At 36.5% G+C, this 114434-nt stretch overlaps 3 protein-coding genes across 5 annotated transcripts; 2 read left to right on the forward strand and 1 right to left on the reverse strand.

Moving 5' to 3' along the window:
- Positions 1 to 34166: 34166 nt before the first annotated feature.
- On the forward strand, positions 34167 to 35912 carry PMCH (pro-melanin concentrating hormone). Its single transcript, XM_075051330.1, has 3 exons — positions 34167 to 34693; positions 35222 to 35423; positions 35649 to 35912. Exons 1-3 carry the CDS (start codon positions 34445 to 34447, stop codon positions 35696 to 35698), a joined length of 501 nt encoding a protein of 166 aa, XP_074907431.1. The 5' UTR covers positions 34167 to 34444; the 3' UTR covers positions 35699 to 35912.
- A 146-nt stretch (positions 35913 to 36058) lies between these two features.
- On the reverse strand, positions 36059 to 83014 carry PARPBP (PARP1 binding protein). The gene is made up of 11 exons (XM_075050778.1): positions 82955 to 83014; positions 81425 to 81577; positions 80314 to 80544; positions 78397 to 78507; positions 76703 to 76873; positions 73019 to 73173; positions 57671 to 57854; positions 52223 to 52401; positions 47781 to 47862; positions 37042 to 37192; positions 36059 to 36401 (listed from the first exon to the last, which is right to left on the reverse strand). The coding sequence occupies exons 2-11, from the start codon at positions 81572 to 81574 to the stop codon at positions 36067 to 36069; spliced, it is 1749 nt and encodes a 582-aa protein (XP_074906879.1). The 5' UTR covers positions 81575 to 81577; positions 82955 to 83014; the 3' UTR covers positions 36059 to 36066.
- A 69-nt stretch (positions 83015 to 83083) lies between these two features.
- NUP37 (nucleoporin 37) lies at positions 83084 to 109465 on the forward strand. Of its 3 annotated transcripts, none has more exons than XM_075051214.1 (10): positions 83084 to 83175; positions 84484 to 84703; positions 86954 to 87078; positions 87878 to 87950; positions 94752 to 94846; positions 104896 to 104986; positions 106772 to 106953; positions 107481 to 107531; positions 107914 to 108007; positions 108858 to 109465. In XM_075051214.1, exons 2-10 carry the CDS (start codon positions 84548 to 84550, stop codon positions 108969 to 108971), a joined length of 981 nt encoding a protein of 326 aa, XP_074907315.1. In that variant the 5' UTR covers positions 83084 to 83175; positions 84484 to 84547; the 3' UTR covers positions 108972 to 109465. The 3 variants fall into 3 exon arrangements, with proteins under 3 accessions (XP_074907315.1, XP_074907313.1, XP_074907316.1); XM_075051212.1 differs by having other exon boundaries at positions 83104 to 83205; XM_075051215.1 differs by having other exon boundaries at positions 83104 to 83153.
- Positions 109466 to 114434: the final 4969 nt, after the last annotated feature.

Here is a 114434-nt window from a genome sequence, read left to right on the forward strand (position 1 = left end):
TTAGCACAAAATCAAGGACTGAGAAATTGTGTCAAGCCTTCTCATATAGCAACTGAGAATGCCTCATCACTCATGTAAATCACAACTCCTGTGCTAAGGAATTTCTCACATCCTAATACAAAAAGACCACAGTGAGGAAAAAAAAAAAGCGGCTCTTCTAATACTTTACATATAGATTTAATGATACAAGAAGGAATACTCTTCATCTTTAACAGACAAAATTTACTTAACTATTTATGCCGTTTCTAAAGGAGCTAATTTGTGGTAAAATGCATCTTTCAAACTAGGGGAGGAGGAGTGGAAAATCGGAAGAAAACATAGCAATTTCAGAAACGTTAAGGCTTCCACTGGAATACTGTACTCAGTTTTTGCATCAAATTCCATAGATGGTGTTGAATAGAAAGTACTCAAAGGGGTGCAAAGCCAAGCAGAGGCCTAGGAAACATGACCTACAAGGAAACATGAAAGGCTTGGATTTTTTTAGTCTTGGAAAGAGATGGCAGAGTAAATAAAAAAACATTAATTAAAATATTGTTGCATTCCATTACCTTCATTGTCTGACAGGCAAGTGATATTAATGAATCTATACAGTGCAAAACATAAATATTAAACATTTAGCAGACTGTTACAGATAAGCATAGTTGAGTTCAGAATTTATATTCTGCACATTTCTTTTTAATTCTGCATAGGAGATGTTGAAATCTGTTTTTACTGTAAATTTTGAAATTCATTATGCACAAGACATTCTGATAAAACTACTTAATTTGCTGAAAATTATAAATAACCCACCTTCAAAAGCCTTAAAAAAATGTTCCTCTAAACTGGACATACATGTAACATAGTAAGCCTTATTTTACCTCTCACAAACAAGAAACCATTTCCTTCTTGCAAAAGCAGTAGCTGCAATTTGAAACAGGCACAGATTTCAGATTCATTCAGTATCCTTTCTATGGCTATATTATTTTAAGTTCTGTCTCTGGTGCAAATTCTCAGCAGACACTCAAGGCTATGCTCGGCAAGCAAAATGTTCTGCTCTCTAAAATAAGACTTTTTTAAAAAATGCATGATTTTGATGACTTACTATCTTTCGGTAACACAGAAATCAAGGCAAGCTCTCTACCTTCATCGCAATGGAAATCCAAAAAGTTTAAACACACTTATTACAGCTCCAGTGTGAAGGTATTTACAGCTAGTAGGGTACGTCACTGTTATATTTGTTGTTGATTAGTAAAAAATATCTGATTTCTCCCCTTGGAATCCCACAGATGTTAAGCAGCCAAAAGCCAAAATTTTTGCGTAATGCAGAATTAAGGACAATCAAACAGGAAAGGAAAGTCAAATATGCCAGTGGAGTGGGAACGTACATATTGGAAAGTATCAGGCTGCTATGAGCAAGAAAGACGAGCAGTGATACCGAGGAGAAAACAGCCCGAGAAACTGATGCATAGGGAAAGCATACCAGGGATGACTGCCCAGAGTACCTCTGAGGAAGCTTAAGCAGTGCACATTTTGCTCCTCTCCTCATTGATTTTAACAAATCCTTTTTTGCTTGCTTGCTTTCAGTCCTGCCTACTCATTTTGCGCCTTCTCCTCCACCCCACCCCCACTTGCTCTGTAGCTTCGCTTCTCTAACTTGTTGCAGCAATTGTAGCCTCAATATATGCAGTTTGGTTAGGTTCAGTGAATTTGGCACTCACCTGACTGTCTAATATGACAGACAGAGAACCTTCAGAGGGTTTTGAGAGGAGCTGCAGCTCCCTGACTTCAGTATAGCTGAATGTGTGACAGCTCAAATGCGATGCAAGTCTGACTAACAGAATAATACCACTCATATATGCTATGTGCAGTAGGTGACAGCAGCTTTGAATATTTCAATTATACATTCCTTATATTAGAAAACTAAAAATAGTTCAGCTATAAGGCTGCTTAAGAGCTCTATCCAAAATCTAGTATGATCAATGCAAACCTCTCCTTTCATATCAATGGAACTAAAGAATGATTTTAGGTGGACTGGAGTTTGGTTTTGGTTGTTTTACAGGAAAGACATAAAGCATGACTATTCTGCAAAGCAAATATTTTTACAGTCCATCAACCTTGCAACAGATAAGTAAAAACACAAGTTGGGAAAAAATCATCTACATTCATTCTGAATGTATTCATGTCATTCAACTGAGAGAGGAAATCCAGCCTTTCTGGTTTGGTGCCTTGTTTTGAGACTGGTTAGTTGAACATGTTACTGCTCTCTGTACGTTACCAGTTAGAGGTTCAGCCCCTACATATAACAACTGGTCAAGGCACTGTTAAAAGAAAAATCTTGAGTCTGTGCACAAGAATAAACTGGAAACTCATTCTTCCCAACATTATGAAAAACACACTCATGATATGGCACTGAACTTTAGAGTGCTAACATTCCAAGGCTCATGCACCAGGCAACTTTCCTGTCAGCCAATTTTACATGCCAGATGTCTTAGAGGAAATGAGATCCTGGAAAGGAAAACCAATAGAAAAGAATACTGGGTTTATTTCATGAAAACATGATCAAGTTCTTTTAGTACAGGAAAAAATACAGGCCAAACGCTGCAGGTCTTAAATTGAGCAAAACTCCCACTAGAGTCAAGAACTTTACTGATTAGAAATCATAGATTTTGGCTCAATGTGATTGAAGCAAGATGGATCTGAAGTATCATGGAGTTACTGAAAAATTTTAAATGGATAATATTATTATAACATTCCTCACAATAACAAAGCTCATAAACACATAGGCAAGGGGAAAAGGGAAGGGGGGGGGGGGGGAAGAATTTAACCATTATCTTAATTGGGTTTCCAAATAAAGCTATATTTGGTAAATGAAAATGCTACCTAAAAGTTAATATGAAGAAAAGCACATGGCAGGAACCAGTAAGTTAGAAAAAAGCCCTCTATCTCCATAGCTAAATGTGCTTAATTTAAAAACTGTTCATCATTCTTATAAAACTATGAATTACAAAAGTAAGGGTAGGAAAGTCCACCATGGGGGTGGAGAGACACTATGGATTTAAAAAGACTTTGCAAAAAAGAACTGTTTTGGCGTGCTTGAGACATGTACTTCCAACACTTCAGCAAAAGAAAAACTGTAATTGATGCAAAAAAAAATTAGAGAAACAAAGAGGATAAATTCTAATAAACAGGTAAATATTTTACACTTAAATCAAGAATAAGAAAAAGAAAGCTCCTACTACATCATTTTATCCTTGCTATATTTCCTGACAACATAAGGCAGGGATATGGTTAACTGACCTCATTTCAGTTACTATCAAAATGTGCAGGAATATACCAACAGTAAAAAGAGTTGGAGTTCATATATCTTAATTTTCAAATCAATGAGAAAAAAAAAGTGAGGATGCAGTGTCCCTAATCCTGGGATTTCCTTAGGAAATCACAATACCTTGATTTATTTCATAGTCATGTGTTTTATTATTTATTTTTATATCCTGCAATTTGCATAAACGAGTGATTCTTTTAAGGCATACTTCAATGGAAAAAAAGCATTCTGCTATTGATTTTTTAAGTTTTCATTTGTGGGTGTAAAGATTTGCAAGAAAGAGATTAAAACCTCTTACACATTTCTGCAGAATGACATGCTTACCAGTCTAAGTAAACACCTGAATTAGAGTAAAAATCTTAACATTTAGCACTTGCTAATATATGCAAGCCCCATGAAATACCTTTTGCCTGGTCTTTTTCATTTGAGGTCAAATTTCTTGTCCCTCATTGACCTTTATCTGTTGAAAGACAGTGCATAGAGGAGAGTAGATAAGAGTGCAGACTTGCAGAGTTTAATATAATTGGGGAATATTTATCCTGAGAAGTTAGAAATAATTCATGGGACAGAAATTTTGAAGAAGGAAATCTAGTTAGAAATATGATAGCGTTACTGAAAAAAAGAAATTAGGGAAAAACATAGATAGCTTCTGTCAGTGGTTTTGCTGGAATTTTAAAGCACTTAAATAAAAGAGCAATTTCATAAATATTAACCAACAGTGACAAATTTAAAGGGCCAAGAACCAGAGATGATGTACTAACAAAGTCTTTTAGTAAGAAATGAGAGGCTAATTCCCTAGGGTCATTTGAATAACCCTAGCTCTTGGCATTTACTGGGCAATTTCAATCCCCTGAATTCAAGTGGCCTTAAAACATTTGGCTTTAAGGGATGCAGGGCTACAGCAACCAGGCTGCCAGTTTGGAAGGGCTAGCTTGGAGATTTTTTTTTTTTTATTATTTTTTTTTTTAATGTCAGGCAGAAATGCTGGAAAAGGCAAAGGGAGGAAATGCTTTTAGGCCATTTTGAGGGAGGGAAGAACAGATTATCAACCAAAAGGAAATGATTGTGTGAGCCACAAACACTAAGGAACCATTATAAAAGAAAAAAACAAACAGAATACATTCCTATTCTAAAAAAAAAAAAAAAAAAAGATGGCGGAGCAATAGAAAAAACACTGAGCAAGACAAGATTTTCCTAGTGCAAGATTTTCCTAGTGCTGATTATCTGAAAGGACCACTTTCACCTCCTGGAGAAATCAAAAGCAGAGTAGACCTTTTAAATAAATGTACTTCACTATTCCACAATATTTGTTCCAATCACTATACCTTAAATGTAGTGCAATTGCAGACACTTACTGTAATTTTATAATTTTTCAAACTCTAATGAGAAATATTTGATGATTAGACATATCCTTTCACTTTACGCACTAAAGAGACATGCAGAGGACACAGGAGATTTTAATAGGTGGGGAGGGGGAAGAATGTGATGTTGTTAGGGTCAGCAGTGGCATAACTATAATAAAATTCTGAGGAAAACCAAAAATACATCAGTAAAAGAGTTGGAATAAACTTTAGAATTGTATTACAAAAATTTAAAAGATGGTTTCCTCACCTATCCAAAATAATTTCCAATTTCTGACATAAGAGGAGAGTGTGAGAAACCTGGGACTGTTTAGCCATGAGAAGAAAGGTTCAGGCAAAATCTTATGAATGTGTATAAATGTCAGAGGCAAGGCAGTAGAGAAGACAGAGCCAGACCATTTTCAGTGGTAACCAGTGAAAGGAAAAGAGGCAATGGTATGTAAAATAATGGAAATTGCACTCAAACGTAACAAAACCCTCTTTTTTACTGTAAGGGTAGTCAAACACCAGAACAGGTTGCCCAGAGAGGTTGTGAAGTCTCCACCCTTGGAGATACTCAAACCCAACTAGACACAGTCCTGAACAACATGCTGTAGTTGACCCTGCTTTGAGCAGGGAGGTTGGTCCCTTCCCACCTCAACAATTCTATGGTTTCATAAAAGGATAAAATAAATGAGGCTCTCTGGGGAAAATTATAATAGCTAATTAAAGTAATTCCTTGAATTTGTATTTACCAAAGGAAGTGCAATGCAATTACAGGTACTTTAACAAGATGTTGATAGGTGGAAAAAATCCGAAGAGCAAAGTTTGCTACGTCGCTTTCCAAAATCACCAGTCTCACCCAATCTAAAAGAACTTTGTAAGCAAGAATTAATTTGCGTTTCTAGGTGTAACAAATAGCACACAGATGTCATCTTAAAATATCATCACAGCAATTTAGCTATATATTTGATTGTATCAGACGTTAGCTATTGTTAACAACATCTGCAATGGGTTGGCCTGAAGTAAATGGAATATGACAGAGCACTGAGATGATCTAATATTCTTATGTTCCATAGTGCCACTACCGCCGTTTCTTACCTATTTAAAACATTTAAGTGTTGATCATTTTGGATCTTCTCTTCCTCAAGTTTATGTTGAATTATAATTAAAAGGAAGTTGCTGATTGGCTAAAACAGCAACTGACTCTTCATGATACATTTCTTGATACCTTTACCATATAAATGGAATCCCACTTACAGGTAAGAACAAATAAGCAAAGGACATGCCAATAGCATGATGCCTTCTAAATTGAAATGTCCACATCTTTTTGCTTTCATTGCCAAACTTCACATAAGTAAAATGTAGGTTGATGGCTATCAATTAAGTGCAATTTGTACATGTTTAATGTTGCAGAAGTGTTAGAGGTGACTAGAATGTGCCCAGATTTCTGTTTGAAGAAGATTTATTTGTGTTAGAGCTGTGTAAATCCCAGGAGTGAAGTATATTCAATGCAGACATTTTACCTCGACAGGAAGATTTAAAGGGACCAATTTTATTACTGGTATCCCTAGCAAAATAAAATTATAAAGAAGAAAATTAAAATTATCAAAATAATGGAGATTCATCAAAATTATAAGAAGAAAATTCCATTGCTTCCAAGAAGATTTTTCACATTTGATGAACGCACACATTCCCATCCATGGTGGATGAGCCTTCCCCAATATTTTTTAACATCTTACTTGACCTACATTTGAAACCAACATTGAAATACTCATATTCCTGTGTTTGCAAATTAATAAAATTCTCCTAGAAGTTTCTAGTCCAATGTCCTTGAAAGCACTTTGATGATGAAGAAAGCAGTAACCAGCTGCTGCTTCACAGATGCTGAAAAAGCATGGAACAAATGCTACTGATTGTAATGATATGTTGCAAAAGCAATAGCAGTGGAGCACTTCTGTTGAAGACAGCCTTCCTGTTAAACAGAAGACCAAGCACAGACTCTTCCTCTTGTTATGTATAATATGACTGCTACAGATTGCAAATCTCTTGAAATGCCAACAAGGTTTTCTGACTAAAATTGAAAAGAAATTAGAAGAAACCCAGCTAAGGGCCAAACAATATGAACTAAGACTCCAGTGTTAGTGGAAATTATATAAAGCTTTCAGTTAGCTAGTAGGAAATAGGAATTGCAATTAGACAACATCCAAGTACAGATTTCTTAAATTTAAGTTAATTTACTAAAGATATTTTATTTTCCTTAACTTCTGCTTCTTGACACTAACTTCCTCTGAGAGCTACAGATCTTACTTTTAAAGCTAACTTCCTCAGTTCTAAAAGAACTATCAATTTTTCTTAAAACATGCAAGTATATCTGGTTGAAAACTGGAGATCTTCTGCTGCACAGAAAATGTCAACACCAAAAAAAAAGGAAAAAAAAATCCATGTAAAAGCAAAATAAATACCAGTCAAGCATTTGTCAAGATTTCATTTTTCCACTAGAGAAAAAAGTATTCTTACACAGTGTTTGTTGGCCTAGATTAGAAACATAATTTGACATGGTGCAGAATGAACTCATACTGATCTTGGAGGAAATACAGGATGTTGAGCCATCTTCAGAGAAATAAGTAATTGACTCTCATTGCCAAATTTTATGCATATGGAAATACTGACATTGATAGTAACACTTAAGTTTTTTTAAAAAAAGATTAGTTATACTGAACTAAACTCCTTTGTGGAGTCTCTCAAAATTTATCACATTTGTACAATGAAGATAAATGTGCAGACAGTTATTACCACTGCTGCTTTATGTGACAGTTCTCTGAAGAAATCTATAGCTTATAAACTGGGAATGATGAAATGTTTCCAAACATAGATCTTATATTCTGTACAAAGAAAAACGAAGTTTCTGAGTGAATCACTGGGTAGGTAAATAGTTTTATAGAAAAGAAGCTCACATGCCTTGGTGAGAGAGCATTACATAGTTTGGATCACCTCTGTTTGAATAGTCAAGGACTGTTGGGTAAACTAGAGAGAAACGCATTTAATAACAAAAAGGGAGGGTAAAAAGTGGGAATAAAGGAACACTTATTTAAGACAAACTCAAATCAACAAGAACAAAATCATGTCACCAAAAGGCATGTAAAGAATTTATCTGCTATCACCTAGGCTCTTAGAACTGATATAAACTACAATTAGAATTTTTCATTTCTGAACTTATGTTTAAGGCAACTGATATTACTCAAAACTGATGGGATGAGCTGCATGACTGAGTAATATCATCACTGAGTGTAACCTTTTTAAGGAGAATCAAGCAGATAAAAAGGAAGAGCAACAATTTCTGTCAAAAGAAGCAGTTTTGAGATTACTGACAAACCTGAAAACAGGTAGGCTTTAAGATGCAATTCTTGTTAGTAGTTGAGTGCCAAATCAAGAAAAGAAGCCTTCAACTTCGTTCTCACTGAACTATCTCACTGCTGGGGCAGTTTCAATCCCTTAACACTTAATTCACTGACTCTGACAACAGGCAAAGATGTCAGAGACCCTTTGGGCTGAAATGAGAGGCAACAACTGTACTATCTAACTCTGAGACAAATATCACCTCTCTGTGCTGTCTATGCCTGGTTTTGGATAGGGATATTATATGACCCTCCCAAAATAAAATCACTTTTGGTGGGTCTGCAGGTATCTTTCCATTGTCACCAAGGCCAAAGGTGCTGCCAGGCTTTATACAAACCTTAACATATGCAAGCAGAAACTGAACCTTGATTTAAGGTCTTAAAACTTCCTTCCACCTCTTAGTTATAACGACTGTACTTGGCCATCATATTGCACTAGATACTCTTTGATAGGGCTCACTTGACCTTATGTTCCTCTTTTCCTGACAATCTTTTTCCATCTGCTGATGGTGTAAGAGATGCAATAAAACATCAGTGACCTTACGTAATTTTGTTTCACTCAGGAAAATTCCATCTTAGTATCTACACATACCACCAGCTGAAAGATTTCAAAGCACAAGCTCCATCTTGCTGACTTCTTTCTTCACAGGTGGACCACTTCCTAAATTCTAAAAGTAAAATAGCTGATTAAAAAATGAACCCTGATTTTTAAACCCTTTACCTGCTTTCTGTTATTTAATTAGCTTTTCCATGGGATTCTTTCTGAAATGTAGTGTGAGTGCAGAGCCTGCCCTCCACCTGGGGACCCAAGTCTCCATGCTGCCAGCCAAGCCAGATCACGCAGCAGAAGCTAGGTGACTCTCAGCAGCAACAAAGGAAAGAACTACCTAGGAAGAAAAACTGTCAAAGATAGCTTTTCCCTTATGATGGTCTATTTTCAAATGCTTTAAAATATTTCCTCCAACTCCAAGTTTCTTACTATATTTTCATAAAAGTCAAGATTTCCATCAAACAACATTTTCTTTTTTTATATACACATATAATTCATTCTTACCATGTCTGGAATTGTTTACTGCTTTAGTTGATTCTTACACTTTTAGTCATTAGGAAAGTTGCTTAGTAAAGGTTATTATGGGCAGACAAGTGAGATAGACCTCTAATGTATGCATTCTAAGATTAAAGAAAGAAGGACATAATGAGTCAGAATGATGAAATAATACAGGAAACTAAATCTAGTATTTGGATCCACATTCTAACAAGAGTTATTTTAATTATTTTTGGCACAAAATATAACTAAATATGTTATTTATTAATGAACTGTCATAACTATGCATTCATCCAGACAAAAGACAGCAATGTCTCTGGCACAAAACAATTCAAAATCTAAGACAATCCTGGGATTAGACATTTATTTCATTAAAGCAAAGACAGGCAAAAATAAAAGACACTGATGAGTATAGCCATGACTGACTTAGAGATTGCTAGTGATGGTGATTCTATGACCTTCCCCTACAATCATTTTCAGTGTTTTTGCATCACACTGGAATCCACAATATTCCAAGAAAACAAATAGATTATTCTACTAATTACAAAATAGCCAGACACAGTGCAAATGCTCTTCTGACTAGCTCTTTGGTATTATATAGAAACAAATTGAGATTTCACTAAAAACTTAGAGAGAAAAAAAAAAAGAAATCCCTCTTACTTTTAATTACCAAATTAAAAAAATGAAATGCTCATTTTTGTTGCTGTCCAAATGCTATCATCATAAAAAGAAAACTTAAATGATAAGAAGCAAAAAAGCATTCCATGAAGAAAATTAATTTCATCACCTAGACCAAGTAGACTCACAGTCATAAGCCTTCCATGGGATTTTCAAAAAAGAGCTGGTGGGGATTTTCTTTTTAGGCAGCTGATATTATCCAGAAAAAGTCAGCTGCAGTTTAAGTACTCTTTTTTCCTGCTTAAACTTCTAGTAGCTTTCTAGATTTCTGACAGTCATCCAGATTTGCTAGTAAATAGCAGCAAGCAGCTACAGAGAAGTTAATATCATTTCTTGTAAAAGCAATATATTTAAAAATCATAGTAACTTCAGTAGGAGTAAGTATTTATGCTTCCAAGCGCTATGAGTTTAAGCAAGTTTGAAAGACAGATTTTTGGACTACAATTAAGTACTTTTAAGAAAGATTTGGAGCCCAGTTTAGAAGCAGTCTAAATTTATATTTAAACAGCTCTGACCTACCCAATGTACACTGATCCAGGCTGATTTAGTAAAGGTTACATTTTGGGAGACGGGTGCAGGTGGGTTACAGTTTTGTTTGGTTTTGGTATTTTAACCAATTAAAAAATATTTTAAAAATAAACCAGCACATGAACATGTTGTAAGAGACATTAGAATAGTATAAATTATTTTAAGCGTTTAGGCTAAGAATAGCTTAGCCAGGTGTTAGGACCTTGCACAAGTATACAAAGCTATCTTCTTGCCTCCTTTAGGCAGCTAGATCAGCTGGTCCTTTGAGTTCTCTCTCAGACAGAAGAATTCTGCAAGAAAAACTGTGGAAATACCTATGATGAGGAACAAGCTTGTGCCAAGCTTTATGCTTTACTACAATTTGCCTTGACAGAAAAAGAAGTTGCTCTCTGGTGTGTTACTTATGTATAAGAAAAGAATCCCACTTTGCAAAAAGCATCTTAACGTCTTGAATTGCATTATTCTTCAATAGAATCTGATTAAGAACTCTTCTAACATTCTTTGGTGGAAGGATACACAAAAGAATCAATAACATAATAAGCATGAAATTTAGTTTGTGATAATTTTTATAGAACACAAAGGAACAAGTCCTACAAAAGACTAAGTTTTCTTCATTAAAATATTTTTATACTGGTTTCATAGAGAAATAAATCTTGTGTGATCATGATACATGCAGCAGTGCATCTATTTTTTTCTTACAACTTTAAACTGGCTGCATGTTTCAAGAAATTTGGTAAGGTGTAGAGATGTCAAAGACAGTAAGTTTCTACAAGTTTTATGTAAAAACAGTGGGTAGAATAATGAGATCCTCTTAATGGTCCCACAGAAAGAAGGGCTATAGTCTGAACTATAAACTTAAATGGGAAAGTTTTCATAGAGCAATTTGGTTTTCTTTTTTTCCTGTGTAGTCTACAGTATTGAAGAATCATCATGATATTCTTGTTAAAATATAAAGTAGGAACCAGTATCTTACTCTGTTCCAAACTGTTCAGTTAAAATTTTACAAGTTCTATCTTTTAAAGGCTGCATGCTTTCCCAGCATTGCAGCATTTTTCTTCAAAAGAATTTAAGATCGGTTTTAAATTGGAGCTACTGCTACTATTCTATATCTGAATGTTAAAAGTTTCTGTGTCCTCCAGCTACATGCATTTTCTGGCAAAAAACCTAAAGAAATAAAGCTATCTAATAAACATTCTTCCTCCACTAAATGCTTATGAAAGTACCTATGCTTATGAAAAATTAGTCATTAAATATTAGTCAAGAATAGTTGTAAAATATGAAGTAACATCATTATAAGAAGTATGACTGTATATTGTGATTATAGAATACAAAAGCATCAACAAATATGTAGATTCAATGAAGTTAACACCACCGAATCACCAAAGTCAATGCTGGACTTTAACAATGCTAGTTTTAGTAGATGAGGCCTCTGAGCAGCAGAGGTTTATAGCAGCAGCCTTTCCTATTACTGTGCAGTCTGGCGAGCCTGTGCTGAAAAAGCTGATACTATTCCCTCTTTTTCATGCACCATATGGCTGCAAACACAAGAAGTCTCCAGGAAAAAAGAACTAACCAGGATAGTGTTGTGAACACTGGGTAGAATAAAAGTTCATGCAGTTTGGAGTAGAAATAGCCAAAAGGTTAAAATTGGCATGGGAGATTTCCTCTCAGTTTTCCACAAGAAATTAATAAGAAATATATTCATATGTAATCGCTATCAGGAAACAAAACTCTAGCTGTAGTTTTATCTAGATTAAAGATCCCAAACTATCTGTTACTAAAACAGGTTCACACCTATTTATGCTGAAAATTCCCTATCTAGATAAAACTTCTATTGCTTGAAACTGTTGTGTCGATTTTAGTGTAGGATAACTGAAGCCTATTACTCTGCCAAAAGAATTTGATTTATCCGTATTTGGCCAAAATATTGTAATTTAGTCAATTAACAGAAACTATATTTCCATGGGATAAACCCTAAATTAATGATTTGCTCCTGATAATTCACAGTCTGTTCCACTTCTTCAGTTCCAAATTAGTGCTTACTTTCTTCATTTCAAATATTCTTCCTTGGAAAACTATATACATAGTAAACTCTGAAGAAAGATCTGTGTATACCAGAAAGCATTGGAGGTTATACTTCTTACATTCCCAGTTAAGGCTGCCTAAGAAGCAAACAGTAAGTCTGAAATGGAGATATGCCCAGGCTCCTTAAAGTGTTATCTTGCCTCTTAGAGGAACTAGGGGTTAAGTGATGGCTAACTTTTTTTGATCACCTGCTAATATTGCCATCATCATCTCACCAGTCCAGTTCACATAGTTAGTAGCCCATTAGAGCAACAGACAACAGAAAAGTGAACTCTGGCACAGCAGCATTAAAGGCACCGCTGTGTTCTGTTGACAGTGGGAACACAATTTCAACATGCTACCCAGAAGCTTGCATCGCTGCTTTAAAGCCATATTCAAGGCATATAGTTGAATTGTGTGAGGAAGATCACAATTCTGCTGTCTCTGCTACATCTGTTCACAGACACAAATTGCTGCTGCCTTTGCTGTGCCTCTTCAAGGACACAGAGGAATCGTTTCAAAACTCCAAGTCAGTACCTTTTACCAGCACTAAATTCATATTTTGAAAAACAAGATATAAAAAGGCAATTCAAATCTCTGATCATAATATACTAAATCAGATGCAGTACTCTGGGCAAACTATATTTTTTTTCCTTCAGGCTGTAATTTTTTATGTCACCAAGCTTTTGGTGACTCACACCATCATATTGTACCAACAATGTTCTCAAAATGCAAATTGCTAATGACTTCTTTTAGCCCAATATAAATCTAGGAAACAAGTGCAATTCAATGCAGTATTTCCAGGAGTACCATAAACATCTTTCCACATAAGTTTAAAGTAATGGCAATCAAAGTTTTATTTCATGCCTAAAGCTATTATCATACTGAAAAGTTTTGATGTAATATTTGGAAAACAGTGGCATTCTTGCATATGGTACACTACTTCACAGAATTAACATGCCTTTTATATATTTGAATGGGTATCAACAGAACACAAAAAATGCTTTCCTTTTTTTAATACATTTTTGATTATTTTTATGACTCTACTGTTTCATAATATTTACCTTATTGTGAGCAACAGCAAAAATAATGCTTTAATTTTCAGGTTCAAAGTTTCGGGTATATTAAGCCTATGCATGCTATTAAGTCAAAATAACAAGATAACAATGAATTATACAATGTGTAAGAAATCTTGAAGTTCATAATCTCAATGTATATTTCAGTGCAAGGTTTTGAAGTTTAAACTTTACTGCTTAGAGCAAAGGAAGTTCAACTGCTGTTTTGCAGGCTGTATTATGACAATAAACTAGGTAATTAGTGCAGTTAAATCAGGATTTTACATTAGACACTGAACTGTAGAAACCAAAACCATATAGTTTAACAAAGGTCAATAGATGACTTAGTTTTTTCCAGTATAGGAAGATAAAGGTTTTAATACTAGGGGTTTTTTCCTGACTAGTTAGCCAACAAAGAGATTGAAACTAATGATCAGAAACTCAGTAAATTCATATGAGAAGTAAGGAGCACACTGTCAGAGTGGGGCTTTTCCTTTAATTTAAATCTTCAAACAAGGACATATGTGATATTTAAGATCCTTACTCAAGGTTATTTACAGATGTGTTTGGCATATAAATCAGTAAGTGAAGTTCTATCACCTAGGATATCTGTGAACTACTGTGGCTTTAAATATTTACAAACAATTTAGAAATTCTCACTGAAAGCATAATCATTTTATCTACTAAACTTTGCTCTCTCCAGTCTTCCAGATATATACATATGAATTCAATAACTATGACATGAATGATTCTTGAAGGCAAATCAACGACTAATATATCTCTCTACCTATCAGTGTATATCATTAAATGACAAAGTAAAATTAAGATTCTTTTAAAATAAGTGAGCTTATAACTTTTCTTCAGTAAAACTTTCAAAAGCACCTCAGCAATACAGAAAACGAAGACCCATTTCCAGAAGAGATTCAGGCTCTTAGACCTTGGCAGGGGAAGGAGAGAAATACCAGCAGCCGTGTCAGGGACTGAAGGACCCAGCTGATGAACAAAGGGCCTGGAGTGGTATGAACGAAAGTGAACACAAAATAGCTTAAGCAGGATCACCTCAAGTATTTGTATGTAAGCAAGGAAGTGCCTACAAGGCAACACTATGGAAAAAATCTTCAAACCCTTTCTGGGAAATCAGCCTGTACGCTAATGCTTGCTCAGTGGGGAATAAACATGAGGAATTCAGGGATCTGTGTGCAGTTGCAGGGCTATGATCTTGTTATGATCATGGGGACGTGGTATGATGGATCATATATCTGGAGTGTTGCAATGGAGGGAAACAGGCTCTTTAGGAAGGACAAGCCAGGAAGATGAAGCAGTGGAGTTGCCCTTCATGTGACAACAGCTGGAATACATGGAACCAACGCAGAGTTTATGAATAAACATTAAAGAGCAGACCAGTACGGGTGACATTATATTGGGTGTCTGCTATAAGCTACCTAACAAGGAAGAACAAGCAGATGAGGTTATCTGCAGACAGATAGAAGTAGCCTCATGCTTGCATGCCCTGGTTCTTATGGGGGACTTGAACTACCCCAATATCTGCTGGAGAAACAACACAGCAGGGCATATGTAATCCAGGAGTTTCCTGAAGAGCACTGATGATAACCTCCTGACCCAAGTGAAGCCAAAGAGGAGAGATGCTCTGCTGGACCTCCTACTCAGAAACTTGGAAGGGCTTGTTGGGGATGTGAAGGTCAAAGGCAGCCTTGGCTTCAGTGACTGTCAGATGGTGGTGTTCAGGATCTTGTGAGGAGGGCAAAAAGCAAGATCACAACCCCAGACTTCAGGAAAGCAGACTTTGGCCTCTTCAGGGATTTGCTTGGAAGAGTTCCATGGGATAATGCCATGGAGATAGAAGGGGGGCCAAGAAAGCTGGTTAATACTCAAGCATCACCGCCTCCAAGCTCAGGAGCAGTCCATCCCAATGAGCAGGAAGTCAGGCAAAAATGGCAGGATGCCTGCCTGGATGAACAAGGAGTTCCTGGCAAAACTCAAACTTAAAAATGAAATAATACAGAAGGTAGAAGCAGGGACAGGAAATCTGCAAGGAACAGAGATACTGTCTGAGCATGCAGAGATGAATTTAGGAAAGCCAAAGCCCGCTTGGAACTGAATTTGCCAAGGGATGCCAAAGGCAACAAGAAGGGCTTCTGTAAGTACAGAAATGGTAAAAGACGGGAAAACATGGGCCTGCTGCTGAATGGGGCAGGGGCCCTGGTGCCACAGGACATGGAAAAGGCAGAGATACTGAACGCCTTCGTTCCCCAAAGTCTTTACTAGCAACATTAGCCTTCCAGAATCCCAGGCCCTGGAGACCAGGGGCAAAGTCTGGAGCAAGGAAAATTCATCCTCGGTGGAAGAGGATCAGGTTAGGGAATACTATGCAAGCTGGACATATGTAAGTCCACAGGCCCTCATAGGATGTACCCTAGCGCTGAGGGAGCTGGCTGACAACATTTCAAGGCCACTCGGTAATTTTTGAATGATCATGGCAGTTGGGAGAAGTGGCTGAGGACTGTAGGAAATCAAATGTCATTCCTGTCTTCAAAAAGGGCAGGAAGTAGGACCCAGGGAGCTACAGGCTGATCAACCTTACGTCTACCCCTGGGAAGGTGATGGAACAACTAATCTTGGAAACCTTTTCCAACACATGAAGGACTAGTCATCAGGAATACTCAGCATGGATTCATGAAAAGGAAGGTGTGCCTGACCAACCTGATAACATTCTATGATGAAACGACTGGCTTGGTAAATGAGGGTAAATGAGGGGAGAAAAGTGGATATAGTCTACATAGATTTTAGTTCATTAGTTCATTTAGTTCATAATTACACTGTCACCTGTAACATCCTAATAAAGAAGCTGATGAAATATGGGCTGGATGAGCCGACAGTAAGGTGGATTGAAAACTGGATGAACAGCTGGGCCCAGAGGGTGGTGATCAGTTGTACAAAGTCCAGTTGAAGGCTAGTAACTAGCCATGCACCCCAGGGTGTAAACCATATTCAGTACTAGGTGAAATCCTGTTCAACACCTTCATTAATGATCTGGATGATAGGGCAGAGTATATCCTCAGCAAGTTTGCTCATGATACAAAATTGGGACGAGTGACTGATATACCAGCGGGTTGTACTGCCATTCAAAAGGACCTCGATAGGCTGGAGAAAAGGGCTGACCGGAACCTAATTGAGTTCAACCAAGTTGAACATGAGCAAGCAATGTGCCCTTGCTGCAAAAGAAGGCTAACAGTCTCCTGGGCTGCAGGATACTTAAATGTGAAAAAAAGGGGGGGGGACGTAAGGAGGGTCAGGAAAAGTAACTTTCCAGTATCATAGAATAAATCATTGGGACAGCTGGGATTAAATTTCCACCTCATGCTCATTTTTCTAAATGGTGTTGCATCAACTAGTACTCAGTTTCAACCTAAACAAACACTTCCATGAGTATTGGAACTAATGAAGCTTAGTGTGCTTCAAACTTATGTCATTATTGTAAGTCCCAGTTGAAGCTTTTCCTGTAGTTGGAACTCTCATCCACATTCATTGCCTAGAGTATAAGAAAGCATAAACTCAGACAGAAGCTTGTCTTTCAGCTGGGAAACTTAATGGGGGTCTCTTCTTCTAGCCACTTACTTCAATTAAACTGATAGGGAGTTATTTATCTGCAAGATCCCTACTTCTCCTCCACCCTGCAGACAAATTTGATTGAAATTGGCAGAGAGGCAGAAGCTGACAACACACTTTTACAAAATCTACACACTCAGTATGACAGCCTAAGTCTCATTTCCTTAAGGAGTCAGGCTAAAAATCATCAGGCATATGTCATAAATTTTAACATTCCTTTTTGGGTTAGAGAACCTTGAATTTCTTGTGGAACATCCATCTTGTGTTCAATCAACCCCAAGTTTTGGGGGTTTCTTTTTTCATCTCACTATTATATACAATGATCTTACGGGGACAATAGGAAAGGATGTTCACAAGAACCATGATCAGCTGTACTATTTTCACTCAGTGAAAACTAAAAAATGTTCCGTCAAAAACAAATAGTATACAAATCGCCTGACCATTGGGGCATGAGTAGAAGAATAGCATCATGATCATTTTGTGACTTTTGCCCCCTATTTGCAGATCAGACAAGGTTAGGTAATAAATTCAGCTTCTATTCAGATACACCGTTAAGCCACAAGTACATTTCTCAGTGAATAATCTACAGGTGAATAAATTGCCTAGGTCTAGTGAGGCACACATAAAATATGCAGTGCAAATGCTGTTACTTCCCATCAGTTTCTGGAGCCAGCCAGATATAAAACTAAGAACTGAATGGGATGGTGTACGTCAGAGAACTACTTGTTCCCCAGCTTTCTGCTAAAGAATAGGTTTTTTTCAAATCAGTGTAGGGTTGTATTACAGTTGAATTACTCTAATATAGGTTTTTTTCATTTGAAGGTAAAATTAAATGCCAGTGACAAGAACTAGTATTCACCATCATGGTACTAAATTTCCCTGATTACACATGAAATCACCAAACTGGGACTGGGAAAGAGCTGTTATAATGTTACTGGCAATCCTATTGTAGTATATTACCTGCCCCAGTTATGAAATAGCAGTTGACGAACAGATGTACAATGACATCAAAAACCACTGTAGGAACTTTGATCCCAAAAGAACAGTGTAATCATTGTAACACAGGGCGGTAACACAGGACCAGTGCTGGAAAATGCAAGAGATGCCTGAGTTAATCACTGGCTATACTGTTGACATGAGTAAGTTAGAAATGGAGTTAAGTGCTTTGTCAATATAAATTCACTTTTCTTTTTATTCTCTAAACAGGATGAAGCAAATGTGATTGTTTACTGTCTCATTTGCAGGAGTTCTTTGTCACCCCTTCCACGAATAGTATTCCTGCTACCAGTAGTCTCTCACTTTCAGAAGCACTTAGCACAAATATACTTCCACAGAATAAATTCTTAGCGAAAAGTATTTTTTACGGCTGTATATATATGTATTTTACATGAAAGGTCACACTATAACAAGTGCTCTAGTTAAAACTTGATAATTGTATATCTGTGAATGCTTCAGACAGGCCTTATTTTGACTCTTTCATTAAGTGCTTAACTAACACATTTCACTTCTGGAAGTGACAAATGAACCCCATGAATAAATTACACAAAACCTAGTTATGTTATTTACCTCACCCAGATCCCGAATCACCATAAACATCAGGAAAGTGATGATTAAAAGGATGAAGTTATAGGATTTAGCTCAAAGCTTGTCTTATTAGCTAAATACAGCTCCCGCTCATCTTTTAAACTTTTCCATTTATAGCTTAAACTACAGTTGGAATACTACTCATTGCCTTATTATTTTAAAAAGCCAAATTCTCCATAGTGTTGCAAACTCAGAATATTTTCAGGGACTGCAATTACATTATGTGGTAAACAAATGAATTAACAAAGAATAAAATGTATTCTATAATTTCCTAATTTTTTTTTCAAAATTATCCTCCAAAATCACTTTTTAATGTATTTTAATTTATCCTTTTAAAATTATCTTAATGTTTGTAACCTCCATTCTTTAAAACTTTAAACCAGATACAAGGTACATAGGCAACTATAAAGAAACCCTGTGTTTCTTCATTCTCCTATAGCTAAAACAACCTAACTCATATTTTGAGATTTTTGAAAGTGAATTTGAAATATGCTAGCTAAATGGCAAGTTACTAGCGCAGATACAGAAATCATTTAGAGAATTCTACAAGCTTTATTACACACAAAAAAACCCATCAGAAATTATGAGGAAACCTTAAAACTACAATGCTTATGAAAAAAGCAAGGATGTTGTATTGGAGAGAGCACCCTAATTCTGGGTATAAATTATACAGAAACAGCAGAGCATGTTACACTAACAGAGAGGCACGATAATAGATATAAAGAAAGATTAAGCTGTAGAAGTTAATAAATGGTTCATAACATTTGAAAGCATGCTTTTGCATGTTGTATGCCAGAAAAATATATGCAAAATCACTAGGCCTACCTACTTAGGGCAGATGGACAACATTAAATGTAGAGTTCTGGTTGTTACTGTTACAATTTTAAAATACAGCTTCTAGTCTCTTCACTCCAAAGATTTTTGCTTATATAAAAGATCAAATACTGGGCTCCAGTCACACTCTCAGATATATGTGCATAAACCTAATCACCTATGCAGGTAATTCTTCTGTTAACAGGATACATTATTCAATGGATGAATATATAGTCAGTCATGTTTAAACATGATTTTTAGGTGACTACTGTGTAGTTGCAGTTTCTTGCTCTTAGTATAACCTTTTGGATAGTTCACATGGGACTGCAAAGACTGAAGAGGGATGATCTCTCATTAGTTTTGTGACTATCAAGCACCATATGAAAAACTGTATATAGCATACTTCATGCTGACCCAAGCTTTATAAAGCAAAACAGAGACAAAAATATATTTCTATATGTACCTTTTTTTATTTTAGGCACTACAGTTGATTCAGTATTTACCAAATAAATCTCCTTCTTAATTTGAAAACTTAAAGGAACAGAAAGTTCATAATTTACCATAGGTGGCTATATGAACTGCTAATTAAACTGAGACTTACCTGTCAAAGAAAGAACTGATATCTCACCTATTCCCAAAAGCACAGAGCCATCTTCCATGAACATCCAGAGTTATCTTGTATTTTCAACTTAATGTCAACTCAAAATGTGCATTCCTTTCATAGGTTCTGCAAACAGAGTATCATTAAACAAGATACAGTACCAGAATACTCAAAGATAGTAACTAACTATACTATGTTTTTGTCTATGTATAAATTTACACAGATAGTTTTACTTTAATGAAAAGCTATTGCTGGTCAATACCAGAAATGTTTTGCATTTATATTCATTCTGCTCTACATATGAGCTCTTTTGGACTAATAGTAACTAAATATTCTGGCTGGTTTTGACCAAGGAATGCAAGAAAGTTGCATTCAGACTTTTTAATTCTTAAAACAATTGTTCTATAGCAGATGGCATATACAGAATGTATTTATTGATACTACTTACATATGTCATGGATTTGACACTTGTGAGAGCATAAGACCTCAACCTCCCACACATGAAATTTCTGTGTGAGAGACCCACTATGTTTTCAAACTATTGTAAATCTAGGCACATACACACAGGTAACAAAACACTGCATTTTCATTTGCAGGCTTAGTTCAACATATATCATACATTTCAAAATAAATGATGGAACACACCAGTGTTTTGGGTTTGTGTGGCAGGGTTTTGGTAGCAGAGGAGGGGCTGCAGGGGTGGCTCCTGTGAGAAGCTGCTAGAAGCTTCCACAGGTCCAAGCTGGACCCACCTCTGGTCAAGGCCGAGCCCATCAGTGATGGTGGTAACACCTGTGGGAGAACAGATTTAAGAGGGGAACCTGCAGTGAGTAGGGGGATTGGAATGTGAGAGGAACCCCTCTGCAGATCCCGAGGTCAGTGAGGAAGGAGGGGAGGAGGTGTGCCGGAGGAGGTTTTGATGCCCCCGCAGCCCATGGTGAGGCGGCAGGCTGTCCCCCCCAGCCCACGGAGGGGAGCGGGGGAGCTGATGCCCACCTGCAGCCCGGGGAGAGAGGAGCCCACGCCGGGGCAGGGGGATGGAAGCCCCCCAAGATGGCCGCCGCTCCACGGGGAAGCCCGCGCTGGAGCAGGCTGGGACTGGAGGACTGCGGCCTGCGGAAAGGACCCACGCTGGGGCAGTTCGTGAAGAACTGCAGCCTGTGGGAAGGAGAGGAGTTTGTGGAGAGCTGTCTCCTGTGGGAGGGACCCCACGGTGGAGCAGGGGACGCGTGAGGAGTCCTCCCCCTGAGGAGGAAGGAGCGGCAGAGACAACGTGTGAGGAACTGACCCCAACCCCCATTCCCCGTCCCCCTGCGCCGCTGAGGGGAGGAGGGAGAGAGAACCGGGAGTGGAGTTGTGCCGGGAAGGAGGGAGGGGTGGGGTGGGAGGTGTTTTAAGATTTGGTTTTATTTCTCACTATCCTTGTTTTGATTTGATTTGTAGTGAATTAAATTGATTTTGGTTTTTCGCCAGGTTGCGTCTGGTTTTTGCCCATGACCGTAAGTGGTAAGTGATCCCTCCCTGTCCCCTGTCCTTGTCTTGACCCATGAGTGTTTCTTTATATTTTCTCCTCATCATCCCACTGGGAGGCAGAGTGAGCGAGCAGCTTCATGGTGCTTTGTTGCTGGCTGGGCTTCAACCATGACAATCATCAACATAAATTTCTTATCTTTATATTTAAAACTATAATTAACAATTACTTTCAATATAAACCTAACCTGCTTTCTATTTCACCACATTTTCACTATTCTAGTTCATTATCTGATGGCCAAATTCTGCTATTTCCTAAAACAGGTGTATGACTAAGTCTAATTATAAGTTTAACTACAGTGATCTCTCTTGGTTGATAAAATGCTTACGAATTTGACAAGCTTCATCTCTTAACTGATTACAAGAGCAAGTTAGTGTTTAAAATGGGAAGGATGTGTTATATAAGCTTCTCTTGATAATTAAAACCATTTTTTCATTAAGCTTTACAGCTCTCACAAAAATACGTAAAGTTAATGACAATACCTAGCAAAATGTAGAGCTTGCCTATTTCAAATGAAAAAACACTTAAAGGACTGCAATTAAGCGCGTCATCGGAAGCATGATTTTGCAGAATCACCATGTGGCAAATACTGCTGGGACGATCTTATTCAATATAATCAATGTCATATGTAACTGTTTAGCTTTTGTACCCATTTTAGTATGCTGATGATAAACAATTTCCTTACCATTCTAGAAATGTTTGCCTGTTTATGAAAGAAAATTCAACAACAGGAAAAAATCCAGATGATTGCAATTGATACATTTTTCTAACATCAAAACACTGTTGGTTTTTAAGATTATCTATGACTTCATCTACAAAAATATTCAAGAGATTATGTAATCAGAAGTGCAAGGAGAGTGCCAAATAAGGACTAATACGTAAGTGCTCTTAGGCACTGCTTTACTATAAAAATATCATAATAATTGTAAGAAACATATTTTTTTTCCCTCTTTTGAATTACATATGTGAGGAGGATGCAGCAAATGAACCAGCTTGGCATCTGCCCTGGACATCTTCACATCTTACCACACCATTTGTCACATATTACTCCATGATTTCGGTAACATATATATTCAGTTTAGAGCCAACATTACATATTATGCATAAATCAGAAATTAAGTCAGATTCAGAAGTCAAGTAGGTCATATTCTTTATACAACTGTCAAGAAGTGTGGAACTATTCCACATGAGTTGAATTCTCTGTATTTTCTCTGACTTCTGTTTCTATTCATGCTTAATAACCCCGTGGAATGTAATAAATATGCACTTGTTGCCCATTCATTAAAATATGAAGAAAAAAATGGCTCTCCACCACTTTCCACCAATGAATATATGGCTTACCATCATTTGATACCAATAAATATAACATATCCATATTCAAATGTCTTGTATTACATTTTCTGGAATGTTCTATGGCTTTATTAAACATATTAATGTAAAATACATTAATATAATTACATCTTAAGTTTAAAAGTCATGATAAATGTGTATGAAGTAGAAGTCACAAATACAAATGCTGCAAAAAGTTGTTAATGATTAAAATCGTTCTTGCATAAAGCAGTGATATTGCAAGACAGATATTTTTGACTTGCAAGACAGAAAGAACAAGTTCATTACTTCAGGTTAAAAATACTTATGCTAAATGTCGAACTCAGACATTTATTCATTAAGTAAATGTACAAGAATGATTTTCATTACAAAAGAACAGAAAGAAAACCAGTTCACTCTGATCACTTACAGATCCTGTTGTTATTAAACTTGCTTCCACTCACTTTTACATCCTAAAGAAAGCATTTTTATTGAATATTCCAGATTCTTTGCTAGATGAACTAATAAATCAGGTAGACAATGCAGGTTAAATATACATTGGCTGAAGCAGGAGATATAAATTAAAAGAAAGTTAAGCTAGTGGTATACTAATGTTTAGGAAAATGTAAATTTAGCAAACATGAGATTCCACTGAGATGTAAAACTGAATTCAGAGTTATAAATCCCAGAATGGTTGAGGTTGGAATGGACCTCGTGATCTAGTACAACCCACTGCTTAAAGCAGGGACACCCCCTTTATGTATGTCCAGTTTGTTTAAATGCCCTCTACCTGATTCTCCTCTATTGAAGAAAAGTCCTTATTACTCCAGATGCTCCCTCTGGACTCAGGGATGTGGGATTCTTCAAGGCAAATCCTATCAGTAGAGACTGAGGCAAACCCAGCATTGAATACTCCAGAATTTTCATGTCCTTTGGTTCCCAGTTCCCTGCCCCATTCAGCAGCAGACACATTTTCCAAATTCTTCCTTTTTCTGCTGATAAAGCTGTAGAACTCATTTGTGCCCTTTGCACCTCTCACCAGATTCAACTACATCTTGTACTTGGGTTTTCTAAGCCAGTCCCCACACACTCAGACAGTGTCTCTCTGTAGTCTCCCAAGTCCCTACTTCCACATCCTTTATAATTGTGTTTGAGTTTTGTCAGGAGCTTCTTTTGATCAATGCAGGTCTCCTACCACCTTCCCTTGACTTTCAGATGGACAAATCTTGAGTTTAGAGGAGGTGAGCCAGCAATCCTGGACCTGTCTTCTCTCCAGGACTTCATCCTGTAGGTTTGTCCCAAGCAGAACCCTAAACAGAGCAAATTTTGTTCTTCTGAAATTCGAAGTTGTGATCCTATTTGACCTGTTCTCTTCTCTCACGATCCTGAACTCCACCATTTCATGGTCGCTGCAGCCAAGGACACACCAATCTTCACATCCCGTTCCTATTTATTGGTACCAGGTCCATCAGAGTGCTTCCCCTCAGCAGCTCTTCAGTCAACCTGTGTGAAGAAGTCATCATCAGTGCACTCCAGATGTCTCCTGGACTGCTTATGACCTGCTGTATTGCCCTTCCAGCAGGCAGGAATTTATAGATTTTACAATAAAATCCAATCTTAAAACCTGATTGTTCCTGCCAGGAATTGCCTAGTATGTTTATTTAAAATTAATGATTGTAATTATAGATGGCGTCTCTGAATCAAGAGGTAGTGGCAACTAACTCTTGATCATGACTGCATACTAGTAATATCTTGGAAATTGTAAATAAGTTCAACTGAATCTAATCTTACCAGTTCAGAAAAATAGCTAATGGCTAAAATTTCATTAAACAGCAATTTTTAAGCATGAAATCTGTGAAATGGTTAGTAGCTCAAGTTTCCAAAAATTTTGAATTAGGCTTGGGTAAGCAATGGGTAAATGCAATCTTTGTCTTCCATTTTGGTCAAGAAAAACATTTGTCAAAAACATAGATGAGATTTCAAGATTGCACCATCCCTACATAATACTAATTAAGACAGTGCTGGGGTTTTTTGTTTTTGTTTTTTTCTTCAATAGGCCTGTTATTTTGAAGGGCAAGCTGGTTTGAAGTGTGATACTGTACACGAGTTCAGTAGATGGTGAGGAACTATCACTGAGTTCAAATCCTAAGTAGGACAACACTGGCAAATCACTATATATCCAAAAAGAATCACTATCCATGAAAAGTAGCAATGAGTCATCCAGCTGAAGCTGTAATCTATATTGACTCTATTCTTTGTGTATATGTACCACTTCCATCGTAATAAATTAAGATCTCATATATAAATATCACGTGTACTCAGCTGCTTCATACCCACATGCACAGCATAAAGGGCAGGGAACCCCTGATCCCTTCAAAGTCACTTACAATTCAATGTCCATAGCAGGCAGGGCCAGCAAAAATGAAAACAGAGTATGTTATGGGATCCATGCTGGTAACATCTCAGAGAATCAGACATACTGTCAGCAAGTAATTATTCTCTGAATGTGGATCAATGTGGATACAACTATGAATGGCAGACATCGTCCCCCAAAATGGTGAGACAGAGTAATTTTAGCTGCAAACAGTACTTGTATCCAAAATTTGGCATCTAAATGAATGACCAAGTTGAAGTCATAATGTTTATCAAAAGTCATTGCAGCAGTACATTTCCCAAAGAAAATAGCTGATGTTTCTTGTCTTTGGGCAAAATGACCCTTAATATTCAAAATATGAGGTACGCCAAACAAGTGCTAAGCACGGGGATCTACTAGGCTAACCATTTTATTTTTTTGCTGGGAAATTAACTGAGTGTTACAAAATATAACTCTGGCTAAGGCAAACCTTTCACGATTCTATATCAATGCAAATAATTATTGATATTTGACTGACAACAATGCTATCTTCCATGAAAGACATCCCTGATTAAAACAGCATTAGTTCACAACTAGAATGAGATAATTTACAAGCAGGTTGTTTTTGCTTCTAATTAACTAAAGTTTTGTGTAATTCCTTCTCTTGTGGCATTGATCTTTGTAGACCTTGATGCTCATCTGTCCAGTGGACTGCTGCCACAGTTAACAATCCCAGTGCCAGTGTTTATAGACTTGTTCAAAGTTGCTAAAAGCACTGGATAACAACAATCCACCCATCTGGATTGTCAACACTAAAGAAGTAGACATCTGCCAGAGTAATTTGGCTGACTCCAACAGGCCCTCATTTATGGGAATTACAAGGCATGCTGGCGTAGAGGTATGTAATATGTCCAGAAACTTATGTGATTTCACCTGGAGATCTTCCATTGGAATCTCCAGTGTGACTGCCATTCTGTGCAGTAACTCTTGAAAACTTTTATAAGTATCTGGCTGTACTTTTGAGCATCAGTGGTAGCACAGTCTCATTTGCAGACAAAGGTAATACAGTGTAGAAACACTATGATTAACAGCCTGCAACTCCTCTTCCTCAGAGTCTGTGAGACAGATGTTTCAATCATATATAAAATTCACGTACTTGGGATGAAGAAGACCTGATTGTGACTGATATAACAGAAGCAGGTACAATTTGGCTGGATTGCCAGCATAGATAATAGTCAAGAAAAAATGTCACAAGGATACAATAGTCACTAAATCATAATGTCACTCCTAGATCTTAGCTAACCATCACAAGCACTGCAATAATGACCTAGTGCTGTAAAAAAGAGCTCACAAATATTGTAAGGTTCTGTACACCACAGCGCTAATACCATATGAATGGCAGGAGTAGAATCATAGAATGGTTTGGGTTGGAAGGGACCTTGAAGATCATCCAATTCCAACCCCCCTGCCATGGGCAGGGACACCTTCCACTTGACCAGGTTGCTAGTGGAGACGGCGTTGCTAGATTAAACAGTAGAATAGTCAGTATCAAGGACTGGCATGGCAAAAAAAAGAGAGAATACTAGGTGGGTCCTTTGTAGGTTTTGAATTTCACTTCACAATAACAGAATGAAAAGACATCTGATTCCTTGTGCTAGGACCCAGGAGGAGAAATCCAGACCCACGCCTTAGGTATGTGACTCAGCTTACCACATGAAAAGTATACTAGAGTATTTCTGTGTTCTCTTTAGGCATCACAGCTTCTTGTAAACACCTCTGGCCTTTGTGTTCATTTTGAGAATTACTTACAAAATAGCATGTCTCAAGAATGTACCACACATCCAAAGCAGTGTAAAAATACTTTGTGGACTCATAATGCAATGTTATTGCTTCACAAGAAACAAGATTCTTGAAACTTGAGGCTTATACTCTGTCATAAGAACAAAACATTAGTAGAAACAACTCAGATGAAGATGCAAATCTTTTTAAAAGGCAATGAAATGTAAAGAAGAACTAAATTAACATTGTTGATTAAAAAAATCAGGTAACAACCAACCAATTGTTTGGATTTTAATGTAGTACTGATTTACTCTACGTCTGGTCTGTAAAAAGGAATTATGGTAGAGTTGGATTCATTCATCTTATTGTCCCATGTGAGCAGTACATCAACTCTCATCATGCAAACAGACTCAGAGAATTCAGCTCACTAAAAGAATCTGTACTGATGTGTGAGGAACACAAGTATACCTTCACTAAAACTGATGGATAAGACCTGTGATGATATTGGTAATAACATTCCTTTACCTTACCCAGACTTCTTTCATACAAAGTTGCAAATAGAAGAACTGCTGCTCCTCTCAAATGCAAGCCATGGTCAGTCTTCCAATCATTGTGTATCAGCAACAGTATTCACTGCCCTTTAAAGGGCTTGATCCACTAATGGATCCAGCAACATTGGTCCAGCACTTTCAAGAGGCAATATTTCTAAAGAAATTCTCCTGCCTCCATGTCAGTTACACAAAGCAAATGGCTCACCTCAGCACTATCAACACCATATGAACAGTAATGGTGAAGAGTAGAAATCACAGGAATTCTAGCAGACTTGCACTGGATAGCCAGGTTCGTGGCCTTTGCCAGGTATCCTATACTCAGATGAAGTTCAAAACACTGCAGTTGCACATCCTGGTTTTCCCTATATTTTTTCTTGGCTGAAATCCTCTCATCTGCCTGCAAAGAAAAGGGGGCCATTCTTTCTTAGCCTCTTTAATATTCTTATAAGGAAATTCCTGTTGTTGGTTGGTTTCAAAAAATTGACTGTGGCTCATCCACAATAATTTTGTGCACTAGGGACTTCTCTCAGAAATGCAGATTTTTACATCAAAACAGACTAATTCAAACTCTTTTTACAGAATACGAATATAAGTGCAAAGATGGATGTATAAAACTGCATTGGCCTTGCGTGGCAAGGTTTTAGTAGCAGGGTGGCTACAGGGGTGGCTTCTGTGAGAAGCTGCTGGAAGCTTCCTCCATGTCCAACAGAGCCAATACCAGCCAGCTCCAAGATGGACCTACTGCTGGCCAAGGCCGAGCCCATCAGCGATAGTGGTAGCGCCTCTGGGATAAAAGATTTAAGAAGGGAAAATAGTTGCTGGGGCACAGAAACTGCAGCCAGAGAGGTGAGTGAGAACATGTAAGAGAAACAACCCTGCAGACCCCAGGGTCAGTGCAGAAGGAGGGGAGGAGATGGTCCAGGAGCTGGAGCAGAGATTCCCCTGCAGCCCATGGGGAAGACCATGGTGAGGCAGGCTGTCCGCCTGCAGCCCAGGGAGGTCCACGGTAGAGCAGATATCCACCTGCAGCCCAGGGAGGACCCCACGCCAGAGCAGGCTCCTGGTGGGACCTGTAGACCCATGGAGAAGAGCCCACGCTGGAGCAGGTTTTCTGGCAGGACTTGCGACCCTGTGGGGGACCCATGCTGGAGCAGTCTGTGCCTGAAGGACTGCAGCCCGTGGGAAGGGACCCACATTGGAGCAGTTTGTGAAGAACACTGTTTGAGGAATCTTCCTTCCTCTTTCCACTTTACTGATTAATTGGGAATTCCTTAATAGAGTTACATATGGACTGTTTTGCAAAAGGTCTTTTGGAATAAGAAACTTAGGAGGTGGTATTGGTTTCAGGGTTTTTTTTTGCTTGTTTTTAAACAGTGAAAAGAACAGTTCAATTAATTTTAAGCATAGTGTATTCACAAATTATTCCCACCAGACCAGATCATTTTATTCAGTAGGAAGAATCCTAAGAAAGGACGGACACAATGACCAATGCACCTATTGTTATCTTTAGCTTGAAGGAACTATGCATGCATTACTCTGTTCCTCTGCTGTACAATTCCTTAAGAAATATGTACGTTGCTATGCAGTTCCTCCAAATGAAATTCTGAAATTCCTTTCAAAATAACAGCCAGCAGAAAATATTTTAAAGTTTTCCCAAATGTGAAATTTATTTGTAACACAAGCTGTCATGGTTCAACCCCAGCCAGCAACTAAGCCCCATGCAGCCGCTTACTCACTTCCCCTCCACCCAGTGGGGTGGGGGAGAGAATCAGAAGGAAAAAGGTAAAACTCATGGGTTGATATAAGAACAGTTTAATAGAGCAGGAGGGAAGAAATTAATAATGATAATAACAACAATAATAAAATGACAATACTAATAAAAGGATTGGAATACACAAAACAAGTGATGCACAATGCAATAGCTCACCACTCGCTGACTGATGCCCAGTTAGTTCCCGAGCAGTGATCTGCCCCACTGGCCAACTCTCCCCAGTTTATATACTGGGCATGATGTCCCATGGTATGGAATACCCCTTTGGCCAGTTTGGGTCAGCTGCCCTGGCTGTGTCCCCTCCCAACTCCTTGTGCCCCTCCAGCCTTCTTGCTGGCTGGGCATGAGAAGCCGAAAACTCCTTGACTTAGTCTAAACACTACTTAGCAACAACTGAAAACATCAGTGTGTTATCAACATTATTCTGGTACTGAACCCAAAACATAACACTATGCCAGCTACTAGAAAGAAAATTAACTCTGTCCCAGCTGAAAGCAGGACACAAATGCAACATTTCATTCTAGAAATACATAGACTATAATTCAACAGAGAACTGAAATGGCTATTCTGGATCTTGGGCAGAAATTCAGTAAAAGTCACCTAGTTTGCAGGGATTCATCCCCACCCTTTCCTTGTACATTCTCCTGCCACATAAACAGAAGATGACTAAGTTCTCCAAATATTTAGAGCTGTGCTCCTGCACAAGTCCAGATCTGTCCTGTTATAAGCAGCATAGTGCCTAATTCACGCTAAATCAACTTGTTGATTCTAGGTGACTACCAATTCAGCAGGGAGGAACAACGAATCGGTGCTAGGCAAGTCTTAATTTCCTACAGTCAGTAATGAAGTGTGCTAATTACCTCTGTTATGTCCTATGAACTGATCAGAAGTTCTTTCCATTAATAGTGCACAGAATCTCCACTTTAACATCTGCTTGTTGGCTAAGGGGTGGGAAGGGTTTGGAACTAAAACACGTTAGGTATTTAAGGTAGTCTATATAATGAGGGGCTAAGGTCACTCAAAAGAAAGAGTGTCCACCTTCAAGAGAAAGTTCCAGGCTCTGTGTCCAAAATGAACAAATGTATGGGTAACTATAAGTGGTACAACTAATACCCAAGAAGGGGTTGGGATTTTATATACAACTCATAACCTCATTACTTCCTACTGACCAGCTGTAGCCAGCTTCTTGTCAAATGCACTCGCTAGATTCCATTTACATTCTAGTTTGACATTCTAGTTTGAAGCAAAACAACTGGTTAGCCCAAAACCAGTAAAGAAAATCTAGGATTCCTCTTCAAGGATTAAGAAAGAACTGCAGTTCTTAAGCAAATAAATATTTTCTGAAATTTTTTTAACTCCGTTTGTATCGGTGCTAAACAAAATGCACAAATCAGTTAATACCACCAGTCTATTCTTTTTACTCTGTCCAAGGTCACAAGAAAAAGGATCGGGGCGGGGGGGGTGGGTGGGGATCTACGCCTGAGAAATTAAAACAGATTCACCTAAATCTCTGACACAATGCACAATGTATCCTGTTAACTCTATTGCCAAAATGGATTTCTTAATAAAATAAATGCCACAAATTTCTTTTTTCTAATAAAAAAAAAATCTAATATATTCAGTTATATATCAAGGTAAGAAAATGCTATGTTGTTACTCAAAACTAGCCAAATGTTTTAAGCGCCCTGGAAACATGTCTCATGCACATAACTCCATGTTTCTACATTCTGTAGGAATAAGAAAGTCTGCATTTCCTTCTCTGCTACTAGAGGATCGCACAAATGAACAAGAACACTATGAAGAGTTTGAGTTTGGTTTTAAATCAGTCTTCCAAAGTCTCAGTATGTGTGGCTCTTAGTTCAAAGGACAAATATCTTCCATCTGCACTCAAAAAGGACTAAAATACAGTTGTTTGTATAAAATTTACAAGATCCAAACTAAAAAAAACAAAAACAAAACAAAAAAACCCCACCATCTTTTAAAATCAGAAGTAGTATGCTACTGAGCAAATTAACATTGACCAGGTATTTTTGTGCTATTCTAAGATTCAGTAAAATCATTTGTTAAGGTTGCTTAAATACTTTCTCTTGCATTGAAAAGTTTTTCCAGTTTTGATAATAGTAAAAAAAAAAAAATGGCTTTATATAATATACACCTGTTTTATTTATTGTTCAGTCAATAGTAGGCATTAGGCTCAAACACTTGTACATGGCAAATACAGTAGTTACATGATCAAATAAAACTGTTGCAATTGTCTCATAACCCATTCCTAGAAGAATTCAAAATGAGTATGACAAATTCCAGGCATATTATCATGTAGATTTTATTTACTCACATATACCACATCAGATTTCAGATGTTAAGAGTTCATATTTCATTGTTACACAACACAATGCAGGAGCAAGAAATGTTTCTCAAAATAACTGTTACTGCTCTGTAAGCAGCACTAAGTTATTATTTACTAAAAAGACAGTTTGATAAATGATAAAACATAGAAGCTGGTATATTAAAACATTTTACATTTTTACTAAAATTTAAAGTTTCAAGATGAAAAGGAAAAAATGCAGACATCAGAGTGTTAGGATTCCCAGAGACATTATGAAGAGATGTACATGGTGCACTGCAAATGTGCAGGTGTACAAATGCTATCTACTGCTCTGAACCAGTAGAAAAGTCACTGAAGTTATTGATTTCTTAGCATTCTAATTAGGAGGTTCTACTAATTATCACTAGAACTACCTCAGATCTTCAACAATCCTTAAAAATTAATAGCCAGTTCAAGAAGCACTAGAGGATACTGGGAGGAGTACCATAAGTTTTCCCTGATCTTATACTCTTCCATAGACATCAGCTTGTAAACACAGTAGAAGACTAAATAGACAGTGTAGATGGACTTTCCAATTGATCTAGGTCAGTTGTTGTTATTTTAACTGTGCTGTGTATTAAATGAAAGAGAAGCATTTGAAAGCAAGCCATATGTGATGTACACTGCATACCTGCAGGTACCATAGCTTCAGATAAGCAGAAGCTCTTGCCACACACACAATTACTGGGTGGATAGTTTGTTCCTCAACTCTTAATTCATATACCAACATATAAAGAGAAAGGTTTGCTGCCAACAGCAGCCCCAAAGCACTCCTGTTCTGCCTAGGCTGAGCTAAATGAAAAGTAGCATTACAGAGCATACATGGCTTTTACTTCAATAATTGAACAAAACTGTACAAATACTGAATGTGAGGGAAGAATACAAATTAGCAAAGGGAGGTTGGATGAGAAGTATAAAACCATATACAATTGACTTCCAAATTTGTCTCCTCTGTAGCCAGGCAATTAAAGTCAAAGAAAAGAAACCACTTTGATTGCCCAGAGGCAAGTACAGGCTCTACAAGCAAGGAAATTAAAAGAATGAGAAGCAATAATTCTATTTGTCAGAGATGCTCTGCCCAGAAAGGATTAAATGCACTTTTCTCATTTGGGGAAAAGTGGGTATACCCAAAACGTCTCTTAGTCAAAATCTTCTTAGTCCAGCGGGACATATTTTCCCATGAAACTTCTTACCAAGAAGTTACTTTGGCAAGGCAGTCTGCTTTTCCAGGAAGTTTAGCAGAGAACAGTGATTAAAAATACCACAGTTCCAACAACACTAGTCAGTTCTTCTACATAACATCCTCAGGCTGTGGATTAGTGTTGTATCATTGCCTGTTTTCAGCAGGAAACACTCTTATTCTTTCTGTACTTCCCTAAGACTATGCAACACCTCTTAGCAGCACTCATATTTCCTCCTTGGACCTCTTGTAAGAGTTACAAAGACAAAATGTATACATGCTATCTGTGAGTTCCATTGACGTGCTGTAGATTTGTCTAGACTATTAAATACCAATCTTACTTTCTCCTCTGCACAACATCAGTGGTAGGTACTAGTGAAGACCATCAGAACATCAGTACCAAAAAAAAAAAAAAAAAAAAAAAAAAGGGAGGGGAGAACCACTGTAAGAAATCACTTTTGCTAATAAAAATTTATATTGTGTTCCTAGTGTATGACAGTACAAAGAAAAAGCAGGAAAAGCAAAACAGGAAGTGAGGGAGGAAAACAAGGGGGAACCAGTACTCTTTCTGCTTGGTCCGTTTTCTAGTGGTTTGCCTTGACTAACAGGATGTTTGGTTCCCTGCCCTAACCTAAAGGTTAAAACAAATATGAATTCAAGACTTGGGTACCAACTAAGAGGCACACAGCCACTGAACAGGTGGTTTGTATCACTGACATTAAAAGATAATTTTAGCTAAATTTGAGCTGGCCCCATTTGCTTTCCAGATAAGGTAAAAAAAAAAAAAAATGTTATGCAGAAACTCCTACATTTCCTTCCACAGGGTAATAGGTAGACTTCAAAGACTTTTTAAATGAAAAACTGAAGTTTACTTTCCTTTCTACATTCTTAGCAAGCATATCTAACTATAATATATTTGTAGCTGGGAAAGGTCCATTTTGAAAGAAAATGCATACAGATATAATTACTTGGGTATTAATAAAGATTTCTAGACATGAGCTCTGGATAATGTAACCTGACTTAATAGACATCGAAACACAAATTAATGATTTCAGCTCTAACACAGCAGCAGTCTAAGCTATTGTTAAATTTCAGGCTTTTCAACTCTAGTGAATCAGTTTTGATCAAAAACTATGATAGATCACACCTTTACAACAGTCCTGCTTACTTATGTAGATTAGTTCCTTTTCTTAAATTGCCTTAACTGGAGGATAAGGCTTTATAAACAACACAAATGGACATCACTTTTTCTGTGAACTTTGTTATACTGATCCATCAAAAAGAACTAATCTGCACTGTTCTAAAAACATACAAAGAAACAAATTATCCATGCTAAAGAAATGTTTAAGTAGTTCTGAACAACAGATGGGATTAGAAGGATTATAGAAAAGGTTACTCCTTAATATGAGTCATTTTAAAAGAGTGAACTCATCATCCACTGAAGTAGTTTCCATTCAATCTGTAAAATATATAAAGTGGGCACAGATGGAGAACATATTAATTTACAACTGGAAAAGCTTTCTTAAAATTTGAAAACTGCTTAACTTCTATGCAAGCATTAAGTAACTAAGAATGTGTATCTCAGCATACATGTTAATTCTCTCTCTCTCTCTTTTTTCTCAAGGTTTTCTACTCTCAGTTTCAAAATCTCTGCAAAAGGTAGAAGATGAAGATATGCTGCTAACCACATTAAATCTAGGAAAAACTCTTCGAAATGGAGCTAGAACTGCAAACAGAGGAGCTATACCTTTGCTGAAGCATTATGAGACTGAAGACAGCAGTGTTTTGGACAAAGATGATGACAGAAAAATAAAGTTTTTGGTGAGTTTTCAGTTTTATGTTTTGGCTTAATTGTAAAATGGAAATTCTCTTTATAGCCAATAAGAAAACAAGTACAATAATTTAAAGCAATAACTTGGTGAATATGCAAAACTATCAGTTTAGCATACTATAGTAAAGAATAAATCTTCATCTGTAAGTATCTAATTCCAAGATTTTAAATGTGTAACTTGGACAGTTGAATAAAAGAAATCTGATTTTTACAGAACTATATGTAGCCAAAACTTGTGGGGGGGAAAAAACCTATATTTATGCTTGATTAAGCATGTCCCTATATGCAGCAACAGGTTATTAACTTCACCAAATATAAGACTCATTATTTTATCATGTTCTTTACCATAAAACCATTTCAGCCCAAGATGTAATGCAGGTCATTGCTTTTAAAATATCATCTTGAAAGATAAAATACTTGCATTGCTAAGTATAAAGTGTAAATAGTCAACTATAAAAAGTGAACTCAACTGACTTTAAATAAAGATAAACTGCTAGTCTTGTTTTCCCTTAAAACAGGACACAGGTTCCAGACATGATTTCTTAAATCATGTTATGCCAACCAACTTAGGTAGAAAGCAGCTACCTTATCTTGCACTGAAGGGAGCCATGGCTTTTCCAGCTGACACTGAAATTCAAAATATTGACTCAATACAGGAAAGAGAGACTGCAGAAGAAGAAAATTCAGCTAAATTCCCTATAGGAAGAAGAGATTTTGACAGTAAGTATATTCATTTTTACAGAAAAATTATTTCATTCTGGTAAAGTATAATGCAATGTCTATATAGCTATTTGATAAAGGTTCATTTAGAAACTCGATGTCTATTGTAATTCAGTGCACAGGGGAAGAAGCGTTTGTTAAATTTGTTGAATTAATATTTCCAGAGGCCATAAAGAAGTCTAGTTCTCTGATGATTTAAACTTTCAAGATTCTTTTTTGCTGTAGTGCTCAGGTGTATGCTGGGAAGAGTCTATCGACCTTGTTGGCAAGTCTGAAAACTACTGATCCACACCACCTTCTTTGAAGATTAAAGATTTTACTATGAATTTAATGTAATTTGAAGTTACTGTGTTTTAGTGTGGCTATACACATGCATACAAAAATACTTTCCCATCGCTTTGTAGAGGGAAACATAACTCATTAGCAAAAAAGAACATTGCTGTAATTACTAACAATGTATTGTTATAAAAAAAATAAAAGACTTCTGCATAATCCAGACTTGTAAGTATTTGTCTAATATTACACACAAGCTACTTCAACTTATTTGAGTATGAAAGGAAGCAATTAATGAATTTCATACTTTTCTCACAAAATTTTACAATTTCTGAACCAGTCAATGTACCATGTATATCAAAACATAACCTTATAATCGAAAAAAGTGAGTTAATTTTGCCTGACCGGCAATCAACTTATTCTTGCTTGTAGTTTTGCTGTGTTTTCTTTTTCCACCAATTTTGCTGTCCAATTCCTTCTGAGAGTTGTTTGAAGTCTTAGGTCTTTTAGCATTTTTTTGCAAAGATGGTTCACTTTCCTTATCACAGATTACTTTGTCATTATTCAAATCCATCTGTTCATTCTTGGAGTTCTTGTTTCTTGGCTGACAACTCAGCTTTCCCATTTCTGTAAAACTTCTAGTCTGGTGAACATTTTCAGAAATAGTTCCAAGCACCGGTACATCAAGACATGAATCCATACCTTCTGTCATGTAAGAATATAAAAAACATATGTGAAGAAATAAAAAGTTACCTGGGATTATTCAGCCTTTTTCTATCAGAGGACTGTCATGTGATTTTTTTAAATCAAAACTAGTGCTTTATCAGTAAAACAAAACTATGCTGGTCATTGCAGTTACATTTGCTATGTGTTCATAAGCGTACTGCCAGTTTAAAATGACATTGCTCAAAAACACGTAATAAGAAAGTGGATTTATAGCTTTAAGATATTGGAAAAGATGCTTGAAGGGTCTAGATATTATATATATGATATGGTTTATGGTGGAGTAAAACAAATTTTCCCTTTTTTTAATGTCAAAACCACAAATTTCACTTGGCTTGCTTTTGTAAAATAAGAAGAAACATTACGTAATGTATGTAAAATGTCTCAATTTTTTTACCTCAGGATAGCATCAATACATATTTTTCAGGTTTATATTTTCAAAGCATTAGCATTACAATTTTAATGCAAAGTCATTTAACTGATCATAGTATACACAGAGCAACAAGACACGTCTGTCTTTTTCTTGAAAACATATTTATAGTTGAGTTTTAGTAAAACCTTGATTGGTAACATTTGAAATATTAGCTATCACATATATTTATTCAGTCCTACTACAGCTTACCTGTGAGATATCCAGGTTTTAAATGTTGCTTTTGTGCAGGATGTATGCAGGTTGGGATTTGGCTACTGCTGAGGAAGTGTTGACCTTTTATTTCACTCAACTCATTTTTATATGTACAGGCAAACTGAGAATTGATTGAAGATTGCTTCATCTGCAAAGAGCAATGTGGTATTAGCTTTAATTATTTATTTAATTATTTACAAAAGTAAAAGACAACACCTGCAAGACAAGTAAAGTAATAAGTTTCCCCATTCTTCTGTCTTGAAAGCTTTTAGATCACGTAAAATACCAGAAAAATGAGTATGCTCACATAAAAAATATTTATGAAGTATTCATTTATGAAGTGTAAAGAATACTAATAAATTTCAAGAATACTAATAAATTATTCTATTAAAGTCCTAAAATAATTTTAAAATCATTTTTCATCTCTTTCAGAAAGTTACACATTAACCTTTAAAGCTTCAACCTAAGATATTCTGTCAAAGTTAGCCCCCTCTTTTTATCAAAAGACTGCAGACTCTACCATTTTGAATAGATGTCATAGCTACTATAGTCAATTATCATACTTCTACAGATCATCATCTTTGAAATGTCAGTTCATAAATGCCAAGTATAGGATTAGAGTGTCACCACTTAACCAATTTATACATAGAGGAAAGCATAATAGCAACACTGAAAAGGAATGATAGATAATATAAATGAAACTTCAATATACTTATACCTAAAACTGGAATATAAAGTATTATTCCAGGTCCTTCTTTGGCAAATTTCAGATTTCCCTTTTACTCACAAAATAAAGCCATTTCCTCATTGAATGCCAATGTCTAATTCCACATTTGTCATAACATACCCATACAGCACAAGCTGCCAGAAATCTACAGTATTGAAGACCACTATCTGGTTCTGCATGCTCATCTCCACCTCCTAGTCTTGAAAGCTGGGAACCTAGTCTCATAGCACAGGTAAATCAAAATATTTGGCTCAACTACAAAAAATTAAATAAAATTTTTCAATATATTTAATATATCCATATTTAATGGAATCAATGGTTACACATCAAACTTCCTCAGTTTACACTTAAGTTACAGCTTCACATCAGCTTAGAATTTCAGGGTCAAGCTTTGTAGATTCTGGCCAATTTATCACAAACATTACAGACTCTGCAAGACAAATCTGCCCTCACTCCCATTTGAAAGTCTACTGGATTATACTGATATGTTGAAAAGTATAGCACAGAGCAGATAATTACAATATATTAGGATTTTTAGCTAATAATTCTATTGCAACAGCACAGGTGAATTCAAATAACTCTGAGCTGAACAGCTGCTACAGTACAAATATCAGGAAAAAGAAAAAGCAAGAAACTGTCACAAAAGAAATGTAGTCATAAATATAGATAACAGGAATGATCTGTCAAATAACAGGTTTAAAGCCACTTTTCTGATTAAAAAGTTTGCATTATGCAAGTCTAATTCTCTTCTTAACACACACATTTAAATCTTACATTTCAGGTTTGACCCCTGTAGATATGTTTTTCTTTCAAATCAAAAATCTCAGATTTAGACAGAAAGAAAGAAAATGTTCCCAGAAACCTTCTTTCACAGGGACCTTCATCCACAAAATTGAGTCAACATTTATACCACTTTCATCAGATACTGTTTTCATGCATATGAGCTAACAGACTCTAGCTTTTTATCATTGAGATGCAGCCTAAGTATCTCTTCATGATACTTCAGTTGTCCAGGTGAACACACCTAGTCTTTTTGGGGAAAAGAAAAAAATAAAAAAAAAAGAAATCACACTTATTTACAGAACTTTAGTTCTTCTTTCTGACTTAATATGTCTGTACATATATAGTTTTACTTTAAACTCAGTATTCCCTTCAAGAATTAAAAAGACCCAATTTTCCCACTTGTCCATCACTCCCAAAGTGCAATTTCTCTGTGCCAGATAACAGCCTGAAAAAGAAAGGCAAATTTAACAGGAAGAACTAGACAGCCTGACTCTCAACAATTCTAATCTTTAAGTGTTAGTCTACTCTGTACTTAAAACATTTACCGTAAGGTAAGACTATATACACAGACATTTACAAGGTTTTCTGTGCTTCAAGTTTATGCCTTAGATCACCAAGTCATTAAGTGTATGTCATTATACTCTTTTCAGAAAGTGTTTTGATGGATAGAGAAGCTATAACCAGAATAAGCTTAAGAATTTGAAATAATTAAAAATGCAACTCTAATCTAGTTAAAACTTAATCAACATCCTACTGTACAATTACAATATTCAGTATTGTAAGCTGCATCACAAGAAGCGTGACTAGCAGGTCAAGGGAGGTGATTCTCCCCCTCTGCTCTGCTCCAGTGAGACCCCACCCGGAGTAACTGCCTTCAGCTCTGGAGTCCCCTGTACAAGAAAGACATGGACCCATTAGAGCGGGTCCGGAGGAGGGCCGTGGAAATGGTCAGAGGGCTGGAGCATCTCTCTTGCGAAGACAGGCTGAGAGAGTTGGGGTTGTTCAGCCTGGAGAAGAGAAGGCTCCAGGCAGACTTTATAGCAGCCTTCCAGTACCTAAAGGGGGCCTACAAGAAAGCCAGAGAGGGGCTTTTTACAAGGGCAGGTATTGACAGGACAAGGGATAATGGCTTTACACTGAAAGAGGGTAGACTTAGATTAGATGTAAGGAAGATGTTCTTTACTGTGAAGGTGGTGAGGCACTGGACAGGTTGCCCAGAGAAGCTGTGGATGCCCCATCCCTGGCAGTGTTCAAGGCCAGGTTGGATGGGGCTTTGAGCAACCTGGTCTAGTGGAAGGTGTCCCCGCCCATGGCAGGGGGTTGGAACTAGATGATCTTCAAGGTCCCTTCTAACCCAAACCATCCTACGATTCTATCAATATAAGGGGCTTACATTTTCGTTAAGTTTAAGGTTACTGCAATACTAATGAAAAATATTTTCCTGTATTTGCTATGTTTCTTAAACACTCCACCTTAATCCTTTAAAATTCCCTCAATTCTTAATTATTGTTCAGCAAATGACACACATCAAAAATTACACAACAATAACTTGCACAGAATTCTATCACATATTCATATTGTGAGAGGCAAATAAGCTACAATTTGTGCTGAGTTGATGAAGCTATAATAAACACAGCACAAAGAACACCAGACTTGAGCAAGAAACCCTGATAGTTACCATTCTATAAATAACAATAAATCCAGTTATTCTTTGGGACATCAGGATTTCTCTTCACCACTCCCATGTGACACTTCACTGATTCAGTTTGCAGGGATTAGAATATGTGGAGTCAAAGGACAGAAGTCAAGCCCAAACACTGAAAAACTTGCAGCACAAACCCATCTGTCTGTTTCAACTTCAGTGAAGCTTGAAATATGCCTCAAAACTCCACTCTGTATTGCATCACATGCTATTTGGTCATTTGCAAACAGTATACAAAGCTCTACCAAATATGACTGTTTCAGCTGATGCTAGTACTATCTAGAGGGTATATATAAATAAAGAGTGCAAGACTAAATTTGTTGAAGCAAACTTCCCAACTAGTCTAGGAATGTATATTTACCAGTAAAAACAACTGTATTACATTGAGTGAGGTAGCAATAAATAAATTTTAATAGCCTGCAGGCAGAACAAAAGAGCACAAGAAGTCTAGCACTGAATTACAAAGTAGAGCTTCACTGGAATTTTTAAGGAAAAAAAAAAAAGAGCGACTTAAAACTTGACTGAAGCACACATAATGAAGCCCATCAACAGTTTGAAATAGCTCTTAGAAATTAGAATTCTTTTACGTTAAATTCACTGAAATCCACTGCTTTGAGGGCACCAGCCCAATGACCCACACCTCTGGGAGAGCAAAAGGATGTTGGGAGCTCAATTTGCTAATCAAATAGTTGCACACAAATGGTGTGCAATAAACTCAGACTTACTATCCCCTCTCCTCTTCACAAGCAAGTGGGATGTTGTTATTATCCCTGTACAAAGAAAGAAATTCTGCTGTATTTCAGAAAAAAGGGTTAGCTGTTATCGCTGTTCAGCTGGAAGAAAGTATGATAGAATTTAAGACAGAGTTTCAGAGCATTTAGGTAAATTAGTAGTCCTAATGAGTAGATAAAGCAGGACGTTTTCCCACCTTGACTTCTATATCTAGAGAAGTTTTTCAGTTGTTCAAGATGCCAATATAAAACATTCACTTTTATATGAAATATTAATGGTGCATGCTCTATTTATTTCTGAAAGTTAGTTGATAATCTATTCCAGATCTCCTTCCAGCATCTGCATACAGACAGTACTGCCAATATTTAGTCACTAAGAATGTTGAGATTTGGTTTTTTATACACTGGAATGGCATAATAGAATTTGAAAACCTACATCAGTAACAACAAACACATGTTTTTATTTTCTAGCCAAACATTTAGAGTACTATTTGGAAGAGGAAAAGAGATAAAAAGAGAAAATGCCTCTTTTCCACCTTTACCCATGTCTGTTTAGAAGAAAAATATTAAAGGTAAGTTGAAAGAGAAAGTTGAAAAAGGGAAGGGATTGCAAAGGGAGAGTAACAAAATAAATGGTAAGTATCATTGCCAAACCAAGGCATCATGTTATTCAAACATGAAAAATGTCCTGAATAGCTCAGGTAATAGCAAGCTTTTATTGTACTGAAACTATAAAATTTTTTTTAGCATGACATTGTACCAGCTTTTTGCTATCCCAAATTAACCAACTACTGTTTTGAGAATATTTAGCCTCAAATCACCTCATTATTGGGTTTCTAAAGTACTCAAACCTCACAGCTACGGAGCCTAGCAAAGTAGTTTAGGGGTCTTGCAGAAACAAAAATGGTACTTTCTACACAAGTGTGGTTTATCAAGTGACGCTAATATTAATGTCTTTCTTCAGATTTTATGCTGAACATAACCTTTTCCTCCCCTCCCCCTCTCTCCTCCAGATACTCATTTTTTGCATACTCCATACACATTGAAACTACTAATCTGCTTAGTGTTCTCCATAATCGTATTCCACTTAGAAATAAATATTTCTTGCTACAATAGATGAGACCTGAGGAAGATTGTTTTCTCTATTACTATGAATTTTCTGCTCACAATTATAGTGGGCATACAGAAAACTCTTGATAACTTCCTGTTGATAGTTGTCCAAGTCACAGTTTATTTGTACTGGAATCACAAATAGGCAAAACAATTCTCTCAAGTAACAGCATTTAGACAACTAAGCAATGAAAAATAACAGCAGTGCATGAAGCTAGGTATTAAGTCATTTTACATAGGCATGAACAAGTCACATGAGAAAGGCAGACAGGGATTTTTTGCTTTGTGGAGCTTTTTCCTTGGAAGGATTTCTATACACAGTAAAATTACAATGAACTTCAAGCATGCCAAGATTTGTTAGAGTTCTTAAGCCACAAATTCTTTTTAAAACTAAAACTACAGTTATGTTCCCAGTTGGAGGGAAATAGTGCCTCATATAGGAAAGGTTGTCTCCAGTTACATTAAGGAAAAAAACATGCCAAACTACTGAAAGTCCTTGCAGCTGTTTCAGGGTAAATGTGTTAACAATGCAGCAGGATTTCTAAAACAATGTATCAAAGGGCCAAAACAGTCCTAACTTTACAAAAAAGATCTGTTACTCTCTCATATATTGCATGCTTACAGCCTGATAGCTTTTGTTCCTTCCTTCTTAACTCCTAAAGTTCTCAGTTTCATCTAATCCCATTAGTTCATGAACAGTATTTCACCTACAACTTGAAAATCTAATCTTTTCTGGTGCAGAAGAAAGATGAAAATCTTATTATGCAACATTTTTGTCGTCTTAAGTTGCTCTTTAACCTAAACAAAGCAGGTGATTTTAACAGCCCTTCCATTCCCCCCTCTCACCAATAAGCAGGATTTACATAACCCCATTGAAATCAACAAAATAAGTAGTCAAACAATAGAGTATCTACCCATTTCAGATAAATGGAAGTATGATTCAAAGAAACAGACGTAAGGTTGGATGTAACCTTTTTAGATAAAATACCTCTCTCCTGTCCAATTAAACTTTCTACATATTTTTATAAAGCAGAAAGGAGTGATAAGGACAACTGACAAGGGACATAAGTCAGTAGATGTTCTATAGACTTTTCTGAATGAAAGACTCCTTCCATAAAATACCATTCACCAGAAGACACTTCACTTAAATAACAGATAAACTTGAAACTCTAAATTGTCTCCCAAAGGAAGATTGACTTCCTTATTATTACTCTTACCTGCTTTGCTGGAGGGAATGAAAAAATGCAACATGTTAGCTCCCTAGACTTCTTTCTCCTCAAGGGATAAGAACAACAGCTTTGCCTCCTAACAAATGCCGTTATAGTTAGGTGATCTTTCTGCATCTCTTCCAGTATTTCATGAGGATTGAAAGAAAAAAATATTTCTTTGTCTTTCACTGTTGCCAGGAATTTATTTTGGCACAATGGAAATACCCACAGATTTATTTTATTTTTAAACACCAATTCCAGTTCATAGCTACCTGTATATTTCATCCACTCTCCATATTTCTAGATACTAAACACATATGCATGATGCTATGCCCTAGGTCTAAATATTATCAATCTGCACTCCTCCACATAATTCTACAGAAGTTGAGAGATCAGTTCCTTTTAAGGAAAGAAATGGGACTTAGCATACAACCAAACTAATCGTCACTACTGTGTTTTAATTCCCCTCTCAAATATCATGGAAAAGGGAGACTTTTATGGGACCAGTTCTAATGAGAGATCATGAATTTGTACTATAGACTAACCATCTAACCACCTATCAGAGTCAGCATGGTAAAAAGGTCCTCAGGACAATTTTATGGAACTAATGCTTCCATCATACATACTGCATAAGAAACTTCTCAGAAGAATCATTGACATTGAGAAGAAACACCATGTTGCTATTGTCTTATTCAAAAAACAAATGTCTGGTATCTCTTCTGAGTCGATTGTTAAAATGAGTGCATCATGCATCAAAAAATTTACAACTGTGAATTTTGCAAGCAACCTGTACACATTTCAGTGTGGTTGTATGAAATAATAACGAAGACTGATATTCAGTGTAAGAAGGTGATAAATATTACTACAGCACTTGAGAGCTATGGTCACAGACAAGAAATTCATTGTGCTGTGTGCTACACAGTAAAGACTGAACAAAATTTATTTCTACCAAGAGACATTACAATCCAATACAAGAAATATATGGATTCACAGAGAAAGGAACTGAAATTAGTCATTGTAATGGGCATCCATCTCAACAAAAAGCACTGCTAAGTTTTGGGGAGAGGTTGATTTAAAGGTACTGAAAAAGGTTTTAAAAGAGGATAATGAGTTCTGCAGATACCATACCTGTAGGAAATCTCTTCAGCCATAAGAAATGGTATAAAACAGACAGCTGAAAGAGCTAGTCTGAAAATTAACAAATGAACAATGCAGATTGGTATTGCAGGCTGAATGTAAGCAAAGACATATCTCAAAGCAGCAAATCAGAAATAATCAATGGGTTGGGATAGGTTAAAACTAGTTAAACGAACAGATTGAGATGCAAACAGAAGAACGGCATCTAGTGTCTAATCACTTTGATAACAACTTTTTGTACAGGAATCTCAGTGAAGAAAGATAAGCCAAAGCGGCAACTATCAAATCCAAGAAAAATACATGGCAGCACATCAAAAATCAAAATGAACATTTAATAACTTATAGTTGAGTGGACATATGGATAGAGAAGAATATATTCCAGAGGTGTTATGGAGTGAAAAAGTAGGATACAGTCCTCTATATTAAATATACCAGGAAAGATAGACATACCACCTCAAGATCAACAGCTGGATATTCACAGGATGGTATAGAAGTAAGAAAAGATGTCAATTTTGACAGAAGGGACATGTAGGTCAGACATAGATCTGTGAACTGTTCATAAAGATGATAGCTGAACTTCTGTTTGTAGATGTATTCATCTACAAAGAAGGTACAGAAAGAGAAGAGAAAGACAGGGCCCTATAAAGTCTTCATAGAAAAAGGAAGAAAAGGAAGGAGTAGAAACATGCAAAGGAAAATCTGTAGAAATTGTTAGAAACATAGAAAGAAAACCAGAAAAAGACAAAATGAAAAATGAATGTTTCAAGAAAGAAAGCAGGATTTTATGTGAGAGGAAGGAGATCAAAAGTGAATGGCAGAGAACTATCGGGTTTTTAGTTAGAAAAGTCATTAGTTGTTTGGCCACAGCAATTTTAATTGACTGGAAGGAAAAGTAAGACTAAATTGAACAAAGGAATACCAGAAGAATAATTCCAGACTTCACAGGAATATAGTGTAGTTTAGATGGCAATGTTTGGCTGATACACAGAAGAGAATTGCAAACATAATGTGAAACACTCAAACGTCTTATCTTGAGTAAGAGGACTCTCTGCTGATACATAATTGAGGAACATTCATACTCTGAACTGCATGATTTTTATTTTCATTTTTTTAAATGGAAAAACATCTTGAGATATTTGGCCTCAGTTCCATGCTGTACTTTGTCTCTCTGGTACAATAGGATACGCTGGAAAAAAGCCATGAAGAAGACTGATTGTGATTACTAGAGGCAGTCTAGCAGCCTCAATGTTGCTCTAAGATATGAGTTGTGTAGCCCAAAGCGGCCATTCAGTTTAACGTTTTAATCGTGTTACCATCCATATTGCTAAAGTAAAGTTCACCATCACAGCTTTAATCTACAACAGATAACACTATAAGAAAGCTTTACAGTCTTCTAAGATGCCAAAGAAAGTTTAGAAGTGCGAACCACAGACTTCAGACCTGTTGCTTATTCTCTTTAAATTTTGGTTTTCATAAGACAAAAGGTCATTTACATTTCAATATAGTCATCCTCAATTGTATTAGGCACCTGGTGAGCATTAAAATCAGTTTGAGAAGTTGACTGAAAGACCTCAAAAATCATTGCCTGAAAACATTAGATGTTTCATTCTATTTTGCTACAGGTACATTCTATTTCATCAATCATGGTGAAGCAAGACTAGTACATGAGTCCTACAGAAAAAGTCAGATTCTTGTATTGTATTAACAAGGATCATAGGAGTCACAGAACCCTTATTAGAGTCAGGCCCTACAAAAGCAGCACAGGAGAGTGTCATGATGAACCTTTGCATGCAATTCCTGCTCCTGAAGTAGAACTCACAATTACTCAGAGGCCTCTGAAAGAACTACTATTTGCATAGAAATTATGGTAGCTAATCTAGTATTTTTGATTAGCAAAAAAGTATTTCCAAAAATGTTAAAATAGTTTCATAATATGAATCAGTCTCAAGATTTGTATTTTTGATAGTTTCTGTCAAAAACCTTGTAAGTTTCCAGTAAAGGTCTCAAATGTGACAGGTAATTACTTTTAGATAATAATTTTTGTACTCTGATACTGAACACAGCTGTTCATGAATCCAATTACAAAACCTCTATTTAGATAAGAAAACCATCTATTTCAATGTATTATGCAAACAGCATACCACATTTTTGCTATTTGATGAGTAAAGCTGCACTTTAAATATACTGTTTATTGTAAAATTAATATAGCGAAGATCCTTTATCAGTTTCAATCTTTCATAATTTGCCTATGAGTTTTAAGCTAAATTTCACCATAATTAGTACATGTATCCAAAATGACCATCATCCACCCCACCTCCATTCCAAAAAAAGCACTCAGAATGAAGTTGGAGTATACTTAAAACACATGCTGGAAATACTGACAGTGCTTTTCATTACTTCCTTTTCATTATTTTCTACTTCTTAACCATGTAATATGTTAAAATTCCCCTCATATCCAGTGGCAGAAAGGTATTTTCCATTTTGCTGTTCTAGAACTAATTCTGGCTTAAAACACCCCTGTTTTCTTCCTTATATACTAATTACATTTGTGTTTTCACCTGTTGTCAGGGCTAAATTTGTAAAAATAGTAAGTCACTACTTTTATTTAGTTGTCTGTTGAAATGCTGTGAAAGATACAAGCTCTGCCTCTTTCCACAGTCCCAACATTCAAGTTCGTCTTTTTTCCTCAAAATTGTCAATGTAAAATGCAGTACACTGGAAGACTACAGTTTTCAGAAACATTGAAGTCATTCTTTTGAATAATGCCACTCCCAATACAAACATACCGTTGTAATGTTCCATTTCATCTACAAAATAGCAAACACTAACATCTTCATTTTATTGTTCACAAAGCAATGTTATGGAAAAGCCCTCAGAATGTTACAAATAAAAAGAACGCTAAAAAAATGCAATGAAAAAGTCATTATTACACTTTTAGAATGCTGACGTTATCAGAACTGAAATCAGGTGCCTGTGTTCAGTTTTATCTCTGTTTTCAGATAGCTTTTATAGTCCTGAAATACATTGATGGTTAAATGAAGAGATATAGATTAAGTCAGTATGGCTCCATTAAGAGATCTTGATTAGGAAGTACTTTTAAGTTTAAAGCCTTTCTCTTCTAGAGTTTCAGATATTTCCACTCATATTACAACATATTACACTCATATTTCCACTCATACGTTTCAGTTAGGCCAATTACCAAAAGTTAATCACAATTACATTTCTTTAGCTGTGGGATACATTTCAGCCAAGTATTTGAGAATTTTAACACTGTTGTTTTCATTTTAGCATTATTACTTCAGTGCATCTATAGTCGCATAGCAATTCCTACACAGTACCTTAATTTTTTTTTCATCCATAGATTTCTGAACACGTTGTCTAAGAGGTTTTGGAGAAGATCCACTGGATTGTGCTGGAGATCTATATTAGAAAGAGATAAGAAGTATTTAGAACATGCAAAAGCAATTAGTTAAGAAAAATAGTTACCTTACCAAGTTCCTCAGAAAGAGGAAAGCAAGTATTTGTACTCTCCAAGCCTTAGTCCTCTCCCTTCCTAAGTAACTACATGTACTGTGACAACTTAAGACAGTATAATGAAACCAAACATACAGTTCCAATTTCTGGTATCATTTTGTAGCATGCTTACACTATTGTAGTTCTGCAGCCACAGTATTATTATTTGTAATGCTGGTGATTAGTTACCAAGTCACCATTCCACTTACAGCCCCTTGAGTAGCATCTCATTGACATCCAGAATAATTTTCCTCATATTTACAGACGTTTCAATAGAAGTACTCACACAAACAAAATGCTTCCACCCTCCTATATTTCAGTCTGTGAATAGTTACGTACATTAATGAAAAGTTATTGATGCATATAAGGGGGAATGTTTTGGTCTTGAAATAAGAAGAATTAATCTGTGCATCTGTAAATAATTACTTCTGTGTTTATGCTCATGGCAGGCCAGTGTGCATATGAGGACAGTTTTTTTTAAAAAATAACTCATTTTTATTTTTATTTATTTAGCTCATTCTATTCAATTATTCCATAAATAAAATTTATTTTATTTATTTCTATTTGTCTGTTGTGCATAATTTCTGCAGGACCTTGCAATGTTTTTGCTATTTAAATTGCCAAAATATGTGGCTTCAGCATGCTCCTGTCTACACTTGTTCTGGTTCATGAGTCCTCTTTGTAACCCATAATGACAAAATTCTCAGCAACCCACTTTTCCAACAACAAATGATTCCTCAGGATAAGTGACTGATTAAATCATCACTGCTTCTCCAGTGCATGCATAGATTAGTTTCCTTTTCAGTGCCCACAGAAATGGGTTTTCAAGAGATTGTTTTGTACCCAAGATCAACATGGGTATTCCTTAAATAGAAGGAAATTTTAAAAAGCCAGAAAAGAAATGAGCAAGAAATAATGACTGGCTTTAACATTAATAGGCTAGGAAGATGATGGGAATGATATAAAAAACAGCAGCAAACAAAAAGTTGCCCCAAACCCTGAATACCTGTTGAACCTGCAAACCCAGAAAAACAGAACCTTTATTGCAAAAAGTTATGAAAATACTTAATCCATGATCATGCAAAATTTAACTCTAATTAATAATAAACATAATAATTAATATTAAACATAAGTAATATCATCAATTATATCAGAATCACCTTATTTTGATTTCAATATCATCACTACATTTTTATGTTTGCTTAAAATTTTAAAATTACTAGGGGAAAAAATAGCACACTTCTGCCTTGCATGCAGCTTCAAAATACAAAAATAGCAACAGAATTTTATTTGAACTTCTATAATGCATATCTAAAAAAGAATATTTTCCAGAAGATTGAAATGAGGTCCTTACAGAAGGAAAATATTTGACAGATATACTAAAGAACAGATTAAGTAAGAAAAACTTCAGCTTGCTTAAGATGTTCTAAAACACTGAGGATGTATTGTCAGTGGTTATGTTTTCAGTTCCCAAATATGCATGTATTTCACAAATTACAATGAAAATATTTTTAATTAAAACAAGCCAACAAAAAGTTAAATACAACAGCTGCTTCTCAGCAGTAGCTTTTTTGCAGGATTTCAGTGCAGAGAGATAAATCTACCCAATTGATCTAGAAGCTTATTAAAAGAAGAGTAAAACAAATCAAGCAAAATTCCTGAAATGCTGAATTTTGAAAAAGAGGTGCTCTCATTTAACCTCAGTCTTCACCTGAAAACTAACAGTGCTCTTTCAAACTGACCAGAACCCAGAAAAAACTACTCACAAACTTTAAACATATTTTGGGATTCTTCAGTAATGAAATCTCTAGAAACAACAAAAAGCATTGTGGTAAACCTCAAAATGATAACTACCATGTGATCAAAAACCATAAAACAATAACTACCATATGAGCTGACCAACAATCTGATATACAGAATCAGATTAGCAAAAAGAATCTGAAAACTGCAGTGACATTTACTGCCAAAGGTACTGCCATTTATCCTGTAAACTGTTCCAGAATGACTATTAGCAATAGACTGGCAAAAAGACAGCAAACACTCTAGATCAAATATTTGAGACACAAGCATTAACAAAGAAGTGCTGGACCATAGAGGTGCCCATACACCGATGCAAATCAGAGTGACACCTTAGCTACTATCCTGTATAGTATTAAGGTGTACAGCATTCATAAAGCAATTGGAGCCTTACAGTAAAGCTGCCAGAGAAATGCAGAACACAGATTTGATAAAAACTGAGAACAGGTATTGTTTGCAAGTTTCATTTCAGTTTTTGCAGTTTTTTATTCCTAAAACAATTATTTAGGATCATAAATTCAATACTTTGAATAAATTACTTCTAACACAAATTTTTAAATAGAAGCACACAGATAATATTAAAAAAATTATAGACTGGAAAATAAAATCTAAAACAAATTGACCCCTAAGTAGTACTACGGAAAACATAAGAATTGCCTAGATTACGATATAAAATCCCAGATAGCAGTACCTGCTTACACCTACACCAAGAAGATTTTAAGTCAAACAAATGTCTTATCCTTTGGGGGAAAATTCAAGAAAATTAATTCAGCTGAAAAATCAAATGAGGTAAGTGAAACCAAAGCACTCAGTGGGCACTCTTATTCAGAAATAAGTGGTTTAAAGCCCATTTTTAATTAAAGAGTTACTTTAAAAAAAAAATGAAGATTTCTAGCTCTGAATAATAGCAATGTTTAATTCAGAAGAATTCAGGTGGGCCTTTATTCCATTCACATAAAGCATTAGCCTAAATCTGATTAAGCTCCTTTTCATTCTGATAAAAATACAACCACCCTGAGGTTTATTATTGAAACAATATAAACAATAATGTGGATCAATTTTCCTGTATCTGAAGTAATGAAAAAATAAGAGATTGAAATCACGTTTATTTTAGGTTTGTTACATAATGAAATAGAAATGTATAGCTACAGCCATCCTCAGATATTAGAGAGGTGAAAGAAATATTCCACAATATGTTGTTACAAGCTGCCTTTTAAATTAAAAATTATTACAGGTTTATTTAGAATTCTTATTAGTGAAACTAATTTTTTTAACTTTAATTAGAATGTGCTTGTTCTTTTGGTTTCATAAAAGAGGTTGAATGATAAATCTAATAGAAGTCTTAAATTCTTCAACTTTTAGGATCCTCCATCTTCCAGTTTAGGACCTATCACTGTTTTTCTCTTTCCTTGCTGTTATCCTCACAGCCTTGCACCTACACACTCTGATAGTGTTGTTATGGTGGGGCTCTCATGGGAAACAACTGCCACCAGCATAAGAAACACCCCCTTCTTCCCCACCTTTCCTACCCTTTTCATTCTAGCCCTTATGTTAGGGAACCCCCAAACATGCATACACAGACCTTAATAAGCAACTGGCCATGCAGCCCCTGCCCTCATGAACAGATGCTCCAATCACCACTAAAGGCACCAAAAGCAGGGACAACCAATAAGGGGTTTGAGCAGGTCCTTATGAAGACAATATAGTTACACTGGGAAAATAACTATTGGGGAACCAACCACCGTAATTCAGAGGATGCTTGTCTGGAAACCCTGGCAGTTTTACCTCCCAGCTAGCCACCAGGGAGAGTTTTCTCTTTCCTCTCCTCTCCCTCTTCTTTTGATTTTATTCTTCCCCAAAAGCAACGTTCACCATTAGAGTCAGTGTATGCCATCAGCTACAGACCCTACTAGTAAATCTTCACGCATGTAAATTTTTTCCAATATCCTTTGTGCAATACTATCCAACTGGTGGATCATGATACGAAAAAACTACTTAAAAGTGTCTCCACAAAATGATAACATAAGGAAGAAAACAGGATATAATCCCAAAATGTCTTGTGTCACAGCTAGACAAAGAAGGCATCTTCAAATTGAATAGGAATCTAATTAGCTACTGAACAGACAGTATTTGCACTTAGGAGTTCAAACTCAACTTAAGAGGTGAGTATTTGGAAGTTTTGTTGCAAAGGATATTTCTTCATGGGTTTTGTGCAGCCCAGAAATGTACGAGCTCAAAAAGTCCATTATTGCAAAAGTATCTTGAAGATACAGAAAACGCAAATGAGGAGGTAGAATACTTTTGAGAACTTGAGACTGTTCTAAGCATGCTTTCCAACTAACCTCACAACAGACTACATTTTGGTCATTTGCTTTGTGTAAGTAGTATCAATGCTTTGTTAGCCACTCAGTACAAGATGTTTCAAAACAAAACAACCTAACACAAACACAAAAAACCTTCTAGTACTTACCTGAAGAGTGTCAAAACAGAGGTGACTCCAAACAGATTTACGCTTTCATCATCATATAATAGTTCTGCTTTGTTCTGGGTAGGAGGGCTGACAGCTTCTTCATCCAGAAGAACTTGTAAGACCTTTACATTATCTCTGCCACAATACACAGTGCCATGATTTATGGAATGCAATTTTGGCTGAAAATAGATAAAATTAAAAGGAACATACAACAGAAAAGGTCAACAAGCCAGACCAATAGCTCACCTCCAAAAGCAACCCATATCAACACAAAGTGTGAGAATCCCCTCCTTCCCTTTCGCAGTAAGCATTTATGAGGAACCTGCCCATGGGAAAGTTTCTTCCTCAACCCAAGCAATTAGTAGAGTTTAGTTCACTGCCATCTGGAGGTATACACTGATGAGCAAGCCACACAGATAAATATACAAATCTGTGATGAAACTGTGCAGCAGAAATTAACATATTATTTTCTCACAACAAATATGAGTGCTATGGGGTACACAAACACATTCTGGTGAAGTCCAACTCCTCTGACTAACAATCTGTTAAAGCAGTTGGTTAAAACCGAGATTTCCATCAAGATTTGACAACAGAGGTACTTGGCACAATCTCCTGTTGTTTGGAACAGGATGAATTCCTCACAATTTTCCACAAGAATAAAGAATTCCTTAAAGAAAATAATAATCCACATCTGGAAGTGCTCAATGCTACAGTCAGCAGTACAGATGTAGAACTCCATAGCCACTATGGGACTGCAAGAATTGCAAGTTTGCTATATTTTTCTTTAAAAGTACTAGGAGTTCCACAGAGAAATTTAGTGCTTAATACACAGTAGTAGATCTTAAAAACTATAGGCTTTCCTATTTACCAATACACAGAAACATTGAATAGCCTGACTTTGTTCAGAATGACAGGACAAGCAATGAACTACATTTATCTAATCAGTTAACTCCTTTTAAACACAGTCTTGAAAAGATCAAATTCTATTTCTCTCTCTATTTGATTACATCAATTAGTGTATGTAGCTTTCAAGAAACCATAGCAACACATGTCAGTCAGTTACTATAAGTTATAATCAATAGCTAGAAATAGCAATTACAGAAATGGTTGTTACTTGGCTTTATAGAATTGGCCTATTTCAGTACCATTTAATTTCCTCAAAAATTATTCTGAACCTCTTCAGTCATTACATCACCACATCATAGATTTTTATAAAATGTCATATGTGTCACGGTAAATTTGTCTTAATGAGAAAAGTACAAATTTGGCATCATCTTGACTGGTTATACACAAAGGAAAAAAAATAACCCTTAGAATATAACATAACCTCCTAACTGCCAAAAGATGACCTTCAGAAATCTCATATACTACAACAACAGTGACTTGGTGTACTAATCATAGACTAAAATCCTGTTGTCCAAGGCACAATAAGAACTTTAGGCAAGACAACAATCCTTGCCATAAAAATCTTATTAGTAAGCTTAAAATCATGATTTGAATTGGTTTTTCAAGAAAACTGTTGATCAGTCTTTCAAGGGTAGTGACCATTAGCTGCTCCAGACTCTTCTGGCTGGTTCCAGAAACACCAGCCAGATTCCATTTACAGTAGTAATTTTCTCAGGAAGAAATTAATCATAATTCCTATTAGTCACTCAAGCAGGCTTCAACACAAAGTAGTGCTTCCTGCTGCATAAAGTAATAACTTTTCCTGGAGCTCCAGATTCTTATAAAACAGGTATTTGGAGGAAAACTGAGCAATGATGGAAGAAAACTGTCACGGCCAGGAGAAAAGCAAATATTTTTCTAACAAAGTAACTCCTTTCAGGTACATTTTATGAGGAAGTAGCCTTCCCAGGAGCTAGTGGAGGCATCATTTTCAGCTCTATAGTTAAGATCAGAATTTAAATTTGCACTCAAAGAAGTGATTCAATCTCTTACATATGAAAAAAACATAACATCCTATCAGAAACAGAGCTTATTCTGAATATAGAACAATTTTTCTGAAAAATTATAGCATCAGGGTTTGGGAGTTTCTTTATAAAGTAAAAAACAAAACACAATTAAAAAAAAACAAAAAGCAAAACAAACAAGCTATATGTGAAACTCAGCACATAGCATTAATCTTTGCTGTCCTGAGATCTTAATGGAATAATACAGATGCTCTAATTTTTTATACAGCTCAAGTTCATTTGGAAAAATTATGAGGTTTTTTTGTACTGTTTGTTTTGGTTTTTAATTAGTAATGGTAACCTACCACTCTATATGCTTAGCAAAATGTTCTTCCACACCAAGCTCCACTAAAATAAGCAATTTTATATCAGTCCCTTTCCCACTGCTGAACTCTGTGAATCACATATTTAAGAATTATCATTAAAATATACATTCATCACACAATCTTCACAAACTTAATTTAGATCAACAAGAGAATTCCCCACACCAAAATCAAAATAGCATGTTCACAACACCAACAAAGGCAGACAATTTACAGACACTCCACCCCTCGTCCCTTCACCACAATTACAAACCCCCAAATTCCCCACACTTATTCCACTCTCTAGTGATGTTCAGTCCATATTTTGCTCCTTACCTGTCCCAATTACTGTCCTTAGCTCTAATTCGTCAGGCCCCACATCAGGTACCACAAAGGACTGTGGTGGGTTGACCTTGGCTAGCCACCAGGTGCCCACCAAGCTGCTCTATCACTTCCCCTCCTCAACAGGGCAGGGAGAGAAAATATGATGAAAAGCTCATGGGGTCAAGATGAGGACAGGGAGCTCACTTACCAATTACCATCATCAGACTTAAGGAAATTAATGTAATTCATTCCCAACTAATCAGAATAGGACCCCTCCCTTCTTCCCAAACTCAGTTTCACTCCCAACTCTTCTACCTCTTTCCACCAAGTGGCACAGGGGGATGGGGAATGAGGGTTGCAGTCAGTTCCTAACACTTCAACTCTGCTGCTCCTTCTACCTCAACTTCTTCTGCTCCTGTGTGGGGTGCTTCCCATGGGATACAGTCATTCATGAGCTTCTCCATTGCAGCTCCTTCCCACAGACTGTAGTTCTTCAACAACTGCTCCAGCATGGGTCCCCCATGAGGTCACAGGTCATGCCAGAAAATCTTCTGCGTGGGCTCCTCTCCATGGGCTACAGTTTCTGCCAGGAACCTGCTCCGGTGTGGGCTCTCCACAGCGTCACAGCTTCCTTCAGGGCACATCCACCTGCTCCAGCATGGGATCCTCCACAGGCATGGTGGATATCTGCTCCACTGTGGATCTCTGTGGGCTGCAGAGGGACAACCTGCCTCACCATGGTCTTCCCCACAGGCTGCAGGGGAATCTCTGCTCCGGTACCTGGAGCATCTCCTCCCCCTCCTTCTTCACAGAGCTTGCAGTCTGCAGGGTTGTTTCTCTCACATATTCTCACTCCTCTCTCCCAAATGCTGTTGCACAGCATTTTTTACCCTTTCTTAAATGTTATCACAGAGGCACTATGACCATCGCTGATTGTCTCAGCTTTGGCCAGCAGTGGATCCATCTTGAAGCGAGCTGGAACTGGCCCTGTCCAACATGCGACCAGCTTCTGGACTTTTCACAGAAGCCACTCCTGCAGCCCTCCCCACTACCAAAACCTTGCCATGTAAACCCAATACGGCACTAGATTTGTCAAGCCAAGTGGCACATCAGTCACATCCAGACCACAGTCATCTCTGATGGCCCTCAGTTACATCCATACTGTGGTGACTATGGATGTACCACAGTGAAAAGGATTAGCTTAAAGGACAACATCCTCTCCTACATACTCAAGTTTCCTCACTGAGAAGAACTAAAGTAGAATCTGCCCATCCACAACTAGATGGGATGTTCCAGCAATCAATTAACTTAAACTCAAGAATTGGCAAAAATTTCAACATAGAACCACAGACTCACAGTAATATAATTAAGTTCATAAGCTGGCCTCAGGTTCCCATTTTGAGAAAAATACTCATCCCATTGAAAGCACTGTGAAGTTAAGTATTTAACCACGTTTCCTAACAACATCAGGATACAACCACCTTTGTTATCTACTGCCTCAACAAGGATACTGGTAAACATTTCTACAGAGTCATTAGACTATGAACTTGACCTATGGAGAATAACAAGAAACACAAACCATTTTGGAAAAGCAATTTTTTGGTTAATTCTCTGAAAAATGAAGTTTTACTAAAATAGTTTTACCTGGCTTATAATGATTTAAATATTTTTTTAAAAAATTTATTAGTAATACAAGTAGCTAAATAAAGACAGAACTGATAATAGTGATCAATTTTTCAGATGGGGAAGAGAAAGAAATAGAAGGATATAAAAGGGAAGCAGAGAAATACAGTGATGAAAGGTTCAGGGAAAATAGAAAAATGAGGATGAAATACATACTCCAACTGCTCAGTGGAAACACATTTAAACCAGTCTAAACAGCCAATAGGGTCTGGCTGGTTTAACCTCTCAGAAAATAAAAAGCATATTTGAAGCCTGATTAAAATTTGTTTAAAATCTTATGTCACCATAGGGTAATTCCAGTGATTTCACAAAACAAAGCATTCTAACAATGTACACACATTGGAAGTGTCTATAAGTTTTAAAGAGTTTCCTAGACAAAAACACATGACATTAGATATTTTATATATCAACAAATAAAATAATTAAAGCTGGTTAATGTTTTCATCACTATAAAGATCATAATAAAACCTGAGTAGATTCAAAGTACAGAAACCACAAATAGAAAGCCTGTACTCTGCTCTCCACACCTGACTTAAAGAACTTTAAATATCCTGATTCCTTCCATTAAAATAAAATAATTAATAGTTTCCTTAGTGTGTTGAAATACTGAAAGAACAAAACTTACAAGTTGATTGTTTGGGGTTTTATGTTTATTCTCCTTCCACTCCCCATTTCACCATGTTTTGGACTTCCTTCATGTTTAACCTTACTTTGAATGCCTTACCCTTTGAAACACTTGATGCTAAGCTAATTAAAACCTGTGTATTTTAATCAAAATTACTGATACATGTTCTTAAATCTTAATTACACTTTCAGGAGGGTTTTTTTGTTTGGAAATTTGTTATAGCTCTACTGCCTTGAAATTAGTGGTAAACCTGACAGTTACAAGTATCTACATCAATAACTGCATGAACAAATTAAGTTTGGAGAGTATTTTATTTACAATTTTGAGGTGAGAAGTTTAGTTTAAGTAAATCAGCTTTTTGAAATCCACACTGTAATCCTGAAGCATAAGTCTTTCAACAACTTTTAAACCACAGTGTAGAGGAAACGACACTGCTCTGTACTGTTAGGAAAAGATAATACTCTATATAAAGCCTTTTAAAAAATAAAAAAGAAACAAAACAGGCAAAAGACATTTGCTTTCTTGTAAAGCTAAATAGTAAAAAGAAGAAAAGAAGTCCCATTACCCGTGCTGGACTGACTCCAGTAGTGCTGGCAGTCAAGACTTCATGTTGTGAATCGATAATATTTTTAATCTTCAAATCCAAATCTTGTACAACTTCCTCTACTGCCTGACAGAAAGGATCCCCATTGCTTCGGCCTTTTATCAAATGCATCTTCACTGTTGACAGAATTCGCCCCCCTGCGATTCTGAAAATAGGCACAGGGTCATCTCCACATTAATCTTGGCAGCACTTGTATACCTATTAGCGTTGAACATAGCCAGTCTTCACAGTTAATCAAAACTCTTCAGAGAACAGCTTTGATCTTTTAAATCAAACAGCAGTGTAGAAGTATTGTCCAACATAATAGTTTGCTAAAAAAAAAAAAATATTATAAGGAAAGGTAATGAATTCAGCATTTAGTAATACTCTGAGTTGCAACACAAAACTAACTTCTCCATAAAAGTTCAAAGAGAAGTACTGTCTTTAAACCAATAGTTACTGTTTTGCTCATAAGCTGCTAATTGTAAACAAAATGTTTCACTAGAACATGCATTCCAATTTAACAGGCTATTAGATTTTTTTGAGTCTTTTGTGCTTCATGAAAGTGCTTCAAAATATCAATCTGCTTTCAATTTTATTTAAATAGATACTAAGTAGACTAGATGAACATCTCTGTTTGCCATAAAGGCATACACTATTAATCTCTTTTTTCATCAACTAGAAAAAATGCCTACAGAAAAGAACTTAGTAGCTTAATTATGAAATGTCCATGCAGTTTGACATTAAAGATATAAATAATTGAATCTGATTGATATAGGGGCTTTATTTCAACTCTTCTTATAGAAGGATAAGGCAGCATTTGTGAGTGCACCTAAACTATGTTTAGATTGTTAATTTTATTTGTGGTCCTGTACCTTGAACCATCCACATTGCATGTATGATAGACTACTGTTGGGATCACTTTTGCATTAGAACTACCAGGTCTCTCCCCAGTGAAACTCTTGACTGATTAGCAGGTACAGTTGTACAGATGATGCTCCAAGAGGCAGTATTGAGAGAACTGCACCATGTCTTGCTCCCTCAGACTTGCAAGATCCACATATTCTATGAAAATGGAAACAGAACAGGCTGCCAAGTAGACTGCATTATCCGAGTACGTAAAGAAAAAAAATAATCAATTTTTGAAGAATCACAAGAAAACTCATAGATCTTGTGTCCAAAAAATAGCTACAGGGACTGAGGCTCTTGTGACAGTGCACCTTCATTTACCCAGACCTGGTGAATGAGGGGAAGCAGTTATAATTCCAAGAATTCCACTGGCCATTTATAAGTGAATACTTCCACTCAAGGGTTGAAAGTGCAGCCCTGAACAACACTGTTCAAAATTAATAAAATAAAATAACTTAAAGTTTATAAAGATAGTAAGCATAGTCCTATCACAAGAATGCAAAATCCAAGTGTTAGGAGTGAATTGCTCATTTTGCAAGTGTCATGGTGTGGTGGCTATGGCAAAAGCCATATGGAAGTATGAAGGTAGGAATTGCTAGTCATGAAGCACTACTGTGACCTATGACTATGAACCAGGTTAAGTGAATTAGCTAGGGGATTGCAGATCTTATCTCAGAGATGATCAAAAGCTATATTGAGACAACAAATGTGTCTGGACTACTTTAATGAAGATTTAGTGAAAGACAGAATAAACCCTTTGGGTTAAAAGCTTAATAATTTTGGCCAGTACCTATATAAAACATTAAGCGAAAGACTGTATGTTTTACCATTGCTTGAGTTTGGGCAAATAAAAAAAGCATTATAAGAACCACTCAGCTCCTACATCATATTGCATCTTTTCCCAAAAGCTTTTTGGAGTTGCAGGCTGCTTGGAAGCTTTATCATTAATTCTCCAGTCTTCTCAGAACATGGACCCATCATCCAGACCAACAAAGTGGATTATAATCAAGATTCCCCTCACCTCACCAAGCAATCATTTATCTTCTGTTTAACATCACATATACATAAGGACTTCATTATTTCCCCATGACATTTTGTCTTCAATTTCATTCTCTTTCTGCGTATTTTCCTCAATCTTTTTCAGAGTGTGGTAGTCTATATTTTATTTTTAGCTCTAATTTTTAGGGTTTTTTCCCCCCCCTCCCCTTTTACTTTTTCACATAGTTATTTTCACCTTTGAATACCAGCTGATAACGCATGTAAGAATAAAGGAAGAAATGAAATCATAACAAGAGGCACAAAGGATCCATTCTTAAAAAAACCTGATTCCCAGGAAAAATAGGTAGAACTCTGTGTTCAGAAAATACCCTGAACTGAAATTAAAAATTGAGACAGCACTCAGGAGAAGTATCATAAACATTTTCTCTGTTCGTACAAGGCATGTATTTATTGCCAGTATTGGAGACAAGATCCTGTGCTTGGGGACACTTCTTTTGGAGTTGTACAATCACATTTCATATCCTTAAAGTAACATAGATTCTCTGCGGTAACAGTAGTGACTCAAAAAATTAAATGAAAACAAGCAAAAAACACCTCAGCCTTCCAGTCACCATGTTCTTGACAAAAAACTTCCAGTGAAGCCAGATATGCTTGCAATGCTAAGTTCAATCATGAGACTGATTTCGTCTGACATTTTTTTTAAAGTTTTATAAAGCCAAAGTATAATGTCAGACAAAAGCAGCAAAAGCAACAGCAATTGTGTTCATTCTGAATTTCTGCTCCAATAATTTTTCCTTTGCAGTCAATCTGCTTCATGATCTATTGCAATCATCCATCTTTCCAATTAACCTACAGTTTCTTTTTCCAGACTTTAAGAAACACTAGCCACTTTCCCGCAACATCTAACAATTGGATAGGATGGCCAACTCTAAAAAAGGGTAGCCTGTTAAATCCTGCCTTTAACAGGAGTATTACTGAAGTTTAACTTTTCTTTTTTCCTAAGAGTTAGGTTTATAATCTAAATCAAAGCAAAAATGCAGCATGTTGAGTGTAATCTAACATCAGTCTATCTAGCTCAGACACCAATAGTTTTGATTTAACTATACCATGGACTGTACAAAACAACTCCATATTTATTCACACACCCTGAACTCTTGAGCTGCTATTGGCACATATATTAGAATTTTTAGATACATCTATGATTCTGCAAATCACAGCTCTGCCAAAAACCCAAAGCAATGGCAAAAGTTTTTTATTACTCCAGGTGACACAGCCAAGAGTGAGATGATGACTAATTTTTCAACTTCCTCCATGCTCCTGCCTACCTACCCTAAAAGGATATCTTGCAAATTGAAAGAAAGGTATATTTTGTACATGTTAAATTCTGAAGATACATTTTAGAGTTCTAGTTAGGAGAACCTCCATCAAATGAAACTCCATGTGTCTACATTCGTATAAAATATAAAATGAGTGTGCAGAGCTAGGTAAGAATAGGAATTGAGCCAGAGAAAAACTAGTTTATTTATATTGTTTCCTGTTAAAATACATGGAGGGAACTAGGCCAGACACCTTACTGTTTTGACTTATTCTGGCTGAACAAGACTCCTCTAAATAACTTTGAAAACCTGAAGTTAACTTGAAAGTTTTTTTTGGCTTTTTTCCAGGTCAAACCCAAATATTTCCACACAATTCTCAGCTTTAAACTTTTACAGATTAAAGATTATTCAATTCACATTAGATTTGCAGGCTTGGTTTAACAGAAAAACTTGTGCTTTGCAGAAATTTAGGCACAATGTATGCACTTAGCCAAAAGAAAAGTCACCATGTGAAGTGTCTCTGCACATAGGTTAAGAACTATCCAGATCTTAGAAAGGAGAGTAAAAAAAAAAAAAAGAGAGAGAGAGAGAGATGAAAAGATGCTGGTGTACCTCTGCTCCAAAAACCACAATTCAGTCTAACCACAAGAGAATGAAAAGTTCAAGGGGAAAAAAAGGAAGAAAAAAAACCATCCAGTCCAAGTTTTCAAGAGGTAAGAAGAGAGCACTGCTGAAGAAAAGTTGCCTCAAAGATTCATATAGGAACTGTAGCCAAGTCTCCTGATGCTTCTTGCCAAACTGCTTTATATCCCTCAGCCCCTAACTGACAGTTTCCAAAATAATACCCTCGAATGAGAAAAGCATTGTACTAAATGAGTAGTATTGGTTCCATAAATACTGTGTTGAACCTAGAACTCCAAGACAAACCAGCAGGTGAAAGGATTGACTGAAGTTGTCTTTGAAAGTCAGGTTCAGTCCTTTCTGTCTACAGGTATCTTAAGCTTACCTACATCATTATAATTTTCACACATTTTACACACATATACATGTATGTATGCTGGAAGAAAAAGTATTATTATACATATAGCACTGGGCATCAGTTAATTAAAATAATCATGCCCTTAATTTAAATGTTATGCTCTGTATGTGACTCAATTACCTTGTAGCTTTTCACTGAGAAAAAAAAAAACTGTGATAAAAGCATTTTCTATGTTTATTTTTTTGCCTCTATTACCCAATGCCAACTAAGGATATTTGCTATTAGAAGTAAAGTTCATTTAATCTCTTTTTCTCCCCATATTCCTTCTTCTTTTCCAAGAAAGAGTTCCAGTCCCCCATCAGATATACGCAGTACTAACTGGAGCAAAGAAAAGGAAAAGTTTATTCATACTTCAACCAGAATTTATATAAACAGGCCAAGACATAAAATGCTGATCTAACGTGTGTGGATTAGTACTGAAACAGTGTGCCATAGCTTATGCCATTTTACACTAGAATATAACAAGTTATGTTGTGAAGTTTGTTTTATTAGTCTTGAATATACTTATAAAATGTTGAATCTACCTTATTTGTGCTATTTCATGAATATTTCAAAGCTTACTACAGAAAGCCCTAACTGACAATGTTTAGCAGTTTCAAAAAGTACAGTCAAGTCAGTCTCAATAGGAGAGGCATCCTTTTAATCTCTGTAGATGCCATCTAGAGCACAAATGGAGATGGCTAGGGCTCTGTCTATGTTTGTAGAGTCCTTTCTGTGGTAAAAAAAGTAGCATCCTTTTCCCTGATAAGACAATTCACTAGATCAAAAACAATTTAAGAAACAACCATCTTGAAAATGAAACTATACATTAATTCAACAATAAATGTAATAGTTCCATTTAAAGCAATCAAGTTACCTGAGCAATTTCAGATGCACTATTAGGACATCATTGTTAGTGAGGTTTAAAAAGATTAACTAAAAGCATGAAGATAAAAGGAAAACGTGGTAAAAATGCAACTTGGGTTTTTGGGGGGTTGGTTGGTTGTGTTTTGGTTGGGTTTGGTGGTTTTGGGGGGGGCGGTGTTTTTTGGGGGGGGTTGTTTTGTTTGGGGTTTTTTTGTCTGTTTTTTGTTTGTTTGGTTTTGGTTTTGTGTTTGGGTTTTTGTTGGTTTTTTTTGTTTGTTTGTTTTTTACAAAATAGACACCCTCTGCCAGATTGCTCTGATATTACTCTTCTATGGGTTTATATTACATAACAAATCAGTTGAACTTAAATGAACTTAAAATATCTGGCATTGTACTAGAAAAAAAAATATGCCTATGAATGGAATAAGGTTGAAAACTGTTATCCACTTTGCAGTTCCTAACAGCTAGAAGGGTAGCAAAGTTTGTTTTGAATATGGAATTACATGGGCAAAGTTATCAGTCTTCAGATAATTATTACAGCAGCAAAAGATAAGAATTTTAGTTCTTCTTAATTCTGAAAGAGGAGCAAGAAACCTAATTGAATTCAAGAATGAACTTGATACACTAAACAAAGCAATGCCATTTGTCTAAGGCAATAGAGAACTGGAGAGAGCTTGTCCCTTTCCAGTCAGCATGCCTGCTAACAACCTTTCTCTGATGTTTCATTCAGATTGTAGGCTGCTGGCATGAAATATTCCATGATAAAGTGCTTCAGTCTCACATCCATGGTCTTTTAAATCATACTGAAGGAGGACTCTTATTAAATCCAGTTAGCAGTAAATATCTGTCAGTTACCACTATGACAGATGTAAAATAGCAAATTTTTTTTAAAAGCTAATAAATAATATCTTCTGTTCAGAGTCATGTGCAACAATATTTCTTTGTTCAAAAAGTATGAACTGAAAGAAATCTCAACTAGAAAACCCACTTCTAACTTTATCTATGATAGAAATCACCAAAGAAAATCCATCAGAGTAACTATAAATGCTAAAAACCCCAACCCTTTAGAAACAACCACCTTCCACTGTCTGGCAGGGAATGTTCAGACACAAAAGCCTGGATCCAACAGTACAGTGGTGATCTTCTACTGAGTGGAGTCAAAGTCCAAATGTGACCATCAGAATATCTGTCCATTATTCCATAGTAAGTCCATAGCAGAAGAGACCTAGAACCAAGCACCCCTTCCCTTCTTTGACGGCCTGCACTATTCTTCATTTGCTTCAGCAGCTGGAGAGGGTCCAACAAGCACTACTATCTTCCATTACACAGTCTCAATTTACATTCTTATTTCCTAGCCACAAAAGCCAGGACTGCTGGTCAGGTGGTGAGAAGAAAGCATGTGGTCACATGATTAAAGACTATGTTAAAGCATGCATCTCAGGTGGGTGAACTAAGACTTCACTGGCAGCCTCTAAGTGTTTAGTTTTGCTGTTAACTTTTTTTTTTTACATTAACAAGTTCCCAAACATTTTAGATCAACTGACAGAAGGAATGGCTTACCATCTTCAGCATGAACCAGCACTAAAAGAGGACTAGACAGTTCAGGTGGGATTCACCTTACCTGCCTTACAGCTAGAGAAAAACATATATCTAGATGAAAGATAAAGTGAATCACATGCTAAAAATGCCTTATTTGCATCAGTGCTTCTAAAGGGAGTTTAAAAAAAATAGTACAATGTAAAACTCTACTTGTTAACGAGGCACTGTATAAAACCTATCTTCTGTCACTGGTTGCTTCTACTAAAAATATTCTCAGATCTTGTGCCTGCATGAACCCTTTTGGCCTTACATCATCTGTGCCCCAGTCCTATCTATTTCTATCTCATTTTCCTTATCAAACCGTCTTTTCTTATGTTGAGGTAATTAATTTATAAGAAACTAATTGCATGCCTTGTCTATTTTGTTCCTACTGAGATTATCACATAAACAAGCTCCTCTACTTACCTAAAATCTAAACAACATCCACAAGAGCTCTTGTTACAGAACTGGGGCCTTAGTGTGCAAAGTTAATATGATGCAGAAGCACTTTTATTTATTTTCTGGAAATACATCTTTGTGGAAAAGACTAAAGTAGCATACAGAAGAAAAAAAAAAAAGAGTTGAGGATATGGACAATATTCAAAACCTGATAAAAAGCAGAACAGACTCCTGAAGCCTATTCCAAGAACAGAAAATAATATATCAAAATTCTATTATACTAAGGTCAACATTTTTATTCATTCATTTCAACTTCTCCAACAGAGGTAAAAAATACATCACAAACATATAACTATCTAACTTATGTAGTGGGAACAAATGTCTTAAAACAGATTACAAACACCTAGAGATCATGGGATGGGAGGGGATCACAGCCTTTTTCTTTGTTATGGATTTAGAGAGCCGATTTGGAGCTTGATAAGAACTGAACAGTTATGCAATTTTTTAATTTAAAACTATATGAAGAGAGTAGCAATCTAAGTCTATTCTCAAACACAAAGAAGCAGGATGTCAACTAGAGCTTCATCTACCTGAGTAGAAGAGCAGGACAAAATTTATCTAAGAAACCATACAAAATACAAATGCTTTTAACAGAGCAGTAACTGTGCCTTTAAAGTAAACCAAATATTTTTTCTAATTATGTTATATGCATAAATTTTTTAAAAAATCAGTAGTTCATGTTAATTTAGATATCGAAATTTCAACAATAAAATTGTATCAGTGAACTTATCTAGATTTTAAATGTATCTGTAAAAGAAAAAGTAATTGTATCAAAACACTCATAGTACTAAAAAATTCCACCTCAAACAGACGAATGCATTATTAGTCTAATTTTTTAAATGACACAGAACTAAATATTAGGTGAAGACCCTACCTTGGACCCTTCGGAGTTTGCATTTTATTAGACCCACAGTAAAAGCACAGCAAAAGAGAATCCTGTTGCTAAGTATTTTTCCATGTTGCTGCTGCCACTTTTGCTGTATTGCCAAAAATTTCTATCTTTTAGCTTGGTGGAAGAAACCACACTGACTCTTCTTCAGAAAGTGCCACCATCTAAAAGATCTGGTACCTTCCCAAGAACTTACTGGGAAAAAAAAAAATAAAAAAATTGGTGTTCTGTGAGTGTCTGCTCTCACCAAGATTAATTTTGGATAGTCATACCAAGCAACGCTCCTCAAGTCCAGTGACAAAGCTAATATAAAAGTAAACAACTGCTCTTGTCAGAGTAAGATTCTTGATGACCAGCCATGCGTGTTCCATGCTACGGTTCCATTGTTCCACCATAACATATCCAACTTAATAGTTCCCTCTAGACATAATCACTTTCCTGCAATTTACTGAAAGTTACTAGGATTGGAATTATGGGCAGGGAGCTGCCAGACTGCTTCTCAAATCTGGATTAGAGAGAGACCATGGAAACAGATGAACTAGTAGTTTGATATCTGTATGATGGCGTAAGGGTAAGATTTTTCAATCCAGCACTGATATCAAAGTGCCACAGAAACACAGCCTCTGTGTCTTCTTTTTAATTAAGGGACTATACTTGAATTTCAATATCTAGGACATAATGTTCCGTGTATTCTCCAGCACCAGCCTAAATTAGGGAGTTAAGGAATGGGAAAGTAAATTACCAAATCACAATTTAATTAAATACAGTATTGTACAGTTGGGACACTTAAGATACCACATTTGAACTGTGATGTCTCAAGTCAGAGTTACCCTCAAAAGATCAGCTTTTTCAACTAAAGTTTTCTATTTTCTTGCAAATCCAATTTAACCACAATTAAGTTTATTTTAAAAAATTTTTAATTCTAAATATATTTTAAAACATTCTCAACATTAAATTTCAATGAAGACAATCAGATTAAAGTATATCAGTATTTCCATTATAAAGTTAAATGTATATGTAAAGCAGATAATTTACTTCAAAATTCTGTTAAAGTACTGTAGTCTTTGAAGTGGCAAGCATTTTCAGGGAAAATTTTTTAAGAGTCTGGTTTAAACATAATTTTTTTTTCTTATTAAATAATTATTTTCTTACATAAGTCTTTCTGATATTTTTCTATTTCTTCAAAATGCAAGAGCATCCTTAATTAAGTCACAAGCACAATGTTTGTTAACATGGTAGAATGGTAATATAGGCTTAATTTGGGTCATTCTATATAATCAGTAACTTTCACTGTAAATATTTAAACACCAAAATATTCTTCATTTCAACGATGCTATTAGTTTAGAAACTAAGGTTAGAGTGTCTAAGTTCTCAGTATTTTACCGAGAAACAGCAGATTGCAAATACTCTAAAACAGTGTAAATAGATTTATCCAATAAAACACAATAAAACCAGTTAGAAGGAATAAGCTCCTCATGGTTACAGAGCTACAACTTCATTGGAATAACCAAGACATGGTGGGACAGCCTGACAGCTGGAGTGCTGCAAAGGATGAATACAACAAGCTCTTCAGGAAAGACAAGGTTGGGGATTGCCCTCTGTATGCAGGAGCAGCTCAGAGGTATGGAGGAGCTCTTCTACTGGACAGACAAGAGGCTCATTGAGAGCTTGTGAATCAGGTTCAGAGTTTGCTATAGTCAACCCAATACATGTGAGGAAACAGGCAAAGTATTCTTAAAGCAAGTCTCAGCAGGCTCTGTATCAGACCCTGGTTCTTACAGGGCACTGCCCCAACATCTGCTGGAAGAGCATCACAACAGGATGCAAGCAGTCAAGATATCTAGAGGGTGTCAGGGATACTGGATGAGTGACACACAGGGTTACACACAGCTGGGTCTGCTATTCACTAACCAAGAAGAATTAATCAGGGATGTGGAGGAAAAAAAAAAAAAGAATCAGTGGCAGCCTTGGCTGTAGCAATCATGCAGTACTGGAGTTCAAGATCCTAGGGGAGAAAGGAAAGCAAGTAGTATAGACCATGACTTTACGAGAGCAGATTTCAGCTTATTAAGTGAACTGGTACATGGAATCCCATGTGAGAGAATTCTAAAAGGCAAAGGAGCTCAGGAAAGCTGACACTTTATTAATGACAGCATATTACAAGCACAAGAACAGTCCATCACAATATTCAGAAAAACATGTAGAAATATCAGTAGACCAGCTTGGCTAAACAGTGAACTGATGACAGAGCTTCAATGCAAAAAGGCTTTACACGGGATGATGAAGAAGGAACAGGTTACGAACAAATAATCTAGAAACAGGGGAGGTCCCTGACAAATGGAGAAACACAAGTGTTTGCAAAAAAGACCAGAAGGGCAGTTTGGGGAACACAGGCTCAGCTGCCTCACTTTGTTACCTGAGAAAACAATGTAAAATGTCCTCTGAGAAAACATTTATGGGCATGCAAAGGATTAGGTGCAGGCTGATAATGGTAAGCATAGATTTATCAAGTGTAAATTATGCCTGACCAATCTGCTTGCTTCCTATAGTAGACTAGCTCTGCAGACCAGGGGAGAATGGTGGATGCCACTTACCTTGATTTTTAGCAAAGCTTTCAACACTGTCAGAAAATACTCTCAACATGCAAGTTTGGATGTTACAGTCTGGATGGACAGACAACTAGATGTGTTAAAAACTGGTTGGATGATCCAGCTTAGAAGGTAGTAAACATGTACTGTATCTGGAGGCCAGTAACAAATGGAGTACCATAGGGGACTATCCTGAAACCTGTTTTTTTCTTTTAAATGTCTGGTGGTGACTCACTGATAAAAATACATGCTCATCAAGTTTGCAGATGACACCAAATTGAATGGAATGGTCAATATGCTTGAGGGCAGAGCTGCCATGCAGAGATACCTAAATAGATGGGAGTAATGGGCTGACAGGAACCATATGAAATTCAACATGCAAAGTCTTGGAAAAGGATAACCCCTTTCAATGATACAGGCTAGGGAGCAGCTCTATGTAAAAGGACCTGGGAGTCTTGATGCGTGTTCAGCAAGCTAACCATGAGCCAGGAGCGTGCCTTGGCAGCAAAGGCAGCCAACAGTATCCTTGGCTGCATCAACAGTAGCATAGCCAGTAGTCTGAGGAATGTGATTATCCCTCTCTAATCAGCACTAGTTGGACCAAATTTAGAATACTGTGTCCAGTTTTGGGCCCCCCAGTCCACGAAAAACATTGATAAACTGGAGCAAGTTCAGCAGAGGGCTGCCAAGCTGGTCAGGGAGACATGCCCTGTGAGAAGCAGCTAAGGGAACAGCAAGCTTCAGGGGGATCTAACAGCTTTCCAATACCTACAAGAAGTTAACCAAGAAGATGGAGCCAGGCTCCTCATGTTGGCAGTCAGTGGAAGAAAAAGAGACAACAGGCATAAATTGAAACAAGAGAGGTCCCAACTCGACATAAGGAAAAAAACTTTTCACCATAAGGACACTCAAGCAGTGGAACTGGTTGCCAAGAGAGACTGAAAACCTCCAGGAATGGAGACTGCACAAAGCTTGACTGGATAAAGCCCTGATTAACCTAGGCTGACCCCATAATTGACCCTGCTTTGAGCAGGATGTTGGACCAAAAACTTCCTGATGCTCCTTCCAGCCTGAATCGTTCTATGATCCTACGTTTAAGGAGTCTATAGACAATGTTTTGCTCATGCTTGCACAACCCTCCAGCAACTTTAGAACACAAAACTCCAGGGCTGTGTGAATGCTATCCAATTAACTCAAACATTCAGCACAAGACCAGATAAAGTCTCATGTGCTCTCTCTCTCCCAAAATACTACTGCATGTCCAGATGCAATCACAGCTTCACAAAGACAACACATAAGAAATAGCATTTTCCCTATCAAGGGAAAGCTCAATGCACTAATCCACGTGCATGATCAAGTCAAGCTGTATAACTTCTACAACTGACTGCAGAAGACTGCTCATGGACCTGAAATGAAGACCCACTCCAAAGCATCACATTCACTCAAATGTGTTGAATGAAACAATACAGCTAACTTTAAACGGCTACTAAAGTGAGCTGTGCAATAGTGGCACCTAGTGGTCAGTGCTTACAGCGAAGTCAGGGCCCAATTCAAGACAAAAATTTACTGCCCATCTACCAACTTTGCTACTCTACAAAATCAGTTGAGGCTTTTGAAGTGTATATATATATGTATATACACACACACGCATCTCTATATGAACCAACAAGTGCAGCAACCAATAAGACAAATGCCCTTCCATCATTCAGTTTTAAGTCATGCACATTAGTTGCTGGCTGGGGTTAAACCACGACACACATTTTATGAACTTGAAAAAAAGTCATTCCAGAAATAGAATAAGTTCTTTCCAGATGCAAGAAGCATTATTGTTTGGCCTAAAAGAGAAACATGTTCAGAATGATGGATTAGTACTGCACCTTTTCATTTAAACTACAGAAAAGAGTTTCCAGATCCTCAGGTGTATAATAATCATCCACTTCACTGACAAATACAATATTGATATGTTTCTTGTCAAGAAACAGGCACAAAAAGTAGAACATGCAAGCTCTCTATTTACTGCATAAACACTGTCCAAGAATCAGTAAATAGCTTTAGTGTTACAAGTTTTACAGCATCCCCAAACTTTAAGGAATGTTCATGCTACTGACTCTTGACAGATTAGTGATTTCTTCTAATCTTAGGCATCTGGAGAACAAGGAGAGGCAAAATTGAACCATTTCAAAATTCCAGAGATTTGTAAGAATGTTGGTTCTGCTCAGTGAATACACCTTGAAACTACCTAAGTTCATTATATCTTTCCATTTCTCCTGCTATCAGGTCTGCTTGCACTTCGTGCCATATTTGAATCAAATCATCATAGTTTCATTAAATTTCCACTCTGACAGTTTTCCCTTCCCTTATTTATCTACTATTCACTTTCTTAGCCTAATGACTTGGGGATGAGAAACACATTTTTGTTATTCTCCATAGGTTGGCAGGTGCTTGGTTGTACCATATGTCCTGTTATGTTCAAAATATTCTTAAGCACACTTCATCACTGTCCAACATCTTCAATTTGGTTTCTAGGTTTCCAAAGCAAAGGAACTTAACTCAGGCAGATGAAGAAAGCCTCTTTTCAATGTGTTCCACAATGTACCAAGCATTTATTTGGCTACTTTGTATTTTATGCAAGTTCAAGTTTCATAAGATGTCCACTGTAACAAGATGAAACTGAAATAACAGACTTCTAATCATTAAGTAAATAACCAAAAATACTGCATTTTTCTTGTGGCATAGCAAATACCAAGACCTGTTTTTTGCAACTTGGCTGATCTCTGCATCAGAGAAACAGCAATACTACAGATAGGTTGTCGTTCACTCAGATTTCCCAGCAGGCTTCTAGAGACTAAACAATGGGATCTTTTGCTGCATTGTTGCTTTTCTCCCTCTGCTCTTTAGAATGCAGTAGTAAAAGAACTAGAGAAATTTCTGGTGTACAACTGCATATTCTGGAATTCATAACTGTCACATCACAGGCAGGGCATACAGACAGTCCTTGCTCATATGGCTTACCGAACACTTCAGAGAAATACTTTTTTGTTCACCAATGTTGTGACTTTTACAGTTTCTAAGCTATATACCAGTCCTATAATATTTGAGAACTTCAGCATACTAATGAAGATTCTTTCAAAGACAGCCAACTGATTGGTATATTTCTATAAGCACTGAGCTACTATATAGATACATACATAGAAATAGCAGTATTTTACATCGTGAGGTTATAAAGCCTATATAGAATACAAGAGATACTAGAAACACCACAGTACAACTACCTTCCATTCTTGGTCAGTGATACAACCAACAACACCTACATGTATACATGCAAACTAATGAACACACCAGAATCTGATGTTAATGGGATATATATCCCAGAATAAATGGGACAGCAGGTACAGCAGAGGAAGCAATAGAATATATAGCTGAACGCTGAAAAGAATTTCCAAAGTCTAGAGAATTCTCCAAATTAGAAACTGATAATTCCCAGCAACTATTCCACTCTGATTTTTCTCACATGCCTTAAACAGAAGGGTAATTAACAAGACATAGCATTTTATGTTACACTTTGCTGAACTGTATATACCTGAAAAAGTGGTCTTTCCACCCTGAAAAGTAAGTTCATGCACATAAGTGTCTTTCCATTTCTCATTTTTATCAATGTACAGTGCCAGATGATTTAAATAAATCAAAACGCATACATTAGATGTTGAATCAAAAGTTTTCTTTAATCACCAGCACAGACAGCATGTCTCTGGCATCCAGGATGTTGAAATGAAAAAACAAACAAACACAATTTAAAAGTAAAACAAAAACTGCAAAACAACTTCAGAAATACCTCCCACTTCCAGCCTCAATGCAATCTGAACAGTAATTTAAATAATGCTTATGGTTTGCTTATAACATTTTGTTTTCAGCTGTGCAGATTAGACTCAATTCAGTCTAAAAAAAGATTCTTTAGTATGAAGGACAGAATTATTACAGCTGATTTACTAAATTTTTGTATAGAAAAATTACTGATTATAAATGAAAAAAATACTAACTTCTATAATGCTTAAGAAAATTGCTCTTCTCTCTGTACTAATGCCAGCACTTACCAATTCAAATTCCTCTGTTACACGTACCCTTCTCTAATTAACATCACATTTATAAGCCTGCCCAAAAGACTAACTTCAGGTCTTGAAAAACATTCAAAATCAATGACTTCACCAGAGCCTTCCTAAGAAATAATTCTTATGCTTCACTTATGAGGTTAAAAAGAAGAGAAAAGAAAGGCTAAATAACTGATGTCACCATTTATCAGCAGCAATAAAGACTCCTTTATATAAAGGTATATAAAATAAAATGACAAAAAGAAAGTAATTAATGAGCAAGAAGTAAAGCACATATTAGTTTAGGTACTTACCAGACCCACAAGATTGAAATCTTTGGAAGTTCATTTACAACTAGGGAACTAACCAAACAGCCATACATCCATTGATTTCATAAAAATGTAATAACAAAGAGTAACCTTAAAAATCTATAAGCTTGCCCCAATTGTTTTTCAAATTTTTATATTTCCTAATAAGGTTTAAGTTGTAAACATTTACTCTGAATTGTTAAATAAGTAAATGATTAGATTTTTCTTTCATTCCCTCTCCTCGAGACACATGCACAAGAAAGAAAAAAAAAGAGGTGCTCAACAAGACAAAAATATAACAGAAATTCTATTACCTTGGATTTAAGATTTCACCAACAATTTCTTGCAGCTTGTCAATAAAATTAACAAAGTTTGAAAGCCCCTTTACATGGGCTTTTAAAGGATCAAATAATGAAGATGCACAGCCTCTTCCTCCAAGTTCTATGGTTCGGATAAAAGATGTTGCCATCTATTAGAAGAAATATTCAGAAATATGAAACTTTAGACATACACAAAATATACGTATGTTGAAGTGAGCCTCTCCTACAGATTTGCAAACTGTATAACAGCTGGTTGATAGCAGAAAGAATTTAACTGATATCAATAGAATACCTCTTAAGCTTTGTTCATCTCACCATAAATATTTGCAAGATCAATACTTAAATAGTGCAGCAGTATTAAAAAAACACAACCCACAAGTCAAAGCAAAAGTGACCCAGCTAATTTATATTTTCATTGGCCTTTTGACAGCTTAGAAAAAACTTTATTAACACAGGGTATAGAATTTTTTTGTTGTTGCTGCTGTTTAAATGCTTGTGCTGACCTCACAGAAACTACTGTTATATTCAGACATCTGTCTATGACCCAAGAACAGTTTTAACATAAGCATGTAAAAGTTTACTTCAGTAGTATATTTATTTTCAGAGGCGCAAATAAAAATAACGTATACTCAAACCTTCTGAATAATTGTGACAGTTAAGGCTTCTGTCATACAGACCATACCATACAGGTACCCAATTCTGAAAGTTTCTATATATTTTTATATGTTATAAAGACGCTGAAAACAAGAGATGTCCCAAAAGCAGTACGCCCTAGAGGACAACTCCTCAAACTTTAAGGCAACAGTCAGAATAAAAAGTTTAGCAGTTCTCTAGAAAGGTGAAAGTAAAGTTGAGAATCCAACACGCTTGACACAGATGCAGTAATATTAATTCTACATATAAATTTTAATTTCAGACTATACAGCTAAATCATAAAGCTCTTAGGACTGGAAAGAGTACAACTGGAATTACTCTAGCAAAGAAAGTAAACCTGCCAGTACTCCTGCCTTTGTGCTAAAGATTTCCTGTGGATCAAGTACAGTTCATAGGACCTTGCTTTCCCAATGGAAAATATTCTGGCTTTGCAAGATTTCTACAAGACACAGATGCCAGAAAAGAAGATTTCTTTACATGGTAGAGAAGTTTCCCCTCTGGCAACTGTGAGGAAGAGGTAATAAATCCATTCCAAGCACATACTTTTTTTATACAATGTTAACAGAGCATTAGGAGCTAAAATAATTAATCCTGGAACTGAGATTTCACAAATTTTCCATATTTATTCAACCATAAAAATCTGAGAATGCAGCTGCTTCAGTGATTGTTACATACCCATACTGTTTTTCCTTGGTCTGCTGTTGTCTGCACTGAGGCCACCATGCATGCAAAATTTGATTATTTTGAATATAAAGGACTACAGTGGTTCTTTGGAGAAAGGATTCTTACTCATCTTATTCCAACTATTTTTGAGATGGCTCTGTGCTGACTATAACTACTGTAAGTATAAATACACCTCACATACCAAACTAGATTCTTTAGCAGCAAGCCTATGAGCATTGCACATTGATGCCGTAACTTTTTATATTCCTACACAAGTGCATTGAGAGAGTATACCACTGTCTCGAGGTTTTTCTTTTAGCTCTGTGCCTTTGAGAATAAAATGAGCAGGAATGTCCCATACCAATCACATCTTAAAGAGTATTTCAAGACCAATCAAGCTGCAAATAACTGGAAAGCATTACCCTCCCCAAATTCCTAGTCAAAGCTGAAAATACAATACCGCCCTTTCGATTTTTGGCCTCTGTTCTAGTGTACATGTCAAAGGCAGGGTTTTATCACCAGGTTGCTCTAAAAAAAGTAATTTATACACAGAAATACTTTAGGTTCCAAATGTCTCAAGTTTAACAAATGCACAGAAAAACACTGATTTACTATTTAACCAAAATACATACTTACAGCGTTTTAAAACTGGAGCTCATTGTAATACATTGTTAGTGGCTTAGTTTTGTTAATATTAATACTGCTTTGTGATTTTTTTTTAACCCACACTCATTGCTGCATTGGGCTTCTGTGGCAAGGTTTTGGTAGCTGGGGGCTACAGAAGTGGCTTCTGTGAGAAGCTGCTGGAAGCTTCCCCCATGTCCAACAGAGCCAATACCAGCCAGCTCTAAGACGGACCTGCTGCTGGCCAAGGTCGAGCCCATCAGCGATAGTGGTTAGTACCTCTGTGATAACATATTTAAGAAGGAAAAAAAAGTTGCAGGGCACACAGAAACAGCAGCTGGAGAGAGGACAGAGAACATGTAAAAGAAACAACCCTGCAGACACCCAGGTCAGTGAAGAAGGAGGGGGAGGAGGTGCTCCAGGAGCCGGAGCAGAGATTCCCCTGCAGCCCATGGGGAAGACCATGGTGAGGCAGGCTGTCCGCCTGCAGCCCAGGGAGGTCCACGGTGGAGCAGATATCCACCTGCAGCCCGGGGAGGACCCCATGCCGGAGCAGGGGGATGCCTGAAGGAGGCTGTGACCCCATGGGAAGCCTGCGCTGGAGCAGGCTCCTGGCAGGACCTGTGGCCCCGTGGTGAGAGGAGCCCACGCTGGAGCAGGTTTTCTGGCAGGACTTGTGACCCTGCGAGGGACCCACACTGGAACAGTCTGTGCCTGAAGGACTGCACCCCATGGAAGGGACCCATGCTGGAGCAGCTCATGAACTGTAGCCAGCAGGAAGGACTCACGTTGGAGAAGTTCATGGACGACTGTCTCGCATGGGAGGGACCCCATGCTGGAGCAGGGGAAGAGTGTGAGGAGTCCCGCCCCTGAGGAGGATGAAGCCACAGACACATGTGATGAACTGACCCCAACTCCCATTTCTGTTCCCCTGTGCTGCTGCCAGGGAGCAGGTAGAGAAAATCAGGAGCAAAGTTGAGCCCAGGAAGAAGGGAGGGGTGGGAGGAAGGTGTTTTAAGATTTGGTTTTACTTCTTATTACCCTACTCTGACTTGATTGGTAATAAGTTAAATTAATTTTTCTCAAGTCAAGTCTGTTTTGCCCATGACAGTAATTGGTGAGTGATCTCTCCCTGTCCTTATCTCAACCCATGAGCTTTTTGTTATATTTTCTCTCCCCTGTCCAGTTGAGGAGGGGGACTGATAGAGCGGCTTTGGGGGGCACCTGGGTTAACCCACCACAATTGCTTTTAGAAGTATTTGGTAAGGAGCAACATCTAGTCTAATGCCATCTTTTCTTCCTCTGTCTTTTTTCTTTGATATGCATACTCATGACCTCACTTCACACTATTTACCAAGACTTCAAAATTTTAAAAGCAATTATAAAAAGCATATCTTTTATTCATGTTTAAGATAGTAAACATTTTCACGATTTCTGTCACTATTTGGGACGAACAGTCTTAATGCCTGTCTTTATGGTATCACATTTTAGAGCTCTAGAGGTACACATGCACACAATTATTTTCTCTGAGCATCTTTAGATCTCATGACCAAGCAAGCACTGATGTCTTCACATAGAATCTCTATTGTGTCTTTTTAACCTAGAAACTGTGTTTATGGTGGTATTTGACTTGGCTTGCAAATGTCAGTCTTGCATATGAGATTAAAGCAACAGTTTATGTTTATAGAGCTATTTCATTGCCTCTGATCTACAGCAAGTTTCATTTGACACACATACCAGGAAAATGGACATTTTTCTCTTCTGTGAGGCATGTTTTAGGTTAGTGAAGGCTTCTCTACCAAGTCCTCTGTCAGGAACATTTAGAATATGAGCCAATGACAGATCATCTTTAGAATTCACCAACAGGCTTAAATATGAACAAACACACTTCTTTGCCAGCATTGTCACCTGTAAAAGAAAGCATCACATAAATTGGTCATCCCGCTGCTAAATTATGTTCCTTTTTTTTTGAAAGCTAATTAGATATGTACTAATATTATTTTTGGAAGAGTAAGAATTTCACCTTGCATAATTTCAAAATGCTACTTTATGTATGGGGATTCTGGAAGTATTGACAAAAGCAAGCATGATTAATATGTTAAAATTACATATACTGTAGTTGAATATTCACAAAATATTTGAGGGTTGGATCTCTAGCTATTAAAATTGGCTATCAACTTCTACTTGGAAACCTCTTCACAGATATTCCCTTTCTATCCCAAGGCAAAATACTAGCACTATTAAACCACATAAGGATTTGTCATTAACTTCAAATAGGCTAAGATTTTAAACAACTTGCCAGCTCTGCACCAGATTCAGTAATTTTCCCCTTGGCTCCCAGGGGATTTCAATCACAGAAACTCCACTGATTGAGTTTGTACATAAATTGTGACCCAGCTTCACCCACATAACCAAAACATAACATTGTAATTGTTTATATTGCAGCACTGTTCTGGACCTTGTAAGAACAACAGTCCAAGAACTGAAGAATTTACAGTTTTTTTGCAAGCAAAGACCACAAAAAAGGCCATTAACAAAAGGAAAAACAATGAGAAAACCTATATTTGCTATGGAATTTCTTCTTACTCAATGGGATGTATACAACAAAAATGCAGGCAGTATAAAAAAAACCCAAAACAAAACATGTATACGTGACAGTCTGAAAAGATAGATTTAAGAGAAGGAATATTTTTACTACAGAAGTCAGACGAGCAAGAAAGCCATTATGTTAGTGGTGGAAGTGCTGTCTTGGAGAGAACCTTAGTTCAGAAAATATTTTCTCGTTCAGAAAAATATTTTGAGTTGTACTCAAATATTGAATTGAAATTGCCACTTATCATGAGAAAAGCAAGCTTGGAAATGACTAAAGCTCTAGTATTTCAGACATTGTTATATAGTATTCCGAGATTCTTGTTTTGGGGGTTGAAAGGGTAAAAGAAAAGAATCCAGTATTCCCAGAAAGTTCTCAAGTCCTCTACTGGACCAGACAAACCCTGTTTGCTTTTCTACAGCTACCACTACAGCGGCTATTCAGATTTCTTCCATATGTAAGGCAGTAAGAGCTAATAAAATGAAATCAAAGTTTACTTCACCTACCACTTGCACTTTGCAGCATTGGGCAAATCATTTAACTCTTAGTCAAGGCAATGTTTGAGTGATGGTGTACTTGAAAAATTCATTCTCTGGCGTTTCAAGGCAGATTTAAGTCCACATCAAGTGCTTGCCATAAAAGGACTGTCTGCCAGAATATAAATTTCTGCACTTAGCCACATACACACACCTACAATATACTCAACTGATACAGAGTTTGAATACACACGTTCTGTTTTTTTAAACCAGCAATATTTTAATACCAATAATTGGAAAAGGAAACTGTTATATTTCATCTTTTCAATATATACAGAACATTACAAAAGAGAAATAATTTTTACCTTTACATTCTTCTGGCTCTGTGTGTTGACTGGTGTAGAAGGAGTAGAAAGAACATAACCATTATCTTCTTGTACATTCATTATGCCAGAAATAAATTCCAACAGTTGAACCTTTAATAACAAAATCAGAATAAACTTAAATATGAAGATGACTAGAAAGCAAAAGTAGTATTAAAACCTGGTGAAACTATGTCTCCACCAGTTTGCTAGTGTTTTGAGGTTAACGCAGCCCTTACAACCTACTTTTGGTTCTAGTCTTTAAAAGTACAACTGTTTTAGTAGAGAAATGAGGTGTAAGATTCAAATTAACTTAGAAAAGATATTTCAAAGAGTTATGTAATACACTTGCACTAAAAGCAGCTGCTTATGTTTTGGAGAACATTTAGTATCCTATATCATGTTTAGAATGAGGTCATTAAGGTACCCAAGTTCTCTATCTTCCCCATGAAAACAGGAATAAAAGAAAAAAGTCTGCAATGCTGAGAGTGGGCAATAAAAGCAGACAATTAACTCCTCTCTAATTTTCGTTACAAGTTAGAAGTATGTGCATCTAAATCCAACATTCATTATTTTTTCAGTATCAATATCCTTTTGACCTTTCCATGCTCTAGAGAGCACAGAATCAAATAAAATCATGTGGAATGCTTGCGTTTCAAACTTATCTTAATTGCTACTTACATACATTTTTATCCAATAACATAGAGATTAATCAAATTCATTTTTCATAGACTTTCATTGTCTAAGAGTGAAATACACAATAGAACTTCTCTAGCCTAGAGGATGGCCTCACATGCAGTGTCATAAGAACATCTGAGCCACAATAAACTGCAACAGAGCTGCTGACTGAGTGGCTAAGTGGAACCTCTTCTGGTTTCTGGAAAAATCTAACATGGAACTACATGTAGTATAGGATAGTTTTTGCTTTTAAAAGTATGCTATTTTTAAAATGATAACCATTAAAAATATTTTGACTGCATATCAACATTGTCCTGCTTTCAGCTGGGATAGAGTTAATTTTCTTTTTAGTAGCTGGTACAGTGTGTTTTGGATTTAGTGTGAGAACAATGTTAATAACACACTGATGTTTTAGTTGTTGCTAGGTAGCACTTATCCTAAGTTAAGGATTTTTCAGTTTCCCATGCTCTGCCAGCAAGCAGGTGTACAAGCTGGGAGAAAGCACAGACAGGACAGCTGACCCAAGCTAGCCAAAGTGATATTCCATACCACAGAATGTCATGCTTAGTATATAAACTGGGGGGAGTCGGCCAGGAGGGATGGATTGCTGCTCAGGCATCGGTCAGCGGGTGGTGAGCAATTGCATTGTGCATCACTTGTATTTTCTTGGGTTTTATTTACCTCATTTTTGTTGTTGTTTTATTCCTTTTCATTACAATTATTATTTATTATTATTATAATTTAGTTTACTTTAGTTATTAAACCATTCTTATCTCAACCCATGAGTTTTACTTCTTTTTTTTGATTCTCCTCCCCATCCCACTGGGAGCAGGGACGAGTGAGTGAATGGCTGCGTGGTGTTTAGTTGCTGGCTGGGGTTAACGCATGACAAACATACAACCAAAACTCCATGACAAGTGTTAATCACCAAGCTTTGTTCCAGTCTTACCAAATCTCTACAATTCATTTTTCAGTTCCATTTCTGGCAAAGAGTGATATACTCATAGAAGAGCTGTGGGACCCACCCACCCAGCAGGACAACAGAAAGAAAGAATTTTGAAGTGAATTTAAGATCTCTTTAAAAGATTTAGTAATTTAAACTCATCTGCTTCCCCAATAGAAGACCAAAGTAACTTGTGAATAATTCAGAGCTCCTGTGTATATTTAGAAGCATCATAAATCCATAACTGGAATCAAAAATATGTCAAAATAATATCAGAGATCAAACAAACAAATACTTACAGGGGCTATGCTTTCATCTTCAGATACAAGTCCAAGACCATAGAACTTCTGATATATGTCTATGAGATCTAACATATTGGTTCTTGCTAAGAAGGCATGATAGGCTTCTTTTACGTCAGCATAATTTTCAGGTTCTTTCATGTTCTCGTATGATAATCCCAGTTTGTCATGTAACAAATATTTCCAAGTTTCCAACACATCACTAAGCGATACTGTGAAATCTCCACGGTGCTAATAGAAAAAAGCAAAAATATTATATTTTTTATTCAGCATAGCTTTAAAAATAACTTTAAAACAAGCTGCATATATATATATTTTAAAAAACCTATTACAATCTAAATATTTATGTTTAGAATAAACAAGGTCTTACTTATAGCTGAAGGTCTTCCAGTACTTTGCCTTTACAGTTGAGTTTTGTTATATGCAGTATTCTGCACCTGTTTTCACCTTGCTCCCAAATCTTAGTGTCTTATCCAATGTTCACCATAATCTCTGTTTTCTCACAGCCGTCTTTATTGCAGACCTTTCCATACTATCATACTCTACATCCTCCTGATGCCACTTCCCTGCCACCACTTCCTCTTTCCCCTGAAACCTGTGACTTCCTTACTGCTTACTCTTAGCCCTCCTCTTTCACAACTAGACTCCTCATTTTCATCCACAGCCTGCTCTTTGATTTACATACCAGTCCCCACTTCGTGTCTTTAAACTTTTTCAGCTGAGGTCCTTCTATTTGAGTTAGACCTCAGAATACATGCAACAAGTAATTTTGCAACTGTAGCAAGTTTTCCAGTTTTCACCAAAGAAACAGAGTTCATACTACTAGTATCTAAAGCATTCCCCAGTATATGGCAGCAAAAAAACTGTACTCAGATATACACTTAAAACATTTCCATCCTCCCATCTGTCTTGTGGTTCTTTTTCTAAGCCCTGATTCAACAGTATGCTTAATCATACTAATTTTAGTGCTTCGCTGCATCTGACCCTCAGTTAAAACAACAATGAAGCGACCAAAATGGCCATTCCAGGTAGGTGTCTAAGCAAAAAACGCAGTAAGTGAACCAAGTTTGAGATGTACTGAGTACCAAGAACATACTGAAAGAATGCTAACCTGTTTATTGACTTCAGCCATTGACAGTTGTAATGCCATCAGCATGCAGTCTGCTCCACATACAGTAGTCCTTTCAGAGTTTGAAAATAAAGGCCATTGTCTTCTGAAACACTTGATTGAGTTTAAAATCTTTTGCTGGAAAGCACTCATTGTCTAGAGTAGAAGATAGAAATAATTAAGAGACATAAAAATTAATATTACTATGCAAGAGGCCTACGCACAACTTCACCTTCCACCACAGCATAAGCTGTGCAAATCTTGTATCTTCTTGCAGATCAAGTTCCTAGAATAAAATCCTCTCACTAAACCAAAAGTCTAGTAAGACTCGCCTCAGCTATGACAGAGCAACTATGAAGATAAAGGGTTAAAAGTGCTTACGTATGACATGTCTCCACGAAAACCCCTTACTTTCCTTGTACATGATGCCAACATACAAGAATAAACATTATCACAAATATGACAGTCTTTTGCCTCTGAAAGCAGCCAGTCTGAATGCCCCAGAAAGTGTCTTCTATACTACCCGTATTCTCTATACATTCAGACCAGTGCCTACCAGAACGTTTCAAACCTGGAAACAAGAGATTTAATATTTCTTAGACTTACTAACAAAGACACCTCTAAATGCTTTTGTTACCTATATAGTCTTTTTTCTTTTTTTCATTTGATAAGTCATTATCTCCCCTATTTCCTTTGGCAATGAGTTTCAGTATCAGTTTTGAATTTGACTGCTTCACGCTCCAGTCTTTTTCACCTTCTTGCATTTGTCAAGACACAGGTACATGAGACTCTTTAAAAAATTTGCCCTCTTTAAACTTGTTCTTTACTGAAATATAGTTCCCTAACACTGCAGTGACAGTACAGGAGCATTACCCATACTACTTACTTTCAGAACACAAAAACAACCTTTCCCCTTATTTCACCTAGCTAAGGCACAGTCCACAGCAGGTTTTTTGGTGATTGGTACGACCAGGAGAAATGATGAAATGTGGGAGAGGGACGGGGGAAACAGGAGACATCAGATAACAAGCAAGACTGTAACAGCAACTGCAATTACTTACGCTCCAGAATGTTTGAAGGGGACTGCCTACTTTATTATCTTACGCTGACATGAACGAGGCAGGCGGGCCACAGAGGGTGAAACAGGCAGGCAGGTGCAAGTCAGCGCGGGGCTGACAGAAACCTCTCCGGAGACATTCCCCTCTCACCCCACTCTGAGAAGTTTCCAAGGGACAAGACCTGTCACTCGGAGCAGAAACAGCCCGAGCAAGCCAAAAAGCCTGCGAAACAAGCCCCAAACCCTACGAGCCAACACTACCGTTACCGCCCCCGCTCCCCCAGCTGAAAACCCCCGGCTGCGGCCGCCTCAGGGCCCCGTCCCATCCCCCCTCCCCAGGGTCCGGCCTGGCGCAGCTCCCCCGCCTCAGGCGGGACGCGAACCCGCGGCCCCCCCACCTCCCCTCAGGCGGACCGCGGCCCTTACACCCCACCCGCGGCGCGGCTGAACCGCTCCCGCTTTTCTCGCGGCGCTACCTGCGCGGGCGGGAAGGCGAGAGCCGCTCGCGCAGCGGGACGGTTAGAACGCGTAAGTGCCCTCAGCGGCGGTTTAAATTTAAATCCTCCGCAGCTGCCCAATGAGAGAGTGGGAGCCGTTGACCCGGAAGGCCGGGGTTGCTGTTCCTGGGGTGGGAGGGGCGGCTGGCTGTTGGCGGGAGAGGCGCTGGCGGTGCCGGTGGGTGATTTGGGGCGCGGAGGTGCGTGTGAGGCGGGCGTCCCGCCCTGAGGTGAGGGGAGCTCGGAGCCTCGCCCCGGCAGACCCGGCAGCCCGCCCGCTGTGCGGACGAGCCCCGGGCCCTCGCCCTTGCCAGAGGAGCGGTAGGGCTGTGGGACCGGCGGAGTCGCTGGCAGCCTGGCTCGGGAGTGGCAGCTGGGCCCTGAAGGGAAAAGGAGGGAGTAGGAAGTTAAAGGGAGTGGGGGGCAGGTAACGGGCTCGGTTGCCTGAATTGTGTTGCCTAAAGGGTTGAAGCTAATAGCATTCTTGGTATTTTCACACAAGTCTGGCGGCTTGTGTTCGTGGGAAGCCTTAAAGGAAGAAAACCACGGATAGGGTTAAGATTTGCACTTGGCCTTAGGAGCCTAGCTGTACAACCTATACGGTTAAAGTATTTACGTTGATGTGGTGGTTTGTCTTAATAAATAAACATTGCAACTATGGAGAGCCTCTCTGCGTCTCAGTGATGCCTGTGTCAGACCTGGGTGGCTCCCAAGCAAAGTATTCAGTCTTGTATGCTGAGACCTGCAGGTCGTTAATGCAGCAAAATTTGTCAAAGGTCTGAGATTTAAAGCTGGTTTTCCACGTGGCGTGTAATTAAAGGTCTGATTTCCCCAAAAGGCTTAAACTAGTGTCAAATCTGTGCTGGGACTAAAAGGAGTGATTCAGAAATCAGTTGTGTATCTTGGCCTCTTGTGTTCTAGCACAGAAACCTGATATTCTTGAAAATTGGTTGAATGCAGTAAAGTACAAGTTCTTCGGTACACAGAGGTATAGGTGCTCTGTCCACAGCTGGAGTGGCTTAAGTCATGAAACCATGTTTCAATATTATGCATGATACTATTTTCATTTACGGCTTTGCAGCCATGATTAACTGCTTTTAGTTAGACACACACAGTCTTTAAAAAGGTACACAAGCAAAGAGAATTTGAAGGTAGTAATGTATCATTTCTTGTCATTTGGTTGAAAATGTTAAAATTCTGTGTGTGACTCTTCTGGTGTGTACAGTCACGTAATTTCTTGTCTTGGTATTGGGTTGCCAGCAGTAGCACAAAACCTGCAGTTATTGCTGAAGTCTATAGAGATGGTTTTGAATGTATGTTAGTTAGGTTAGTTAATCCTTTGATTGATGAAACTACATTCTACACCTAAAAATAATGAGCCTAAGGGCAGCTTTTGTGTTCTTAAATACGACATTACAGGAAATTTTGATTTGTTTTGCCACAAATACCTTTTACATTTTTTCTTAACACAATTGAGTAATGCATGCTTTTTAAAACTTTCTATGTAGGAATGTAGATTTTCATCCTGAAGAAGACATCACTTCCGTGATATCTTGACTTAGTCCACTGAAAATGAAGCAAGATTCTACTAGAAACACTGCTTACACTGTGGATTGTGAAGATTATGTGCACGTGGTAAAATTCAATCCGTTTGATAGTGGAGATGCATGTTCCCTCATTGCATATGGTGGCAATAATTATGTAGTTGTTGGGACGTGCAGATTTCAGGTTAGTTTGTGTTATTGTTGATTTTATTAGTTGCTTCCTGAAATTGACTTTGCCCACACCTTTACTGCACAAAGACCCTTGTCACTTTCCTGTTTCCTTCTCTCCCCCTTTAAACAGGGGAGGGTTTTACTTGTTTATTACATTAACAAGTGTGGGATATTTGTTCTTCAAGAAAAAATATATATATAAGTATATACATAAAATCCACAATGGTATAACTTACCATTCTGCTGGTATAAAGTTCCTTTTGAATAGAATTGTAGAATGGTTTGGGTTGGAAGGGACCTTAAAGATCATCAAGTTCCAGTTCCCCTGCCATGGGCAGGGACACCTTCCACTAGACCAGGCTGCTCAAAGCCCCATTCAACCTGGCTTTGAACGCTTCCAGGGATGGAGCATCTACAACTTCTCTGGGCAACCTGTTCCAGTGTCTCACCACGCTCACAGTAAAGAATTTTTTCCTAATATTTAATCTAAACCTACCCTATTTCAGTTTAAAACCGTTAGCTCTTATCCTATCACTGCAGTCCCTGAATAGACTGCAAAGAAAATGGGAATGCTCTACTGGAAGAGTAATCCCATTTTAGTATCTCTTGCTAATGTTGGTGACTGCTTTCTGAGAACTTAAGCATGCAACTTTGGAAATATATGACTTAATATTTGCTGTATGTTCTTTATCATCACATGGTAATTGGCTCCCTTTTTTGCACAGTTATATTTTGTTCTATGTACATTTGCTATTTAGATTAAATTACCTTCTAAAGCTTTCAGCTAGCCCGCGAAACAGCAAAGATTACAACTACTTTCAACTTTACAACTAAAGTGTCTGTGTTAATTTTTTAGGTATTTCTTTTAAGGAAGGACTGTAGAAATAATTACCTAAAATTTTTATTTTTTTTTTTTTTTTGCTTTCCCAGTTGTTTTTATTGGATCTCTCTCACAGGCTGTGAGAAACTGTAAAATATGTTTTCTTACCTTGAAATTATTTAGAGTCATCATATTATGAAAGTTTTAAAAATGTAAAATACTGTGTACTGTATATTTTTATACTGTATAAGTTTTTTTAATTAGGGGTTTCTTTGCCTAGATGCTTGAAAATCAATAGGAGACAACTGTTATCTTTGGAATCTATATTTAAGCTTTTTTTCTTCAACTCACTTCTCTGTTATACAGTATTATTTTTGTACTTTATCTAATACAAATAACAGCATAACTGGTTTTATTATTATTATTATTCCCCAAAGTCTTACTGTTGGAAATTTTCTGAAAAGCACCTAGTGCTAACCACAAAAACCTATTGTCATCTGTATTGCCCTCTATCTTGTTTCTGGTATAGGACTTGAAAAGAAAAAACTAAAATTTTGACAACCACTGGTACAAGGTAGTTTTTCTATAATTTTCATATCTTCCCTTCTCTTCCACATGTGGAGTCATTGAGTATTTCAGAGTAGGGGAAGAAAATGCTGTTCTTGCTCCTTGCTTCAAGAACCATTGAAAAACTCTGGATAATTTCATGCTTCCTCAGCTAGGTTCTTCCTAGCCTCGACATTATGCAGAGGGCACACAGAGAGGTTCTTTACCTTAAAGCAGAATCGTGACAGAAAATTTTGTAGAAATATCCTTTCAGGTGCTCCATTAGATGTTTTGAAAACTTTTAAAAGTTTTTTAGAGGTCAGCTGATTGACTGAGTCCACAACCCCAACTCTTGTTTCACCTTTCCTGCCATCCAGTGTGCTCACCAGTGGGAAGAATAGACAAGTTATAATTTTGGTCATGTTAGGTGACAGTGGGTACCTTTCTAGCTCCTGATGTTTGAAGAATGTTGTTCTGGAAGTGCTAGCATTTCTCCATAGTGTAAAAACAACTTGGAGAGAAGATAGCTTAAATAACGTGCTTGCTTTTCTTCCCATTGTTTCTTGTTACCATGCTGCTATAAGTAGCTTTAGTTGTATCTGTGAAGATATTACTTGTACAAAGAATGGGCTCAGCATCCTTGTAGCTCAGTTCTGATTTTTGTGCTCTGCATTGGCCTCTGGTTTGAGACTAGAATCATGTCATGTATTTTTTAAGTACTTACATATTTCAACTTAATACTTTCTTTATGTTCCAGGTTTTTACTTTGAGAGTGTTACAATCTAAAAAGATCCCAGATATATGTAATTTTGAAAGCCTTTCAATTTCATATCAATCTGACTTGCTAGAAGTCATCAAGACATTGTTCTGGATTAGCTAACTACATTTTTTCTATAGGAGGAGGACGCGGAAGTGGAAGGCATGCAATATAAGACACTAAGAACGTTTCATCATGGAATCCGAGTTGATGCCATAGCATGGAGTCCAGAAACTAGACTTGATGCTTTACCTCCCCAGATAAGGTATTTATAATAAATGCCCCTCCCCCCAGTGAACTAGCAGTAAATATTTTTCTTTTCCTTATTCATTATTTTAATGGACCTAAAAAGTAGTTAGTTCTTTCTTTTGTACATCTGTGAAGAAGGAATTCTTTTAAGAACTTTACGAAGTATGAGGCTATTGTAATGGCCTGCTTTATAAAGCTATTTGTAATGGTCTGCATAATATGGGCTGTGTTTAGGAGTAGGTGAGATGTTGTTTGTGAGACCCGTTAAGGAGTAAATCTAGAAAGATAGTTAACTATTAAATATGCACTTAAGAATTAAAATGTTCTCAATAGCTTGTAAGCCTCTTCAAAATTATGATGGTGCTTACTGCTGCATTTTTATACAGTCTCATGTTTAAAAAATGTTAGAAATTGGTTTATGAATTTATGTTTCAGTATTTTAAAACACTGCTAATGAGGGTTCTTTTTTGTGCTCTGCCACTTAACTTCTTCCAAGGGAAGTCTGAATGGCTGTTATGAGAGATGTTTCAGGTAATTGATAGTTGATTCAGATTTAGCTTTTTTAAATATTTTGCGTTTCTTTCCATGAAAAAGTATTCTTGGCTCCTGATACACACTATTTTATCAATAGGTTCCAATTATAACTCTGCTTGTTGCCAAAGCAGAAAAGTTAAGATAGAAGCTTGGGGTTTTTTCAAAATCTGAATTTTCCTTTGCACGTCACTTTGCAGGTTTAAACTGAAGAGAAACTGATAAAAAGTCAGCTATTGCAGTGTTAATTGACTGAAGGGCTTTTCTTTGTCTGTCGAGTTTAGGTTTTGTACTGCAGCTTCTGATAAGAAGTTAAGGCTATTCACTTCAGACCTGCAGGACAAGAATGAATTTAAGGTAAGGGCAGCTAAGCTGATTTTTAGAAAATTATTTAGTCTTTAGTGAAGTCTAATCTTTAACTGCCCTTCTGGCCCATTTTGCTTAATGTCCTGTGTGAGATAGAGCACTGAACTGTGACAGATCCTATATCCATCATCTCTAGGGAAAATCATTGTATTGTTGTTGTGGTTTAACCCTGGCTGACAACTAAGCACCACACAGCTGCTTGCGCACTCCCCACCCCACAGTGGGATGGGGGAGAGAATCAGGGCGGGGGGGAGTAAAACTTGTGTGTTGAGATAAAGGCAGTTTAATAGGACAGAAAAGGAGGGAAAAATACTACTACTAATAATAATAGAATATACAAAACAAGTGATGCACAATACAATTCCTTACTATCTGCTCACTGATGTCCAGCCAATCCCTGAGCCGCGGTGCCCCCCAGTCAAATCCCCCCATTTTATATATCCAGGTTATCCATGAACATGAAACATGCACTGCGGTTAAGCAAGGCAAGCAGTTAAAACCTCTGTGGTATGGAGGACAATGGCTGAAATACAAATATGGGGAGGCCTGGCAGATTGACTATATCACACTCCCACAAACCCACCAAGGCAAGTGCCGTGTGCTTAGAATGGTAGAAGCAACCACTGGATGGCTGGAAACGTATCCCGTGCCACTGCACAGAACACTATCCTGGGCCTTGAAAAGCAAGTCTTATGGTGACATGGCACCCCAGAAAAAATTGAGTCAGATAATGGGACTAATTTCTGAAACAACTTCATAGACACGTGGTCCAAAGAGCATGGCATTGAGTGGGTATATCACATCCCCTGTCATGCACCAGCCTCCAGGAAAATGTAGCGATACAATGGATTGGTAAGGACTAGACTGAGAGCAATGGGTGGTGGGACCTTCAAACATTGGGATACACATTTAGAAGAAAATTAACTTTATTCCAGCCGAAACCAGGACAAGTGTATATATCTTTCAGTCTTTAAAGTGGGAATAACTGTAATTATCAGCTACGTTATCTTTTGATTTAAAAGTATTTATGTAACAATTTAACCAAATTGAAGAAAAGCAAGTAGAGGCTTATGGATCATCTAAAATGTACGCACAAACAGAATGTTCTACGAATGAATTTCAAGTACCATGTTGGATAAGGTTCCTTTATATACAGACCTGTAAAATTTTATGTGGTATAGGTTACTGGACTCCTCTATAAGAAAAGCAAATTTAGTAATTTCTCTTTCATGGGGAACTGGAAGTTGCAATACAACTCTTTCAAACAGTAGAAAATTTAATAGAAGGAATACTGAATTTAGTACATAACTGCAGACAGATACACTAAACATGCTCATAGGCTGTCACTTGTTTATTTCTAAGATGGAGACAAAGGAAATGTCTACTTCGAATACAATTTCACTTGCTTTTCTTTCAATGTAGGTGGTAGTGTTCCTAAACCAGTGATATAAAAGAAGCCAGGTCTAAATGCTGTCTTCGCTTTATAAGCTGAAGATTGGTTTTCTGGCGATTTCTTTTCTTTGCAAGACGTCAGGTCCTATGTCACTTGGATGTGTACATATTCTTCAAAATTCTGCCTTTGAAACAGTGTCCCAGTCCAAGTACTAATATTAATTAGATGTTTATGCTAACCAGTTTGAATTTGTTTTGTTGAGGTCTCAGCCAAGAATAAGCAAGGCTAAGTAATACTATAAAACTCAGGGGAGAGGGTTGCTTCTTTTTTAGTGCTTTGGAATATGGTAATGCCTCTTTTGGTGAGAGTTATGTATTGAGTATAAAGGAGAAAATAATAGAATTTCATTTGTAGTTTGGTAATTTGTATTAGTAAGACAATTATACTTATTGTATAGAAACTAAGTGAATTAAAGATTTCACTTATGTGACCATACTGATAATGGAATGAATAAAGGCATGGCATAAGAAGAAAAGATGGATGTTACTAAAAAACAGAACGTCTTTTCTTTAAAAAAAGTACTTTTTATGATACTTCATACATGCACCTACCCTTAATTTCCTTCTTTCATATTTGGTCATCTTACATGGCTTTGTCACCCAGGCAGTAGGATAACTGACATAGTTACAATCAACTTGGATGGCACTTCTGACAAAATATTTCTAAAAGTTCTTAATGCTGTTTGCTTGTGAGTTGAAGTCTGTCATTCCTTATTAAAGTTATCTATTTATATAATAACTGCCAGTTTTATGATACTGCAGACAACAGGCTTTAATATTAAGTTGTGAATTAAATCTTTTAACTTTTTAGTAGAATGTAAAGTTACTTAATTATGTATGTCTATTGCAATTTGAGAAATTTATAGAACTTCTTAAGCACCCAGAAGAAAGAGAATGGATGAAATCATCAATAACAGTGTAGATGATGGATGGTTAATAAGCGGAAATAATAAAATATATGGATGAATGTGGTGCTACAGGCTCTATTCAGCTAAATTCAGCATCTAAATTTTTATTTATTTATTTATTTTGGATTAACAAGGGACCCAATGGAGTGTCTGCTAAAATCAATGAGAAGTCTCTTCACTTCAGTGGACACTGGTTCAAGCCATGGATGAGTGTTTATTTCCACGTGTTTAATAAATATGAAACATGTTAATTATTTTTATTGGGGGTTAATTAATGATCAACAATTTTATGTTTTTTTGCCAAAAATTGAATGTGACAGCTGTAATAGTTCATAACTTTCATACCTCTTCCTGTCCCTACATCATTTGGTCCTTAGCAAAATGTATTCTTTTATACTTTTCAGAGTAGACTTCATGTCTACACCATCTTTCAGACTCTCCACTTTGATGTGGGATACAGCCCAGACTTAACACTAGGAATTACCAATGGGATTTGCCATTTTGCTCATTAGGAACTAATTACTTCCAGACAAATAATCAGTGTTATAATTTCACACAAACACACCTTTGATAATTCATGAGCTTAAACTTTTAACATACAAGTTCAAATAAGCAAGTTTATTCTAATGGAGAATTCTAGTAAGCTGTTTATTACTGAATTAGAATGAGATTACAAACAACACACTTTTAAAACAACAATAATTTTTAATATACTCAATGAGATGATTTTTCCTAGCTTATTATCAATGCATGATCTATATTACAATCAGAGAAGCAAATGGGGTAACTCAGTAGCACAGTCTGCTGAGTGCTGTTTTTTCAGAATAGAATTTCTGTGATGGGTTATTGTTTTCCCAGTTCTGACAAGATTTTTTTCTGGTATCTGACCAACACACATGACACTTCAAAACATGCACTTCTAATTTAGGGGAATTTATTACACAGTAGCTTTGACTGGATGCCTAGAAATAAATTTGAAATGCCACATTTACATTTCCATTAAGATAGCAGTTATTTTTCATACAAAAAGGTTCGGTGGAGAACTGATTCTTCTACCATTAGGACTTCTTTTCTAGTGAGTGTAGAGACTACAGAGTATTAATACAACAGGCATTGTACATTAGAACATGGTATTAGGCTGAACAGCCACAGCTGTAAGTACTGGAAGTATGAAAGTTATTTTGCCCCAGAAGGAAACAAGCAATTACAATATATTAAGTACTCAACTCCAGTTGGTATAAATAAGCTCCTCTAGTGTCTAATGTAGACAGAAGGATCATAGGATTTGATTTTTGTCAGCTGAAGATATCATGGATGCTTCTTAATTTTTTGACATAAGGAGACTAAAGATCATTGGCTTGAATTTAACATTAAAGCTATTAGCTTTGTTTATGGCAGCTCCACCACTGGAATTAACAGTCTAAGAACTTCATTAAGGATGTACTGAGACTGAGGAAAAAATAAAAATCCATATTGTTACTGGGTCAGCTTGGTCTACTGTTAAAAATAGTCAGAAAACAGCTAAAAATACCTATTTTTACCTAATAGTGAGGAACTCATTAGTGAAAAGGAAGAATGTGGACTAGTATGTTTATACTGATAAAAATGTTGTCTTTGAGACTATCTTCTGGGGGGGTTTTGACAAAACGTATGGAAAATATTTTCCCCAGATAATCATCTTAATTTCTTCTACCTGGACGATCATTGTACTATATACTTCTTGTCAAGAAAAAAGTAACATCTAACTCTGATTTAAAGTGTTTTCAAAATCTCAGATGTTCACAAATACTCAGTGAGCTATGCTGAGCTGGCTTTCAATAAAGTTTGATATGGTGGTTTCTTACTAAGAGTCAATTGATACCTCAGAAAAGCTACTTCATAAACCTGAGGTTGAACTCACAATGAACACATGGAAGACTTTGATCCATTGTACGGTGCACACTTTACACATGGGATTTTCAGGAGAGGTACAAAATGTGCAAATAAAGCTGAAGGAAGTATGTGATTACAGTTAAAATGTAATCTCTGAACATTTTGTCTTTTATAGTAAACAATTAGTATGTGTTGCTTCTGGAGGGATAGACGGAGTAATCTTACTCTGTTTTCCCAGTGGAAAAAGTGTCTTGGTGTAATTATCAACAAGGAACTTGAAGCATACTGAGTTTTCCATTACTTTGTCAACACGACTAATCCAAAATTTATGGGTTGGATCAAGCCCAGAACAACAAACAAAAGGTAAAATATGACTGATGGATCTTCATGAAATCTTTTTCTTCTTTTGAGGTTTTCATTTGGAAGTGGTTTGTGGCTTCTTTCTCCTGCTTCAAATTTTGTTTAATAAAAAGCATATTTCATCAGAACTGTGGAAGTAAAATGAGGCAGGATATTTGAATTCAGAATGCTGAAAATTTTCAAAAAACTTGGCATTTCTGTCTAAATAGTTATCATCATCTTAGGATGTATTAGTTCTAGTATAAGCCACTAGGTTTTAATAAAATTATGAGCTATTGCAAAAAATTAAGTTGGCTGCTGAAAATGTTTCTGTATTGAATTGATGAGGCATTCATAAACTTTTTAGAGAGGGGGGATTTAGTTATTGTGCATGCTTGAGAGATATATATTTTTTTTTTAATCAGTTCTACATTTGTTCCTCAGAATAGCTACCCTTAGAGAACAGATAGTGTGTTTTCCTTTCAGAAAACTGTGGAACTGGTTGTTTTCATTCGACCTTGCTTTCCTCTGCAATCTCTCCATGTCATGCTATTATCCAGAAGATATTTTTGTCTCCTTTTTATGATACCTTGCTGGGCAAAACAAGAGCAGCTATGCCTTGAGACTTTGTCAGTGGGACTGAAGAGGATGGAACAGTAACAGATAAAACATCTACACATGAACATTTGCCTGACTTAAAATTTTAAGTGAGATTTCTGTCAAAAAGACCGTAGGTGTACTTAATGAGAGAAAATACATGTAAATCCTCAGATGGAGCAAACTGGTATCTTAACTAGCTACAGATTTTCTAATGAAACCAGAGGTGATTTATTCATACCTAGTCCCCATGTGAATGAATTTGAATGTACTTTACACTTCGACTGGACCCTAAATGAGATGAGTTTTGCATGCTTGCTTAATGCTAAATATGCATAAGTTCTTTAACCTAGGTTTTTGAGGATACGGTAAACCTCAAAAGATTACTGATGTCTGTCAATAAGTACAAAACACTTCATAGAATTGAGGAAAAAAAAAAGGTGTCTTGATATTATGGCCAAGATAGCTGAAAAGTCTTCAAAATATGTAAAAATTACCTACCTTTTAATTTTTACTAAAACTGGGATTTTGCTTTTATTCAGAAAAGCTATGCTGCTAAGTTGGTTTTTGTTACAGATAAATTATTCTCAGTCCTTTGAAATAAAAATGTCATGATTAAGAAGCTTCAGGCGAGAACAATTACACAGTAACAAGGTTCCCTTTGAAATGACTTCATGCTTTCTGATACAACTGTAAATGTTTGCTTTTGAGTGACAGTTCACATGTACATTCACACCATGAGTGCTCATATCCTATTATTTGAGAATGGATGATCTATTATTTCACAGTAAAAGAAGAGTGTGCACTATACCCCATTTTCTTTCCTCTTCAGCACAACAGCATATAAAGTAGAGAGCGCAAAGCACTGTGTCTGTTCCTCTCAAATGCATAATAGAAATTGTGCTTAATTGCTAAGGTGTTGTACAGGTTGCTTGGTTTTGCTTGTACTGTTGTTCCTCATTTTTGGTTTTCTTAAAGTCTTCAGTGTGCATTGTCTTGTTTCATCTTTCACTGAGAGTTTTTTCACTGCTTTTTCGAAAGGTAGCCTTTTGGTCTGCCATCTTTAGTGGACATATCCTCAGGCAATTTGTGTGCTGACTGCTAGGAAAAGGGCATATACTGGACAAGTGGTGTTTTATTGCTCCTTCAGGAAAAAACTCTTGCTGCTTGCAGAAACCCCTAGTAAAAACTACTCTTCAGAGATAAGAGTTACTTACCAGTAATCGGAGTTCTTTAAGATATGTAGATCATGCATACATTCACTTCCTGCTCATTCTTCTCTTTCTTTCTGAGATTTATTATCTTTTACCTTCAAAATTCAGTGGTTGAAAGGAGATTAAAAAGTTCTGGTGTGATTCACTGATCTCTGTCAAGCAAGAGCATCAAGCTGACCTCTGTAGCAACTACAAGGCATAGTGGGGAGTCTTTTCACCTACAGTATGAATCTACACATGAATTAAATATTTTAAAGAACTCCAGTTACTGATAAATACTTTTTTTACTTTCCATGTAAAATGATAGCTTTATCTTAACACTCTTACATCTTTCCTTTAGTGGGTCTATTAAATACATTGTGAACTGATGGAACAGTTGGCGATAAGTATTTCTTTTTTCTGGTTGACAGACATTTGATGGCCACTCAGATTACATTAATGATCTGGTGTTTGCTCCCAAAGAAGGCCAAGAAGTTGCAAGTGTAAGTGATGATCACACCTGCAGGTATGCATTTTCTTCAAAGCATTATTGAGATAGTGTTTGGCTTTTTCTGTGTGTGTATGCTTTATATGCTTGCTTAAATAAATAAGCCTTTTTTTTTTTTTTTTTTTTTTTTTTTTGGTGAGCCTTCATAGCCCACTAACAAGAGAACAAGTGGACTAGTCTTGTTAACCAAGTTGTGGACTGGCTTTTTATTGTGACTTGGGGGTTGGTTTTTTTCAAAGCAACATTTTGAACTAACTAGATACAATGTGAAAAAAACCTGATCTGTCTTGGAGTTATGTGCACTATCATTCCCCCTGCTGGGACAGGAATAAAAAGAATAAGAATAGGAGAGAGGACATGCATAGCTCAGCACTGAACTATACAGTCCCTCTCTTACCTATTCTGTCATCATATGAGTCAAGTTTAAAACCAGTATATGTATGTGAACTTGTCTGTCTACCCAAATTTATTAGCCTTACTAGGAGGTGGGATTACATAGCCTAAGGACAGTACCATACTAATACAGTGCTACTGGCAGCTCATAATACCATGATTATAGCTGCTTCAAACCCATGTATTTAGTTCTTTGTAACTGAAAGTAAAAAGGAAGCATGGTGGTTAAATACTTTGAAAAACGCTGGTTAAGGTTTTGTAGTACGGGAGTTTTTCCTTGTCAATAGGTTCCCCCATCCTCCTCTTCTAGTAGTGCACATGAATCTGTAAAGCTACTATTCTTATCTTTCCAATGCAGCTTGCAGTTGGAGAGATCAGGAGGGCAGCCATGCAGGCTTTGCAAGGCTACTGCAATAGTAGCAGCAAGAGACTTGAGAAAGCATTATCTTTGACTTTTCTTTGTAATAGCTGTGATAATTCAACACTTCTCTCGATTAAGGAACTGTTTTAGCTTTTTTTCTGTGATTATACGAATCATGTATTTGCTCTTTGAAGTTACCACCATACCAATTCCTATATAAATAACCAAGTAGTACTTAGGGGGGGAAAAAAGGTCATTTTTCACTTAGCAGGTAGAAGATGGCTTAAGAGAGAAGGGAATAGCTCTTAGAATGATTACTCTGTGTATGAGATTTTTTTAAAGGGTAGATCATCAACTGGTATTAATCACAGTTTAGTAGCTTTAGTAGAGCTACTCTGCCCTGCATAAATAGAAAATCTAAAAGGCCTGTGATTTTAACACCCCTAGGGAACTCAGAAATACTACTTAGTCCAGTAGGCAGATTTTCCATAGACGCCCTGTCCATATTCCCAACAAAATCATTAGGAATGAAGAGTAGAAGTATATGACTTATTCGTAGCTTGTTCTGATTTATTTCCTATTCTTAATTTCTTCAATAAATCTAAACTAATATTGGGCTTATTCAGTAAAGAGCTGTTTGAATGTGTGGCCTTTTTTTGTTTTATTTTATGAAATGCTCAGTGTTCCTGGGATGAAAGGGAACTGTTTTAAAACCAGTAGTCTAATTGATAATAAATTAAAAGGAAATAAAAATGATATAATTAATGTATACTATCAAGTTTTCAACTTAGTAACTCTGAAAGATATTTTATGCAGTAAACCATAACGCCTTTGGCTAAAAGCCATGGGAAATAAGTAGGATTTTTTTTGGCTACTTGAGTTCTTATTTTTTCCATTCATGCATGTGGAGCATGAAGACTTTTTTTATTGAATTTAAAGGTTACACTTTCAAAACTAATGGAAAATGCATTCCTTGGGACTTACCAAAATCATTCCTTACTTACTGTGTAATTTGCTTCAGCAGTAATGTAAGAAGAGGAATAATTCTTCTGTCTGTACTGAGTTTCTATCCTGAAATTGTTCTCAGGATACATCATCTGTTAATACCTTTGGAATAAAGTTGTAGAAGAATTAGTACAAAAACATGAAGTTTTGAATGCTTGGGTATTGTTCTGTTAGAGTTCCACTTTTAAGTCTTAATAAATGCCTCAGTATGTACAGAATATACACAAACATGTTTAGATCTTACCTGGTTTTCACTCAGCAGTAAGTTTAGCAGAGATATCCAAGGAACTCAAATTTTCAGTTTTCATGCACTAAAAAAATCTTGCTACAAGCTGCTGCAACAGTGACATCTCAGAGCTGGGTTCAGTCATTTTGGTTGAAAGACAGACAGTGTAACTCAGATACTGGTGATATTCAATGTTCTTACCATTAAATTGCTGCTATGTCATTCAGGAATTCTTGTTGTTTCTTGCACATAGTCTTTGTTGACTTTGTTGGTCTCACAACACAAGACTTTTTCCCAGCTGTGAAGTAGAACTGAATTAAAAATACTCTTGCATAAAAATAACTGCAGTAGCCATCTATGTTATATAGTTGTGAAGAAAAGTGTTATGTGCATTCATAGACAAGTGAAGAGGTGTTGGTATGTAAATATGCTGTATGCGTTCATAATCCCACATTTCTCTGCACTGAGAATCTCAAAACTAATATAACCTTAAAAAGAATTGCTTTTCTGAAAGAAGACACCTTTGGAAGACACTTAAAACCCACCACATTGCAGTTACAACTGCATTTATATTAAAGATCAAAATTCCTGTAGGTAAAAATTACATCTGTAAAGGTGATTGAAAAATTCAAATTCTGGGTCCTAAATATCGTATGTTACTTCCTTCATTTTGTCCCAAGGATGGCCATGTTCCAAGATGGATGAAGCAGTTGATAAGCATATAGCTAATTTATACCTTTGGCAGGATATTGTAATTTTAAAATTTTGCTGTATTTCACTTTTTTAGGCATTTCATAATTGCTTTTCTCTTTCTTAAAAAATAGAGAAAGAAAATCATTTCTAAAGCTCGATTGCAAAAGACTGGCAGAGGAAATAGCTAAAATAACTACTGTTATACTAAACAAAAACTCGACTCAGTTTTATTTATAACATATTGAGTATAATTGAAGTGAAAAAAATACAAGTAAATATCTTTTGTATACATTAAAATATCAAATTTAGTATATTTATACATTTCTGCTGAAAGCCAAACTTGGTCATGACAGAAAAGTAAATTACCTCCTGGATTTAATCTAATTGTTTTCCTTCATATCTAATTGTGTTTTCTTCATGATCTACCTTTCATATCTCAGTTTCAAAATTCTATGTAATATTTATGTGTAATTAAAGTAATTTGCTTGTCCATTTCTTGGTATCATAAGAGCATGCTTAATGAATAAGAAAAAAACTTATATGATAGCTTTAAGGAATATTTCATTTAATTCCTTAAAATTATAAAGCATTATACACTTCTTTGATCATTTGCATTAAGTATAGGAACGTGTATGTCCTGCTTTGCTAATGAGAACTGGATGTGCAACTCCCTGTGCACCCCTCTTAAAAAAAAGAAAAAAATAGCTGGCTTTTTCATTATGATTTGGAAACACAATACAGGAGGCTGTAGGGATTCAGATGTACAAATCATTTTGTTCTGATACTTAATGAAGCCTTTGCAAGAAGAACATAGGAAATGTTTGGAAAACAGCACGAGCTTAACAGACACCCCTCCGCTGTTGGTAGTTTTTGACATTATCTGATATTTCTTGGATTATTTCATGCAAAATACTGTCCTGATAAAACCCACTAGTCTCATATGCATGCTAAAAATTAAATTCTGACTGTTAAAAGGTTAATTCAATCTGATTGCTAACCACCTCATACTCCATACTGATATTGAACTGAAAGATTACTGACAGTGTCAGGCCCTTAATCATGGCAGCATGGCACTTTCTTATGGTCATGAAGTGCTGGATTGGCTTGTATTTTAAAAAGCTGAAAAGGACTCATCCATCCCTCTCTCTCCCTCCCTTTCTCTTTTTTTTTAATTATTCCTTAAACTACATCATCTTCCTCTCTTTATGTGTGCGTAATAGAAAAGAACGTACAGTTGACTTATCTTCCACTTTATCTGTGAAAGTACTTGCTCTTTGATTCCTTTCTGAGTTCTGTTCACTTACTTACGCTGTGGCTCATGTTTCTTCATAGAGAAGGACTTTGTGAATTTATTTATCAGTCACTGTCAAGTTCAGCCTTCTCCCACAAAAGCCAGTCCATCAGAAGATTAGTTTTGCTCCCTGGACAGAGATTGTGGGGAAAGGTTTGATATCACTGGAAACTAAATTAACTAGAGTCTCAAAATTATAGTAGTGTTTCATCTGTTTTCAGGGGGTTTTAATCTATAGTGTATTTGTTTACATGGTACTCTTATGTCTTAGTTATTTTGTGTAGGTCTTTCTCTAGGCAATATGAAGGAAAGCCAATGGTAACTTGTTTGGGTTTTTTTGTCTTGTGTTCTTCAATGTGTTGCCAATGCTTGTTGCACTTGAGTCTTACCTTGTTAATTCAATAAATATTTCAGTCTTTAGCTATATTGAAAAGTTGCCTTCTTCACTTATTCTTGCCTCCAAAATTATATTTTATTTGTATCTTCCCATTCCTAGAGCACTCAGTTATGAATTTTTGCCAAAATTTTAAAAAAAGATATCTTACTTCATGTTGTTCTATCTTCATCTGTTTGTGTGATAGAATTCCCCAGTGTCCCTTAATATAAGAAATATCACACCAAAATATTTATCCTTTCTGAGGTATGCCAATTATAATTATCAAGCTAATCATGCATTATCATTGATAAAAATAAAGGAGAGTCTTGGATTATTTTTAAGAGTCTAGTCTTTTGACTTTGCACACTTTTTGTATGCATCCCTGTATGTCCCCCAAATGTAGTCTTACACAATTTCTGTTATACTTTACAGTCACGATGCAAGTATTAACCAACAACTTCTGTTGTACTTCACAATCAATATGCAAGTATTAACTGGTCTCGTGTTATAGTATCCAGTCAGCTTAAAAAAAAAAACAACAACAAAAACAAAAACCAAACACACTTTTCAAATCAAATGTTTGGAAAGTTATTTCAGTCTGGTCTTAACTGTGGATGAATAAGCCTTTAGTTTGAAAGTCTTCAAAATATGTGGATGAAATGATAGCTACAGTCCTAGAATGTAGTCTAGCCTATAAATTGTTTTAAATAGAAATCATTGCATTGGATTTGTTTAGCAGTTACCTTGTAGTTTAGAAAGTCATTGGCAGAATTGTAGTTGAGTTTCTCAGTAACAGTCATACCACAGAAACATTTAGTTTTACATCAACATTGAAACAATAAGCTGATAACTCTAACAGCTAATTTTTCTTTGGTTGAAAGGATACAACAGAAGCTTCACATTTTTGCAAAAATACTGCTTAGTCTCTGGCTTTACTCTAGATAACTTTAAGGGTATTTCAGCAGTAGTAGTGTTTATTTCTTGGACTTATTTCTGAGTGTGCATGTTCTGAAATTCACATAGCAAAGAAGTCAGTTGAGACCCTTGAGGTAGTACATGTGCAGTTCCCCTGCCTCTCCCACTTCTACCAACATTGCAGGGGATAATCAGAATCACAGTTACCAGTGAAAATAGATCAATGCTTGTATATCCAAGTAGATATTACAAGAGGCTAGAGGTAACATGGATTTTAATGCCCAAATCTGAAAGATTCTAATTACTAATTCTTTAATAACATTGACATTTGCTTTGACCACCGAAAGAAAATGGTGAACATGTATCAACTTTCTGAAAGAGTATTTATACATTTACTCAGTGAAAAGGCTTTTATTTCATGGATCAAAAATAAGTGAAGGAAAGGTTCTACAGGCACAAATTTAGGAACCTGTATGCTGAGTCAGGAGATAGTTTAAGATGGCTGTGCCTGGTGGACTAGTGCTAGGCAGCAGAGATGAATTTTCCCTTTCTCCCCATGCAACCACTCTTGTGGCTTGTTTCGCACACTGTGCTGAATAGGGAGCTCTGCTACAGATTTCGCAGCAGTGAACGGTTGGTTGGGCAGTGCATTACCTGATTTATAAAAACTTAAAATCTTTATTTTGTCAGTAAAATAAAATAAGTGACTAAAAATTATCTTGAATATTAAACCTTTTTCTTCTTCTGAACAGCTAGAAGGGATTTCTACAGTTCCACTTCAGCCTTCTGTTCTTTCGTGTCCTGCCTAGTATCCTATTCAGGTCTTTGATAACCACCTCCATATGGAGCTGGCAGAAGACCTGAGACAAGGCCAGTGTTGATGGTATTCTCCACGGTGTTAACTAATCTCTGCACTTCCATTTTCCTTTTCTGAGATTTTCCTCTCCTCACTCGTTGTGCTCAATGAGGAACAATTTCGCTCTTTAACTTCATTGTGTGATCTCTGTAACAGGAATCTCTCCTTCTCCGCAGTCCTCTAGGCTTTTCAGGAGTGATAGGATTTTCCTTACACATGGAATATGTCCAATGGAGATATAAAGAAACATCAGCGAGGGGTATTTAAGTATTTAAGTTAGATATTATTTAAAAAAAACAAACCATGTTGGGCATTTTTAAGAGTAGGTCAGACAGCAATCTGTGAGTAATGTTTCAAGTATAGTTGATCATGCTTTGTGGTTGGGAATGGTATCAGATGTCAAGGTTTGTTTTAGCCCCCACTCTACTCACTAAAATTGTTGGAAACCTTATGTTGAAAGAATTCCCTTTTTTACTTCCATCTTCTGGGGATTTGAGAAATGCCTGAAGGTTGCAATATGGTTTTTGTCTTTTGCTATTGCAAATGATGATTTTTATTCAGTTAGATTTGGGTTTGCTCTCTAGTTAGAATTATTCAGAATTCAGAAAGTTAGAATATAAAATAAGGATAATCTCCATTGCCACAAGACAGGTTTTCAGATGTTCTAATGAATACTTTGCCAACTTTTATTAAAGTCCATTGTGTGATAAAATTACTGCATATACGCAGCACGTCATTATCCATATTCATGCATACCACATACAATATAGTTGTTCCAATGTAGTTTGAATATCTTTGCACTTTGAGATAACTGCAGTTGTCATTTGTTTGTTTAATCATAGGATGTGGGTGACGAAAAGCGTACTAGTGTCCTGGTTTCGTCTGGGATAGAGTTAATTGTCTCCCTAGTAGCTGGGGTGCTATGTTTTGAGTTCGGTATGTGAAGAACGTTGATAACACTGATGTTTTCAGTTGTTGCTAAGTAGTGTTTAGTCTAAAGTCAAGGATTTTTCAGCTTCTCATGCCCAGCCAGCAAGAAAGCTGGAGGGGCACAAGAAGTTGGCACAGGACAGAGCCAGGGCAGCTGACCCAAACTGGCCAACAGGGTATTCCATACCATGTGAGGTCACATCTAGTATAGGAACTGGGAGGAGTGGGGGCGGGGGATCGCCACTCAGGGACTAATGGGGTGGTGAACAATTGCACTGTGCATCATTGGTACATTCCAATTCTTTTATTATTACTGTTGTTATTTTATTAGTGTTATCATTATCTTTATTAGTTTCTTCTTTTCTGTTCTATTAAACAGCTCTTATCTCAACCCACGAGTTTTGCTTCTTTTCCTGATTTTCTCCCCCATCCCACTGGGTGGGGGGGAGTGAGTGAGCGGCTGCGTGGTGCTTAGTTGCTGGCTGGGGTTAAACCATGACAACTAGTATCTCAATCTTCTTTAACGGCATTTGCAAACTATCTGTATTTTGTGTTAGTTTAAATTTTGTGAGCACTGCAGTATGTAATTTCTCAGTCCTTAGTTACTTAAAAAATAATGAATTTACGGAGCAGATTACATATTATTTTTGAGGCTTTCCATTATTCAGACTTTGGCCCTTGTTTCAACTGTGGTTATTCAAACTTTTCTCCTTTAAACTTATAGTGGAAGCTTTTTTAAATATCAAGAAAAATACCACAAGCCCAATAACAAGTCTATACAACAATGGTTGATGGGAGGAGGAGGAGAGGTAAGAGGGTGACACATTGCAGGGTTACAAAAAATAAGGATGTTTGAAGAAAAGTAGACACTAGTTTGCTTTGGTATAAAATCATGGTAATATTAGTCAAGTTTCAAGGGTTTTGAATGGGATTGATTTACATGATAGGAATGTGGACAAAACTAGATGGTTTTTTTAGCATCTGTAGCTGATTTGGTTATGATTACTGAGCAATTGAGTAACTGAAAATCAGTTTGGCTAAATTTTGGTCTTTGCACATTTTTTACTTGGGTTAGTCACAAAGAAATATTGAAAAGAGTTAATTGAACACATATGTAATTGTAAACTTCCATACCAGCATGGACTTGATGCATTCAGACAAGGATCTATTTTGATATGTATTGCCTGGTTTGTTTTTTTGTTTGGTTTTTGTTTGATACCATCTTTGTTATCAATCAAGAAAGAAGGAAATATAAGAGGGGCATTTATCCTTTTTTTCCCCTTCCTATACTGTTTGTTATTAACAATCTTACCATTCTTACAAAGTAAGAGATACAAGTTTGGCATTTTATAAAAAACAAACATAGGGAGGTAGAAAGAATAAATTTCTGTCTCAACACCTAATAACCTCACTCATTTCAGGGAAGGAAACATGATGGCATGCTCCTTTGGCCAAAATGATTCACCATCTTCTGTTATATCATAATTTTCTCCCTGCACAGTAAATACACATGGAAAGTGTTGATTTGACTTGGACAAATCTACAAGGCAAAATTTTTGGCAGTAGAAGAAAGTATTGTATGTTTCTAAATTACCTAATCAAGTAGATATTTCATTTTTTTAAACAGTTGTCAGGTTTTTGTTTTGACTTTTTTTAATAAGGACACTGATTCTTCAAGATTAGAGACCCTGTGTTTTCTACAGGGAGAACAAATATTTGATCTGTTGTGGTTTGGCATAAGAAAACAACATTGTTCATTAAATATATTTTCTTTATTCCCATATATTTTGTCTAGACTTATGATGTATTATTTAAGAGTTTTTTGAAATCTCTTAAATATAAGGCTCTAAGCACCCTGGTGAGATATAAACTGAAAAAGTCTGGAGGAAGTCAGCAAAAATCCTCTAAAATAAACAATAATAGTACGTAGCCACTCATCTAACTCAAAAGACTGAGCAGAACACTACTTAAAAAATTGGCTGTTTCTAAGGTTTTGCATGCCAAGGAAGAAGGATATATGTGTATGTTTCGGTGTGCAAATGCATATGAATAGCATGTAGCCTTGTAGTTCAGACTGATGTTCACAACTATGATGTCTTTGTCCTGCAACTGAGCTACTGATTTTGTAGAAAAAAGAGTCAGCTGAGCAGTGGCTGTGAGGTAAAATAGTCTCAGTTTTGGTTTAGTTGCATTTTATAAATGAAGTAGCTTCATGGTTCATTAACACTCACATCAAATGCATCCAAAGAAAACTCACTCATCACCTAACCTAGTTTTGGTGTTTTAGCATATGCTTCCCTTGTCAATCCATATTGACCAAATATTGTTGATTTTTTAGGGTTTTTTTTAACTGCTAATATGTACTGTAGGTGCTTCTAAAGGAAAAGATTAAACTGGCATATGTGATTTATTTGTCGAAAGCTTGCAAAGACCCTTTGTGGGCTAGTGTTACCCAGTGTAGATCCTTTTGTTTGTCTTAGCTTCATTTTTAGTTGCTTATATTTCCATTACTCAATCTTGTCTTACCAGGAAAAAATGGAAATGCATAGATTAGACAAGCAAAATACTTCAGTTCATGGTCTTATCCTTTACATGGTAATGTGGATGATTTAAGTTGCTTGGTACTTCATTATAGGTTGCTTGTATCAGCTAGACCAACACTGACCTTCCTGCTTTGTATTGTCTCACTGTTATTTATGGTATAGTACAAAGGCTGTAGTGTTGACTTAGGAATGAAGTGGGAATGTATCATCTAGATTTCATGTCTAGACAACTAAACTTGTCAAATTATTTTGATATTGTCCTTTTAAACAGAGGCTCTGCCTACTTCATGAACGTTAAATATATTACCTTCAGCACTGACTGCTTTTTACTGACTTTTGAAGTGATAAAGCACAAACATTTTTTCATTTAGTCACTTCCTTTGTGAATGTATTGAGGCAATGAAAGTTAATGTATTTGCTGTCAAATGGCAATAGATAGTTTAATACTTTGTGCTTTTTTGGTTTTTTTTTGCTTTAGGGTCTGGGATTTGGAAGGAAATGAGAAGGCCCATTTTGTTTTACGTTCTCCTGGAATGAGTGTTTGCTGGCATCCTGAGGAGGCTTTTAAGGTTGTGTTTTACAGCTCTTCACCCTCACCACCTTTAAAATAACAGGAGGGTGGATTTATCTAAACTATGAATCTTTGATGCTGTAGTAAGATTGAAGTTTGGGGAGCTAGTGTACTTTGTAACTGGATATTGGTTGGATCTGCTAATGTGAAGTCACTGTAAATGAATTCTCCTTCTCATTCTAATAATTTTACCCTCAGTCCCTCACTCCTCCCATCAGAAATACTCCTTCTTTATTACATACATCAATTGTTGTTGGTAACTGTTCTGCTGATTGCATATTAACTTACAGTTACCAGTGAAAAGTTCAAGTTTTTCTCAGTCATGGTAACACAGTTCACCAATAACATAGACTCTTATAAAGCATGCCAAGTTTTGAAAAGTATCTGTTTGAAGTTAGTAAGGGATTTTTTTGTTGTTGTTCTTGCTTGGAATATATGAAATATGTGCTGAAAAATCAAAACAAATCAATACACTGTGTTTTTATACTTCTCTGTTTATTGTACTAGGAAGGATTAATCAGCTGATATATACCAAAACATTCAGCTTCATTAATGGTCTAGTCCTTGCAATCTTGTATTTATTATTCCTGTTGGGCCAATCAATAACTGCCTTAAGCAGCTACAAATAGTTGTTCAGATTACCACAAAAAAACACACTTAAAACAGAAAAGCAGTCAAATGAGGTATCAAAATACTTACACAGCAATAGGGAAGAAGGATTTCTATTCTTATCACACTTTCCACCAATATCAATATTCAGTCCTTACTAAGAAAACTAGGAAACTGTTGATTCAGGTGGTATCACAATTGAATGTTTGCTACTGTTTGCTACTGGGGTACTTTGTTAGCACAACAAAATTACTAGATTTGCCCCAAAATATTGCATTCTTACATATTAGCTTGTCTTTTCTTTGACCCTTATCAAAGAGTAAGTGCAGGAGGTTTTTGTTTGTTTGTTTGTTTGTTTGTTTTTTAACGAACCCCCCCCCCCCCCCCAAAAGCTAGTACAACTTGACAGACTTGATGGTTGCTGAAAAGCTTATTGCAAATCAAAAGGCTTACTGCACCATGTCCTGTAGTTTGCAGAAGAGCACGTTTTGGTGACATCTCAGTTTTTCCAAATAAACTTGGATGTTACTGGAGTATTGTTTTTAATGCTTCTTTGCATTCCTTGACTTCCATGACTATCTGGAAACCATCATCTCCTCATGGAGAAAATACCTTTCATCATTTAATCAGGAAGCTCTTACTACAATACTTAATAAACAACTGCTTGAATATATTGCTTTCATGGAAAAAGTTGAGATAAAATCTGTTGCAGGCTGTTACAGGATGAAGTAAGAGATATTATATAAAATCAGTAAGCGTGAATCCAGATTCTACAGTTACACTGATTAATACTGTTGTTTCCTTGTACAGCACCATGTCTGTCAGTCAGTTCTTTGTACTCAGAACAGGAACTTTTTAATTTTAAAAGGATAACTTTTTGCTATACAATTCTAAATGCACAGTGCATTGGTGGTTAAGAACTGGTGCTTCTAAGCACCAAAATTATATACATAGGTACCTAAAGATATATTATGTATAACAATGTGACAGTAGCATAAAAGTGCTTTTTATTTATTGGTGTTCAGGAGAATGTTTTCTGGTACAAAGTGAAAAATTGTACCTATTTTAATATTAATATTTGCTTGAAAGTATGCTAGGTTTGCTATAGAGTAGAAAAGATACTAAGATTCATTACATGTGAAGTTTACAACTTTCTATTGATTTCTTTTAACAGCTGATGGTAGCTGAGAAGAATGGAACAATACGATTCTATGATCTAATTACACAGCAGGCCATTCTTTCCCTAGAGTGTGAACAAACACCGCTGATGTCAGCAGACTGGTGTTTAAAGAATACTCTTAAAATTGGAGCAGTTGCTGGAAGTGATTGGCTAATCTGGGATATCACTCGCTCCAGGTATTTTTATACACAGGAGATAGGTTTCTTTATTCTCTTCTTAAGTAGCACATGAAGAGATGTGGCTACGTTGCTAATACAGCACTTAAATGCATTATATATTATATCACCTAATCAGTAAATAAATGAACATTCATCAGGAATTATGAAATCAATACAGATCATTCCCTGGTATTCTTTGTTTCATCTTTATTTATCTGTTAAAAATAACATTGTCTGTCTTTTTGTCCATTTGAGACAGCATCTCACTACTGTTTACTTTTCACTGTAAGTTTTATGTGTTTGTTAAAATTTCTTCTAAGTCATAAATAGATAATTATTGAACCGTAATAAACTGGATAACTACTTCAGTTTTCCTACTCCAAACTGAGATGTAAGCTGCAGGAATGCTCTGGTTTTCCCTCAGCTTCTTCACAGAGAGTAGACAATGTGTCCCCTTCACTGTTTAAATGATACATGCTTTTGGTACTTACGGTATGAGCTGTAGTTGTTTGCAGAACAGTTTTTACCCTGAATGTCTGTTTTAGTTATCCACAGGATAAGAGACCCGTCCATGTCGATCGAGCCAGATTATTCAGGTATAAGTGTTGTCTCTGTTCTGTGGGTTTTGTCTATATAAATCTATGTATATGCAGGCAGTTATGAGCTTAGGGACCTGGCTGTGTCTCACTTAAATAATTTTTAGGGGGACCTGGTCTATAAACTTTGTGAAATTTGTGAATGACCTACATTTAGTATCTATGTAACATTCCCATGATTTTTTTCTTTTTTACAACAACATGCATATGGGGCTGCGGGTGGTGAATCATTTACAAGCCATTTCTCTGAATTTATTTCTCTGATGTTAGTGGAATATTGGACAGCTTCACACAGTTAACCACAAGGAAGAGAACTCCACTTTCTGTGCACTTCTGATGGTCTGATAGGGATATTTGAAAAGTACATTCATTTTATTCATAGGTGGTCCCGAGTGAATGAAAATTTGTTTGCAACCACTGGATATCCAGGAAAGACAACTACTCAACTGCTTGTTCATCATTTAGGACATCCCCAGGTAAATTTCTGAGTTCAGCTTTTGACTGGAATTGCATCTGTTCTCTTCAAATCAGGGTCATAAATAGTTAAAAGCTACAATTAAAAACTAGCCCAAACCATCCAGAAATGCTGCTTAGTCCACCTATTTTGTTTTGTTTTGTGTCATCCATGCTAAGGGAAAAAAAAACACGCCACACTTAACCTGCTCTTTTAAAAGCTGCTTGATCTATATGTTTTATTTTGCTTTGCCTTATCAGTGCTAAGGGGAAGAAAAACACATTTAACCTGTTATTTAATAAATTTTCAGTATTTCTAATTCTAAAGATGCTAAAACTAGCTGGTTGTGTATTTTACAGGTTTGAACTAATTATATTTTAAATCATTAATGAAAATATATCCAGAAACAATGAACGCAAAGCATAGGAAATATTTTGGGTTTGCTGGAGTTTGTATACATTTGTAATGCTTACAGTAAAAATATTACCTCCAAACATATTAGTTGTGAGTATGCTTAAATAACAGGAAGTAATGTCATTTAAAAAGGTTTCTAAGTTTGAAAGTATGCCTTTAAAATAATAATAATGTTAATAATAATGAAAATAGTTGAAACATTTGTTATCATGGAATATTTTGCTGTATCTTGCTTAAAGGTAGTAAGTAGCTACTGGAACTAAGTAGCAGATAATCAGATTTTTCAGTTGGATTTCTGTTGTATTTTAACTGTATTTGTAAGGAGTGCTAAATCTATGGTGTTTATTTGTCTATGCAATTTGATATATGTGGTATAGAAATCATTTATATAGTAATTTGTATTGATACTTCTCTCTCTTTCTCTCTCTCTCTTTTTTTCTTTTTTTTTTTTTTTTAAGCCCATTCTTACTGGCACTGCAGCTGTAGGATCCGGTTTAACATGGCATAGAACTCTTCCATTATGTGCAGTCGGAGGAGATCATAAAATTTTCTTCTGGGTAACTGAAATGTAAAATAAGCATTTGTCTTCAGTTTGAACTTTACAGCATAATGTCTCTTTTCTAGTAAAACAAAGGAATTTACTCTTTGTACTGGTATTTATTCACCTGGAGAACATAAGAAAGGAACAAGTGAAATATGAAACATTTGTGTTTGATTTTTAGCTTGCAAATACAAGAGCTTTTGTAAAATCGGTTATCATACATCTGATACTTGGTTACTTCCCTTAAAATAAAATGTACACTTTTTTAACATGGTATTTGGTGTGAAATGAATTTTTAAAAGCATTTTTTTTAAGAGATTTTGTATCCAGCAATCTCAGTCTGGCAATCTTGCTCAATTAACACGGCTCAAATACTTTGAAATTGTCCAGAGTACCTACAGAAAGAACACCTGTCTCTGTATTAACTTTCCCGACCATCACTATCTTATAAGAAAGAAATGCAATAATGTGCTGTCATAAAATGGTGTCTGTGAATGTATTTGATGAATAAACTAGTTACCACTAACAGTGAAGAAGCTAATGATGTAATCAGTATGATAATTTTAAGAAGTATTATTTCTCTTAAGATGACAGAGGGATTTACTTCCAAGTATGTGAAACAGCATATGTTTTTTTTCTGTTTACAGCCTTTTACTTCTGGCCTTTTACAGGAAAATCAAAGACATTCTGCTTTCTAGAACCATATTTTTTCTTGTCCCTCCCATACAAGACCCAGTCATGAGGTAAAAGAGGAAAGAGTAAAAGGCAGAGACAACTCCTGCCTTCGGTATCCTTTTTGCATGCTTTTGCAAGTGAATTGATATCAAGATGTTCAGCTAGTGTAACAGCTCCTTACAGCATCGTAGCCATCCTTATTAGCAGTAGTTAGATTTTAAAACACTCTTTTGTTTGTCCCTATTTATGCTGGACACATACAACCAGTTCAGAATTAGGACAGCAAAAAGCGAGATTACAGTCACCTTTTAAAAAGTAAGACCATTATTCATTTTTCATCATTTCTTATCCTTCAGAAATTTTGCTTTCCAACTGCCACCAAAATTTACCTAAAAGATGAATATAAAGTTCCTCATAGGTTCCAGTCTTGACTGGTGTGTGCTTGAACTTTAAAATAAGCAGACCGGAGGATGTTTCAAGATACAGCACTTTGTTCATCTCGTATCCATAGTTTGACCAGAGAGTACAGGCTTAATGGGAGGTTTAACTGGCTCACAGACACAGCTACAAATCTTTGTGGGTCTGAGAGGAAGGAATGGACTGGGGCACTGCTATCCTTTTGGATGTGTAGTGAAACTGAAGCAGATTTATTTTTTTTCTGTACACTCTCAGAGCAAAGCTTTACATAGCACCTAGCTATGCAAAATATCATACACTATACTCTACCCATATTGACAAAGGCAAATTGCGTTAGGTATGTGCAGGTGCATTTTGACTGAGAGTTCTTTATTTAAAATTGATTAAAACCCAAGGGGCAGAGGGCAGAAATTCTTTTGTTCTGTAGTTAATTCAGAAGCCAGGATGCTTGTTTTTAATACTCTGGTTCTTTAAGGACTAAAAAGTATTTACCAAGGATTGGAATCATCTTGCCAAGTGCAAAGCTCTTCGTATTACTTCTTTCCAGTATAAAATGGCTATTTAGAAAAAATAAAAATAAAAATGAGCAGCTAATGTTTTTAGCATGTTCCCATGTTCTTCCGTACGTAACAAAATAATTAGTTAATCCTCTGATGTTGCCTTAGCACAGTGCTTGGAAAATTGAAACTCGAAGAGCCATTTTCAGAGAACTGCAAACCATTTATCATTTAATTTCCATTTTGGTTTTTGTTTTTTTTTTTTGAATGAATGTACATAACACCTGACATTTGTATTTCTCAGTCTATTTAACTGTCAAGGGTTGATAATTCTCTGAACCTTCTGTTTGCTACATTTGTACATATTCTGACATACCTACTTTATTGAGATAGACTTTTTTTTTTAATTCAGTTGAGGGAAAAATCATTGAGGCAGTATCAATTTCATATAGAAAGCTTTGCCAGAATACCCTTTGCAAGCATGGATTTAGAAGACTCCATGGGAAATCAAAAAAATGTTAATCCACACTCTGACCTTTTCAGCTGTTCATTGGACCACCTTAGTAAAAACAACTATTGCCCCTATGGAGGATCAGGTGACACCATGTCTGGAAATTTTTTTGGATCAGCTTTTTGTTTCTGTTTAACTTGCCTCTCAGTTGTATAGCTATTTGAGTTCTGTGCTGATTCTAACAGAATATTGTGTCTTGGGACCTGTAACAGTATATAAGCATACAAAATGCATACGAACATTGTAAGTTACAGTAGCACTTGCCAGTTTTTTTCAGCTTGTGCAGTTTTGTTTTGCAATTGACTAGAGGCTCTGATTTTGTGCAGTATAAAAATACATATAGCAGATCAGTTTCAGTGCTTTGGTACCCATGCTGTTGCCTCTATTTTTTAGTGTACGCTAATCACAAGACAAAATATTTTTAGTAATGATGAGGACAAAGCCTTGATCAGTTTTCTGTACACAAAGCTTTTGCATTCCAAGTTAGCCTCAGCATCTCTAAGGTTAACATCTTCAAAATATTAATGGTCAACTGAACTGCATTTCAGTAACTGTTAAACAGTCTTTAATCTTTCTTTCGCTGAAAGGTGGAGCTGCATGACTGTGCCTTTAAATGCCTGCATATATATGTACACATACATAGGGTATAAACTGCCAGCAGTTACATGCTGTACAGTATTTATTCCTTAATTTGACATTTATCATCTGGTATGGGTGCTGGTACAAAATACATTTTCAAATCATACACACTGTAAATCTGGATATTAACACTCACTTATTTTTTATAAATCCTCCCATTGGGGGTTCAGTCATTAATAGTTCCAGTTCAACAAACCAGTTCAATTAAAACATTTGTCAGAGGTTTTGGAAAAATTTGGATCATTTTCCTCTACTCTCTGTTTTTCACTTTTCATACCCTGCATTTCCTAACTCCAGCTGGGAGAAAAAGTGCTGTGTTGCACTTTTCTATGCAGTATTTTTGGCCAAATTAAAAGCAGGAAGTACCAGAAAGTTCACTGAAGAGCATATTCTTGTGAGATTTCTTGTCCAGCTTTACAGACCAAGAGATTCAGATAAGATTTGATTAAGCATTTACATTATTAAATTTCTGTGGCATTGCCTGGAAAACTTGTATTATAGACATTTCATGGTAAATGAGATGAATTCTTCTTGAATATAACAACTTAGGGGGTTTTTTGAGGTAATTAAGGCGGCAAGATAATTCACTTAGATAATTTAAACAAACAGCTCCTTTGCCAAGCAAAAATTTGTACAATTCCTATAAACTAGATTAAACCTACTGAACTTTGTAGGCTAACCCCCTGTCCTTCCTTAGGGAGATGGGAGAGATTGCCAACTACGTGTCATTGCTCCAAAACATAGTATGAAACACAGGTTGTTCAATAATTCAAACAGTATGGGCAAAAAGACTTTGCTATAGTATTTTAGTAAGAGAGTAATAATGATGTGGGTATGACAGCAGGTTAGTAATAAATATATTGTGGAAGTAATAAATATAAAATCAAAGAAAAGCTTCTTCAGTACATAAATGAGAACTTCATGTAAACTTGAGTAGCAGATCTAAGTGTTCTGTGTATAGCTACAGTGGATTCTGTATATGGGTTTGTAATGCTTAGCAAACTGTAATAATTTGCAAGTAAATTGAGAATTTTGTTAAATTTTAAACCAAAATTAGCATAGCACATTTGGGTTCTAATCTTCAAGGCATTAAAGTAATAAGTGCATCTTTATTTATCTCATCCCATGAGAAGCTTCCTACTGATAGCCTCAGACTATGGTTGATTCTTAACTGCTCTAAACTTAGATTTTTTTATTAAATGTACCAGCATTTAGATGTAACCATGAAGAATTTTCACCAAATATTTCCTCCACTACACTTTATCTGGATTCACAGTAAACAAGGACCCCAAATCACCCCAATTTGTCTTGCCTTCCAGTAGTACACAACCTTAGAATTTAAATGAAGTAGTTTTACTTCACAGGTTGAGCTGTTGGTAGTCTTTTGTTCTGATGTAATAACAAACATAGCACACATCATCATTCCAGGATTTTTCGTTGCTTAGCCTAGATTCTCCGAACTTAGCCCAGACATCAGGACTGGGAATTCAGTGTTCAGTTTGACATCCCATCCCATTTCCAACAGATAGATTCTTTTCTGAATTGATTATTCCTGGCTAACGTGAGAATAAATTCTGAGAGTCAACAATAGTTTTCATGAAATAACCCAATAGATGGCATTTCCATGTACTGTTTGAGTTGGGGTTTACTTACAAATGCAAGTGTGTGTAATTCTCTGGCTGGAGCCCTGTCTTTGGGGATTTAAACATCATTTCTCATTTTTCATTCATAGTTAATCAGCTTGGGAGTTAGACCTGTGATCTATATGCACTTGCCATTCCTGACTCTCCAGAGAGGCAACATGTCCTCAAATGTTTAATGACTTGTTCTTTAATGGCTTGGATCCTCATCAGTTGTCTGGCCATCCCAGAGAAAAGATGTCTTGGCTCATAGAAGACCTGTTGAAGATGCAGAAGCTGGATTATTTAATATCATACAAAATGGGGTCAAATACACTTTCTGTTCAGCTCACAATCTCTCTCTTGTATGTAACTGTGTGTAACTGTAGATATCACATTCAAAATTTTATTAGCACAGTATCGGTAGTACCAAGAGTTCAGGTCCCGTTACAAGCTTTCACTGTGCCTATCACTTTCAGCCATAGAGCTCAATCAAGCACAACATAAAAAATCAGATGTGTGGCCAACCAAGAAGTATTTCTGTTGCTGTTCTCCTGAAATGCCATGGGTGAAGTTGCATGAGGTGGTAGAGTTATCTGTATTTTTGCTATCAAAGCCAGCAAAGTCTTACTCTGTAACCCTGCTCACCAGACTCTGGTGTTCAACACACACTTTGGCTGATTTGATTCAATTTGTGGACCAGGCAGAAAACAGACCCTCCTCTAACGCTAGTTCTCCACCAAGACAGCAATTTGAACAGCCTTAAGGAAGGGATCACCGTGTGCTATAACTGACAAATGGTAAAATGAGTGCAGGTAGCCATCAGTGGGGAGCAAAAGAGAGATGGGAAGCCCTTTGTGATGATGCTATGTGTTATGAGTGGTTTGACCTCTCTTCGTATTGGGACCTTACTTCTAAATGGTCTGATCAGCGCTTTGAATCTGTTGTAGAGAAAAATAATACAAGCAACCACTAGAAGATAAAAAAACCAGGTTGGTTATTTTCCAGTTAGGAAATTCTTCAGGAGGAACATTTGCGAACCTACACGCTATTCCGCTTTTTCTCGGAGCCTGGTGCCTCTGAGGTTCCTTTGCTGAAAAGGAATAGACCTACTTACAGCCTACGCTTGAGAATCA

This window comes from Buteo buteo, chromosome 19 (genome assembly GCF_964188355.1).
Source record: "Buteo buteo chromosome 19, bButBut1.hap1.1, whole genome shotgun sequence".
Lineage (NCBI taxonomy): Eukaryota > Metazoa > Chordata > Aves > Accipitriformes > Accipitridae > Buteo > Buteo buteo.

Bases quoted from the DNA above. Each gene is read 5' to 3' on its own strand.
- PMCH (XM_075051330.1), top strand. From the start codon at position 34,445: ATGTGTATCTCAGCATACATGTTAATTCTCTCTCTCTCTCTTTTTTCT. The intron at 34,694-35,221 runs GTGAGTTTTCAG...CCCTTAAAACAG, and splicing joins ACAGAAAAATAAAGTTTTTG to GACACAGGTTCCAGACATGA. The intron at 35,424-35,648 runs GTAAGTATATTC...TTTTTGCTGTAG, and splicing joins AGGAAGAAGAGATTTTGACA to TGCTCAGGTGTATGCTGGGA.
- PARPBP (XM_075050778.1), bottom strand. From the start codon at position 81,574: ATGAGTGCTTTCCAGCAAAAGATTTTAAACTCAATCAAGTGTTTCAGA. The intron at 76,874-78,396 runs GTAAAAATTATT...TTTCTTTTACAG, and splicing joins AGAGCCAGAAGAATGTAAAG to GTGACAATGCTGGCAAAGAA. The intron at 36,402-37,041 runs GTAAGCTGTAGT...CTTACATGACAG, and splicing joins AAAACCTGGATATCTCACAG to AAGGTATGGATTCATGTCTT.
- NUP37 (XM_075051214.1), top strand. From the start codon at position 84,548: ATGAAGCAAGATTCTACTAGAAACACTGCTTACACTGTGGATTGTGAA. The intron at 87,951-94,751 runs GTAAGGGCAGCT...TCTGGTTGACAG, and splicing joins AGGACAAGAATGAATTTAAG to ACATTTGATGGCCACTCAGA. The intron at 94,847-104,895 runs GTATGCATTTTC...TTTTTGCTTTAG, and splicing joins AGTGATGATCACACCTGCAG to GGTCTGGGATTTGGAAGGAA.